This window comes from Acomys russatus, chromosome 20 (assembly GCF_903995435.1).
Source record: "Acomys russatus chromosome 20, mAcoRus1.1, whole genome shotgun sequence".
Classification (NCBI taxonomy): domain Eukaryota; kingdom Metazoa; phylum Chordata; class Mammalia; order Rodentia; family Muridae; genus Acomys; species Acomys russatus.
This window is the reverse complement of record NC_067156.1, coordinates 47,678,533-47,801,512: the sequence shown is the minus strand read 5'-3', so window position 1 is coordinate 47,801,512 and position 122,980 is coordinate 47,678,533. Positions and strand designations below refer to the sequence as shown.

General features: G+C 46.0%; 3 protein-coding genes, 1 non-coding gene and 1 pseudogene across 5 annotated transcripts; 4 read left to right on the top strand and 1 right to left on the bottom strand.

Moving 5' to 3' along the window:
* The first annotated feature begins 7,844 nt into the window (after positions 1 to 7,844).
* Slc26a2 (solute carrier family 26 member 2) lies at positions 7,845 to 14,404 on the top strand. The gene is made up of 3 exons (XM_051163384.1): positions 7,845 to 7,989; positions 9,576 to 10,301; positions 12,720 to 14,404. Exons 2-3 carry the CDS (start codon positions 9,603 to 9,605, stop codon positions 14,238 to 14,240), a joined length of 2,220 nt encoding a protein of 739 aa, XP_051019341.1. The 5' UTR covers positions 7,845 to 7,989; positions 9,576 to 9,602; the 3' UTR covers positions 14,241 to 14,404.
* A 14,703-nt stretch (positions 14,405 to 29,107) lies between these two features.
* LOC127204276 (uncharacterized) lies at positions 29,108 to 31,447 on the top strand (annotated as a pseudogene).
* A 3,973-nt stretch (positions 31,448 to 35,420) lies between these two features.
* On the top strand, positions 35,421 to 72,838 carry Hmgxb3 (HMG-box containing 3). 2 transcript variants are annotated; one of them, XM_051163380.1, is made up of 20 exons: positions 35,421 to 35,584; positions 36,259 to 36,433; positions 40,158 to 40,655; positions 42,084 to 42,182; positions 50,678 to 50,809; positions 52,001 to 52,147; positions 52,244 to 52,419; positions 54,611 to 54,786; positions 54,919 to 55,016; positions 55,256 to 55,354; positions 56,536 to 56,685; positions 61,377 to 61,678; positions 62,325 to 62,452; positions 63,047 to 63,178; positions 63,960 to 64,144; positions 67,645 to 67,864; positions 68,341 to 68,474; positions 69,242 to 69,358; positions 70,657 to 70,866; positions 72,070 to 72,838. In XM_051163380.1, the coding sequence occupies exons 1-20, from the start codon at positions 35,451 to 35,453 to the stop codon at positions 72,523 to 72,525; spliced, it is 3,768 nt and encodes a 1,255-aa protein (XP_051019337.1). In that variant the 5' UTR covers positions 35,421 to 35,450; the 3' UTR covers positions 72,526 to 72,838. The 2 variants fall into 2 exon arrangements, with proteins under 2 accessions (XP_051019337.1, XP_051019336.1); XM_051163379.1 differs by having other exon boundaries at positions 52,001 to 52,419.
* LOC127204871 (U6 spliceosomal RNA) lies at positions 66,562 to 66,669 on the top strand. Its single transcript, XR_007832556.1, has one exon. It is a non-coding gene; the product is annotated as a U6 spliceosomal RNA (small nuclear RNA).
* Positions 72,839 to 73,890: 1,052 nt separating the features above from the next.
* Csf1r (colony stimulating factor 1 receptor) lies at positions 73,891 to 98,175 on the bottom strand. The gene is made up of 21 exons (XM_051163398.1): positions 97,971 to 98,175; positions 94,153 to 94,410; positions 93,531 to 93,815; positions 91,097 to 91,233; positions 90,326 to 90,485; positions 88,427 to 88,613; positions 86,415 to 86,530; positions 86,166 to 86,286; positions 85,843 to 86,033; positions 84,476 to 84,585; positions 79,568 to 79,694; positions 79,320 to 79,424; positions 78,988 to 79,098; positions 78,114 to 78,276; positions 76,535 to 76,623; positions 76,321 to 76,418; positions 75,816 to 75,938; positions 75,626 to 75,737; positions 74,874 to 74,973; positions 74,502 to 74,610; positions 73,891 to 74,412 (listed from the first exon to the last, which is right to left on the bottom strand). The coding sequence occupies exons 1-21, from the start codon at positions 98,017 to 98,019 to the stop codon at positions 74,230 to 74,232; spliced, it is 2,934 nt and encodes a 977-aa protein (XP_051019355.1). The 5' UTR covers positions 98,020 to 98,175; the 3' UTR covers positions 73,891 to 74,229.
* Between the last annotated feature and the right edge of the window lie 24,805 nt (positions 98,176 to 122,980).

The window sequence follows — 122,980 nt, the reverse complement described above, 5'->3', positions numbered from 1 at the left end:
AGTTTTCACCTCAGCATCTGGCTCCTGAGTCTTCATTAGTAAAATTGAACATTTGGGATTTTCATACTTTATAACAAGATTGTTACTCCTAATTGAAAATGAAAGAATGTTTTAGTGGTGTGTGCATATAATATAAAACATAAATGGAGGGATGGGGAGATGGCTCAGTGGGTAAAAGAGCTAGCTACGCAAGCAGGTGGACCTGAGTTCAAATCCCCAACATCAATGTAATAGCTGGCCATAACCACTACTAGTGTCGTGGGATATGGAGACAGGAGGATCTCAGGAGCTCACTGATGAGCCAGCCTAACGCTGTATGTGAGCTTTGAGTTCAGTGAGAAACCCTGTTTCAGGAAAAAAAAAAAAAAAAAAAAGTGGAGGGCCATCAAAGTGGTTTATGGGTAAAGGCAATTGTTGCATAAATCAGGTTACTGATTTCAATCACAAGAACACACATAAAAGTAGAAGGAAATGGACAGAACTGATTCCACAAAGTTGTCCCCCAGCCCAAACACTCATGCACCTGCACACAGGACCAAACATGTATAACACAATAATAGGATATTTTAAAATTAAAAAGGCAGCGGCCATGGTGATATATGCCTTTAATTCCAGCACTCGGGAGGCAGAGCCAGGTGGATCACTGTGAGTTCGAGGCCAGCCTGGTCTACAAAGTAAGTGCAGGACAGCCAAGGCTACGCAGAGAAACCCTGTCTCAAAAAACCAAAAATAAATAAAATAAAAAATTAAAAAGTCATGTACACTATAGATGCATAAATATGTGACTACAAATTTATTTTAATTCTTAATTGAAATATAATTTATCATTTCCTCCCTTTGATTTCTTCCCTTCAAACATTCCCATAACCCCCCTCACATCCTCTCAGATTTTTGCCCTCTTTTTCTTTTATTGTTACATATTTGTATAGACACATACATATATAAGTACAGTGTGCTGATATAATGTGCTGAATCTATTTAGTGGTACTTGTATGTTTATGATTTCAGGGCTGAGCAGTTGGTACTGGGGAAGAGTAATTTGCCCACCCTCAGCATTCCATAGTTGCTGGAGGTTCTTGGTCTAGGAATAGGACTGAGAGAGAGTTCTTCCTCCCATGTTGACATGCCTATTGGTGTCACACGTGTTCAGGTCGCCATATTGCTGAGGTCTCGTGGGTAAAGCTTCCCTGTCATTTGTATGAGACAGTCTCACAGCAGACTTCTCAGTCCTCTGGCTTGTAGAATCTTTCAGCCCCCTCTTCCACAATGTTCCATGAGCATTAGGTGCAAGAGTTGTGTTGTAGATGTTTCCGCTGGGGCTGGACACCCACAATTAGTTGTTCTCTGTATTTTGACTTGTTGTGGTTTTCTCTGATTGCATCCATCTGCTGCAGAGAGAAGCTTTTTTGATAAGGAGTGAAGGTTACACTTTTCTGTGCGCATAAGGATAAGTTAGTGTTTAGTATACAGTTAGAATTACGCTGGGCTAGCAAACTGTCGATCGTAGGTCCTCCTCTGAGGTTCATGGCTTCACTAGCCCTAAGTAGTTGCCTCGGTTTACAGTATTAGGCATAAACTCCTCCCGTCAGCAGGCCTTTGGTCAAGTAGATGGCTGATGGTTACCACCAAGATAGGAGTGCCATTACTGCGCCCTCAGGACTGTCCTGCCATGTGATCATTGTGGGTCACGGTATCACAACTGGGTAGGACGATTGGTTGTTCCTCTCATTGGAAGCTTGAATGGCTCCATGGAAGCTAGTCTTCAGGGAGGATGCCTTCAGGGCCAGATCAAGCTCAGAACCTCTGGGTCCTGTGTCCTGAAGTGCACAGTGTTTGCAGCAATACAGACTTGCCTCTGATTTCTGGGAGGCAGCCAAAGGCAACAGCAGTAACCTATCTTGTTTTGGGTGAGTCTTAGATCCCCTGACTGTCTTACTTAGGGTTATATGGCTGTGAAGAGACACCATGACCACGGCAACTCTTACCAAGGAAAGCATCTTACAGTGTCAGAGGTTTGGTCCATTATCGTTACCGCTGGAAACATTATGGTATGCACTCAGACATGCTGAGAGCTCGATCCACAGGCAGCAGAAGGAAACTGGGTGCCACACTGGGCATAGCTTGAGCATAGAAGACCTCAAAGACTGTCCCCACAGTGATACACTTCCTCCAGCAAGGCCACAGCTATTCCAACAAGGCCATGCTTCCTAATAGTGCTACTCCCTATGGCCCAAGCATTCAAACACATGACTCTATGTTGAATAATATAACCTATTCAAACCACCACACTGACTTACAGCTTAAAACCTATATCCTGTTTTCCCCCTCTCTAGAGCGCCACTACCTCCTCCTAGAATCCCTTTTGGCTTTGCAGAAAGTACTACATTTTTATTGTCCGTTCATATGTTGAAGGAAATTGAGGCTGTTTCCATTCCTTACCTATTGTGAATAGAGCAGCAGTGAACCTAACTGGGAAATAAGTCCTCCCTGAGGTCTAGCTTTCATAGTACCGGAAGGCAGGGAAGCAGCCAACAGTCTTGCCCAGGCTAGGTCAGCTCAGGTCCTCTAAGGAAGCAGCTGTGCAGTAGGGTGTTGAGCCCTTCAAGCATATGCCAAGGAGTAGGATTAAAGTGTGTCTCTTCCAGCAGGATCACAGAGACCTAGAAGGCCATGGGATGTGATCTCCTGCCAGAGCAGCCATGTTCTGAATTTAAATTCCTCTCCACAACCCCACTAATAGTGAATGAGGGTTCCGTTCCCCACATCCTTTCCAGCATATGTTGTGAGTTGTTTTGTAGCCCTTCTGACTGGGATAAGATGAAATCTCAAAAGTTGTTTTGGTTTGCATTTCCCTAATTGCTGAGCGTGATGAACATGGTTTTAGATACTTCTTAAACATTTCTATTCCTTCTTTTGAGAACTCTCTGTTCACATTGCCAAACCCTTTTTTGTTTTTCTTTGTTTGCTTTGGTTTGTTTGTTTGTTTGTTTTTGTGTTTTGAGACAGAGTTTCTCTGTATAGGCTTGGCTGTCCTGGAGCTCTCTTTGTAGACCAGGCTGGCCTCGAACTCAGAGATCCTCCTGCCTCTGCCTCCCAAGTGCTGGGATTAAAGGCTACCACATGTGGCTTTTTTTTAATGGGTCTTTTTGGGGGTTTTGACTTCGTTTTATTTGTTTGTTTGTTTATTATATATACCTGCATGCCAGAAGAGGGCACCAGATCTCATTATAGATGGTTGTGAGCCAGCATGTGGTTGCTGGGAATTGAACTCAGGACCTTTGGAAGACCAGCCAGTGCTTGTAACCTCTTTTTTCCCTGCTTTCTCTTGGGTTAAGAATTTTATGATTCTTTTTTTTTTTTTAATCTCTGCTAATGATTTAGTATTTTTGCCTTAAAAATGTAGTGGTTACCTTGTGTTTGTAATGTATTTCTTTAGTCAAGGCTCCTCTCCTCAAACATTGCACTATTTCACATCCGGGTAAGACCTTAGGGTTCCAATCCCCTGTCCGTTCTTTGTTCTAATTTTATCAAACGTTTACTTTGTATATACCATAAGCAAAACTCATTTCCTTTTTTATTTAGATAGTTCCCTTTGGAGTAAAATTTTGTTTTGTTTAACTGACTTAATCTTTACTCGTTTCATTTCCTGTACTTTATTTCTTTGCTGTGTCAGCCAGGGTTTTGGTCTGGCATATGCCTTGTGCTTAAAGAATCTGCCTTTGGACTGAGGAGGAGGTAGCTGCTGCCCCAGCCTACTACTTTCTGGATACTGGTTTGGTCTCCCAGCTTCGCCCACTTGGGACAGAAGGAGGCCAGGCTGTGTGAATTGCCCCTGTTTTCTAAAGCCATTCCTGTCGCCAGCCAGCACAGAACAGATGGTGGCAGTGGCAGGAGATGACAGAGAGGATGGCAGCCCGCCTGTGTGGTGGGCTGTGGCACTAGGAGCATAAAACTAGGAAATAGAGAACCATAGCTCATCACCTTACCTGTAGTGCGGGTTAGGAGTTAGCAAAAGTGATTGAGCTTAAAGGGGGTGATGCTGAGACCTAGACTTCTTATACAATGTAGCTGTAGAAAAACCTACACAGGAAACTAAGTGGCCAGTCTACCACAGACTAGATCAGTGGTTCTCAACCTTCCTAATGCTGCAAACCTTTAACCCAGTCCCTCATGTTGTGGTGATCTCCAACCATAAAATTATTTTCACTGTTACTTCATAACTATAATTTTGCTTCTGTTATGAATCATAATATAAATAGCTCTGTTTTCCAATGTTCTTAGGTGACCTTGCAACTTACAAGTTGAGAACCACTGGATGAGATGAAAATTGGGACTTGATGAAGGAACTAGACTACTAAGAAAATGGCTGTAAATCACCATGTACTCTGTTCTTGCCCTGAGTTGTACCTGGACAACTAGGAAAATAGAGATTGATTATTGTGGCAGTAGATAGCAACTCTGGGGTCACATGGCATGTTTGGGATGAAGATATAGGAAACACCCCCAATTGCAAGACAAGACAATTATTTTTGGTTAGTTTTGAAATGGTCTCATGTAGCCCATGCTGGCCTCACACTTGCTGGAAAGGTTGAGGATAACCTTTAACTGTTGATCCCCTACTTCTACCTCCCAAGCATGGGAATTATAGGTGTGTATTGTTATTCTAGCTACATGCAATATATTTTATTCAGCAACTTCTGAAAGACCAGAATCTTTCCAGAACAATCCCTGAAAAGGAGCACTATAGTGAGGTCTGCCCAGATTTAATAATCTGGCAAGTGTGACACAGATGGGTGAAAGTGGCTTATATAGCATACTGGAGCCATGGTTATCTCAAGGAACTTTTCAGCGACACTGGTTATTAGAAGTTCTGGGTCCGGGGTTTGCTAATCTATACTTACAGCACATTATTTCAGAATGGGTGAAGAAATTCAGAGTAGCTCTATTGACATTCGGCATCGTTCGCCAAGAATATTCTCATCCAAAATTCTAAATGTGAAGTTTAGACGCACCAAGACAGGAAAGATGTTGTCTTCAAGGCTGTCAAACACAATAGCGAAAACACTAAGAATGTAACATTTATATAATTCCTGATTGTGTCATGGTTCTTCTTGCTATATGTAGTTCATTGTATATACGTGTAATAATATAAATGTATATGTAAAAAATAAGCCAGGCATGGTGGCGCACACCTTTAATCCCAGCACTTGGGAGGCAGAGGCAGGTGGATCTCTGTGAGTTCGAGGCCAGCCTGGTCTACAAAGTGAGTCCAGGACAGCCAAGACTACACAGAGAAACCCTGTCTCAAAAAGCAAAAAATAAATAAATAAATAAAATAAAAAAGAATATTCTCCTGCAAGTCTTGCTGGGTTCAGAAACTTTGGGCATCATTTACAAGGATTTGGGGAAAAAATGGTGGCGGGCTGCACTGCCTAAGGAACTGAGTGGTGGTCGATGCACAAGTGAGCATAGCTTATACTGCAGTGTGCAGAGTGGCTTTGGAGGGCAGAGGCTTCCTTCCGTGCCTGAGTTCTACAGTGTGCCTCTCCAAACAGTTGTAAAGTTTGTTGTCAAATTCAGTGTTTCAGGTCGTCATAAGATTGGCCTCATAGTTTTTGGGGTTAATGAGATAACTTTTCTGATTATCTTTTTTGTCTGGGTGGCTGATTAGAGGTTTTAAACCTGATCTTTTTTTTTAAAGTTTTTCCAGATAGTTTTTCTCTGTTATCTTGGCTATCCTGGACTCCCCTTGTAGACCAGACTGGCCTCGGACTCACAACAATCCACCTGCCTCTGTCTCTCAAGTGCTGGGATTAAAGGTGTATACTACCATGCCCAGCTAAACCTGACTTTTAATCATGACGGCAAACATGTTAATACAAGGATATTTTATAAGTATATCAACATGGAGATAAAGGCGCTAACATGAGTGTCTGAGTCTTAAGTCTAACAAAAAAACATTATTTCAGGTTTTCTGCCCTTGTTCTTTTTGTCCAGGATCTGGTTATCTGTGTGGACAGTGCTGTAATGGTTGTGGTGCGCATCTCTGTGTGCAGTGGGTGAGCTCAGACTTCATGGTTTTTTATGCTTTCAGGGGGAAAAGTAAAAAACTGTTGTATATGAGAGGAAAACAAGTGGCCAGGTAAAGGATAAGTTGTAGAAAGCTGCTTCATGAGACTAGGCTTGCATACTCATGGCATCTCAGTCACTCAGTCACTGTGAATTACTTTAGCTCCTCTTCCAGGTACCTGTAGACTGTTGAGTTGGCATTGTAGTTACATACTCAATGGATTGCAGCTCTGTAGTCTTTTAAAAAAGATTATTTATTTATTTATTTATTTATTTATTTATTATTACGTATACAGTGCTCTGCCTGCATGTATACACCACAGGCCAGAAGAAGGCATTAGATCACATTATAGATGGTTGCTGGAAATTGAACTCAGGACCTCTAGAGGAGCAACCAGTGCCCTTAACCTCTGAGGCATCTCTCCAGCCCCACACCCTCCCCCTTTTTAAAAAGAAGAAATGGCAGCGATAAGAACTTGATTATCAGCTCTAAAAGAGATGCCTAGCAGTCAAGAGCACTGGCTACTCTTGCAGAGAACCCCATCACCCACATGACAGCTTACAAGCTTCTGTAATTCCAATTCCAGAGGATCCAATATCTTCCTCTGGGCTCCGCAGGCATTGACTGCACAGACATACATGCAGGCAAAACACACATATACATGAAATAAAATAAAAACCAAGCTGGGCATGGTGGCACACGCCTTTAATCCCAGCCCTTGGGAGGCAAGGGCAGGTGGATCTTTGTGAGTTTGAGACCAGCCTGGTCTGCAGCAGAGCAGCCAAGGCTATATAGTGATTACTTTTTAAATTTTTTATTTCCAAAATTGGTATATTTAAAGTTGAATACCCTCCTAATAGATCTTTTTAAAAATCTCCCTGCGAGGGAGGGGAGGGCGGTGGCACAGGCATGCAAGCGCTCTCACTCCTGCATATGTGAACATACACTGATCTGCTGGTAATAAATTCAGTGTCTCCATCTTTTACAGGGTTTGTTTTTCTGAGTGTGCGTTTCTAGGTTAAAAGTTACTGCTTTAAAGAAATCATCTTCTGGCTTCCGTTGATTGCGGGATGTGTACTGTGATTCTGTCTTTGTTCCTGTGTGTCTGCACTTCTGGGGTTTCCCACGATTCTTGGACCTCTGCTTCAGTGTTTCATGAGCGTTAAACAGTTCTTGGTCATTAAACGTTGAGATATTTCCTCCACCCATTCTGTCTTCTTCTTTGAGGATGTTTTTCTTTTTCCTTTCTTTCTTCTTCTTCTTCTTCTTCTTCTTCTTCTTCTTCTTCTTCTTTTTTTTCTGTTTTTCTTTTTTTGGTTTTTCGAGACAGGGTTTCCCTGCGTCACCTGGCTGTTCTAGATTCACTTTGTAGACCAGGCTGGTCTTGAACTCACAGTGATCCACCTGCCTCTGCTGAGATTAAAGGCGTGTACAACCACACCCTGCTTTTCTTTGAGGATTTTAATTCTATGTTTAAATACTTTGATATGCCACATACCAAACTCTTGGATATTCTTTTATATTCAACACTTTTTTTTTTCGTGGTTTTAAGTTTGGGTAATTTCTGTTGAACTAACTTTTGAGTCCGTTGACTCTTTTTTTTACTGTCAAATTTACTGATGAGCCAATCAAAGGAATTCTTCATTTTTACTGTTTTTCTCATTTTCAGCACTTGTATTTGGTTCTTAGTTTGCATTCCTCAGCTTTCTAATTTGTTTTTATTTTCCTCCTTGTCTTTAGCAGCCATAGATCTGGTTATTATTAGTTGCAGTGCTTTAACGCTTCTTTTTCTTACCTTAGGATTAGAAAAGCCTTTTGACTGAAGGCAGGAAGTCGTTCAGGAGGCTCAGGAGAGTAGGCAGTGAGAAGACAGATGCTGTGTTGAAGACCAGCCCACTGCTCTGTTTGACTTGCTCAGGGTCAGTTGTCTTCTGGATCTGGCTTCTCCCCTTCTGTATTTCCTAAAGACCATACAAATCATTACTACTTTCCTCTTGTTCAACCCAAGTAAAAGAAACATGGGCGATTGCTTGTATGTTGTGTTCTCATAGGATATGGGCTCTTAGACTGTAACACTGCGGTAATGATAGAACCTGACAAAGGCCCATTTCAAACTTCCTGGGTTCTCCATCTATTTTGTCTCTATTTGGCAGAGTCACAACGTGTTTGTTCTTTGAACATTTCTGTAAGCCTGCTATCTCAGCATTACACTTGTGATGATCACGTTGTGGACAGAATGGCATGCTTTTTGCTGCAGGAGCTGCAGAGGCTCCCACTTGGTATAACAACCACAGGCTAGTGCTTTGTAGTAATAGAAGCATTTTGGATTGCTAGCCCAAGCTCATAGCTTACACAGAACTATTTGTGACATGTATTTTTTTTTTTAAATTTATTTATTCTTATGTATATGAGTGCTCTATATGCTTGTACACCTGCAGGCCAGAAAAGGGCATACGATCACATTATAGATGGTTGGGAGCCACCATGTGGTTGCTGGGAATTGACCTCGGGACCTCTGGAAGAGCAGACAATGCTCTCAACCACTGAGCCATCTCTCCAGCCCTGTTTGTGACAAATTTACTAGACAGTTTACTCTGCTCCTTTAGGAGCCTGGTTCTTTTACCCTTGTTGTAAGACACTTTGTTGTCTTTTCTGTTGTTTTTATCTTTTTGTTTGGTTTTGTTTTCCTCTAGTGCCTAGTGGTAGGTAGGTAGGTCCCTCTGCACTAGGTCTGTAGTTTAGGGGCCAGAGATGTAGGGTTACTTGTCTATCTTCAGGACAACGTTACTTCTCTGCTCAGTCTGTAAGACCATTGGTAGCATGTGGAAAAGGGAAAGGCTGCCCTCATACCTTTTTTTTTTTTTTTTTTTTTTTTTTAAGGCAAAGTTTCTCTGTATAGCCCTGTCCTGGAACTAGCTCTGTAGACCAGGCTGGCCTCAAACCCATTGAGATCCACCTACCTCTACCTCCCTGAGTGCTGGGATTAAAGGCATGTGCCACCACCACCCAGTCCTCATGTTTTTGTTTTGGGTTTTGTTTTGTTTTTTTTTTTTTTAGAAAAATCTTCAGAGGAGCAAGATGATACATACAACAGTCCTTCGTGTGTTACAGTGGTTACTTTTTTGATAAGTTCTGTAGCATCCAATGATTTGTCTTGACTTGCTGTTTATAGTCCACTTCTGGCCTTTCTCTCTGAGCTCTCTCAGGCCTGGACAAATGAGTCTCAATTAAGAAGTAGATATGCCCAATCTGGGCATAGTAGCCCATGCTTTTAATTACAGTAGGAAGGAGGCAGAGGCAGATGGAGCTCTCTGAGTCTGAAGGTAGCTTGGTCTGCGTAACAAGTTCCAGGTCAGCCAATACCATATAGTGAGTCCTGGCTCCAAAGAAAAGGTCTGCCTACCCCAAATGGAGCTCTTTAGCCTCACAAATGATAAACAGTGTTGCTAATATATGTGAGCACTGAGAACTATTTTATAAGTTAACGCACATATTTTCTCTGCAGTAGGAAGTAAACCATCAATCTCCAGAGATGTCTTCGGAAAATAAAGAGCAGCATGACCTCTCCCCGAGCGACTTGCCTGAAGAAACCTACAGTCTTCCCTCTGGGGTCCCTCTGGAGGCTCAAACGGGGACAAGTACGGACTTCAGGCAGCTTAAGACCAATGATCGATGCAGACCTTATTGTAGGATCTACATGGAACCTCATGAGAAACGAGATATTAACATCAAACAGTTTGTCATCAGAAAGCTGCAGAAGAGTTGCCAGTGTAGCCCGGCCAGAGTCAAAAATAGGATTTTTGATTTCCTTCCTGTTTTGCGGTGGCTCCCAAAATATGATCTAAAGAAAAATATTTTAGGTGATATGATGTCTGGCCTGATTGTGGGCATACTATTGGTGCCCCAGTCTATTGCTTACTCCCTGTTGGCTGGTCAGGAACCCATCTATGGTCTGTATACATCGTTTTTTGCCAGCATCATTTATTTCCTGTTTGGTACCTCCCGCCACATCTCTGTGGGCATTTTTGGAATACTGTGCCTTATGATTGGTGAGGTGGTTGACCGAGAACTACACAAAGCCTTCCCTAACCCTGTTGCTACATCGTCTCCATCAGCAGTGATTTCAAATGGATCCATGGTAGTAAACCATACAGTAGACGGATTTTGTGACAAGAGTTGTTATGCAATTAAAATTGGCAGCACTGTGACATTCATGGCTGGAGTTTATCAGGTAAGAATGGTGAACAGCTAGGCTGGATGTGGTGGCCCAGCACTCAAGGGGCAGGGGCAGGGGCAGGGGCAGGGGCAGGAGGACCTCTGAGTTTGAGGCCTACACAGTGAGATCCTGACACACTGGCGGAAGGAGAAAGAGGGAGGGTGATCTAACAATTGGTTATTTCTGGCAAAAGCAGCCACTATACACAAAATCTCTGGTGTGTCGGCTATTGGGTTGTTTTGTTTTGTTTTTTGAGACAGGGTTTCTCTGTGTAACCTTGGCTGTCCTGGACTTGCTTTGGAGACCAGGCTGGCCTTGAATTCACAGTGATCCACCTGCCTCTGCCTCCTGAGTGCTGGGATTAAAGGCGTGCACCACCACCGCCCAGCTGGTTGTTGGGGGCTATAATAGAGATACCACATACTGCAAGCTGAAGAGGTGAATGGTAGAACCCATATATTCCACAGGCAAAATAGGGCTGCCTTTTCTGCCTCTTCCTAGGTTGCTTTTCTGCCTCTTCCTAGGTTGCCTCTTAAGCAGCAACACTCTGATTTTTTTATTATTAAAAAAAAAAATTAGTGGTCTGGACTGCTCTTCTAGAGGTCCTGAGTTCAATTCCAGCAACCACTAGGAGGCTCACAACCATCTATAAAGTGATCTGATGCCCTCTTCTGGCCTGCAGGTGTACATGCAGACAGAGCTCTGTATATATAATTAAATAAATCTTAAAAACAAACAAAAAACAAAACTTAACTTTCTATGTTAGAAACGGTGGGTTTGCTTAAGATCATGTATGGCTGATCTTTGTCAAAGTCACTACGAATAGTCAAGAGGGCAATAGGACAGGGAACTGAGTAGTGGGAGAAGAGGAATGCCAGATTCGTTGAAATTATCGCTAGCTCCTGCCTCCCTTGAGAATTGCTACTTTAGTGAAAGATTTCTGCTAAATTTAATAGTTCTCTTGAATTGGTGAAGAGGGAGAGAAAATCTTGAGGACCATCATTTTACCAGCCAAAAGAAACAATTACAAATTAAAGCCTTCTTGAGTCTTCTCTAGAACCTGCTAATTTGCTGTTATGATTATGCCCCTGCCTTTTAGCATCCAGAAACCAGTACTAACATTAAGCATGTTCTCTATTACTGGCGTTTGGAGCCAGGAAAGGAAGGGGAAGAATAGCTGGCTTTATTTGGTACTCTGATGAGGTGGGAGAGACAGAGGGAAGGGGATGATGGGTTGGCTTCCTTCTTAGCGTATCTCACCAAGGAGAGGAAGAGGGAAGGGGATGATGGGTTGGGCTCCTTCTTAGCGTATCTCACCAAGGAGAGGAAGAGGGAAGGGGATGATGGGTTGGGCTCCTTCTTAGCGTATCTCACCAAGGAGAGACAGAGGGAAGGGGATGATGGGTTGGCTTCCTTCTTAGCGTATCTCACCAAGGAGAGGAAGAGGGAAGGGGATGACGGGTGGCTTCCTTCTTAGCGTATTTCACCAAGGAGAGGAAGAGGGAAAGGGATGATGGGTTGGGCTCCTTCTTAGTGTACCTCACCAAGGAGAGGAAGAGGCTGTGGACAGAGAGTAATACAGCGTTGTCGCTACCTCAGAGGCACCACAGAGCGAGATTCAGTTTCGTCGTGAACCTAGTTTTTCTACCAGTTAAATTTTGCTTTCAGTTGCATGCCCATAATCCTAGCATTTAGGAGGTGGAGGCAGGAGGATCAGGAGTTTTGGGTCATCTTTGGCAAAGTTCAAGGATACCCTGAGACCATGAGACTTTGCCTCCAAAAATAAAAACCTTCAGTTTTATGGTAATAATTTTTAATTTGGAGAAAATGTTTTAAGTAAAATAATTTCTCCAATTTGAGTTTGTTTGCTTTTTGTTTGGTTGGTTGGTTTGTTTTGGGTTTTTTTTTTTTTTTTTTTTTTTTTTTTTTTTTTTTTTTTGCTTCTTTGTTTTGTTTTGTTTTTTGTTTGTTTTTATTTTTCAAGACAAAGTTTCTTCGTGTAGTCCTGGCTGTCCTGGAACTCACGCTGTAGGCCAGGCTGGCTCAAACTCAGAGATCCACTTATCTCTGCCTCCTGAGTGCTGGGAATAAAGGTGTGTGCCACTACTGCCGGGCTCTGACTTGAGTTTATATATATTTGTTTGAAACCTTGAAAACAATTCTTTTTGAAAGCAATATGAATGGTGTTCCAGTTTTACATTATTGTATAAGGCAGAAATCCCAAGCACTCATTAGAGTTGGGCTAATGAGTGTGACTTTAGGCAGGCTTCCTTGTCGAGTAACATGAAAACTGTAATGTGTGATTGCATTTATCTTAGCTCAACACTCTGTGGTCCTCTTGACAGTTGGTGGCAGAGCAAGGAAGGCTGGGGTAGTAGGAAACTGAGGAGCCTGTTCCCATATTTCTTAATTCCTGCTTATGTTCCCTTCCAGGTAGCAATGGGCTTCTTTCAAGTGGGCTTTGTGTCTGTCTACCTCTCAGATGCCTTGCTGAGTGGGTTTGTCACTGGTGCCTCCTTCACCATCCTCACATCTCAGGCCAAGTACCTCCTTGGGCTGAGGCTTCCTCGGAGTAATGGTGTAGGCTCAGTCATCACTACCTGGATCCACATCTTCAGAAACATCCATAAGACCAATGTCTGTGATCTCATCACCAGCCTTTTGTGTCTCCTGGTCCTTTTGCCAACCAAAGAACTCAACGAACACTTCAAGTCCAAGCTCAAGGCACCAATTCCAACCGAACTCATTGTCGTTGTGGCAGCCACATTAGCTTCTCATTTTGGAAAACTGAATGAGAATTACAATTCCAGTGTTGCTGGGCAAATTCCCACTGGGTTTATGCCCCCCAAAGCACCAGACTGGAGCCTGATTCCTAATGTGGCTGTAGATGCAATAGCTATTTCTATCATTGGTTTTGCTATCACTGTATCACTTTCTGAGATGTTTGCCAAGAAACATGGCTACACAGTCAAAGCAAATCAAGAAATGTATGCCATTGGCTTTTGCAATATCATACCTTCCTTCTTCCACTGCATAACTACGAGTGCAGCTCTTGCAAAGACACTGGTTAAAGAATCGACAGGCTGCCAGACCCAGCTGTCAGCTATAGTGACAGCCCTGGTTCTTTTGTTGGTCCTTCTGGTAATAGCTCCTTTATTCTATTCCCTCCAGAAATGTGTCCTTGGTGTGATCACTATTGTAAACCTGCGAGGTGCCCTTCTTAAGTTTAGAGAGCTACCAAAGATGTGGAGGCTCAGCCGAATGGACACACTGATCTGGTTTGTCACGATGCTGTCCTCCGCTCTGTTAAGCACTGAGATAGGCCTGCTTGTTGGGGTTTGTTTCTCTATGTTTTGTGTGATCCTCCGTACTCAGAAGCCAAAGTTTTCACTGCTTGGTTTGGAAGAAGAGTCTGAAATCTTTGAGTCCATTTCCGAGTACAAGAACCTTCAGACTCAATCAGGCATCAAGGTTTTCCGCTTCATAGCCCCTCTCTACTACATAAACAAAGAATGCTTTAAATCAGCTTTGTACAAAAAAACACTAAATCCAGTCTTGACAAAGGCAGCTTGGAAGAAGGCAGCAAAGAGGAAGCTCAAAGAGGAAACCGTGACTTTCAGTGGGATCCCGGATGATGTTTCAATGCACCTTTCCCATGATCCCTTGGAGCTGCACACTATCGTGATTGACTGCAGTGCAATCCAGTTTTTAGATACAGCAGGGATCCACACACTGAAAGAAGTTCGCCGAGACTATGAAGCCATTGGCATCCAGGTTTTACTGGCTCAATGCAATTCTTCTGTGAGGGATTCCTTGACCAGAGGAGAATATTGCAAAAAGGAAGAGGAAAGTCTTCTTTTCTACAGTGTGTCTGAAGCAGTGGCTTTTGCAGTGGACTCTCAGAAGCAGAAAGGAGTGTGTGTTCTCAATGGGCTTAGTCTTTCTGGTGACTGAGAAAGGTAATAAAAGGAAGAAGAGTGCCTTGCCAGTTTCAACATGCAACATTTTCTGCTGTGAAAGGAGAAAGTGGTGCACACTTGAAACAGTTCCCCTTTGAAGCGAATAGCTTTTTGATATCCTCACATGCAGTAGAGTAGTTGGGTGGAATCAAAAGGAAGGGTGTGGCTTCAGTTCATGCAGATAAGCATTTTGGGAGTACAATTTAAATGGAAGTATAAAGCAGCCCCCAAACTTAGCCACCTTACTTTAGGGACTGTGCATCTGAACTCTTAACCTCCAGGAGGCAGAGGTGAAGTTGGGGTTTGCTTTACCTGCACTGGAGCCTTTGCCTGGCTTTGGAGAGGGGAAGAAAGGGGGGGGGGGGTAGCATAGCTGGTCAAGGGGTTGGTAAAGCATGGGGCCCTAACGCAACAGTTCTGTCCCTACTGGTGTCCTTCTGTTTGCTGCCCAGACAGCAGTAAGATCACTGGCTGCTAGTTGAAAATCACCGTCTTTCCTCTCCTTCATGCAGGAACTGTGGCATAGTCTCCTAAGAGAACCTGACCCTCACAGCTAGCCTGGCATTGTACAGAACCCCCCACTGTAAACATCTGATGTTTTAGTCATGCCTTTTTATTTAGAATAGGTGGTAAGGAATGACTTCAAAATCAGAATGGCAGTGGAAGCCTTTGTCTTTTCTTCATCTCTATCATTGTTTCTGAGAACTTGTCTACTGGTAAGCTCCTTTTCACCTTTGACTTATCCTGCTGCTTCCCCTAGAATCTGTCTTAAGTTGGCATTTCTGAACATCAGCGGCAGTCTTGTCAGAGAAAGCAGAGTATTGCCTCAGCAGCTTCTTACAGCACTGTAAATGGGCTTGTGGCGCACATTCAAGGAGAGATTGCCAAAGAAGAATAAATGATGGTTCCCCTTAAGAAATGCCACTGCCACCACCACCCCACCACCGTGACATTTTAGCAAGGATCTGCTGGGGCTTGGTGGGCTTTCTTAAATAGAAGTGGCTGTTTATAGAAGACTGTAGAGGTGATAGAGTGCTTCCAAAGGGCATCTGTAATTATTTTGCAAATGTCATGAAAACAATGTTGATGCTTACTTACTGCCAAACATCCTGTTGGTATACAATAAATATTGATGTCAGTGGCCAGTCTTAATGTGTATGCAGGAAGACTTGGAACTTCTGTAGAGCCCTAGTTTTACCGGTGTGCCATTCTCAGTAGCTGGCTGCAGGCTATGAATTGAATAGTTTCATCAGAAAAAGACTCTCCCAAGTGAGGAATACAGGACTAATTTACATGAGATTAAAGCATTTAGCCAAGTCATTAAAGTGACTGTTTCTAAAGTATAAACTCATTTTTTTTAGCCTGTTCTTCCATGCCAAACAATTAAAATACTTATGTGAAGCAAACTCTATATAATAAGGTAGAATGCTTTTAAACATTTTACACACACACTCCAAAAACTGCCCTTGTTGTTTTTCTACTGGTGAAGTATTCCTGTTTGCTTATGTGGGAATTACCTTTCTGTGATCCCAATAAAAGTTTCAGAGTATAGGCACATGCCTTTAATCCCAGAGGCAGGTGGATCTCTGTGAGTTTGAGGCTAGCCTAGTCTACAAATCAAGTCCTGGATAGTCAAGGCTACAGAGAGAAACCCTGTCTCAACCCCTCTCCCCAAAGAAAAAGTTTCAGAGTAGAAAACTTGGATTTCTGGTGGTTATGTTGATAAACTCCACAGCAGTGTGGATTTTGCCATCCCTTCTTAACTCTGTCTTAGAATTTCAGAAATGTTAACTGCTGCTTGCTTGTTCTTTCATCTTGTCCTAGTCATTGTTTAAATCCCTCTTGCCCTTTCCTCCAGCCATGTTGGAATTCAGCCTGTTACAGGCGTCTACTTCTAGAAGGTGCATGCTCCGTGGTGGCTGGAGAGAAGCTCAGTAGGGAGGAGCACTCGCTACTCCTGCAGGTTCAGTTCCAGCACCCACATTAGGCCGCTCACAGCCCCCTACAACTTTAGCTCCAGAGGGTCTGACCTTCTCCTGACCCTGTGGGACACACACACACTTTTTAAAGCACATTTTAAGATAGCTATAATGCATTCAACACCAGCACAGAAAAAGAATTTTAGTTCAATGTTGGAAAGTGTGTACCCTTTGCTGACATGTACGTTCACAGTGTGTGGCTGTAATGGGTTCTGGAGCTTTACACATGCATTAGTGAATTTTCCAGTCATGTTCTCATTTGTGTTTGTCCCACAAAAGCAAACAGGATCCTGCTTTTAACAGCCGTGTTAGATGATTGCACTAGAATCTGTCGCCTCTGCCTGCTTTGGGTTGATGTCTTCCTAACATCAAACATTAAAATTGATTTTGAATGCTGATATTTGAAGGAATCAAATCTAGAACCAAAGGCTAATTTACCAGCACCACTAGAAACAACAACAAAAGCCATTCTCATTTGCTTTTTGATCCTTTAAACATACCTGTAAAAGTTATCTTGCAGGGGCTGGAGAGATGGCTCAGCAATGAAGAGCACTGTCTGCTCTTCTAGGGGTCCTGAGTTCAATTCTCAGCAACCACATGGTGGCTCACAACCAGCTATAACAAGAGCTGATGCCCTCTCCTGGCCTGCAGGTGTACATGCAGGTAGAGCATTTATATACATACTCACATACTCTGAATATCAGGGTATAAAATATTTTGATTGTTTACAGAGATTCAGAGCCCTGAATGTTGTTAAGTGGCTGTCATTTAGTTGAAATGCAGAGTGCATATGCATCTGTATTTCATGACAAGGTCTTATGTAGCACAGACTGCCTTCAAACATGCGAAGTAGCCTAGGGTGACTGAGCTTTTGGTCCTCCTGCCTCCACCTCCAAGTGCTGGAGTAACAGGTGGGTAGGGATGGAATGTGCTAGTGTGTGTGTGGACCTACTACACAAAGAACAGCTCAGGAGAGCAGAAGGCTAGATCACTGAAAACCGCATCTGACCAGAAAGGAAGAGACCTGGCTGCACATGGTCCATATCCTGGCAAACCCTACACTAGTCAGGATTCAGAAGCACACCTCTAAGAGCAAACTTAGAAATATCTCTGTTTCAAGAAGGGAGGGTCCAAAGAGCTACTCAGGAGTGCTGCCTGTCCTACGAGCTGGCTGTAGGGCTTGTCTGCCTTTCAGGTAGGGCAAGACTGGCAGGTGCCTAGTTACCTTCAAGCGGCATCAGTGCAACAGGTATGGTGGGTACCGAGTTTCCAACACAGCGAAAGGTGAACGCTGAGACTGCACGGAGGTGGTTGATGAGTTCATTAGACTAATGCTCCTGGCTACATCCTAGCAAATACAGATCCTTGGCAGAGCTGTAGCTGGTGGTTTGTCATTTAAGATCACATTGCCAGGATTAACCCCGGGCTGCAAGTACAAAAAGGCGTGCAGTAGGCCCGGGGATTAACCTCCAGTCTCTTCATTCATGGTGATGGTTTGGAGCTCTGTAGCCCCCATTCCCGTCCTTACTGAAGCATTGTCTTGTAGGTACTGACGATGTGAGCTGAAGGCTCCCTGCATGGGAGTAAGTGCCTCTTCAGATATCCCCCAAGTCTGGGAGTCAGTGTCCCAGAGGAGACTGAGAAAGGCTTTGTGGAGAGTGCTGGAGCTGAGGTCTGAATGAGGCTTCAGCTGGAGGCAGTGCCACCCTGGTATTTCAGGCAAGACTGATTCTACAGAAAGTGGAATTCTCCAGTTGATAAGCATTACAGTTTTGCCTAATTTTTTGTTCCTTTGTATTCTTCCTCTTGGAAACTTTTCTTACTTCTAGTGATGCTTTAATTTGAACTTAGTCTTAAATTAAATTGCAGAAAGGACAAATGCTATTTAGAAAGTTGTTGGACTCACAGTGGGCACGGTGACCTTGAGGCACTTGGAGGCCAGAGCAGGAATTGGTCTTTGAGGCTAGCCTAAGACACTTGGTAATACCTTCCCAAAAGAAGAAAAAAGAAAACTAGCTAGTTATTGGAGACCCATTTGTCCTCCAATTTTTTTTTTTGTATAAAGATCTTAGATAATCATGGATCATAGTAAATTTGGGTGCTAAGTTTCAGCTTAAAAATTATAATGGAACAGGACAAAACAGTACACCAGCTGGCTTGTTATAGACTATATTATAAAGTAAAATGCAACTTATTTCGTGTTAAAAGTAAATTTTAAAAAGTTTTTTATTAGTAAATTAAAATGGAGGCTTTAGATGTAGAAGGGGCATTTTTAATAAGGTAATTTTATCATAGTAAAAACTATTTTTTTTTAAACAAAAATATTTTTTAACTGAGATTTTAAAATAAACCTGTTAAATACAATTAGAAAGTCAACTAAACATTATACCAGTAGATTTTTGAGAATGTATTTTGTAACTTAAGACTTAGGCCGGGCGTGGTGGTGCACGCCTTTAATCCCAGCACTCAGGAGGCAGAGGCAGGTGGACCCCTGTGAGTTCAAGGCCAGCCTGGACTACAGAGTGAGTGAGACTAGCCAGGGATACATACCAAGAAACCCTGTCTCAAAAAACAAAAACAAACAAAGAAAAAAAGACAGTGTAAAATAAGAATGTGTTGAAGGCTGCAGACTGACTGGTGAGGGCATCAGATGCGTTTATTGTAGACACTATTCTAAGTCTGTCACAGCTGCTAGGTCACAAAGGGTTTGGATCTGAAAATTGAATAGCTTATTCTGGGGATGATCCTGCACTCTGTTCCTCATCCCTAGCAAGAAACACAGAACCAAATAGCTCTTCCCTCTTCTGCGCAAATCATCCAGGAAACTGGGACGTGAGTCCTGATGCTGCCATGACTCCTGTTTCTTAGCAGTGTGAGGATAGCCAGAGCCTGGTTTGCATCCTTATTAGCATTGTGTACAAATGCAGACAATATGGAGACAGATGAATGGACTTGACTTCTCAGTCTTTACCAGAAGTGTTCAGCTGCCACACCTTTACCAGGGCTGATTACTTTAGGGACGTATTTATAGTAGGCCTTTTAATCCAAGTAAGTGCCTTGATACTGATTCTCATAATTCAATCAGTGCTCAGCCATCCTTCAGACAAGGATGAGATGTTTCTGTTGAGGAGGGGTTGTTAATCATTTCCTTCTGGAAGAATGTTTGTATTGCGTATTTTGTAAGGTCCTCTGTGTTAAAGATCTAAAAGTGTCATTTCTTTTGTTAATAAATTGTTACTATGATAAAATACTACTGTCTAAATTATTTTAGTGTTGGAGGCTCCGAATGAAACACTTAGATATTGGTAAATTGGATTAAAATTTTTTCAACTTTTATGTCTTGAGGTCTTTCAGTTGCATACATGGCCGTGCGCCATGTGCATGCAGTACCCACAGAGGCCAGAAGAGGGCATCAGATCCTTTGGGGCTGAATTTACAGACAGTTGTGCTCACCATGTGGGTGTTGGGCTCCAACTTCTGCACGTCTAGGTAGTCTGTGCATAGTGAGTAAAATGGTATTTATCATTTATTCCCCAAATTCTTATAGCTGAGCTTCTTGAGGGTGGCAGTACAGAAGGCAAATAGTACCTACATTGTAAGATAAAATAAATTATTATTGTGAGCATGGATAAATTTGGATAATTATTCCTTCAATTCATTTCTGAACATGCCTATCAAAAGGCAATTACATTGGCAATAATATCCATAGATTGAAAAAAAAGTCTTTAATGAAGAGATATGTAATGTGGTAAATTAGATAGTCTCAGGCATAGTTAATTTCATCTAGCTATTCAAATGAGGCCCGCATTCTGTGTCTCCTATTTGCTTACCTTTCCTTGACATCTCCTACATCAGAGCAACTACTACTGGATGCCCCTAATCAGTCTTCAAGCTTTCTCCCTCCTGTAGCCCACCTTGGCCCTCTGGTGGCAGAAATATGCAACTACACTATACGTAAAGAGGTAAGCCCGGTAGTGTGGATAGTTAACAGCTCTGTAACTTGAAATTGTACTTTGGCATTGACTTTATAGAAAGATTAAATGATAATCAATTAAACAATACTAGACACCACTAGGTGATCAATAAACCTTAGTGTTCTTCCCTTCGGATGAAAGAGTCCAACAAAAAGAAAGAGCCATGGTGCATGTGTGGAGATCAGAAGGCAACACTGGGAGTGCATTCTCCTTCCCCTGGATTCTGGGATTGGGTGAGCTCAGGCTCTCAGGATTGCACAGCTAGTACCATTACCTACCCAGCCACCTCGCTGACCCTCAAGTGCTCAAAATCTAACAATATGACAACCACCAGCATACACATCTATAATCTCAGCTGAGGCAGGGAGACTGCAAGTTTGAGGCTAGCCTGAGCTACATAACAAAAAACTGTCTCAAAAAATTAAAATATAGTACTTTTATTTTAAGATCTCATACTGAAAAAAAAAATAAAATGAAAAATATCTTATACCGGCTTGCTAAGGAGAAAAAAATCTAAACATCTACTGTATTTTTGTTAACTTGCTTTATTCAGTATGGAAGCAGGGTTATACTAGATCTGCTTTATGTGTCTGTTTCAATTAACAAACTGCAGAATGAAAAGGAATTGCTGTGAGTTTCTGAAAAATCCACAGAATTACCCAGAAGACGGACTGGTAAAACCAACAACAAAAACCACTACACCAAGCTGGCTCAGAGGTGAAGGGGCTGGCCATCAAGCCTGATATGACCCGAGTTGCATTGTTGGAACAGGAATGGTGGAAAGGGGGGACCAACTCTGGGTGCCACACATGTGCCATGGTATGTGTGTACTCAGATACGCACCATAAATAAATGTATAAAAGTAAAAAGTTAAAACTATCAGAGCTAGTAAGGTGGCTCAGAGGTGACAGCACTTGCTGCATATGCCTGATGGAACCTGAGTTTCAACCCCTGCAATCCACAGGCAGGAAAGGAGGACTGAGTCCCAGACATTGTCCCCTAATTCCTAGGGACATGCACCCATGAATAAAATAAAATAAATAGAATGTAAACTACACTGTATGGGCTGAGGATATGGCTCAGCAGTAGAGTTGTGCAAGAGACTTTTCCTGGGGAGAACACACACACACACACACACACACACTTACACACATAAATAAAAATTTAATAAGTCTTTTTTTAAAAAATAGCTGGATGGTGGTGGTACACTTGGGAGGCAGAGGCAGGTGGATCTCTTTGAGTTTGAAGCCAGCCTGGTTTGCAAAATGAGTTCCAGGGCAGCCAGGCTGCAGAGAAATCCTGTCTTGAAAAACCAAAAAACAAACCTATACTAATATTTTAATAGGTATCATATGTGCTCTTTGATATTTCTCTAATTTATTAGCAATAGATACTAAAGCTAAAGAGTTGTTGTTTTGTTTTGTTGTTGTTGTTGTTGTTGTTGTTTGTTTTGTTGGTTTTTGGTTGGGGGTTTTGGTTTTTGGTTTTTCAAGGCAGGGTTTCTCTGTGTCACCTTGGCTGTCCTGGACTCCCTTTATAGACCAGGCTGGCCTTGAACTCACAGAGATCTTCATGCCTCTGCCTCCCGAGTGCTAGGATTAAAGGTGTGTGCCACCAGAATAAAGAGATATTAAGAATACTTTCTCTGTATGGGAAAACTAATATAAATCTGAGTATAAATTTAAGTAGTCATAAATAACTTATGCCCCCTGTCTATGAAGGATGTATACAGAGGGCAGGTGGCTTATGAGCCAGTTTACTCAAGGGCAAATGTAACATGTCCTCATCTTGATTATATGTGACATACTGGACTGCTTACAGGCATTGAGAAAGCAATGGGCAGAATCCACGCATAACACGATCAACACTCTCAAAGGAGCCTACTGTGACCCTGCCTGAGAAGCGAGGGGCAGGCTGGGTTGATATTCTCCCATATGGTCCTCGTTATCAGGATCCTCTGATGCTATACTCTTCCTCCCCCCCGGTCCCTCCCCCCATCATACATAGTGCTTTGTCCTCCATCCAGCTCTCTAACATACCTCGAGTGCTACATCTTAGGGCCACAGATAAATGTACTTTCTACTCAGTACTTGGATAACCGTTGGGGGCATTCAAGAAGATTCTAGAGTGATCAAGTTAGCAGAGGGGAGAAAGGAAAGTCTGGAGTAAGAAAGAACAGCTTATGCTTTTTATTTTTATTTTTTAGCATGTAATTGACAGCAGAGAATACATTCAAGTGCCCAGCTCTAGGAGGTATGAGGATCCAGCTGCACCGGCAGGTCTCGATGTATGGACCCAGGACTACCAGGTAGGGACCTATTTGAGAGGCAGAGGCAGGCAGAGCTCTGGGAATTTGAGAGCAGTTTGGTCGACATAGAGAGGCCAGCCAGGGCTAATGTGGGCTTTGGGATTATTAAAAGATCTTCAGGTACTCCTACTGTGTATGCAAGTTTGAGAAGCATTGCATTAGTCAAAGGAGAATACACAGATTAGACAAGTTGTGTTTCCCAAATCCCATTCCAAGAAGCTTCTTTATTATCCCAGAGTACTGTACATACTGTCATAAAAATAATCTTTTATTTAAATTAATTCAGTATCTTATCTGTATTGAGAACACCATGGCAAAGGCATGAGATTATTTTGGCACATGGTTCCAGAGAAATAAGAGGCTGTAATGGTGGAGTGGAGGCATGGCAGACGGATCTGGAAGCTGAAAGCCTCCAGTAAGCAGGAAGCAGAAGGCGCACACTGGACAGCTCAAAGCCTGCCTTCCTAAGCCTTCCCAAACCGTGCCATCAACTGGGGACCAGGTTCTCAAACGCCCGAGGCTATGGGGTACATCTCATTCAAACCACATTAGCAAAAGAAAGTTTCTTGTAAAGTACATTTTTTAAAAGTAGAAGACAAAATTAATTTTTACTTTTCTAGAAACAAGGTCTCATGTAGCCCAGGCTGGCCTCCAGCACTCACTCACTATGAAGCCACATATGTATGACCTTGGTACTGGTACCATCTCCTATATTACCATGGGCACATTACAGGTGCCGAGGAGGGGACTAGGGCTTTGTGCATGTGAAGCAAGCACTATACCACCCTTTCCTATGTTATTTTGTTAGGAAGAAATCTGCAATGTTGATAGTAGTAAGACTCTGGGTCATTCTTTCTATTAAATATTCATCTACACCATTTAGCTGTCTGTGGTGGTTCGAATAGGTATGGCTCCATAGCCTCATGTGTTTGAATGCTTGGCCCATATTCGTGGCGCTATTAGGAGGTGTGGCCTCGTTGGAGGAAGTGTGTCACTGTGGGGTCAGGCTTTGAGACCTCCCATCCTCAAGCTAAGCCCAGTGTGGCATACAGTGTGGCATACAGTCTCTTCCTGCTGTCCGTGGACCAAGATATAGAACTCTCAGCTCCTTCTCCAGCACCATGTCTGCCTATGTATTATTCCATGTCCTACCATGATGGCAATACCTCTGACATAGTAAGCCAGCCCCAGTTAAATATTTTCCTTGTAAGAGTTGCCTTGGTCATGGTGTCTCTTCACCCTAAAACACTGTCCAAAACCAGGATCTGGGAACTCCACACAATGGAGAATTGTCTAAGTTTCTGTCCACTTGAGATGGCTTTTGTGGTGGGGTTTTTTGTTGTTATTGTTGGTTTTTTTGTTTTTGTTTTTGTTTTTTTTTTTTTGGTTTTTTTTTTTTTTTTTTTTGCTTCTCTGACAGGGAAACCTCTTCTTCTCTTCTAGCTTTATTAGTATGCACCATTCCCTAGTCATCTCTTTGTCCATCGGCTCCAGGGAGATGAAGAGATCAGAGTTCAAGGCTAGCATGATCAACAGAGAGTGTCCCAGGACAGCCAAGCTTAGGCAGTGAAGGAAACCATCAGAAACAGAAAGCTGGTGGAGATGTATTTGAACAATGGGTCCATGTTCCAGCCCCAGCAAGCAAACTTTGTATCCTTGTGTCAGGGATACAAGAAAGGGGTTATGGAATCTCCTCTGAGACTAAGGAAAGCCACAGAGGCCAGGTGTGTGGCAGGGGTGTCTCCCCCGCCCCATGGAGGCCTAGAGAGGCCAGTTCGTGAAACTTTGAAAGTAAAGCCTGGATTGTCTTGGAGACCCCAAGATGTTGGAGATGTCAGAGCCATGTGATACCTGCTGAGGAGAGCTGCTAACTGAGTGGAACCAGCTCTAGAGAAAGAAGTGTGCTGCAGTCAACAAAGATAAAAGGAGTTGGAGATCTGAAGAGTGATTTGAAATTAGACATGTTGATGTAGACTTTAGAGTTTTCCCAGCTGAATTTCAGTCTTGCTTTGGTCCAGTATTTCCTCACTGGGCTCCCTTTCCTCCCTTTTGGAACAGACACGCACACCCTGTGCCATTATACGTCGGAAGTATGTGATCTGCGCTCTGACTGTGAATTTGCAGGGGATTACACTTGAGAGATTGCATGAATCTCTGAGGTGATGGTGAACTTTGAACTTTTAAACAGTGCTAATACCGCGATAGACTATAGGGACTTTTGAAGCTGGACTAAATGCATTTTGCATTATGATATGGCCACATGACAACGGGGGCCAGGGAGTGGAATGTGGTGGTTTGAAAGAAAATGGCCCCAATAGGCCCACGGGGAGTGGTGCTCTTAGGAGGTGTGGCCTTGTTGGAGTAGGTGTGGCCTTGATAATCTGACCTCTTCACTCACCACAACGTGTAGCAATCATATCCATGGCCTGCTTGAGGTCCGCATCTTCATCTTCTTCTTCTTCACTGATGCTGAGCCGGAGGAGAATTGTTTTTAGAAGGTGGCTCCTGGACACCATTTCTAGGGTGTGAGTTATGCTAAGACTCTGTAGCTGTAAGACAGCGGTGCAGTTTGAAGATAGATGTTTGACTTAAATCCTTTCTGAGTACGTAAGTGTCTTGTGAGCACAGCACTTGTCACTTGTCAGTTGTCAAGTGTTGCCTGTTTCATCCTGGTCTCTATTTGCATCAACCACTCATTAATCCGGTGCCATGTCATCCATGCCAGTGTCATCCATGCTCAGTAATCACAGGTGGGGTAGACACGCTTCCACACTGCGGGCTGGCTGACTTACTATCAATGGTTTTATGTTTTCTGTTGTGTAAATATTGCAACAAAGGCTGTCAACTACGACAGGGGTTTCTTGCCCTCTTTACAGTGGTCCCTATCTAACTTAGGGTTCCTATTGCTGTGATAAACAACATAACCAAAATTAACTTGTGGAGGAAAGGGTTTATTTTATCTTATAGCTTGTAGTCAGTCCATCATCCAGAGAAGTCAAGGTAGGAATTCAAGGCAGAAACTCAAGGTAGGAACTGATAAAGAGGCAATTAAGGGGTGCTGCTTACCAGCTTGTTCCCAGGACTTTTACACCTCAGGGTCACCTGCCCAGCGTTGGCACCACCCACCATGGGCTGTGCCCTCCCACATCAACTATTAATCAGGAAGCTACCCTACAGACTTGCCTACAGGGCCAATCTTATGGAGGCATTGCTCAGTTAAGATTCCCTCTTCCCAGATATATCTCTATTTGAGTCAAGTTGACTAAAGCCAACCAGCACAGACCCCTTCAGGAGAAGTGTGTGCAGGGGAAGCAATTAGGAAAAAGCCCCATTCCGACCTTATCAGTAATAAAAACGTCTTCTGGACTATAGTCTGCAATTATGTCATTAATCTTCTCTATCCATTAACTGTCGCCTGCACTTCTGCAGAAAGCTTTCAGAGCAGTTCCATGGAGATCTATAAATCTGTTCAGTCAGCCCACACTTGCTTGAAAATTTTCATAGTCAAGCATGTTGGCCAAATTGAATGCTTTTTCTGATTAACAGAGCTGGGGATGAGAATGTTTTTGTGTGAATTCTTGAAACCATGCAAAAAGAGCCTATTGTGCCACCAGAGTACTCTTCGTCCCTTCCCTCTGGGGTCCCACACATGACTCTTGCACATTTTTTTTTAACTTGGCGCAATTGTTTTAAAAAGTACACAGAATAGCAGTGATGCCTACAGCTGCCACGATCTTCATTTTCTCCTCCAGGCAGAAGTGCTGACAATTCTTGTTCCCTTTCTTCACCATTTTTCGGGGATAAGGGGCTGGGCCACCACTAAGAGGGCTGTGGTGTTCCTCCTTCCATATTTGTGGCAAACACAAGAATATAAACCTATCAGAAACCTAAATGAGGCTTTAGAATGTTAAAGTTTTCTAGTAGGAAAAAAATCAGGAAAGACAGGACTCATGCCACTGGCCTTTTGTCATTATCAGACAACCAGCAGGCTCAGAACACTTAAAACAGAAAGGATCTTGAAGAAAATCTACTTATGTTCCAAGCCTGGGAATAGTGATGTTTGCTTACACTGCTTGCTATGGCAACAGACTGACATGGGTTGCACAAAGTAGCACACTATACATTCAAGGAGCTATATAACTTGTTTTATAGATACAGAAACAGGCCAGAGAAAGAAGCTAGTCCAGGCCACGAAGATTTATTATCTCAGATTATCTGGAATGCCACTGCCCTGCTCAAAAGTCCACCAAAATGAGAACATCAAATTCTCTCATGATCTATCGTAAAAAGATTTTGATTGCGGGAGACTGTTTGGGTGTCACGTTTAGTTAATGAGCATTTATAGGTTCCAAGCAGCAAGGACGCAGTGATGAACAACAGAGTCCCCAACATAAATGGAGGGGAACAGTATATAAACAGATAAATTAGGCAATGACAGAGTGTAGTGCTATGAGAAAAGTACAGATGATTGCAAAGAATAAAAGCAAAACAAGACAAAATCTGTCTGGGGTGGGGGTATAAGCCTGTAATCCAGCTGCTGGGGAGATTAAGGGGACAAAAACAGTTGGCAGTCAGCCTCTGTAAATTAATGAGACTCTATCTCAAAAAAAAAATTTTTTTTAAGCTGGGGGTGTAGCTCGGTGGTAGAGCAGTTGTCTAGCATGTTCAGGTCCCAGGGTTCAATCCTTCTTACTGCAGAGGTGGGGTGAGGGAGGGGGAATCTGTTTACAACATTATAGAGAAGATGGCTGAGATCTCCCTGGAGAGCATCAGAGAGGGGTACTGCAGGCAACTACAGAGCATCAGCAGCAAAATCTCAAAAGCAGGAAAGAGTCTGAAATGCCCTGAAGGATTTGCACGACTCCAAGTATATGACACAGAGTGGAGAGCCAGAGCATTCAGAAGCTGTGGTAAGCAACAGATGCTTTACTCTAGTACGTTGGAAAGCTACTCAAGCTTTCCCAGGAGTCTGCAGAGGGAAGGTCCATTCATTCTCATTCATAATCTCTGGGTGTCTGTCTCTAGCTCCTCTCTTGCCATGTTGCAGGCTGACCTGGAACTGGAAATCCTCTTTTCTCAGTCTCTCCTGGGGTTAAGATCACTATGATGTATCACTATTTTCTGCCTACTTTACATCTTTAAGAAGACCTATCTCAGTGTTCAGTTGGTGGCCCATGTAGTTAACCCCAGCACCCAGGAGGCGGAGGCAGGTGGACTTCTGAGTTTGAAGCCAGCCTGATCTAAAGAGTGAGTTCCAGGTCAGCCAGGGCTACACAGAGCAACCCTGGAAAAACAAACAAACAAAAATCAGTCTCATTATTTTGTGGGAAATGGATTGGGATATTTGGATGCTATTGCTTATGGTTTGGGTAGGAGATAATGGCAGAAGTAATGGGTGAGTTATAGCATAATACCTCTCTGGGCGCCTGTTTTCTGTTTTAAAATTAAGTTAATCATAATTGTAGATGCTTGTAATCCCAGCACTAGGGCTACCGAGGCAGGAGGATTGTGAAAGTTTAAGGCCAGCCAAAGCTATACAGCAAGACCCTGTCTTAAAACAATAAATAGTTGGGTGTGGTGGTGCATGTCATTAATCCCAGTACTCGGGAGGCAGAGGCAGGCAGAGTGATGTGAGCTTAAGGCCAGCCTGGTCTACAAAGCGAGTCCAGGACAGCCAGGACTACAAGAAAAACCCTGTCCCGAAAAACTAAAACCAAAAATAAATAAGTAAACAAAAAGACTTTAGACTCGACCAGGGAGGATATATCATATCTGATATGGAGGCCCGACCTGGTACTTACTAGATGGAAGCTTCATGAGGACATATTTAGTTTTAAAAGCGCAAAGTGACTCTGATCTATTACATATTTGAAAACTGTTGTGGAGTAGCCACCAGAGCGACTTCAGGAGCCCATTGTAGCTTTCTCATGGTGAGCTTTTAAGCACAAAACCCATATTCTGGGTTGACACACTTCAGTTAGCAGGAACAGTTAGACAGAAGCACAACTACAAAAGCCAAAAAGCAGGATAAGTACATTTAGACTTTCCCAGAAAGTCGAAGACTTTGAAGACTTTGATGATGAATTAGGTCTCTGTTTTCCTGTCGGCAGATAGTACTGACTACATGCTGAGTTTTAAGGCCTAAATGGCACTCCTGTTGCAAAACCCAACGGACCAGATCACTCCAAAGAGCCCTTTCAAATTAAATGCTCCAAACTCAATGCCTGTAGGAGCCAGAGTGGTGGCACAAGGGCCTGAGAGAGGGAGAAGTATTTGGAGAAGTTGTGGTGTCAGTGCTCAATCTGGAGCTTTGAGGATTTAAAACAAATGCCGTTTCTACCAAGTGTGGTCAGACAAAAACAGCATCCAGGAGAACAGTTTAAAATCTGTTTATTTGCTTATTCAGTACTGAGTTTTGACATCCTGGGAATTGACCCTATAAGATTTGGAGGTTAACAGGGAATTCCTGAAAGGCCTTAAACACGAGGAAAAACAAAAACAAAAACAAAACCCCAAATGACTGCAGTTTAAAAGAACTGGTGCCAGAGAAGGACATAGGAATCCTCGAGTTGGGAGTGTAGCTCTGTAACACAGCGAGACCATGGACAAGGCCCAGGTCTCAGTCCTCAGCACCGAATGGGGGCAGAGTAACGGTCCAGATCAGATATGGAAGGTTGGATTAGAGAGAACGGTGGGAAATATTCTGGCGGAGCTGTTTTTGTGGGCTGGGTGTGAAGTGAAGGAGTGAAGGGTAACTCTCAGATTGCTGGATTGGAGTACTGAACAATCCAGGGGGTGCTGATGTCACTTACAGAGATGGGAACCAGCTGCAGGGTACCACATGACGAACTTTCTGATTAATACCACCTCCTTGTAGGAGGACAAATGTAATGCTCCAAATTGTTGGGTCCAAATGAAACTCCAGTTCCCAAAACTCCAAAATGCAGCCCAAATATCCAGAAACGGGCTTAAATCTGGACTCAAGTTTATTTCTTTCTGTGTTCTGGACTCTTCCAGATGCCCCTGGCTGTTCTCTCTCATTTCTACAATAAAAACCTTCCCCTTACAACCATATCATGGAATGGCCATGTTGTCAGTTTATACATGAATGTCATAACTTGCTTTGACAACTTCTGAGAGGAGACATGGGAAGATGAAGAGACAAGCGAGGATCTTTTGTCTTGGCCAAACCATTACGTTGGAGGGGGGGGGGGGGGGGCGGGGGTTTCTCTTGGGGATTGAAGCCAAGGCTAAGGACATCCTAAGGAAGCCCTCTACCACCGATGTACATTCCCCAGGCCAAAGACAAGAAGACACCTGATCAGACTCTGCCGTGCAAACGGATCAGTCTCCTGTGTCGACTGTGGCAAAATTGATGATGTTAAAATCCAATCCAGTCCTACATTCCCAGAGCTCTACATTCCAGAAAGTCACCACTTTTACTGCTCACGGGAGTGAGGAGGGAAGCTTGCTGCAGCATTAAGTATCAGCCTCAACCAGTAAGAAAGATCTGAAAGGTGAGGCCGAGAGCTCAGCATAGCTCCGCCTCTGTTACCTGATTGTCCCACAGCCCGGCACCGGGGAGGGTGGCCTCTTTTTCCCGCAACCTCAGTCCCAGCTTCCGGCTCCGGGAAGTTTGGACGGAAGCACTCCCTCTGTCTTAGCGGACGCACCCCCACCCCCCACCTCGCCTCCCGCCCCCTCGCCGTCCCATTCAGCCCCTAAGCTTCCAATCGGCTCCAGCAGAGGACACGTCGGTTGCGCTTGCGCGAGGGCCACACGCAATCACGCGCACCGGCCGCTTCCGGTGCGCCGCGAGGGCCGCCGGGACGGGTCTCCCTGGCGATCCTTGGTGTGCTGTCGCCGCTGCCACCAGGGCACCGGTGCCGCGAAGACTCTCGTGTCTCTGCTCTCTTCCTCGGGCTTCCGGGGGACTGATCCCCGGGGCCCTCGGCAGGCATCTGCCGAGCCTGTGCGCGAACCCGCGGTCCTCCACTCGCCCTTCACGACTCCGCATCGCGATTCGGAGGGGGAGCAAAAGGGGCTGTGGCGACTCCGCACCGTGTGTCGCCGGGCGGGGCCGCGGGGCCGGGGCTCCTCCAGCCCCCGGGATGCGTGCGCGAGCTCTCGCCTCCACTTTCTTTTTACCGCTGTCACGACCGGAGCCGCCTCTCGCCTGCAGCGGGGAGCGCGAGTGCACCGACCAGCACCCTTGTCGCGCCCTGGGGCCAGGTACCCCCGGGAATGTGAGTCGCGAGGCTCGCAAGCTCCTCCAGGTAAGTCCCGCCTTCTAAACTCACCCCGCCCCGCTGAGCTGCTCAGCCACCTGAGTGTGGGGCGCCTCTCCAGTTCAGTTGCCCCCTTACTTGCACGGTAAACCATTCCCTTTAGTCTGTATCTTAGTAGCTCAGAGAGGGAAAGAAAGTAGCCTGTGGTTGATCTGCTAGAAGCCATCATCTGAGGTTCCAAAGAAGGTTTGATAGGGTAATGAAAGTGTCTCATTTCAAGTGCTGCCCTTCTGTTCTCCAGATGAGAAAATAAAGGTTGAAAGAGGCAAAGTCGCATGTTTAAGGCCTTAGGAATCTGCAATAGTGCTATTCATCAGTAGAACCCAAATTAGGACTCAAACTTATGTCCTCAAAAGGACGCCCTTCTTAATTTCCTGTCTTGGTGTTTGAGACAGGATCTCATGCATCCCAGGCTGGCCTCGAGGTTAGCTTTCACCTAATTCCCTGTCCTCCCATCTCCCAAGTCCTAGAACTGTAGGCATTTGCCTCCACCACGCCCCACCCTCAGAGCTGTTTTTAACCTTCCTATTTTTCTGAATCTCTTTGCTATGCTGTGCTGTACCGAGGCCTGGGATCTGAAAACAAACTCGGACCCAGGTGCAGGGCCCTGTAGTCAAACAAACAGAAACCCAAGATAGCTCTTTTATGCCCCGAGGTATAGTGACTGACTCTTAACTTGGTTAGTTCTGGCTGCTAAAACACGATGTACCATTCTTTACAGGCAGTCTCCTGGAGTAATACTCCTTTCCCCCCCCCCCCCTTTTGGTTTTTCAAGACAGGGTTTCTCTGTGTAGCCTTGACTGTACTGGACTCTGAACTCACAGCGATCCACCTGCCTCTGCCTCCCAAGTGCTGGGATTAAAGGCTTGCGCCACCACCACCTGGCTCACAAGGCTTTTAAGGGGAAGGGAGTCACTTATACTTACACATACACAGCAAAAAGGTTGATCACCATATGTCCTTAATGTTGAACTGCAGCTGCCCTTCCTAATTTGCCTTTTGCATACAGAGCTACATTGTGAACTCTCTTGTTAGGTTTTACTGTGACTGTTAGGAAGCAAGTTTTTGTTTGTTTTCCTTTTTCCTTTTTATAAGGTTTTAAGGAAAATGGCAGGGGAGAAATCATTTAGAGCTGACACAACTATAAACTACCTAAGGAATATGCTTTTAACCTGGTGTATAGCTTTAAGATTGGGGCTAGAGAAATGGCTCAGCAGTTAAGAGATTATTCTACAGACCCCAGGTTCATTTCCTACGACCCACATGACAGCTCACACCTATCTGTAATTTCCAGTTCCAGGGGATCTGATGGCTTCTTCTGGCCTTTGGGGGCACCTGGCACACACATGGTACAGAGACAAAACCACCCGTGCACATAAAGTGAATAATAAATAAAAATTTTAAATGGGGGTGAAATGTTGGGTGTTGGGGTGTTGTAGAGGAGGGGCTTAGTTTTTACATCTGTGAAAAGTATTCTTTAGGAACTGCTCAGCAGTTAAAGCACTTGTAAGAGGCTAAGTTAGGCTCCTCAAGACCCACATGTATGTTGGGTGGGTGCCATGGCCTATCTACAGTAATAGTCTTGGGAAGTGGAGACAGGATGCTAGGAGGCTAGGCAGGGCGTCTGCTTTTGCTTGAGAGACCCTGCCTCAAAGGAGAGAGTGATCTAGTAATATTCTGGACAGTAACTTGGGGTTCCACATATTTAATACTTCAACCCACACACATGAACATGCACCCACACAGCACCCTTTCATACATATAAAAATTAGGGAAAACAAAACAAAACAAAAGATGGGTGGGGACAGGGGTCATACATCCCAAAGCTTAGGCACAGTTTATTGATCTTCATTTCCTAGGATAAATAGCTGAGATTTAGGACAGGAAGTACACTTGTCTCTGTTCAAGTCTCCTGGGTCACTTTGTAGACCAGGCTGGCCTTGAACTCACCTCTGTCCAGTGCCTCTGCCTCTTGAGTGCTGAGATTACAGACCGTATGCCACCACCACGCCCGCCCGGCTTTCTCTCTTTTCTTATCAGTTATTACTTGTGAGATGTAACCGAGTTGTGTGGGCTCTGTGCATACCTCTCATCCTGTTTGTGTTTTCTAGCACAGCTCCATTTCCTACTCTTTGTTCTGTAGCTTTCCAGGAGCAACCATGCTTCTCTCAAATTCAGGGGATCCTGGGATCTTTCTCCCTCTTAGGATTGAGTGGGTGAAATTCCAACTTAGTGCTTGGCCACAATTAGCTCTTCTTCTTTTTTTTTTTCAAGACAGGGTTTCTCTGTACAGCCTTGGCAGTCCTGAGACGCTCTTTGTAGACCAGGCTGGCCTAGAACTCACAGAGATCTACCTGAATTAGCTCTTCTCAAACTATTCATTCAGATTTTTATGCCTGTCTTTTCTAGACCCCCCCCCCCCAAAAAAAGTATTGTTTTTGTTTTATTTTAGGGTGGCACCAGAGAGCTAGGTTGGTTTTGTTGGGTTATTGTTTATTTTTATTTTTTGGCTTTGGTTTTTTGTTTGTTAGTTTATATAATTTGTTTTTTGTGGTTTGCTTTTTTGGTTTTTTTGAGACAGGGTTTTTCTGTGTACCTTGGCTGTCCTGGTAGCCAACTTGGCTTTGTAGACCAAGTTGGCCTTGAACTCACAGTGATCCATCTGCCTCTGCCTCCCAAGTACTGGGATTAAAGGTGTGCACCACCACACCCGGGGGCTTTGGGTTTTGGTGTTTTTTGTTTGTTTGTTTGTTTGTTGTTTTTAGGCAGAGTCTGATGTACTGTAGTCTGGCCTTGAACTCCTCCTGACCCTCTTGTCTCTGCTTGCTAAGTGCTGGGATTACAAATATACACAAACTCACCAGCAAGGTTTCTGTTTAGGTCTGTGCTGTCTGACACTATAGCCACTAGCCATACAGTTACAGTTAAACATACTGAAAGCTAGTCCACTTTCGGCTACTATACCTATTCCAGGCGCTTAGTAACCTGTGTGACTAGTGACTGCTATGTTGGACAACATTAACAGAACACTTCCATCAGAGTTTATTAAATAGTCCTAGTATAGAAGATTGGGTTCAGTCAAGTCGGGTGGCAGTGTAACATTGTGAAGAAAAGGATTAGGAGCTGAATTTTTTTGGATTAAAAACCTATTTTTGATATGTGGGGCCTACTGGCCTTGGGTGGGTCGTTAAATATCCTCACTACAGATGATAGTCTTTTAATAATAAACTCTTTTATTAGTATAGTACTTGGCTGTTCTCCAATAGTTGTGTGATTTAAATCCTTTGAGTCCTACATGTGAATCTGTGGGAATGGGCCTGCTTGGTGAAATACTTACTGTGGGGAAGCATAAGGGTCTGAGTTCAAGCTTCAGATGTTAAAAAAAAAAAAAGAAGAAGAAGAGAAAAGGGGGTGGGGGTGGTTCACTTTAATCTCAGTGCTAGGCAATAGCTGGCCTCGCTGGCTAACCAGCCTAGACAATTTAGTGAGCTTCAGGCCAGTGAGAGACTCTTCAAAAAACAGGATGGACAACAACTAAGAAACTACCAAGATTGACCTCTGGTCGCTACGTGCACACATTCCAACCCACTCCCCTGCATATTGTGCTGGCTAGTTTTTACATCAACTGGACAAAAGCTAGAGGCATTTAGGAAGAGGGAACCTCGGTTGAGAAAATACTCCCTACCAGATTAACCTGTGGGCAAGTGTGTGGTGCATTTTCTTGACTAATGGTTGATGGGGGCAGGGGCAGCCCATTGGCAGTCCTGGGTGCTATAAGAAATACTAAACAAGCTACAAAGAACAAACCAGTAAGCAGCCCTCATCCATGGCCTGTGCTGCGTTCAGTTCCTGCCCTGACTTCCCTCAGTGGTGAACTATGATGCGGAACCAAACTTAAGCTAAAATAAACCCTTTCCTCCCCGAGTTGCTTTTAGTATTGGTGTTTTATTACAACAATAGAAACCCTAAGACACATATGCAGCCATAGTAACAGCCCCCCAACATATAAACACAGATCTGTGGGAAGGTGAGACATCTTTAAAACAATTTTTATTATACTTATTTACTGTAAATATATTAGCGTTTTGCCTGCATGTATATCTGTTCACCATGTGCATGCCTAGTACCTGCGGTGGATGTCAGAAGAGGCGTGTCATCTCCTGGAAAGGAAGTCAGGGATGGTTGTGAGCTGCCATGTGGATGCCGGGAACCACTGAGCCATCTTTCCAACACCGTACCAACTTAATCTAAAGTAGTTAGAAGCCCTGGCCCAAATCACACAAGCTGTCAGAGTAACTAAATCTCTTATATATAAAGTTCCTTGTTACATGTTTAAATGAATCCTTGAAAGTGTCGTTTAAAGTGATGAAACTGTAAGAATAGGGCCAGAACTTTTAACTCTTGGCCAGGTATTCTTAAAAAAAAAAAAAAAAAAAAGTCTGGTTCTTTATGGAGTTCTCATTATATGGGTCTGCTGTATCTCATTCAGGAGGGCTAAAATGGAGCCCCAAGAATCTAAGAATCAAGTACCCCATGTGCTTCCTGGGATCTGTTGAATTGAGGAAATGTCTGACAGAATTGATGATTTGCCCTGGAGGCTGCTTTCCTGTTACATCGGATTCTTAGAACTTGTGTTGACTTGTGTCTTCTCCAGCCATGGATGCGTCGTATGATGGTACTGAGGTAACTGTCCTGATGGAGGAGATTGAGGATGCTTATTACACTTCCCCTGGGCCACCTAAGAAGAAGAAAAAGTATAAAATACATGGAGAAAAGGCCAAGAAACCCAGGTTAGCATTAATATTTTGATATTTTTGGTTGCTGATGCTGTTTATCAACACGTTTGCTTGGGAAGCTATGTTGAAAAAGACACAAGATTCACTTAGGGTGCAGTTTCAGAGTCTGAATGGGCATTGATGTAGGGGAGAGAGACTGGGGTGCAGAGGGACCCAGCCTGTTAAAAGAACTTGAGCCTTGTAATGCTAGAATCTGTAGCCACTTCTATTTTTCTGTTAGACAGTTATTATTTAAATATTTTAAACAGACATTAGTAACATTACAGTTACAAGTGATACCAGTGATTTCTACTGATATTATCTACTTTAATTTCTCTTTCAACTTTGAATACTAAAGACTTCTAGCTGCACTTACCAGGACTGGACTACTTTGATAATTACCAGCTTTCTTCTCTCAGTCTTGATCTTTGACCAGTTAGGTGACCAAAGGCAGAGTAGTAATGTATGTGTATACTGAGCCTCCACCGTAACCTTTGCCTGAGAGTGGAATGACAGGGCCTCTGCACATTGGCTGTATTTGGTTACAGATGGTCTGCATTTGATTTCCCTTCCTTGTTGCAGACAGTGCGTTGAGCGGAACGCTTTGGCTTGGCTTTATTGGAGTCTGACTAACACCCCTAACATGACAGTGAGTGCTGGTTGAATAAGGGCAGTTGTTGGTTCTGCAGGTCTGCTTACCTCCTATACTACTACGACATCTACTTGAAAGTGCAGCAGGAGCTCCCCCATCTCCCACAGTCGGAGATCAATAAGAAGATTAGTGAGAGCTGGCGGCTCCTCAGCGTGGCTGAGAGAAGTTACTACTTGGAGAAGGCCAAACTAGAGAAAGAAGGTTTGGATCCTGTAAGTATTTTTTTTTTTCCTAGTCCCCTTCCCCCGACATTGGTTTAATGGGGAGACCAACCCCCCTGTTCTTGTGACTTCTTGAGTCTGGTATTATGCCTGCTTCCATTTTCATGATGCTCTGTACTTTAATTGCAGCAGTACAGAGAACTGGCATTTTCTGAGTTGTTTATAGTGAGCCTTTGGTTCCCGTTATGAATTTTTTCTTTTTGGTTTGTTGAGGCAGGGTTTCTCTGTAGACCTGGCTGTCCTGGACTCACTTGGTAGACCAGGCTGGCCTTGAACTCACAGGGATCCCCCTGCCTCTGCCTCCCTGAGTGCTGGGATCAAAGGTGTGTCCTACCATGACTGGCTGTCCTTTTACAAATTCTACTGTAATTTGTAGCTCCTTCTTTTACACCATGTTTTCATGTTGCTAACTGGATGCAGCATAATTTGTGTGTTGTTTTAGCTGATGTCATAACAATCAGTAAGTAGGTTTGTATGGAAAGAGGTAAAGCTGACTGTGTAATGCAGTGTCCTTTGTTACTGTAGGTGGCTATGAACTATACTAAAAGAAAAGAGCAAGGTTAAAGCCAGCACTCATAGTGGTGACTGAGCTTTGAGTACGTGAACTAAAGAACCAGCAAGGATGCATTCAGGCTGCCATCTTGTTGGTCTGCCATTTGTTAGTTAGTTCACAGTGACAGAATACACTGATGACCATTTAAATTCTAAGTAGTTTTTTGTGTGTGTGCTGGTGATAGAACCTAGGCCTTCATTCTTAGGCAAGCACACTGCCAGTGAGCTGTATGCCTCCCCAACTTGGCTTTTTAACATTTTTAACATATTGTGATTATAGGCCTAAACCTTTTAAACCAAACTTACTTACTTACTTACTTACTTACTTACTTACTCTCTCTCTCCCTCCCTCCCCCTCTCTTCTTTCTTCTCTCTCTCTCTCTCTCTCTCTCTCTCTCTCTCTCTCTCTCTCTCTCTCTCTCTCTTAACTTGGACAATTGTCCTAACTTCTTTTTGGAACTGTAAAGGGCAAAGATTCCAGCAGCAATGCTATAGCAGAACTGGATTTTCCTTAGTGGAGTCCATCTGCCACTGCCATCAGATTATTTGTCCTCACTGTCTAGACTGTCCTCTTCCTCCAGGAGCTTTGTGTCACTGCAGTCTAGGAGATGCCAGCCTGTATTTCTACCACTAAATGGGGTGTTTATAACAGGCCTGGGAAGGGAAGTAACCTCAGCAAAGGTGAGGAGGCTGAAGAGATAAAGTGTAAGCAAAGTGTACCTATTCCATACGACTTCTGGAGTCTAAAGTCTGTAGTCATAGGACAGAGCATTTGCCACGGGTTCCATTCTTAGTGCCAACCTCTTTTAAAACAGTAAAGGGAGCAGCCTTTTTGTCTGATAATCTCAACTAACTCTGGAATGATTGGGTTCTTTTTCAAGACTGAATTTTATAATCATATGCAGCGACTTTCTTCCTGATTTGTGTTCACTCGTTTCTACCACTACCATCAAGATACGAGAGAAGTGATGCTGGAAGAATCATTTAAATGTTTGAATGGATAAGTTTCTCGCCTACAAAATGTAACTTGTAGCAATCATAACATTTAAATATATAATGTAGCGCTGCAGTTGATGGCTCAGTGATTAAGGGCACTTGTTGCTCTTAGATGACCTGGGTTTGCTTCCCAGCATCACTGTGGCTCATGACACCTATAACTTTAGTTTCAGGACAACTGCCTCACCGCTCCCCCCCCCCCCCTTCTTTTAAACCTCTGAGGGTAATAGGCACATGTGTAATATGTAGAGATGTAGGCAAAACACTCATAAAACTAAATAGCTGAAATTAAAATTTATAATATAAATCAATTATCTGAGTTCTTGTGACATGACATTCTGACCTGGTCCATAAATGTTACTCTTCAGTAGATAAGAAGTCCAGGTCTGGGGTGGAGAGATGGCTCAGAAGGTAAGAACACTTGGCTGTTCCTACAGAGAATCCATGTGGGTTCCCAGCACCCACATGGCAAATTCAGCCATCTGTAGCTTCATTTCCAGGTATCTGGTGCCTTTTTCTGACCTTCTTAGGCACCAGGCATACGTACAGTATACATACATACATACTTACGTGCAAAACATCCATACATGTAAAATCTAAAAATCTTTTTTTTTTTTTTTTTTTTTTTTTTTAAATCTAGTAAGAAGAAAAAGAGACAGTTAGTGAGCCTCTGGAGCATTGAGGCTTGGAAAAGTTTTCTGTGCTCAGTTTGTCTTCTAGATTGCCTGACATGCAGATGAGTGTGCATCTTGAGAGACTGTCTAGAGCCCTTTGGCAGACTGTCTGTCTTCCTAGTGGCCCTTCAGGACTCCTGCTAAATAAATGCAGGACCTGTGATGTTTGTGTTACTCCTCCAAGTCTGTATAGTTTTTGCCATCTAGTCCTGTTTTCTTTGTTTCGGTCAAGACCATTCTGTTTACTTGCCACCATTTAATCTTGTTGCCCTAATGTGTCTTCTTCTGAGGGTGTTTTTGAAAACACCATTTCCCTTTCTCTCTCCAGTAAAAGTTCCATAAAGGTCTCAGTCCCGCCCACCTTCACGTTTCCCAAGTGCTGCCTTTAAGCCCTGAGCAGTCCCATCAATCTCCCCTTTGATTTTAGTGTGCCTTTAAAAGGTGCTTTGAATTTTTGTTCTCGATTAAACTTGGGTTTTTATTTAACCATTCACTTTGTTCTGTTTCCTCTTATTGGATGACTTTTAGTTTTAAGTTGAAAAAAAGCAAACAAAAAAAAAAAAATCAAATTTTCCCTTTTGGGCACTAATTTGCTATGTGAACTTTTTCTGGTACCTGATCGTGATCTTTGAAAAACTGGTCTGTAGTTCAGGCTTTTATTTCTTCCAAATTATGTGTCTTGGACTTTTAGCCTCATGAATTTTGGCTGTGATTTCTTTCTGTATTAACTGGTAATACTAACAGTGTTACTTTAGAGATAAAGTTAAGTTACAAGTTGCAATGCATTTCTGAATGTTAAGATGCTAGGTCTCTCCCCCGGGGCCCCCTTAATGTATTCAGCACCTTTGACATAGTTCCTCACCACCCATAATTTCTCTCGCAACACTTTCTTAACTCAGTAACCTAATCATTCTTGTAAATGTGGAGAAATTACTGAGGTCAGAATTCTGATGTACCATATTGAGTAAAGGTATTTAAATTGTTACTTTATAACTCAGAAGTATCAAAGCTTTAAAAGGAGCTCACAAATTGCCTGACTCCTTTATAAAATAAACAACAAAAGCCATGGTGGTTGCCCAAGCTTCAGTAGAGAATAAGATTTGTTCAAGACTATGCAGACCTGATGTTCTCGTTCACACTTTAGGTGCCAAGATCTGCATTCTCACCAGAGCTTAGTGCTACAGGTGTAGAGAGCATTTACCCTGGATGCACGAGGCCCCCAGCTCAATGCCAACAATGCAGAAAGACCTAACAACAGAGTCTAATCCATTTTACAGCTTCTGGAGCAAGTGAAGTATATTGATTAGAATAAAGATGATGTTGCTTTTGACAGAGGCTAGTCTTTTCTGAATTAGGTCAGGCAGTTGAGTCTGGTTCCTTTTGAAGAAAAAAAAAACCCAAACAAACAAACAAAACTAATAAAAATTACTTCGTGAGCTCTTTCTTCATCCATTTATCTCTGCTTATTTCCCTCTTGGCTTCCACATTCTTAGAACTCTAAGCTGTCTGCACTGACTGCTGTGGTTCCGGACATCCCAGGTTTCCGAAAGATTCTTCCCCGATCGGATTACATCATTATTCCCAAGAGCACCCTGCAGGAAGAAAGGAGCTGCCCTCAGCTAGAGCTATGTGTGGCTCAGAACCAGATGTCCTCTAAAGGATCTGCCGTAGTGTCTAACTCTTCCCCGGATGTAGTAGCCAGCCATGCAGGCGTGGCAGAGCAGTGCCTGGCTGTGGAGGCCCTGGCTGAGGAGGTGGGAGCCCTTTCCCAGCCAGGAGCTGTACAGGAGATTGCCACCTCAGAGATCCTCAGTCACGATGTGCTCCTGGAGGAGGCGTCCTTGGAGGTAGGAGAGAGCCACCAACCTTACCAGACAAGCCTCGTGATTGAAGAGACTTTAGTCAATGGCTCGTCAGACCTCCCTGCTGGAAGCCTGGCTGTGCCACACTCCCAGGTTGGGGAGAGCTTGTCAGTGGTAACAGTCATGAGGGTAAGTGGCTGTACACTAATGTCTTCCTCTTTGTCTGGTATTCTTAAAAAGGCACATTGTGGTTTTGAACAGTATAATGAAGGGTATAGATATGGTACTTCAGTGTTTCTGGGCTTTGGACTTGGTCCAGAGTTCTCAGTTTATCAGGCATCCTCTCAGCCTAGCTCAGGGGGAGTTTTCCTCACTTGAGATGGTATGTGAGGGACATTAGCAGGAGCCCCGGAAAGGGCGTTTAAGCCAAGAACATCATGCTACTAGTGACAGTTAGGATTTTGTGTCCTAAAGCCTCTTTCAAAAAACCCACAGTGTCACCTTGACCTATATGTGGGAATTGCTGAAAAGAACTCTTGGATGTAGATGGGAACAGGAAGAAAGGCTCTCCTCAGGGACAGGCTATGGGCCCAGGACGTGGGGCCATTGGCATGGCTCAGTGGGTAAAGGTGCTTGCTGTCAAACCTCGAGAACCAAAAGCTCCCACAAGTTGTCATCCTGCCTCCCAGGCTGTCTCAGGAATCTCACATGATAGGTGAATTAAATGTAATATATTTTTTTTAATGAAAAAGAAAAAAAAAGTCTTCCAATGTACCAAGGGATTCTCAGTTGAGGTGAAAGCAAAAATCTCATTGATTCTGGGGGAAATGCCACAGTTGGCCTAGTTAGTGTGCCCCTCTGTTTCCCTGGATAGGATAGCATCCTAGAGAAATGGGAGTCCTCTTGAGGATAAGAGGGCCAGTGTGTTTTAGTATACCCAATGACTTGGGTATAAGAAAGCAGGTACCCCAAACTATCCAGACCCAGTATATCTGTTTATTACTTGTTGCCTCAGTGCTGTTTTATGATCCTTGAGCATTGCCACTGGTCTGGTGGAGGCAGCTTAGCATGGTGCTTTTTTTTTTTAAAAAAAATTTTTTTGTTTTATGGGTTGTGTGAGTGTTGCATGCATGCATGCCTGTGCACCACCTCTGTGTCTGGGACCCAGAGAGCCAGAAAGGGAGTCGAATCCTCTGGAATTAGTGTTAAGAATGATTTTGAGCTGCTGTGTGGGTGCCAGGAATAATTCCAGGTCCTGGAAGAACAGTTAGTTCTTGTTACTACTGAGCCATCTCTGCTACCACGTAAGGGTATATTAATAACATTTAATAGGGTCAGAAGAATCTAGTTTTCTTACTAAGTGCTTATGGGATCTTGGGGCACCCTAAGCCATCATTTACAGCTCTATTTCTCACCTGTGAAATGATCATAGCATGCCTTCTGTGGTAGTCGTTTCCCTTGATTCTAAGTTAGCTTCTCAATTTGAAATAACTTTATTTTGCTGAGCATACTGGAGGAGCACATTGTGTGAGTTTTGTGTTTGATGTGGTCTTCCAGTATTGTGGGTGACCTTGGGTGTTGTGCACACTGTTTAACTGTCCTCTCCATTGCCCACAGGACTCAAGTGAGAATAGCCCCTCTGCTCCAACCACTCAGTTCATCATGCTGCCTCTGCCTACTTACTCGGTTGTGGAGAACCCTTCCTCCATCAAACTGGTCAGTGGTGGGGAATTAGGGCTCCATGGCATTCTTTTCTATTAAGTAGTTTTCCGAGGTCTTAACAGCCTTAGGACTTAGGTTTTGGGCATTCCGTGGCCCACATGTTGATGGTCAGGAGCCCTATTGGTGAAACTCCAAGGTACTGTGAACTTCCTCAAGTGTACAGACTTACTGAAACATCCTGGGGTCAGTTCCGTGGCTACAGCAAATCCTTAGAAGGGTAATGCTTTCAGAACACTGGAGCCATTGATCTAGTTAAGTGTTATCATTGCACAGGTGATAAAACAGCTCAGAGATCCTTGAGGATTTAAGCAAGCCAGTATTTGGCTTCTCAACCCAGGTGATGTTTTCCCATCACACACTCCAACTTCTGGCCTGAGACATACTTCTAAATACTTCATATATTTTAAAAGATTTCTTTTATTTATTATTTATACAGTGTTCTGCCTGCTTGTATGCCTTCAGGCCAGAAGAGGACACCAGATCGCATTATAGATGGTTGTGAGCCACCATGTAGTTGTTGGGAATTGAACTCAGGACCTTTGGAAGAACAGCCAGTGCTCTTAACCTCTGAGCCATCTCTCCAGCCCCCTACTTCATGCCTTTTAATACTATTATAAATGGTATTCTGAAAGTAACTGTTTACTCCCTGTTAGTATGTAGTAAAAAGGAGGACTTTTTAGAAATTTATTTTATGCATATGGATGTTTGGTGGAGTGTATGTTTGTGTACTGAATGTGTGTGGTGCCTGTGGAGGCCAGGAGAAAGTGCTGCATCCCTTGGGACTGGAGTTACAGATAAGCCACCACGTGGGTGCTGCAGATCAATCCCAGGTCCTCTGGAAAAATGAATGCTCTTAACTGCTGAGCCGTCTTTCTAGTCCATAAAGTAGACTCCTCACACAGCACTGTGCTCAGGTTTACTAAGCTCACCAGTTCTAATAGCTTGTGTGTAGATTCAGTGAGATTTTCTGCATACATAGTCCTCTTGCCTGTGAATCAAATTTCCGTTTTAGTTTAGTCTTTTGTTCATTTTTGGTTTCCTTGCAGTGCTGGACATCAAACATGTGTTAGGCGCGTCCTCTGTGGGTGAAGCTGCGTTCCTAGCCCCCATCTCTTGTTCTTACTGCATTATCTAGGTCTTCCAATGTAGTACTGAGTAGAAGTGCTGAGGACAGTTACCTGTGTTTTGTTCACCTTAGGGAGAAAGGATTCAGTCCTTACCATTAAATATGATGATAGCAACAGGGTTTTGTTTGATACTTGTCCTTATCACGTTTCAGAAATTTCCTTCTGTTTTTGATTTGCTAGGAGTTTTTATTAGAGCTGTATGTTGGATTTATCAAATGCTTCTGTGTGTTTATGAAGATGGTATGGGTTTTCTGTTCAGTTGAAGTGCTAGATTTTTGGGGGGTTGTTTTGTTTCGAGACAAGGTCTCACTATGTACCCCTAGCTGGCCTAGACTCTGTAGACCAGGCTGGCCTGAACTCGTGGAGAGCCACCTGCTTCTGCCTCCCACATGCGGTATTAAAGGCGAGGGCCAGCATACAGGGCTGAGGTGATAGATTTCATTGTTTAATCAATGCTAATGCTAGCCTGGCATTTCTGAGGTAAACTCACTTGTTGTCATCTGTTCACCCTCTTACGTGTTTGATTTTGATGTATTAAAATTTTGTCCAGAGTTTTGTGTCTTAACTTCCTCAGGGTTACAGTCTCTAATTCTTGTCTGCTCTCTCGTGCTCTCATTAAGGTGATGCTTGCCTCATGAAGTGAGTTGGTCTGTCTTATGTTCTCATTAAGGTGATGCTTGCCTCATGAAGTGAGTTGGTCTGTCTTATGTTCTCATTAAGGTGATGCTTGCCTCATGAAGTGAGTTGGTCTGTCTTGTGCTCTCATTAAGGTGATGCTTGCCTCATGAAGTGAGTTGGTCTGTCTTGTGCTCTCATTAAGGTGATGCTTGCCTCATGAAGTGAGTTGGGAAGTAGAAGAGTGGCTCTTATGGCCACAGTATTTCTTCCAGAATTGTTTGATAGGATAACCAGTCCAGTCATTGAGGAACTTTCTTTGTGGACTACTACTTAATTATGTCTTCATTTTAAAACATATACAGAAGTAGAGTACTTATTTGAGGTATTTTGAAACAGGGTCTCATTGGTAGCTCAGGCTAGCTAGCCTGGAATTAACAGCAATTCTGCCTCAGGCTTGAAAGTGCTAGGATTTTAGGTATGGATCACTGTGTCCCAAAATTGCATTACCTTTTGGTTTTTGCTTTTGCTTTTTTTACATGAGTTTTTGGTATTTTGTCTTTCTGAAATTTTCTGATTCATTTAGGTTGTTAATTTTATTTATTCGGTCATTCACGCATGGTTTCTGTCTATAACCTGGACTGTTCTAGAACTCTCTGTGTAGCCCAGGGTGTTCTTGAACACTGTCCTAATCACAGTCCCACAGTTGGTAGGACTCCAAGTCTGAGCTACGTGTCCTGCTATGTCTGCCTTAGCTTGTCAATTTTATTGACATGGAAGTGTTTATAAAATGCCTTTATTGCCTTCTTATTAAAAATAATGGTTAAAAATTACATATATGTGTATGTATGTATGTATATGTATACACACACACACACACAAAGCAAGAGGCTGGAGAGGTGGCTCAGTGGTTAAGAGTGCTTGCAGAGGACCTGAATGTCATTCCCAACACCCATGCTGGGTATATAACCCCAACTCTGGGGGACCCTGAATCCTTGTTTAATTGCCCTATTTTATTACTCAAAATATGGTCTGTCTTGATAAATGTGTATTTGAAAATAATGTGTATTCTGCTGTTTAGTAGAATGTTGTTGTCGTATCAGATTAGGTCAGGTTGATTGAGAGTGTTGTTCAACTCTGCTGTATCTGTGCTGATCTTTGTCCTGTCCTGTCGTCTACTGAGAAGGCATTTAGATAGCACTCTGGATATTTCTGTTTCTTCTTAAAGCCCCACTTATGCTGTACTAGTCTTTATTCTGCTTAAAGCCCCACTAGTCTTTATGCCTTTGAACTCTTATTTCTATAAACATTAGGATTGTTACATCTTCTGCATAAAATGAGCCCATTACCATCACTTTTAAATCATAATATTCTGCCCTAGCCCTCAAAGGTTTAATACCATCCAATAATGCAAAATGCATTGGGTTTATCTCCAAGAGTCCCAAAGTCTCAACCTTTCTAACATGGAGGCCAGAGAACTCTAAGAACTCAAGGCAAACTCTTCATCATGGGCTCTTGTAAAAATTCGAAGCACAAGTTAGGGATTTCCACCATATAGTGGCACAAAGTACATAAACATTCTCATTCCAAAAGGGGAGAGTGGCCGGATAACAAGTGTAAAATAAAGAATAGGGGTTTTTTCTATTCCCATTCTGGCTCCCAATAATGACACAGAGACCTATTAGATTTATTAATAAGCTTTAAACTGCTACAGCTGGGCAGATAATGATCTAGTCTAACCCGTCTATACTGGCTGCGTCCCAGCCATGTGCCCCCTTTTACTTGCCATCTTAGTCTTGCCTTGGCCACTTTGTCTTTGTCCTCACGGCAACTTTCTCCTCTCTTTCCTACCTCTTCCTTCTCCTCCTCTTCCTCAGATTTCTACCTGAGACCCCCTGACTGGGAATGGAAGTCCTCTCTGCCCAACTATTGGCTGAACAGCTTCTTTATTAACCAATCAGAGATGGTAGAGAACAAGTTTTACACAACATTGAGACAGGAGATTCTCAGAAAAATGACAGTGCCTACATCTGCACTGCAGCCAGCTCTGGGGCACATTCGAATACATAGTCCACAAGTGCACCATCCCCAAACAAGCAAGCAAAGATTGAGTCAAAACAACCTAAAAGATGCTCCAGCACACAACAAGGACATATGCTCAACCGTGTTCATAGCAGCCTTATTCATAATAGCCAGAACATGGAAACAGCCTAAGTGTCCCTCAGTAGAAGAATGGATAAAAAAAAAACTGGTACATTTACACTATGGAATACTACTCAGCTACTAAAAACAAGGAATTTCCTAAATTTGTGGACAAATGGATTGAACTAGAAATGGTCATTAGTGAGTTAACCCAGAAGCAGAAAAACTCAAATGGTATATACTCACTTATATCTTGACACTAGCCCAAGGGGCAGGTCCCATGAAAGTCTTCACTTAGCAGGAAAGCGGGATAGAGGTGAGGACATCTTACAGGGACCCTAGGTGAGAGAACTATGGGAGATTGGGGAAATAGAAGGATCTAGAGGGTCCTAGAAACCTACAAGAAGAACATTATGATGGGCAGAGCTGGGCCCAGGGGTTCTGCTCAAGCTATGGCACCAGCCAAGGACAATACATGCAATACCCAGATCTACCCAATGGACAGGACATTCTTCCGAGTTAAGTGGAAAGTGGAGACTGACTTTCACACGAACTCTGGTGCCCCATATTTGACCTTGATGGGGAGGCCTGATGACACTCAGAGGAAGGATAGCAGGCTACCAAGAAGAGACTTGATACCCTATGAGAATATACAGGGGGAGGAGGTTCCTCCCCCCACCCCCAGTCACAGTCATAGGGAAGGGGAATAGGGTGAAAGCGGGAGGGAGGAAGGAATGGGAGGATACAAGGGATGGGATAACAATTGAGATGTAATATGAATATTATTAATTAAAATAAATAAAAAGAAAACAAGCAGGACAAACACTGTACCCTGTAGCTGCATGTACAGTAGCTGCGTTTGCTCCGTCATCACTATTGTGGCTCCAGCATGTCTACAAAACCGCGTAGACAGTGCTGCTAAGTTCTCTAGCTCACTCAGGATGTAGTCTTGCCTACATTACATTAAGGCATTAGTGACATCTGTGTGCCCTAGCAGCTGAACCTGGGAAAACTTCTCCAGGTGACTCTTTTTGAGTAAGGAACTCCTTCAGCACCTGCCTCATTCCAAACTATCTTCTGAATTTGTGCTTTCAAGAGTTGGAGCCTTTGAGGTGGGGTCTTGCCTTCAAGGCATCTTCACTGTGTACCAGTATACAGCTACAGGCTTCTCTTTAACAATTATAGCTATAACAATTATAGCTCAGTTATATGCACATTTCCTTTCCAATTGTGTATTCTTTGTATCTTTGCTCCCCCTCACTGTACTGTGGGCAGTGACTGTTCACACCCTGAATGCTATGCCTCTCTGCTAAAGAAAGAGCCCATCACTTTAAATTCGGCTTTACTCAAGTTACCAAGACACAGCAAAATGCAGATGTATTTTCTGAATATAATATAATGGGACTCTGGTTCAGGTCCTAATAGAGCCCTCAGTCTTCTCTGCAGCCTGATGAGGCAGGCTGTCTCTGTCTGCATTTCTGTTGGTATACTGTTCTTCTGAGCTTGCACCAGAACTGCTCAGTGAACTCTGCTTATAGGGCTCTTTTTTTTCCCTCCCCATAGGTTCAAACTTCTTGATTTCCCACACAAACCAGGCCTAAAGGCCTATAAACCACATGTGGCCATGTAGTCTAGGAATGGCTCTATTCCTGGTACCAAAATCTGTAGTAGGCAGGGTTCTATAGAGCAACAGATCCCATGTGTATATATATATATTATAAGAGGGGATTTACAAGGTTAGCTTATATGATAAGGCCTAGATAGTCCTACAGTGGCTATCTTCATGCTGAAAAGGCAGTGAGCCTGGTAGCTTTTCAGTCCAAAAAGTGGTCCCAGTTAGGCACTGAAGGCCTAGAGTACCCTAGGAGAGTCTAGCTGTTAGGCCAGCATTGACAGGTAAAGAAGCCTTCAGTGGAGGGTGCCAGCAGCCGTGATAAAAACACTCACTCAAAGGCAAGCAGACTTGAAATGCTTATTCCCTAGACCCCTGCACATCTGAGCTGCCATTTGGAAGCTGTTAATCCTTTCTGGAAACCTCCCTCCCTCCCAGACATACCTAGAGGTGTATCTCCTAGCAGTTCTGTGTTCTATGAAGTCCTTGGTCAGAGCCAGCCATTACAGTCTGTTACTGTTGTATTTGTCTAATCAGTTCTATTCTGCTTTCTTTGATTTTCATTGAATTTTTATGACAGTTTTTTCCTCCCCCACCCCAACTCCTTACATTCTCCCCCCTTCCCACTTTTTGAGATTTCTGACTTTGTAACCCAGGTTAGCCTTGAACTCAATCGTTTGGCTTCATTTTTCTATTTAATGATTTGTTGGCAATGAAGTTTGTTTTCTTATTTTAATAGTTTGTTTAGAGTTAATAGTATACATTTTTCAACTTAACCCCAGTCTGACTTCCAACAGCCTCTGCTGTAGATAAACTATATATTCTTTGATATTTGCTGTTTTGAGATGGGGTCTTAACTGTGTTGCCCAAACTGAACTGGAACTCATAGACTCAAATGGTCCTCCTGTCCCGCTTCACAAGTAGCTGGGAAAACAGATACGTGCCACTGTGCTAACTGGTGTATCCTTGAATGAGAAGGTTGCTGCAGTGTGTTTATGTGTGTATGTCTCACACACACACACACACACACACACACACACACACACACACACACAAGTGCTTACATGGCGATCAAAAGTTGATGTCGCCTGTCTTCCTGTCTCTTTCCACCTTACTTGCTGAAACTGAGCTTATCTCACTGATCCTGGAGCCCAAGCTGATTTGCTTGGCTCAGTAGCAGGCAGGTCTTCGTTTTCTGCCAGCACACTCCTTTTTGCACTGGTGCTAGGATCTAAGCTCCGGTCTTTGTGTTTGTGTGGCAAGTACCTTCCCCACTGAGCCGTCCCCCTAGCCCAGAAAATTGCAGCAGCCTGAAATAGAGCCTTTCCCTGCAGCCTGATTGACGGAGACATTGGTTCTTTTTCTGGAGACCTTATCTTCCCAGAAGTGGCTGTTCTCTCAATGGCCAAGCTCTTCTAGAAAAGTGTTCTATGATACTTCTTGATGTTTCTATGATATTTATGTTTTAGGACTGGTACGGCCTTAAGCCTCAGCATTTCTGTCTAGTGTTAGTTACACTTCCTTCTGGCTGCCATTAAGGAGTGTTCCAGTTCATGGTAACTGACTGACTTCCTCACATTTTTATTCTTCTGTCTTGGGGTGTTCAGCATGAAGAGTCTGCATTGGTATTGGGTCATGGTCTGGGAAAGGATGAGAGAGGTTTTCTGTCCTGATTATAGTCGTCTCAGAACTGTAAAGCCCTTTACAGTTTACTGTGCATGTTTTCCCATTCTTCACATTGGCTCCTTGGCATACCTCTGTGACAGGAAGAGGATGTGATGTTCCAGAGGAGATGGCTCCTGGGGCTGTCTTTCCTTGGTGCCAACTCCACTTGGCATTTATTCTTGACTTGGTGCCACAGTGATGGGCAGCTTTTCCTTATGCCTCCTGGAAGAGGTAGCTACTGGCAGATCAGTGTTTGCTCAAGGGGAATTATTGGTTTTGTCCAGGCTAGAGAAGTTAGGGATTACCAATTGAGTAAACATTTGTAAATATTTTATTTCTAGCATGTATTTAGAAATAGAACATGGCTATTAAGTGAGTAGTTTTTGTTTCTAGCTGGCATGCAGTGAGACGGTGTAGCGGGTTTCCCAAAGGCTGACCTGTGGAATAGCAGGTTTCAGAGTCCATAGTTATTATTTTGTATATCTGAATTATAGGTGCTAGGATCTTTTAAATTTTCATTAACAAGAATGAAGACAAAGCAGTTTTTGAAGTCTGTAGAGCCAGAAGGTCCAGCTAGATTGACAGAAGTAGTCTTGGACCAGGAATGAGGATGCTCTTGATTTAGGTCTAGCTCTGCTCTTGACTCACTGTAAGATTTTTGGTTTTTGTTTGTTTTCTTTTGTTTTGTTTGAGATGATCTATTTAGTCCTGGCTATCGTAGACCATACCATGAAGACCAGGCTGGCCTTGAACTTAGAGATCTGCCTACCTTTACCTCCCAAGTGCTGGGATTAAAGCTGTGTGCCACTATGCCCAGCTAAAATCACCTTGCGTGGTTTTGTTTTTTGAGTGTGTTTATGCGCCTGTTGTCCAAGGAGTCCAGAGAGGGTGTCAGAACCTCTAGAATTGGAGTTAAAAAGTCATGATCCACCATATGGATGCTGGGAATCAAACCTGGGACCTCTGGAAGAGCAGTCAGTGCTTTTCACCACTGAGCCATCTCTCCAGCCCCATATCTCTCCCTATGTGATATGAGACAAAACATTTAAACCCAGTTAGCCACAGTAACAACAATACTGTGATTGTTGCTGAGAGGATTAAAAGAGATTCTGATACAATGTTGAGCACAGTGTGCTACCATACTAACAACCATCACTGCTGGCAACTCTGTAGCCCTGGTAAGTTTGTACCAAAGGACCTTTGTAACTGATCCTTTGTGCTGTCATCAACATTTAAGCTGGTGTCCACTTGGCATTCTAGTAGGCAGCAGAGTTTTGGGCTGGATTCTTGCTCTTAACTTTTGTTTGTTTGTTTTTGTTTTTTTACAGACTACAACATACACCCGCCGCGGCCATGGGACATGCACTAGTCCAGGTTGTTCCTTTACCTATGTCACCAGGCACAAACCACCTAAGTGCCCTACTTGTGGTAACTTCCTAGGAGGGAAGTGGATCCCAAAGGTAAGGCTCATTCCTATTACCCTTGGGAACAGATGATTCTTTGTTTTGTGTTACTTTTTAAGTGAATACTGTTTTAAATCTTTTTAACATGTATATGATGTGCATGGGTGTATGTGTGCTTGTTTGAGTGAGTGCAAGTTCATGCATGCTGTGTGCAACTGTTCCCAGTGAGTTAGTTGGAATAAGTTAGTGAGTAAGGCTGTATAACTTGAGGCTTCATTTTTTGTTTTGTTTGCTTTGTTTTGTTTTATTTGTTTGTTTTTTGAGACAGGATTTCTCTGTGTAGCCTTGGCTGTCCTAGACTTGCTTTGTAGACCAGGATGGCCTCGAACTCACAGTGATCTGCCTGCCTCTGCCTCCCGAGTGCTGGGATTAAAGGCATGTGCCACCTCGCCCAGCTGAGGCTTCGTTTTTATGTGCTCTGACAGTGGTTAGTAATCTGCTTGAGTTCACTTCCATCTTAAAGCAGGCTGAGTCAGTGATAAATCGAAGAGTTTTTGTTCAATTGCTTTCATTATCTTTCTCCACAAAGAATTTAAAATAGCCTACTTGGTAGGCAGTGTACTGCTCAAAGATTGCATCGTAAGAGGAGTTTAGGCTGTCATTCTGGAGGCAGAGACAGGCCAGTCTGGAATATGGGTCTGTATAGCAAGTTTTAGGCTAGCTAGGTTACATAGTAAGACTCTATCTACCTTCCAACATAATTAATGTGTATGAATTAGTTTACTTTTTGAAATGTGACTTATGTGTAAGTCATTCCTATTGACTTAACTGCAAGAATTTGTGTGGGACTAAAGATTTTCTTCAAGGGAATAAAAACAGTGTGAATCTGAGCACATTGGGATGAACTGAATTTCATAGAAGAGCCAACAAGGTAAACCACTTGGTCCTACAAGATGTCAGCTTCTTTCTAGATGGGGAGAAGTGGGGATGGAACAGTCAGAGCCAGTATATGATGGGGAAGAGGCTTGTCAGGAAGGAAGGGATTTTTAGATTAACTCCTAGCTGAGGCGTCCAGTGAGAAGACCTTGGAGCAGATCTTTCTTCTTCTCTGTGGACTCAGTTTCCATCTTTATTACTCATGTTTTTTTTTTTTTTAAAGGGGTGTCAAATGAGAGAATACTTGGGAATGTCATTGTCAGCTATAAAATGCCTTTATGCGTACAAGCTTTTCTTTTTAATCTTTTATAGGAAAAGCCAGGCAAAGTCAAAGTGGAATTGGCCTCAGGTGTCTCCTCCAAAGGTTCTGTGATTAAAAGAAATCAGCAGATTGTCACCACTGAGCAAAACTCCTCTAAGGAAAATGCCTCAAAACTGACTCTGGAGAACTCAGAAGCTGTAAGCCAGCTCTTACATGTAGCTCCTCCAAGAGAAGTGGGTGAGGACGATGAGTGGGAGGAAGTGATTGTCTCCGATGCTCATGTTTTGGTCAAGGAGGTTCCTGGGAATCGTGGTACAGCGGTAACTAAGACGCCGGTTGTCAAGAGTGGTATAAAAGCTGAGGTCTCCCTGGGGACAACTGAGAGTGACAGTCCTGGACCAGACATACCACCATCAGCAGAGGGGACCAGCACCTCCAGTTTACTCTCAGCTCATAAAAAGTCTCCAGGGTATGCCAGTGTTGTTACATATTATTGGGACTGTGTTTAGAACAGCAGCTAGGTAAGACCCCCATGTTTGCTTTGTCGAATAGTCCCGAGAGAGGCAGCAGAACCTGCAGAGATTCTAGCGCTATGACCTAGAGACATGGCATGATTTACCTTTCACTTTACGCTCTGACGTCCATACATTGCTGTTACATTCCTTGCACATCTTTTCTTGTCAGTCTTCCTAAAACAGTAGTTAGGATCTTGCTGGTATAGGTTGTGGGCAGAGTTTTTAAAAAAACAAAAAACAAAAAACATGTGTTACTACTCCTGAACATGGGATTAGAAAGAAAGGACTTATGTTGGCATCCTATGCAAAGATTCTTCAGCTAGCTGTCAGGGACTCAGTTTGGTCTTGGCCATATCTGGCTTCTGTTTGACCTTTGGCATAGTCACCTGATGTCTCCTGACTAGTTCTGAGAAACTGAGGTGGGAAGAATATCCCTCACAGACTGATGATGGAGACTAGGAGAGATTGCTTGTAAAGCAGCCAGGCTGTGCCTTACAAGTAGGAAGACAGTATGTGTGGCCTTGATGTCCCCCTTGTCTTATTAGAGGCTTACCTGGCTTCTGCATGCAGGTCACAGAATCTGTCATGTTCCTGAAACTGAAGACTCCTTGCTCATCTCAGTAGCTCTCAGCTGGGAGCAGCTTTGCCCAAGGGCATGTTTTGGCAGTGTTGGGAGGTATTTTGGTTGTCACAACCAGGAAGAGGTTTACTGCTAGGATCTAAACAGGGAAGGACGACTAAATATCCCATAGCCCACAAGATAGCCCCCTCCCATGGGGACTGGCCTCTATGAAATAGCAGTAGTTTCACATTTCATTCTATTGTGATTTGTGTTTGTTTATTTGTTTTGAGTGAATGACTAGAAAATACATTCATATAGTTCAGATTTTTAAAGTACAAGAAATAAACTTTTAAAAAAATTCTCAGCCATGTGTGGTGGCGCACGCCTGTAATCCCAGCACTCAGGAAGCAGAAGCAGGAGGATCACTGTAAGTTCAAGGCCAGCCTGGTCTACAAAGTGAGTCCAGGACAGCCACGGCTACACAGAGAAACCCTGTCTTGGAAAAAAAAAAAATCTCCTTTCTATCCCATTATGCAGTTATTATGTCCTAGGGTTAGGCAATGTTTCCAGTTCTCTACTGTGTTAGAAGTTAATTTTAAGCACAAACCTGTATCTGAGTGCAAATATTTACTCCTTTTTTTGTGTGCTTAGTAGGATTTATTTTTATGTATATGAGTATTTTGCCTGCATATATGTCTGTGGGCCATGTGTGTGCCTAGTACCTATAGGTACCAGAGAAGAGTATTATATCTTTGGAACTGGAGTTAACTAAGAGTTATGAGCCACCATGTGGGTGCTGGGGATAGAACCCGGGTCATCTGCAAAAACAGCAAATGCTCATAATCACTGAATCTCTTCAGGTCCTTTCCTACTTTTTACACAAATGCTAGCATAGAGGATGTACTTACGAATCTGCCCCATCTTTTCCCCTAATACACTATCTTTGGAGACAGTTTAGTATGCTAAAGCATGAAGCTTTGGGCTGCTGACTGGTATTTGGGACATAAATCACTTTACGGGCTGATTATTGAGGCCATTCATGATTCAGCCCTTGAGCTTAGCATTGGCGCTGAGAAGATTAAGAACAGTGAGGTGCATTAGCCTCAGTGTCTGTGCTACCCTCATGAGAGAGCTTGTTAGACTTCACATAGCACTTGTCTAATTAGAGGCCAGTTAGCTATTACAACTGTAATGCCTATTGCTATTACATACTGTAGGCACTGCTCTGTACTTCTATATTATTTATTACTATTTATTTGGCCTGGTAGCCTTCACCCAACCTTGTACTCACTATGTAGCTGAGAATGACTTGAATCCCTGATCTTCCTTCTAGGATTATGGAAGTATACCACAGCACTCACTTAATTTGTATCTTTGTGATGACTCATATAGATACTTATTACCCCATTTTATGTTAGAGCCCTACAGATTTATAAAGTCTAAATTTGAATTCAATTTCTTTAAAGCCTGCTGGCTTAATCATTGTAATAACCTCTAAAAGTATTATTTGGATATTACACTTTGGTTTCCATCGTTTGTCCAAATTTCTCAGCTTTCCTTCATGGTTATTTTTTCCCCTCCAGAGTTGACCTGTTCACCACTGGACCCAAAGCCCCAGAGCTTAGAGGCAGAGCACGAGGCAAGCCCTCCTTACTGGCTGCAGCAAGACCTATGAGAGCAATACTACCAGCCCCAACGAGTATTACAGGACGGGGCAGCAGCTTGGGACTGCCCAGGCCCAGACAGGCTTTCCCCCTGGGTAAGAGCTAGTTCAGAGCTGGGAGGAGGGGCTGTCTGATGGTAAGGAGCCAGGAGTGGTGGAAAACGGGAAGGGGAGGGCTGGGGCTGTAGAATGGCTTCAAGTCACCAGGTTGGCTTCTGGTTCTCTCAGATAAGACTCCCTCAGTGAGGACTTGTGGGCTGAAGCCAAGCACGCTGAAGCAGCTGGGTCAACCCATCCAACAGCCATCTAGCACTGCTGAAGTAAAGGTAAGATCCAATCCCAAGAGGAGCATTGTGTGGAAATCTGCTCAGTGCGTTCAATGTTTCCAAGTCTTAGTGCATAGGCAAAAGGCAGACAGCAGTTCTACAATAATAGGCCTCGGAGGATATAAATAAGAATTTAAATTTCATTTTATAAAGTGAATGTGTTCTTTTATTTAGATAACCCGTAAGTTGTTTTTTGGTTTTTGTTTCTCTTTTTTTTAATTATTTGTTCTGATCCACAGATATCAAATTGCCCAAGCAGCAGGACCCCTCAAATGAAGGTTGTAGAGGTCAAGCCTGATATGTTTCCCCCATATAAATACAGCTGCACTGTCACGTTGGTAAGTGTGCGCCCTGCTAGTAGAAGTTGTTTTGGGTTTTGTGATTGAAGCTTCGCAGGAAGCTGGGGAGCCAGGACCAGTAGCAGAGAGAGTGCATCTGGGCCAGACATGAGTGACTGATGTTAAATACCACATCGTTGATGCAAGTGAGAGTTGCTGGGTGAATCCACCAGTGCCCTTAACTGCTGCTGAGCCATCTCTCCAGCCCCAGAACCTACTTTCTAGGCTAACATTCCAACTCTAGACGGGACTCTGATCTCTGACTACTCTTTTAAAAATGTCCTGGCGTGCGTGCGTGCGTGCGTGCGTGCGTGCGTGCGTGTGTGTGTGTGTGTGTGTGTGTGTGTGTGTGTGTGTGTGTGTAAGTGTAAATAATGATATAAAGTGTATACAGGGCCTCACTAATTTTTAGGCTGGCCTTGAACTCACTCTGTAGACCTAGCCTAGCCAGCCTTCAAAGTAGTGTGAGTGTGGGGGCGGGGGGTGGAGGACCTCACAGACAGGAAGAGTACCCAAAGTTGATGTCAGGACTTTTCCTTGATTGCTCTCCACCCTATTATTCTTGAGGTAGGTTTTTAGTCAAAACACAGAGTTCAATGATACAGCTAGTCTTGCTAGCCAGCTTGCTCTTGGAAACCCCATGTCTGCCTTCTATTACTGGAATCACAAGTGAGCTGCCATGCTCCTGGCATTTATTTGGATTCTGGGCTTCTGGACTCTGGTCATTTTGCAACCACAGCAAGTCTTTCCCTGCTGAGCGATTTGTCCCTTCCTTTTTTTGAGGTGGGGTCTTAAGTAACTCAGGCTGGCCTTGAACTCACTGTGGAGTTGTCGAGGCTAGCCTTGAACTCACTGTAGAGTTGTCAAGGCTAGCCTTAGACTTATGCTTTTCTCCCCTTCCTTCCCAAGTGCAGGACTACAGTTTGCACCACACACCCAGGCTCTTGAATTTCTGAGCCTAGGCGTGAACTCACTTGTTTCACAAATACTGAAGGACTAGACTCACGTCCTTTCCTAGATATGGAAGAGGATACCCATAGAAAATGATCTTGCTTCAAGAATCAGTTAAATCTGATTTGAATTATCACTTCCTTTAAACTAATATCTGGCCATCCTGGTTTCTGGTTCTGCTCAAGTTTAACCTAATTTTTGTAGTTTAAAAATAGGTCTTACTCTTTTAGGATTTGGGCCTTGCTACATCGAGAGGACGGGGAAAGTGCAAAAACCCCTCTTGTAGCTATGTCTACACCAACCGGCACAAACCTCGGATTTGTCCCAGCTGTGGTTTTAACCTTGCCAAAGACAGGACTGAGAAAACCACAAAGGCCATCGTGAGTTCCTTCCCCAAACACTTACCTTAGACTTGAGTTGTGCTTTGGATTGTAATACATGCTTAGGGGTTAGCATCAGGATTGGGACCGGGTTGTAGGTTCTGAACTTGACAGAGTACCTTCTCTCTGGGCTTTGTCCTCAGTGCCATTGTGGGGGTTGGTCAATGTCCTAGTCCATTTTCTGCTTCTGTAACAAAATATCCTAGACTGGATACTTTTTACAGAGGTGGGTTATATAGTTACAGTTCTGGATGCTGAGAAGTCAAGGACCGATGCTAGTTGGGATCTGCTTAGTGTCTGATGGGGCCTTCTCTGTCTTGTAACATTGTAAAGGGCATCATAAGACAGAGCAAGAAGTCAGAGAGAGCTCACTTCATAACAAAGCACCATAGTGTAACCTGGATATGTTAATCCATTTGTAAAGATAGAGTCCTTGTAACTTAACCAAAGCCTTCCAAGTTCCATCAATATATGACCCTGGGGATTATCTAATACATGAGCTTTGGGGATACACGCTGATCACTGAGAACCAAGAGTTCAGTCACTGAGAAGAATGGCACAGCAAACCTTACACAGACAAGCATGAGAGGCTGTCTTAGTTACTGTTCTGTTGCTGTGAGAAAGCACCTTATGACCAAGGCAAGTTAATTTTGAAGCTACTTATGGTTTCAGACAGTCCATAACCATCATGGTGGCTGTGGTGCTGGACAAGTAGCTGGAAGCTTTCAAGGCAGAGAGAGAGTTAACTGGGAATGGTATGTTTTTGAAACCTCAAAGCCCACCCGCAGTGACACACCTTCTCCAGCAAGGCCACACCTTCCAGCCCTTCCCAGACACTTCCACCAGCTGCCAAACAAGCATTCAACTATGAGAGCCCATGGGGCCTGTTCTCATCCAAACTATTACAGGAGCCTAGCTGAGACCTGAAAGTTGATTTATTCCTTTTGTAAATAGTCACTACTAGCCCCCAGACAAGTGAGGGGCAGTGAGGGTGTCATACACAAGTTAAGAATTAAAGATGAAGTATGGCCACCCCGGGTCTAAATTGGATCTGTAAGAAGAGCAAGAATTTGATGACCAGGGAAAGCATGGTCAAAAACAAGCATCTTAGATTTGGGGTCTTGTTGTTGTTTAGCATGGTGGGAATCAAACCCGGAGCTTTTCAGAGGCCAAACAAGAGGTGTTGACTAAAATATAGCCTCAGCCCAATAACCAGCATTGAAAGTAAAGAATATTCCATTGGCTAGAGCAGGTGGTGTAGGGTGGCCGGGGTCAGAGATGGAAAATTACTGGGACTGTTCCACCTAGAGTCTGTCAGCCAGGGAGAGGCCTAGAGGGAGGTTACTTCAGAAAGCAGACTTGGGGCTTAGAGGTTAGGAGTGCTGAGTGCTTTTGCAGAGAGCCTGAGCCCCAGTAATGACAGCTGTCACTCCAGGTCCAATTCCAGATGGCCTCTGCAGGCACTGCCTGGTGTGCAGAGGCATACATCAGGCAAACACCCATACACATAAAGTAAAAACGAACGTGTGTGTGTGTGTGTGTGTGTTTTAAATTTTAAAAAAAATTTTTAATGGAAAGAAAAAGGAGACAAGATTTGGGAGTAGACAGGACTAAAGACAGGGAACCTGCATGTAGAGGGAGCCTTGTTGGTGATGAATTTTATTTTTTGATCTCCAAGTCTGTCTGTGGCCTGACGTGTATTCAGGGTCACTGGCCTTGTGAGAAAGGGAATTGGAACTAATTTGAGATAAGATTTCATTAGGACTGGGAACTTAGAGGCTTGGCTGGTGGTGATCCTGAGCTGGGAGCTTAAAGCCTTTGAGCTTTACTTTCCCATTAGTGAAACAAAGAAGGGAGGTGAGCAAAACTGAACAGCTGGTTAGTCAAAGAACCAGAAGCCCAAGGGAAGGGCTCCTGGAGCTTCCAGGGGTCTATAAAGCCCTGCTGTGGGAAAGTAGCTCCTAGCCGGCCTCTGGCTCTCTTGCTCTACCACATGCCCTCCATTGGAAGTGACTTCCTCATTCTGGATCTGGCGAGCATGCATCTACTCCTCCTCTTAGAGAGCTGACTGCGCCCTGTGTTGCCTGCTTCACTCAACTCCCTGCAGAACATAATCCCTTCCAGACAGGCTTCCTCCACATCTTATCCTACAGTCTCAATATACATGCATATTCATAAAAATAAAACTGGTCAGAAAGTAGGGCGTTGGTATAGGTGGCAGTACATTCTCTTTGCACTTTGTTGCAACTCTTGTAATTAAAACTGTACCATCTCTTGGCTGGAGTGGCCTCCAGTCCTTTCTGTTCTCATCCCTAGTTCCAGAGAGATAGTGTGGCTCAGTGTCATCACAGCAGGAAATCAGGGAGTGCGTGACCTTCCAGGACAGCCCGCTGTGATGGTGCTCGTTCTCTTACAGCCCTTTATTCACTAATCGAGCATATGTTACAGCCGTATGAGCCACGCGTTCTGAGATGAGCGTCACCTGACCCTCCGCTGAGGCGCTTGCAGTCTAGTGTGGGAGAAAGACAAGGAACCGGACAATTACAGCTAGGGAGACAGAAGCTGTTCTTAGTAAGAAGATACCCTGTTGCTGTCTGCAGTTAGCTTCTGCATAGGACTGTGACCTGGCTCTCTTGCTGGTTTGGAGAATAAGTAGGCAAGCAGGTGCCTGTGCTCACCAGTGAGGGACCAGTGACTGTATTAGTTACTTCTCATTGCTGTGACCAAATGCCTGGCAAGAAGCAGCTTAAAGAAAGAAAGGGCTGGCCTAGTAGGCCACTCTTTACTAGGGAACCAGGCAGGTGGATCTCTGGAATTTGAAGCTAGTCTAGTCTACAGAATGAGTTCCAGGACAGCCAGGGCTACTAGTGAGACCCTGTCTCAAAAAGAAAAACAAAAACAAGAAAGAGAGCTTTGTTTCACTAGAGGTTTGGTTTAAGGGACATGGCTCCTTGTGGTATTGGCTGTGCCATTGGGACCTGGGCAGATGAGGAGCAACAAGAGGCGTGTTATGTCACTGGCTGGCACCTTACAGCACATGGGATCCATTCTCTCTCTTTACCATGTGGATTCCTGGGATCAAACTAGGTCTTTACCTACTGCGCCATCTCTGGTCTCTAGCTTGTGGGTTGGAAGAAAGAGATCCATCTACTTTCAGGTGGGTCCTCCCCCCCTCAGTTAACTTCTGTGGGAACACCCTCTCCTAGGTAACTCCAAATTCAGTCATGTTGACTGAAGACTGACAGTGAAGGGATGTACCCAGGGAGCAGAGATGAGGCAGAAGAGACCCATTCAGAACCTTGTCCTATAGTGTATAAAACTCCCCTTTACCCTGAAGCCACACAGAATTACAGACAAAGACTTTTAGTGGTCCAGGAATGTGTTGATACGTCAACAGGACCACTCATGGTCCTCATTGACTCACAGGCACTTTGCTAATTGATTGACTTGCAGTCTGCTCACTTTGTAGCTCATATGTGGCACCCTCTTGCTTTGTCTTCATACAGGGAAAGGTAGAATGGCTGGGTGGGCGTGGTGGCGCACACCTTTAATCCCAGCACTCGGGAGGCAGGGGCAGGCAGATTGCTGTGAGTTTGAGGCCAGCCTGGTCTACAAAGGGAGTCCAGGACAACCAAGATAACACAGAGAAACCCTGTCTTGAAAAACCAGGGGGAAAAAAAGAAAGAAAGTGAGAGAGAGAAAAGTAGAATGAACCTCCCTGATGCCTTTGCTTGGTTGACTTAGAATCAAGATCTTGCTGTGTAGCTCAGATTGGCCTTAAATTTGTGGTCCTCCTACCTTGCCTTCCAGGGCTTCTTAGGAGAACGGACCCCATTAATGAGGCTCTGGCATGACTGGCCACCTCCAAAGATCCCACCTCCTGACATCACACCAGGTGGTAGAATTTTGACATAAATGTTGGAGGGATATAAAACATTGAGGTTATAGCACAAAGAAGAAAGACCCAACCAAGAAAGTGGCTGGTGAGCAAAGCCTACTTCCAGCATCGCTGTAGGAGGTGTGGAAACTGTTCTTCACTGCAGTAGGGAAGTGGCCCCAGTAGCTCCAGATAGTGGTGAGGTGAGGTAACAGAGCTTCCCCCATTCAGTCCACTCAGTCTTTCTGGGCCTCACTGCCTCTCTGGAAGGTAGATGTCCATCTCTGACAGCCTGCAATCCTGATAGCCTTTAGTCCAGCACCATAACACTTTTCCATTCCTGGGAGGAGAAGTGAGAACAGGGAGGGAATTCAGACACTTGGATAGGGGCGGGAGCTTCTAGAGAATTGTCATCATCTGTGCCGTTTCTTCTCAAGCTGCCTGAGATTTCTTGCATTTTTTTCCTTTGTTTCACAGATGAAAATACTAAGTTTAAGAAAAGTGAAATAAACTGCCTTGGAGCCCCACATGTATAGCCACTAGTGTCATGTTCAGAACTGAAGCCCTGGTCTGTTACCCTCCCAATGAGTGGGAGCTAACAGTTAAATCCGTTGTCAAGAGTTGTGATTTATTGATAGAAAAACTGAATCGCACAGAACATTTAGCAGCATGAGGCGTTATTACCAGAACTTAACTGATAGGAACTTCGTTCCCCTCCCCCAGTCATTTGGCCTAGCCCTCTGCTCTTGGTACACTGATGACTTTTGCCTGAGGCTCTCTACCCTCTGCTTAATGGTTTGACCCACTCTCTCAGGAGGCGAGCTCACCACACCCAGATGTGCCAAATACCACAGAACCCTTGAACACAACCCAGAGGGAGATCCAGCGTCAGTCCACGCTGCAGCTGCTGCGTAAAGTTCTGCAGATTCCTGAGAACGAGTCAGAGCTGGCTGAGGTCTTCACCTTGATTCACGAACTAAACAGCTCTCGACTTATCCTGTCCAACGTGAGTGAGGAGACAGTCACCATCGAGCAGACCTCTTGGTCGAATTATTATGAGTCTCCATCCACGCAGTGCCTTCTCTGTAGCAGCCCATTATTCAAGGGGGGACAAAAGTAAGCACCACTTTACTCCACCCCTAGCTGCCCCGTCCCACTTGGCTCACGCTGCCTCCTTGTTCAGACAGCTGTATAGTTATAACCTGGGAAGATGCTATTGTGCAAACAATTTTTGCTCTTGTAAAGGACCCGGGTTCAATTTTCAGCACCCACATGGCAGCTCACTAACTGTGATTCCAGTTCCAAGGAATCTGATTTCCTTTTCTGACCTCTATGGGCACCAGACAGCACACACGTGGTGCACATGCAGGTAAAACATACCACATAAGATAAATAAGTAAATATTTTTAAAAAAATTTTTTTTCTTGAATTGGCAGTCCATTTTAGAGATGCCTGAAGCTTGTTCTCACCAGCGCAGGGTTTAGATTACATCTGGCCTGCCCAGTGTAGCATTTTGTTTGAGTTTTCAGTGGGATCACTTAAGTCTGTCATGTAGTAACTAGAGAGTTAGATTATTACCTTGTGAGTACAGTCGAAGAGCCTGGATCTCAATGAAGTGGAGACAGTCCAGAAAGTCTTGGGAACTAGCTCCAGCACCATGTTTTGCTGGTTGCAGTAAAGTCCGGAGAGTTTGGCTTCTGACCACAGCCTGTGGCTGCATAAAGAGGCTGATTTCTCTCCTGGTTTTTGTTTTGGGTACTAGCTCTCTGGCCGGGCCCCAGGAATGCTGGCTCCTGACAGCTAACCGGCTGCAAGTGGTGACTGCCCAGGTGAAGATGTGTCTGAACCCTCACTGTTTGGCCCTGCACAGCTTCATGGACATCTACACAGGTAAGCGCCAGTTTTCTTGGTCCTCTGGCACCCCAAAACAGGTTTGGGAGACACCTTACTGGTCTGAGCTTTGATCCTCTGCATGAAACCTACCTTAGAAGCTTCTGAAAAAGCAGTCTTTGTTCTGACCGCGTCTGCCTCATGGACGGTTACCTCAGGTGCTGTGACCCTTCTCTAGAGTTCTTCAACCAAGTTAGCTTAAAAATAACAGCTCAGTGTATATGTTAAAAAAGAAACATAAAGCCAGACATGGTGGCACACACTGATAATCTCAGCACTCGGGAGGCAGAGGCAGGCAGATTGCTGTGAGTTCAAGGCCAACCTGGTCTACAAAGCGAGTCCACGACAGCCAAGGCTACATAGAGAAACCCTGTCTCATAAACTCCCCCCCCCCCCAAAAAAGGAAAGAAAGAAACATAATAAAATAATTTGTAGACCAGACTGGCCTCGAACTCACAGTGATCCGCCTGCCTCTGCCTCCCGAGGCATTGCTGTGTTTTATGACTGTACTGTAACCTGCTTCTCTATGGTAAACATTAAGTTTGTTTACACTGCTGATGCTACAGTGATCCCTTTGCCTGTGTTAACCTGTAGGTCTCTTTAATGTGGGGAATAAATTGCTAGTCAGCCTGGACTTACTTTTTGCAATCCGGAACCAGATTAAACTGGGAGAGGACCCCAGAACGTCTGTTGGGGTTGTGCTGAAGTCTGTGCAGGAACAAACAGGTAAAAGTCTTACCCTCTTTTCCAGTTCAGCCCTGAGTACTCTGGGAAACTTTAGAGGTAGGCTTCAGTCGAGTAATTTGGAGTGAGAGTCTGGTATTTTGAGAAGGAGCTATCCCTGACTTCCTAGTAATATGTTCTTCATTCAGAATTTTATAAATGCCACACTGACTTTGGAAAATGTTCTCATGCATTCAGGGGCCTTTAGCAGGAGATTAACAAGTGACTTTTAGGGTCATATCCTTCGGTCATAGACTTGGCTTTGTAGCATGTTAGTCAGTCTCACTCTAAGTGCAGAGCTCCCAAATGTCTGCCAGTTCCAGACTCTTGCTGAGACCCGGTGTCGGGCCCACATTCTTCCCTACCTAGAAGCTCTTTGTTCTTTGCTTTCCTGCTGCCTGTTCTCCACCTACCCCATTTCTTCAAGCTCCAGTTCTGTGCTTTGTCTGAGGTGGGACAGATGAGGTGGCCATGGAGGCTTGGCTCTGCTTCCTGGCGGCAGTGTGGTTCTGAGCAACTTGTTCTGTTTATCTAGTCATAAAAGAAGACAGTAATAGCTTCTGTTCAGAAAGAATTAAAATCATGTAAGAATTCATCTAGGTAGTATATTCAAAGCCCTCAGTGCCAGCATCTAGTTCCTAGGAGACATAAGTTCAAGGCAGCTGTCCTCTGATTGGAGTAGCCCACAGCGTTGCTGCTAGAATACTTGGAGATTGCTGTCCTTGCTGGCTGTTGGCTGATGCTGGTGTTTTTGTGGTCTCGTGACCTCTTGCTGTCCTTCCAGAGAAGACACTGAGCTCAGAGGAGCTAAGCCAGCTGCAGGAGCTGCTGTGCAATGGCTATTGGGCTTTCGAGTGTCTAACTGTTCGTGACTACAATGACATGATCTGTGGGATCTGTGGTGTGGCCCCCAAAGTGGAAATGGCTCAGAGGAATGAAGAGAATGTGCTGGCACTGAAGAGTGTAGAGGTAAGTCCCTCTCAGCCACTTTCAAAACTGTCCTGTCACTTGGGCAGATTCTCTCCTGCATGCGATTCCCATGAACAAATGGCTCCAGTCCTGTCTAGGTGAGGCCAGTGGCTTTTCCTCCTACAGCCCACAATTTCATTTAAGAACCATCAAAAAGAAAGAGGATTTGTTTTACCACCCTCCCCCAAGTCCTGGTTGCGATGCTGGAGACGGAGTCCAGAGCTTGTGTATGCGCAGCAACACGTTAGCAGAGTTACACTTCCAGTCCTTGTTTGCTTCCTTCACTAAGAATTGAACCAGGAACTGGTTCATGTTAAGCATGTGTTATGTAGCCGAACTGCACTGCTAGCCCTTATGTTTACTTTTTCAGCCTCTTAGAAAAGAGTTTAAAAATGAACCCCAAAACTTCCATCCTCCTGGAGTGCTTATTTGCTTGCTGCTTTGGGAAAGACAGGTAGGAAAGAGATTAATGTTCAGTAGTAATGGAGCAGAGTGGTGAGAAAGGGTCCCTCTTTTTCAAAGAGAGCAGTCAGGGAAGGTCCTGATAAGTAGCCTTTGAGTAGAGATCTGAAGACCGCGGAGCTTTGGGGAGGAGCTTTCTGGGCAGAACGAGCTTCCAGAACAGACGCTGAGACAGTTTTATGGGCATGATGGCAGTACAGCAAGGAAGGGCGTGGCAGGTCTAAATGGTATAGTGAGAAGCAAAATGTGCAAAGTTTGGGATGGGGGGACTAGACCCTATATAGGGCCACGTAGTCATATAAGGACGTATACCGAATGAACTGGAAGCCATTTTAAGGTCTCTTTCCGTGAGCTCAGAGGAGCTGAGCCAGCTGCAGGGGCTGCTGTGCAGTGGCTATTGGGCTTTTCAAGTGTCTAACTGTTCGTGGCTGCAGTGACGTGATCTGTGGGATCTGCTGTGCTAGGATCTGTGTGTATTTGGATCTGAAGGTGCTAGGTACATAATGAGAGCTAGCTTTGGTTTTGAACTACAATTTCCACCCAAGTTCCACTAAATTTAGATGGTTTCGTAGGTTGTAATAAAAGTCCAAGGTATATGTGATCCTTGTCATGAGAAAAGAATAGCAGAAGCAGATGGCTGTTTCCTGCTTTCAAAACAAAATCAGGAGGACTTGAACTTGCTGCTCTTACAGAGGACCTGGGTTCATTTCCCAGCACCCACATCAAGCAGCCCACAATCACTATAATTCCAGTTCTAAGGCCTCTAGTGCCTTCCTGTACTGGCCTCTGAGGCACCTGCAAACAAAAAACACACAGAGAAATAAATACATTTTTCTTTAAAGTCGGACATTTTTAATAGAAGAAATTGGAGCTGATTATATATGCAAATATATAGATGCCTAAGTCTTGAATGAAATAGTAGTATATCAGATCTTAGAACCCAATGAAGTAATAATATTCCATGGCCAAATTTACTATCAGGAAGCACAGTTATTAAAACATTAAATATATATTGGTGTTTGCCAAGCTTGATGGCCTGAGTTCCATCCCTGCGGTAGTACCAACATGGTGGAAGGAGAAAACCAACTACCACACATAGTCCTCTGACCTCCACATTCTGTGTTTGCATATGTTTGTGTGCTAAATTAATATTGTAATAACTTAATTCACTAAAAACTCATTTGCTTATACTGTATTTGCTATGAAAATAAAAGGCATTCATTATGATTTAACAGATACTTATAGGGTCTTCCCAGCGGTTAGAATGTGGATAATGCCATTATTTGGGAGGTACAGCTTGGAGGATCCAGAATTAAGGCCAGCTTTGGCTCCATGAGTCCCTGTTTCAGAAAACCAAAATAATAATGACTCTGATTACAGCAGGGGATGTGCTAATTGTGCTGGTCACTTGATAGGCTTTAGAGTCACCATGGAAGCAAACTTCAGGGCACATCTAGAAAGGGTTTTCTAGGTAGATTTATTGTGGTAGAAGCACCCACCCCGGCTGTGCACTGCTGGGGTCCTGGACTGAAGGGAAGCTCAGCACCAGCAGTCACCTGCGTCCTCCCTGCAGGTGCAGTTCCACCAGCTGCCTGAGGTTTTTGCCATTAAGGCTTCCACCACACGGACTCTGAAACTGGAGCAACATAGCCCTTCATTCCTTAAGCTACACAAATCATACGCTGATTCTGTTGAAAGGGTGTGTGTGTATATTACCTGTTTCATTGCGTTAATACAGTCCGTGACAGCAGCAGTCTGAGGAAGGGAGGGTTGCTTTTGGCTCACAGTTTGAGAGTACACCTCATACAGGTTGCAAATGGCCTAGCATTTACATTTCAGTCCTGAACTAGTTCTTCACTACCCAGCAGTACTGGCCCCTGCATCTAGTGAGAAAGCCACTGGCTCTGAACAGAGCAATAGTGTCAGAGCCACACTTTGAGGACTGTGTAAGGGGCATGCTTCACCCAGCAGCATCTATTTTTAAATTGGAAATGATACAGAGATTTAATGTGGCCCCTTTACACAAGAATGACATGCTAATTTGTGAAGCATTTCCCATTTTGGGGGGTGGAGGTTGTTGTTGTTTTGGTTTTTTTGAGACAAGAGTTTCTCTGTGTAGCCCTGGCTGTCCTGGAACTTGCTCTGTATGTCAACCAGACTGGCCTCAAATTCACAGAGATCCTCCTGCCTCTGCCTCCCGAGTACTGGGATTAAGGTGTGTGTGACAGCACTGCCCAGCTGCATTTCATATTTTTTAAGCAAGAAATAAACTATAGCCAGGCGGTGGTGGCACACGCCTTTAATCCCAGCACTCGGGAGGCAGAGGCAGGTGGATCGCTGTGAGTTCGAGGCCATCCTGGCCTACAAAGTGAGTCCAGGACAGCCAAGACAACCCTGCCTCAAAAAACCAAAATAAATAACTAAATAAGTAAGTAAATAAAATGCTTTTTAAAAAAGAAATAAACTATAATAAGAAAAGTGGTGCAAGAATGAAACTCAGTGGTAGAATGCTTGTCTGTTGTGTGAGGCCTTGTAGTTGATCCTAACTGCAAACAGAGAAAAGGAGGTTGGTTAGTATAAATGCTAGATGCCTGTAAGAAGTGTGTCTGCTGTAGGTGAGTGTAGGTGCCTACGAAGGCCTGAGGCTTTGGAGGCCCTGGAGCTGGAATTTCAGGTGGTTGTGAGCTTCCTGATGTTAGTGCTGGGAATCAGTCTTGGGTCCTGGAAGAGCAGCATCCACGGGACATATGAACAGAGTTGTAGAAGCAGGGAGCTTGTTATTATTTGGTCTAGACGAGCACTGTAGTGAGAGGGGAAGAAAGGGTGGCCTGGTACTGACCTGTCAAGTCAGGGCTGCCTGGCAGCATGTGGCTGTCAAATTCTTGGTCTCTCAGAGCCTTGGTTTCCTGGTGTGTGATAAAGTGTGCACTGTTATTGCTAGTCTGTGGCTCATATACTTTGGCCTATTTTTTTATCTTTGTTTTGTTTTGCTTTTCTTTCCTTCCTTCCTTCCTTCCTTAATCTTGACTACATTGTAGTTTACCTGGCCTGAATTCTTGGGCTCCAGTGAGGTAAATGTAGAAGACTTTTGGAGCACAATGGAGACGGAAGTGATTGAGCAGGCTGCATTCCCTGCTAGCATGCCCATCACCAAGTTCGATGCCTCTGTTATTGCTCCCTTCTTCCCACCTCTCATGAGAGGAGCTGTGGTCGTCAACACTGAGAAAGACAAAGCCCTGGATGTGCAGCCAGTACCTGGTAAGACCATTTGGTAGCTGTTTGGTATTAAGAGAATGGCTCAGTCTGAAACATTGGCCATGGCAAGGCAGAGCATGCCAGGCCAATCTCAGGGACTGTGTCTAAAAGTACAAAGCTGTGGCTGGACATGTCTCCAGCACTCAGAGAGGCAGAGGCAGGTGGACCTCTGTGTTCAAGGCCAGCCAGCCAGGACTACATAATAAACCCTGTCTCCAAAACAGAAAGAAATGCTTTGCCTTTTACTTTATGACCCAAAATGATACCCACACTCTGACATGTGCTACATCAATAGTCTGTACAGAATGGAGCCTCAGACATCAGCGAAGCCCGCGCATACCTGTGTGCAGCGTTGCCTTCCGCTCCTTGCTTGCCACCCTGCATGTTTCATCTCCTGGTTCTCACTTTCGAGCCTGAGGAGCTAGCCGTGGCGTCAGGGGCTGTCAGCAGCACCTCCCATCAGCTGTTCTGTGTTTCAGGCAATGGCAGTGCCTTGGTGAGGCTGCTGCAGGAAGGCACCTGCAAGCTTGAGGAACTTGGCTCCTATGGTGGGGAGGAACTACAGTACTTTCTGGAGCAGTGTGGCATCCCTTTTGGCCCAGAAGACTCCAGGGTAAGTATTGGGAGCAGCTGTGGAGACTGGGGCTTTGGGAACAGGCAGGCTAATCTCTTCTGTATAGGATATAAAACCCATGTGATTGGGCACTTGTGTTGGACAGAGGGTTCTGGAAGTTAGAAAACCAAAAATATAGCACACAGATAGTGGCATGTATGTGAGGCCTTGACCTAGATTTGGGTTTCAATCCTGGCTCTTGCTCTGTATAGTGATAAATCACATTTTAAACTTTAACCTCATTTACAGAATCAGAACAGCTGAAAATTCACAATACTTCTTAAAAGGACACTTCATACAGGGACTGGTTTTAGGCTCATTAAAAAAAATACTGCATAGACTGTATGCCCTATGGATTTTATCTATACCTTATTGCTTTCTTTGCTGTTGAAAATATGCTTTCTTCTACCAGGTGTGATGGTGCTTACCTTTAAGTCCAGCACTTGGGAGGCAGAGGCAGGTAGATCACTGTGAGTTTGAGGCCATCCTGGTCTACAAAGGGAGTCCAAGATAGCCAAGATAACACCTGTCTCGAAAAACTAAAAAAAGAAAGAAAATATACTTCCTTCAGATTCGAATGTTAACTCCTCTTTGATGGTTTCTCTGAATTAAACACACACACACGCGCGGACAAGGCATGGGTCTGGCAGCTTCCTGTGGAGCCTGTGGATGTTTACCAGTACCTACAGGACAGAGCTGGCTGGGTTCAGTGTGGAGGAGCGTTTAATATTGGGGACTTTAGCATTTGCTCTTTCTCTTCTCTCCAGGACCAGCTGTGCTTCTCCTTATTGGCCCTCTATGAGTCTGTACAGAATGGAGCCAGAGCTAGACCGCCCCCAACTCATTTCACAGGGGGTAAAATCTACAAAGTGTGCCCCCATCAGGTAAGGAGATGGTGATAGGGGATCATTGGGTGTGTCTGTTAGTGTCTAGCTGCTCACAAAGAATCTGATCCCTCTGGGACTGGGACCTGCGTCCCTGTGCTGCCTGGGGAATTACTGCCACCTGGAGCCCTGGAGAGGGAGCCTGGGTTAGTATGTATTAAACCCCCTACTGTGTGCTGGCCCTAAGGTGCCTAAGGGCACAGTACTCCCTAGTTGACCTCCTGTTGTCATAGAGAAAGTAAGTTTCCACAGCTTGTGATAATAGCACTGGAAGAACCACTGAAGTAGAAAGTGGGGGTTGACCTGCCGTCTAGTCAGCCAGAGAAGGCCAAGACCTGGGGACGGAGGAGCGGCTCCTGGGACTCTTTATTCTGAAGATGGTCAGAGACCTTCAGGATGATGTTGAATGGAGATGGCAGGTCCACTCCAGATCAAGCTGCGGGATAGGTTGTGCAGCAGATCGCAGGACTGGCCTAGGAAGGTATCAGAATGGAACCCCAGTTTACAGTGATGTGAGAGTCGGGCTAAGCAGGCTGTAAGAGGAGCTGGTACTTTCTGGTAGATCAGCACCTGCTCAGGGTGTGGTGCTGTGTGCCCATTGTCACCTGAGAAGCAGTGGGCAGCACAGGGGTTTTAGGTGCTGCCTGAGGGAGCATTTTATGTAGACGTGACAGGTAGGTGGTGTGAAGAAAGTTCAGTTCTCCAGTGTTCTCAGCTCTGTCCAGCAGTGGGGTGACAGGGGGGTCTTGAGGTACTGGCTAGGTCACAGCAGAGACTGTTGTTTTGGCAGCCAACTGAGGTCTGGTGGGCACCTTGCTCAGAAGATGGTTCAGTCCAGAGGCCTTAGGCCTGTGCTCATGTTGCCAGGATGGTTGTGGGGTGATATGGATGGAGTGTGGTTTAGAGATGTTCTGAGGTGCTTTTCTTCTAAGTCCTATCTGCTCTTAGGATAAGGATGAGCTGGTAACTTCCATTAGTGATATAAGGAGGAGGAGAGGGCCAACCAGTGACTCAGTGGCTAAAGGCCTTGCCAGGCAAGCCTAGCAATCTGGGTTCAATCCCAGAATCCACTGTGGAAGGAGAGAACAGACTCCTGAACAGTCATCTGCTGACTTCATGTGTGTGCTGTGGCATACACAGTAATAATTCTATTTAAGAGGAGGAGGAAAGCAACCAAATGTCCTGGGCCCTGGCTTCAGCCATGATGCCCATCTTCTGAGAAAGGAGTGAGGGAAGGCCTCCTCCAGCTGCCTGCATGCTGCTCCTTAACCCTAAACAGTACCTTTCCTCTCCCACAGGTGGTCTGTGGTTCCAAGTATCTTGTTCGAGGTGAAAGTGCCCGTGACCACGTGGATCTGCTTGCCTCTTCCCGCCACTGGCCACCTGTCTATGTAGTAGATATGGCCACACCAGTGGCCCTGTGCGCTGACCTCTGCTACCCAGAGCTGACTAGCCAGATGTGGGGGAAAAACCAGGCCTGTTTCTCTAATCCTACAGAGCCAGCTGTGGTGAGTTACTTCCTAAGAACTGGGAAGAAAAGAGAGCTCCACTCTTACTAGGAGGGCTTGCCTGGAAACTACCTCTAGTATCCTTATTCTCCATCAGTATTATACCTTGATGCACCAATATTTACTGCAGACACTTTACTGACCATGGCATAAGGCCATAGGGTATCATTTAATATGCTTGGGATGTTCCAAACACAGGCATCTTAGGTGAAAACACGTTGCTTTCCAGAAAAGCCAGAAAATCGCCACTTGTGGGAGTCACTGTACACACTGACCATCCTGAAGGGCAGTGTGAGTCTCAGATTTGACATGAGTGTGCTATAGAACATGTGTGTTGAGACATAGAAAGTGTCACTTTGCATCCAGCACTATAAGCTAAATAGACGTCTATCTTTTATTGTTTAATCTGTTTAAGGAAAGTGGAGCCTGGGGTTCAGCACTCAGCACTGATGTTCTCGGACCCTCTGCTTCCAGTAAAAAACAAAAATTAGACCCAGAACAGGAACTGAACTTGCTCAGGGTCACACAGAGCAGTGGCAGAGTCCTTGTCTTTGTGTCTTGGTGCATTGTTCCAGGTGGCAGTTCCTACTAGAGGCATGTGCACTGCAAGGCCTGCCTTTGGCCTTATCTAAAAGAGGCATTAGAAACCGGGCGTGGTGGTACACACCTTTAATCCCTGCACTTCCAGATCTCTGTAAGTTCAAGGACAGCCTGGTCTACAAAGAGAGTCCAGGACAGCCAAGGCTACAAGAGAAACCCTGTGGGGAGGGGGTGGGGGGGAGAGGATAGGGAAGAAAAAAGGAGTCATAGGGGAAATGACTGTCTCGGTGCACTGTGCGGGGTAAAGGCTTCCGGCTGCTTTGGAGCAGACATTCTCGTCGTTCCCTGGGGCTCTCTGGCTCTGAGAACTTGTGGTAGAGACCCAAAAAGGTGTGTGACGTGTCTCTCAGAGCCACTTCCTCCCAATCCTCTGGAGTCTGCGTTGTCCAGGAACAAGGATGGCAGCTCGTGAAGCAACCCAGCATCTGTGCAGGGAGGGGCAGTTTCCTGTTCTCTCTCTTACATGAGGAAACGGGGGCATAGGAGACAAGTGTGCAGTGGCTCTAGAATTTAAATTAGGGCTGCCTGACTCCACGGCTCATGCTCTCTCCCACAAGTTCTCCTTCATTCCTCCTTATGAAGTGCTTCTCTCCTCTCTTGTAGAGTGTGTCCTGTCCTGAGCTCTTGGACCAGCATTATTCTGTGGATGTGACAGAAGCTGAAAACTCTGTGCAACATCCAGTCACTAAGACTGCCACACGGCGTATTGTCCATGCAAACACAAAGCCCGATCCCAGTGACCCTAGTGCTGGCCACCATTCCTTATCACTGTGCCCTGAGCTGGCACCCTATGCCTCCGTCATGGACAGCAAACTCAGCAGTGTCCGGCAGCGGCCCATTGCCTTTGACAACGCCACCCACTATTACCTCTACAACCGCCTCATGGACTTCCTCACCAGCCGAGAAATTGTCAACCGGCAGATCCATGACATTGTGCAGAGCTGCCAGCCTGGCGAGGTGGTGATTCGTGATACTCTCTATCGCCTTGGGGTTGCTCAGATCAAGACAGAGACTCAGGAGGATGAAGAGGAAGAGGAGGTAGCCTCGGTGGCAGAATAAGACAGGTTATTATGTACACGGCCTGCACCATCTCTCTCAAGCCATAATATGGCCCTTGCCCAAGGCAGACCTATTGAGGGGACTTGTAGTCCCCCTGTAGGAAGGGCCTCTAACTGCTGGAACTGACCAAAGAGCTCCCATTTCATGAGCACAGTGGGGCCCTCAACCTCTGGGGCTCAGGAGAGGTGCTGGGAAACCTCTACTGAACCTGAGAGAGCATGTGGGATGGCATGGTATTTTTAAGGAGTGGAGAGTGGGAGACAGGCTGAAAGCTGGTTGCCCAGGCCCACCACCACCTGGGGTGCTGCATCAGGTGGGGTGCTGCATCAGGTGGGGAACCCATTGAGCTGAGCTGTCCCCTGGGGAGGAGCTCTGGCTTCAGTCCTGTGGGCTTCCTAGCCTGTTGCCTTTGACTAGGGGCCTTGTTGGCTTATTCACTCTTGGGGGTCCCCTTGGACCTTCATTCTGCCTAAAGAAGGGGTGCATTCTTTTTTTCCTCCAGCTCTCCTTGTTCCCACAACTTGGGGCAGCTGCAGAGGGAGGAACAGTCAGTTCTAGCTCCCTCTAAGACTCTCTGCCCTGGCTCGGGGGAAGGGATCCTTCCTTCTTTCTCTGGCCGCTGCTACTGTATACATCCTCTGGGCCCTCGGACCCTCACCACAGAGGGGATGTGGCCCACAGTTGTGACATAGCTGGCAAACAGTAGGAAAACTCCCTTCTGTGAAGGGGAAGCAGATAGGGCCATAAGCAAACAGCAACACTGGCTCAGGTGCCCATGGTTTGCTTAGGGCCCAGGATTAGCCGAGTGCTATTTAATTTATTGAGAGGGTGGGATAGGTGGCTTTCCCTCTCGTTCTTCCCCCAACAAGAATAAAGTTTATTAAATTATCTGGTTTTGATGAAGCAAGAGCCAGTTGAATGCTCATTGTGTCCTCTTGCTCTGGAAATGGGTGCTTGTTGGTCACTTCTCATGAGGGACGGGTAGAAGGAGGTCTGTGGAACGTGTATGCACCTGTGTGCAGCAAAAATCCAGACACTTTCTGTGTTAATGCTGTTAGTTTAATGTTGACTGTTAATGAGGACAAGTCAGCTTGGAGAGGAGCACTCAGTATTTGCTTGGTATGGCCAGCCCTGCACCAAGGTCCCATGCCTTCCATCCTAGAGTGGCAGGCCAATAGATAGAACCCCCCTCACTTTTAGCTGCCACTTGGCTCATTCTAGCAGTACAAGATCAGGGTGAGACAGGACTATAGTGAAAGTCAGGAGTGGAGACCAGCCCTGTGAGCTTAGAAGGGAGCCACCCTGCCCAAGAAGCTGGTCTGAGCATGCATCAGGGAGGCAAGCCCTCCTCTTACCTCTTGCCTTGGGAACCTTGTCTTTCTGAGACGCAAATCAGTTTTTCCATAGAAACACAAGAGAGTTAGGAACAGGGGTTCTTTCAAGTGGGAACAGAATAAAGAAAGTGAACTAGGGGTGCACCAATTGGCATAGTAAATACAGGCTAGCACTGTGAAAACCCCACTGGCAGTGATGGCCCAGGCTCTGGGATTGGGGGCTTCTGACCTCCCCAGGCCCCTCAATGTTCTGAAGTTGCAGAGCTGGGCCAAGCTGAGGACAAAGTTCATATGTTCTCCCCATGTTGCCCGTCCATGGAGGAGGTAGAGCTGGGACATGGGGGAGCAGCAGTGCTCCCGCTGTCCCACTTCAGCAGAACTGGTAATTGTTGGGCTGCAACAGGGGCTGGGCAATATCCACTGGCTCACAACAAGCCAGGTGCTCACTGGAGCTTTCCTCCTCTGGCTCGCTGCTACTGCCGCCGCCGCCACTCCCGCCGCCACCACCACTGTCACTGCTACTGCTACTGCTGCTTGGCAGGTTTGCATAGTCCTGAGAGTGGAGAAGCCAGAGACAGTCAGCTGAAACTTCGCAGGCCCAGCCCGCCCTAGCCAGCCAGGCAGGTACTCCATTCCTCTTACCCGCTCTCTCCTGTCCAGCTGAGCCTGTTCCCGCAGAAGGAAACAGATCTGCTGGAAGGTGGGTCTGTGAGTAGGCTCCAGGTCCCAGCAGGACTGCATGATGCTGTATCTGAAGGCAGAACAAAGGCTATCTATGTCAAGCCCCTCAGGGCACATACATCACTAGGGAGATCTACCTAGTGAGGGAAGCCCAACACTAGTCAAAAGTAAGTTTGGGGGCTAGAGGTATGACCCAGTGCATGGAACCTCAAAAATGCACTAAAGATGAAGCCTGGCTCTGGAGGCTTCTAGACAAAGACAAGGGCCACATGCTCTTCCAGCAGCTGCCCAAACCCTAGGGCTCCTTTTGCCTCCCAGGGTGCTTTTGCGTACATGTTCTTTGGTGCAAATGCAGGCTGGGCCATTTGGTATCCATCCTTCACCAGTTTGTAGAACTTGTTGTTCACTAGGATGCCTGGGTAGGGGTTCAGACCTGCAAAAGGCCAGGATCATATAAGAGACCACACACACTTTCTCCCCCACCCACATGCATCTCAGGAAGTGTAAGGGTCCCATCCCAGGTGTAGTCGTAGAGCAGGAAGAAAGCGTGGGTACCCAGGGCTTCCTAGGTGCCGCATTATGCAGTAAGACAACAGCCTTCAGCCCCTCATTACCAACCACACAGAGTCCAGCACAGGCTTTGAAAGTACACAGAACAAAACCCAGATTGTGAATCAGTAAAGGCGTGATGCCTGAAGACCACTTGGTAGTGCAGTTAAGCACTCAGCACAAGGGCCCTGTGCCTAGTCCCCAGTAAATGGGAGCTAAAAGGTGACAAGGTACGTCTTCAATAGCATATGGGCAGGTGTCTGAGGGGCAAGAACATTCTAGGTAACAGGTACTGCAGAGCAGAGGCAAGTGAGGGAAGGACTCAGGAAGTGTGCATTGGCTGGAGGGTCTGAATAGCACATAGGTGCTGCCTTGCTGGTTCAAGAGTCCTCATCAGCCCTTGCTCTTGCCAGCCCTTGCTGTGTCTTGGACACCAGGCATCTGACTAGATTTCGTCGGTGAGGTTTAAGACACCAGTGGAGTAGCCAAAGACAGATTAGCCCTAGGCTGGACCTGGAGCAGGTTTAGCAGCTCACCAAGTGAGAAGATCTCCCAGAGGAGGATACCGTAGGACCACACGTCACTCTGGACTGTGTAGATGCAGTCAAAGATGCTCTCTGGGGCCATCCACTTCACAGGCAGGCGGGCCTGGCAGGACAGTACCATGTCACTTGAGGACTCTCCACAGCCTGCCCAACCAGCCACACTCCCTCTCTCGGCACTCACGTTGCCCTTGACAACATAATTGGAGTCATTCATGATGTCCCTAGCCAGCCCAAAGTCCCCAATCTTGGCCACATGTCCGCTGGTCAACAGCACATTTCGAGCGGCTACATCCCGGTGGATGCACTGAGGAAAACATGGAAAGATTAGTCTGTTTAATCTACCCCCTAAGGCCTGAGGTGGGGAGGAAGGAGCAAGAGGTCCTTGGTCCCTGACTAGGGGTGGATACAGACAGGTTTTGGTAGTCTACTCTCTACTCCTGTCTAAACCTGTGCCCCACAGCCCTGTCTCCAGTACCCCCTCTGGCCCTCTGAGCAGGCATATCAAGGTGCTGGGACCAAGCCTCCAAAAGGAGCCCGCTGAGCACGGCTTCCTCCCTGTGCCTCCTGAGGCCCTCTGTACCTTGTGTTCTTTCACACTCATTCTTCCATTGCTTCTTGGGCCATCTTCCCTCCCTTTCCTCATTCCCACAGCCGGCAGGATCCAGCCTCCCCGGACCCAGACTCACGTTTTTAGAAGCAAGGAAAGCCATGCCCTGGGCCACTTGGCTGGAGAAGCGCAGCAGGTCCCAGAGCTCCAGTGGCTGGCTGGCCTCTGTGGCCAGATCTGGGGTAGGAAAAGGCATCAGACAACCCTGTCACCCCCCTGCTCCTCCTCAACCCCAGTCCTTGGCGCCTAGGCCCATCCACCCTTCTCGTCCCCTTATCCTGGTACCTCCGCACCTTGCTCAAAGAAGGAGTCATTTGAAGAAGTAGAGACAGGCCTCATCTCCACGTAGGTGTCTACACCCTGACTAGAGAAGCCACTGTCCCTGGGTTGGAAAGAGAATAGGGAAATGATCTCATCACTGCACTGCATAGCCCCAGACATTGTCCTTCAGCTGCCCAGTGGACTCCCTTAGTCACTTAGCAGAGGGGAATGCAAGTGGTATGCATCAGCTTGACTGTCCACTACAAACTAAGTCTAGGACAACCAAGGCTACACAGAGAAACCCTGTCTCAAAAAAAAAAAAAAAAAATCACTTAGGTTTAAATGTCCCCCGTTGCCAGAGCAGCCACTCACAGCATTAAATTTGCCTAGGTCTAAAGGAGCTTAAACTGGCTCAAGGCATATGAAACTCCAAGGGGTTTCTTTTAGTGAAGATAATGTCTCTGTAGGTTTGGGTGGACAGGCAACACCCAGGGATACCCAGGCAGTAGGTGGCAGGCCACCTAAAGATACACAGCCCTACCCTGAACAGCCATGACTGATGCTGATCAGCCAGCCAAATCTAGTTTGCTGGCAGCTGCTCACCACCTCAATTTTGCCCATACCCTCAGGTTCCCAGAAAGAGAAACTAGGGTCTCCATTATGGCCACCATCTCCTTGTTCTGGGAAACCATACATCTGTAATAGCATAACTTGGGACCCATAGGTAGGACCAATTTAGATGGCAGGCCGCTTACTCCTGAAATGTCCCACACTAGGGAAGCTCTGCCCGTCTGCACACTTGGAGAAGGAAGCTAGGGCACCTCCTCTCCCTTTGTATCCCTCAGTCTTAGCAGCTGCCAGTGCCTACCTACACCATAAGCACATCCTCCTGGTTCTGAGCATAGCCTGATCCCAGTAGTCTAACGCTATGGCCCGACCGAGACTCCAACTTAAAATATAGCGGGCACAGCCCAGGTTCCGCCTCTGCCCCATTGGCGAGCAACATGAAACTTGTTTCTTCCTGTCTCTGCTTCCTCATGTGGCTTTGTCCGTAGCCTCTGGTGGCTTCCAGGAATCACAGAACAGAAGACTGAGAGGTTCAACATTCCATTGGCTCATCCAAGGAAACCAAGGGCTAAGTGGACCAGGAACCTCACCATGGGCCAGGCTGTTTTCCTACCTCCATTCAACAATTAATAAACTGTGTTCTTTCTTCCCCACAGGGGTGTGGAGACAGGTCAGCCACTCCTGAGTGGAGTGTGTGTGTCCTACAGCCCCCCCAGACATGCCGTAGGGCAAACGGGCAAGCATTTCCTTGGGTCCTCCCATCTCTGGCCAGGGCTCCAAGTTTGGGCCTGGGAGGATCTTCCCACATATGAAGGGGAAGCGTTCACAAACCCATCTCTAAGCTTTGAGCCACCCATCTTTGCCTTCCACGTTCCTGGACCATGGGAGGGGTTCAGATATTTGTTAAACGATGGGAATGCGTTGTAAGAAAGCAGAGTTGCTTTAAAGCCTGGGTAGGTATTCCTCATGAGACAGATGAGGCTATGTGCCAACCCCCTTCCCATCCTGGCCTACTTTCTGTCCCGTTCTTTGACAGGGAGCTACCTTCTCACGTATTTCTTCTCCAGGTGGACGTTCTTGTAGCTGGAGTCCCCTTCGGGGTCCTGACCAGGACTCAGGCTAGGGCCCAGCATGGCCTCGGCCTTCCTTCGCAGGAAGTTGAGAAGGTCACCATAGCAGCAGTATTCAGTAATGACCAGGACAGGCCCTAAGGCAGTCAGAAGTGGGGTGAGGGAGGTGTACCCCAAGGCTCCACCTCTCCATGTGAACAGGGAACCCCTGGCCTGGGAAGCAGTACACCCAAGTTCTAATCCTGTCTCTGGAACAGGCTTCTCTATGCCTTCATAACTCCATCTGTATAAAGCCGATGAAAACTTAGAAAACTTTCAAAGAGTTTAGCTTAGCCTAGTGTGGTGATGCTTGTTTGTAATCTCAGCCCTCAGGGGTGGGGTGAGACAAGAAGATCCCAAGTTTAAGGCCAGCCTGGGCTACATAGGAAATTCCAAAGCATCCTGCATTAAAATGAGACTGTCTCAAAAAAAAGAAAGAAAGAAAGAAAGAAAAGAAAAAAAGGAGATTTTAGCTCAAAAAATAGTTTCTTTAGAGGAGATCCATGGCAGATCAGTAAAACTGCTATAATGAAGAGGAGAGTAACAATTTGGAGTTTTGGGGCATGCAGGTCTGGGGTAAGGGCTTCTTAAAAATTTAGGGGTTTCATGTTAAATCCCCTGTGAATGGGTTCAGGGAGCTAGCTGCATCACCTATGAGCAGCTCTTGCTCTGAGTCCAGGCTTAGGAATATCAGAGCTTTGGAGACAAGGATCCCACAGGCACTTAGCACAGATGTGGAGGGGAAGCCAGATGTCCAGAGACCCTTAGATCCCCAAGACCACAAGTCGCCATTCCTGCACAGCTCTTACCTCCATGTGTGCATGCTCCCAGGAGGTTGACTATATTCTCATGCTGTCCCAGGTGACTCATGATCTTCAGTTCTGACATTAGGGCCTCCTTCTCATCAGTATGGGCTGTGGCTGGGAGATGGGACCCGCAAGTCAGACCAAGCAGGGGGTACCCAGAGACCCAGAGGGATCAGAGTCCAAAAATGGAAGAGGAAATGCAGCTACATACAGATGCAAGGGAGGGAGGGAGGGAAGGAGGGCTAAAAGTGTGGAAAGCACATCTTGTGACAGCAGAGCCAGACTTGTCGCAGACACCAGTCCCCATCCCCCATGCCACACCTCCTCCCACTCACACTTCAGCATCTTCACAGCCACCTTCAGCACTGCATCTTCTTTGCCCAGACCAAACGCTGTGGCCTCCACCACCTTCCCAAAGGCACCAGCTCCAAGTGTCTTACCTGTCATACACAGAGGAACTCCTTAGGTTCCTGAGGCCCACAGGGTCCCTGCAGCCCCCATCTGCCCCATGATGGGGCACATCAGAGGTCACAGAGTGCTGGTGTTCTCATGCTCTCACTCTCTTATGCTCACGCTCTCTCACCAAACTGCAGGTTGTTCCTGGGGAACTCCCACTTCTCATTATAAGGTAACTGGGTGGGGTCAATGAAGGTGTAGCTGTTGCCCTCGTAGCTCTCGATGATCTTCCAGCGCACGTGATATTTTGGCTTCTGCAGAAGGAAAAGCAGAGGCATGGGTTGATGGTCTAGCAGATGGGACCTTGCATCTCCCCTCCCAAGAGCATGGGAGGACAATCCTGAATGTGCTGAGAGGACCATGGCATCTTGTGGGCACAGCATCAAAAGCTAGTCCTGCCTTATGATGTGACCTTCCTTTCTCTAAGCCTGTTTCCTTAGCTGTTCATTCAAAGATAATTCCTGAAAGCCTTGAGAACTCTGAGTTTGACAATTCCTGGATTGAGATAGAAGGTAGAAGTTGAGAACTATCCATTCTCTCATCCAGACAGTTTATATCCTTGGTTTTGTTTTGGGTGCTATGGATTGGGCTAGAGCCTTATATGTGCATAAATACATACTGCACAACTAAGCTACCCTCCAATCTTTTATCCTCAAATTATAGTCAAATATAAAGAACAGAAAATGTACCATCCCAAACACTTCACGTGCACACCTCAGTAGTATTGAGTGCATTCACACTGATAGGAAACCAATTTCCAGAACGCTTTTGCTCTTGTACCCAGTGAGTATCCTACTCTCCCCTCTTTCTAGCCACGAGAGACATGACTCTACTTTGTGTCTAATAGTTTTACTGTTGTGAGTGCTTGCTGTAAGTGGGGTCATGCAGTATCTTTTGTGACGGACTTCTTTTACCAAGCATCATTCCATCATCCCATCTATTCTGAGGTCAGAATTGGCTCTTTTCCAGGCTGAATTAATATAGCCATGTAGACATTTTACTGAACGTTTGCTTCTATCATGCATGAGAAATTCATTATTGAATGAGGCAAACTCTTGGCCCCATGGGTTTGGCATTTGAATGGCTTGGAGAGGCATTCAACTTAACTATATATAGTTATAGATAGAAAACCATCAAATGATGCAGCGAAAGACGTGCAAATAGTATCAAGTCTAGCTGGACATGGTGGGGCATACCTTTAATCCCAGAACTTGGAGAGGCAGAGGCAGGTGGATCTTTGTGAGTTCAAGGCCAACCTGGTCTGCAGAATGAGTTCCAGGATAGCAGGAAAGCCCTGTCTCAAAAGCCACCAACAACAACTATAGTGTCAAGTCTGTTATGGGGATAACCACCTACTTTCTGAATAGAATTGAGGCTACAGGAGAGATGCCACATCTAGTTCTGTAATCTTGGTTAAAGCTCCGGCTAAGGGGCATTCTTAGCCCTAGTGGGGACTGTGTAGCTGCTGCTTTGCTGAATGGATATGACATGCCTGTCAATTAACCTTCTAAATAATTCCATTAATCCCCATAGGTCAGCGCTGTTCTCAGCCTTGGGTAGAGAAGCTGCTGTGGACTACAGTCAGAAGTAACTGCAGAGACTCATGACTAGGCAGTGTTGAAAGTGAGTGACTGTTGAACGTTGCTCAGCTGTAGATGAGACATGTTTCCCTCCAAGGCTCAAAGGACACCATAGGAAAGAATGCAAGAGGGGGAAGTGTTATGGAATCTTGTCTTCCACATGACATGCTGTAGGATTAGTCCTATCAACATCCTGGCATGGAGGAGGGTCACAAGTGCCTCCTCCCTAAGCATCTTTATGCAGTTAATGATTACTAGGCATGGGAGAGACATTTTCTTCCATTGTCTAGCCGTTCTCTACGAATAATTTCTCACTTACGCTTCTGTAAGCAACCCTAATGAAACATATGCATACGGATGAGCACACAAACGCACACAGATATATATATACACACATATGTGCACACATATGCACACAAAGTAAAAGTGGAGTTTGGGGAGAGAAAGGGACCGGCAGGTATGGGAAAGGGACAAGAGAAGGTAATGGAAAGTAAATATGGTTAATATAATCAATAAACATTACATGTTTAAAATATCATATGTAGTACATAATTCATATGTAGTAACAAATGTCTTTAAAATGTTTTTAAAAATTAGTGTCATGAAGTCAACAAAGAGGGCGACAGGACAGAGAGGGATGTAAGATGAGCAAGGAGAGTCCATGAGGAGCCAGAATGAAGAAGTGTCCAGGCATAGAGTACACAAGTGCTGGACAGCCATGACATAGGTGCAATCTTGACAAACTCAGGGCACAGGCAGGTGACAGATGTGGACCAGGGCATGCGAGGAGAACATCCAGGTGGGAAGGTCAGGAGTGCTGTAAGACTCACTCTAAGGAGAAGGAAGAGGTGCTGAGGCAGGGCCCTCTGATAGAGGGTGCCCGGCACATTACCCCTGAGGTTCTCAGTGGCCCTTCAACCCAGCTAAGGCTAGGTTGGCAGGAGGGAGCAAGTATCTCCTCGCCTTTTTCTTGTCTCCGGGGCAGCTGAACGAGGGCGGCACGCCAAGAGCTGCCCTGAAAAATGCTGAGGGAAGGCCACATGTAGGCGAAAGTGGACGCTAGGATGGTTGAGGACACGGAGACCTTGGGTCAACGGACCAACTTACTGTTCAAGTCAGGCCTCGGGGACAGGGACTGGGCTTCAGTGAGGGGAGCTAACGGATGCATGAGTGAGTGTTGGCGAGGAAGTAGCCAGTCACTGAAGTTATGTAGAAAAGATTTTACATAACTACAAAAAAGAACGTCTAGCTGGATGTTTGAGAGAAAAGACTATAGTTAGACATAAGGAAGAACATCCAGTTGGGTATATAGCACACACTGCAATCCTTGGGAGATGGAAGGAGATCTGGTGTTCAAGGCCAGCCTTAGCTACAGGAGTTTAAGGCCATCCTCAGAGCTATAGAAGGCCTAGTCCTCAAAACAAAGCAAACCCAAACAAACAAACACAAAATACCACTTCCAGCAGCAACAACAACAACAAAGCAGGCACATGTTATGGCTTGGAGAAAGTGGCTGAAGTGAGCTGAAGTGAGATCTGAGGAGGAACTCCCTCCGGCTGGGTGACCCCCCTCCTGTCACTTCCATCTTCCATCTCCAGGAGTCTCTGTGGCTACGACTGTTTTTCTTCTTGCCACTTCTGCTTCCCCTGTTCCTCTGCAGCTGGGCTGAGTCAGCCTTCCCACCTCTGCCCAGGCAATGTTGGAAGGGACGGTCTGAGGGGGAGGGGAGGTTCGGCTGGAAGCTCACATGTCCGAATCCATGATTCTAGCGCTGAACTCCTGCCATCTCCGGGGGACTTTAGAGGCTATTCTTGTGAAGGTGGGGTGACCTGCAAAGTCCTCTCCTAGAAGGAGTGGTGACTGGAATGCCAGCTACAGGGGCCTCCTGAGCCTTTCCTGGGAGCTGGGTCTGGCTAAATCCTCACTGTGTTATCAGTTCACACTCACTATGCCTAAAGCCCAAGCTCCGCCTCTAATTTCCTGACAGGGATTGAAGAGGGCAAGGAAACATCAGGTCTTGGTTACCCTCCCCATCAAGTCTATGGTCTGTGGGGTAGGTATGGAGGCTAGAGGAGGTGGAGACCAGAGCACTTCCCACCGGAAGCTCTACAGACCCTCCTGGGCCCAGAATCTCTCCAGTGGCCTCTTCTTGATCCTACCCTTCCCTCCTCGGCACCCATCATCCTTTCTTCCTTTGTCCCTATCCCCAGGGCCAGCTGACTCCTGTCCTTTCCTCCTTCCCTGTCCAATCCCCACTGTGTGGTTTCTGCTTGTCAACAGAAGGTGATGAGGATGGCTCAGCCCTGAGCAGAAACCACCCTTCCACCACAGGCCTCTTCTCACCCAGCCTGGGAGATAAAGACAGAGGCGGGCCAAGTCCTCTCTGAAGAGGCTGGCTAGAAGACAACTGCTCACAGCCCTGACTCTTTCAGGGTTTTCCTCAGGAGTATCGCAGCCAGTGGACATCAAATGGAGGTGGGGGTCGGGGGAAGGGAGCAGAAAGAAGCCTGAGGCTGCAGGTCCCCTGGGCCTTGGGCTGCTTCAGAAGCAGTTAAATCTCCTGGGTGGGAAACAGGAAGGTGTCTTGGAGTAATATATTAAAAAATGGTGCTGTAGAGAGCTGAGGTGCCCTAGACCACTATCAGGTGAGGCCAGTCAGTCAAGGCAGAAAGGGCTGTGGGATCCTGCTGTTTGAGTACCAGAGACAGCTTTTTTTGTTTGTTTGTTTTGTTTTGTTTTTCGAGATGGGGTTTCTCTGTGTAGACTGGGTTGGCCTTGAACTCACAGCAATCTCCCTGCCTTGGCCTCCCAAGTGCTGGAATTAAAGACGTGCGCCGCCATGCCCGGCTCAGAGATAGCTTTAGTTCTACATCAGGAAGGACTGTGTTTCTCCAAGCACTAGGTAGCCTTGACAGTGACTAAGCCACATCTAGGTGGCAAGTAGCACCCAGAAACCACTCTGGTGTGTGGTCAAGGAGATACCAGCTTCAGCCACGCTCCCATCCCAATGTGCATGAGCTAACCGGGTCTGCGGCCAACTTCCTCCTTGCATGGAAGCACAGGTTCCACCGCTGAGTTCTGTCTTAGACACCCCACCTCTTCTCTATACATATGGGTTGGAGAATCTCCATGACAACCTGCCACCATGAACCCCATTTTACAGATGGAGAAATGAGCATCAACATACTCCTGCCCTATGGCCCCATAGACAGAGCCAGGCACGACTAGGCGCCTTTTAGGCACACCCTCACTTTTACCCCTTCTCCTGGCCCCAGGAGTGAAGTTTAGGGTTACAAAGGCAGGATCTCCCTGGTGCCAGCACGTGCTGTCGTGCTGTCACACAGCAGACTCCCATTGAAGAGCTCTGGCTTCACGACAGCCTGTCAGAATGAGGGGGCATGAGCAGGCGCCGTTCACGGCTGGCTCCTTCAGGGCGGCCTGGCCCAACAACTCACCTGCTTGTACAACAGCAGCAACAGCAATAGCAGCAGCAACGACATGACAGATATACAGGCCACCACCACTGGAGTGAACAGGGACTCATCAGGGAGCTTCGTGCTTCCTTCTGGAAGAGAAGGACAGAGGAATAGGAGGGGACACCTGGACATAGCCTCCCCCGCTCTGCTGGGGCATGAGAACTCTGTCACAGGCCAGCTCAGTGCCCAGCCACTGCTTGCATGCCAGCCCCAGGGGTGGAGCTTCACCATTCCCATCTGTGGGCAGAAAGGCCTTCTGAGGGTTATACCCAAACCCTTCGCAGCTTTCCTGCAGCTTCCCTGTGTGTCCTTAAGAGCCCAGCGGCCTTCCAAGTTTGAAAGGCAGGCTCAGGAGTCCCAGGTCTCCTCTTCCTGACCTCTAATCCTAAGTCATCTTGATGTGGTAGGAAGGACACAGTTCATTTTCATGCCCGCCTAGGAGCATGAGTGACACCAAACTTTGATGTCTCTCAACATCTCAGGTGTGCCATCCTTCCAAAATGAGGGAAGATGGGACTTTGCTACTAGAGGAGTGAGGGGGCTCAGGGAGACAATGCTGGTACAATGCCAGCACTCTTCACTACCTACAGCTGCCACAATCAGCAGTGACATAGATCATTCACAGACAGGAGGGGCAATGGGCCTGGCAGCAACTGCTCCAGGTTAGTTACTGGAGGACATAGTGACATAATCCCTTAGTCAAGCAGAAACCAAGGGCCTGCCCTTCAATCTGGATTGAAAGCCTCACCCAGGCCCTGACACAGTAGGTTCTAAATCCTAGCCCTGAGGAGGATGAGGGCTTCTGAGACCAAGAACAGATGCAAGCTCTGTATCAGTACTGGGCAAGCCCTTGCACAATGGCCCTGAGTGGGTAGGACCATGTTTCATGATAGTGCAGGGTCAGGGAGCAACAGGGAGCTCCAGAGAGATGGAGAAAGCTTCTATCCCTGGACTTAGGATGATCTGTATTTCTTCATCCAACTCCTCTCTCCCTCACATGAACTAAAATGCAGGGAGCAGGAGCCAAAGGATCAGACTGGTGGACCAGCTTGCTTCAGGGGTTTCTATCTCTGTCTCTCTCGGTCTTTCTCAGTCTCTGTCTGGGTCTCTCTGTCTTATTTTCCTCCCATTCCCTGACCTTGCCCTTTCCTCTTCAGTCCCCAATGATGGACTCTGGGCCTCTCCGTGTAGCTGTCTCTGGAGTTCCGTGGCTCAGGGTTAGCCAAGGTGACCCAGAGGTATAACTCAACACAGCTAGGGTCTTCACAGCTGGGTGCGGAGGCAAGCAGTCTTGTCTCCACAGGCCGGATGCCCATTCTGGCTGAGGAGGAGGGCTGATAGGTTACCTGGAAAGATGGCCCTGAGAGACTGAGAGCTGTTCCCCACGTTGTTGTGGGCTCTGCAAGCATAAGTCGTGTTGTGCTTGGAGGTCGCAACAAGCAGTTGGCTCTCAATGATCATTTTGTGGAAGGGCTTCTGACTCAGGACTTTGGTGTGGGTATCATTCCAGATCTGCAAGGCCTGGGCCTCCTCACATCTGAAAAGAATAGACTTTGACTAAGACTTCAGGGTTTCCCACATCAGCATCCCCCACCCCCCACCCCTGTGCCCCAGTCATGGCTGCCCCACCCAGAGGCTCAGCCTAAGGAGGGAAGCCAAACCCACTGACCTATTGGTGTGGCCCCTGCACTCGATCCATGTGACATTGGGCTTAGGGTACCCAGAGACAACACATGACAGGACACCAGAGCCATTCACAGGTATCCATGTAACATGGACTTCTGGGGGATCTGAGGAGGAAAGGAAGTTTGGAGGAGGGCAGGATCAGCCTTCAGGACATGGTCTCTGTCTCTTGACCATCTTCCCTGAACTCGCTACCCTCACACCCAAACCTGGGCACCCTGTCCCTCTCACTCACATCGCAAGGTGAGCTCAAAGGTCAGATTGCTCCAGCCTCCTTTGTTTTGTGCCATTAAGGAGTACTGACCAGCCTCTGTACTCTTTACACGGTTCAGGAAGAGCATGAATGAGTACCTGCAAGACAGCCAAGAGATGCTACTGTTATTAGCGGGCATCACATGCAGGGAAGAGGCACACCTCTTGTTATAGTTGCAGGGCACAGAGGCCTTGTCTGAGCCAGGTCCTCAGGAGTGGACCATCAATACAGAAGAAACCACCTATCCCGGGTCATTCACTGTCCTCTCATCTAAGAGCATTCTTTGTCCCCAACCCCCAAAGGCTTACTAGAAATGTCTGCAAGGTCCTGGGAGGAGGTACATCGCAAGTCCCGCCTCCTTCTTACCACTGAACTAAACATTCACAAGCACCACCAACCCTATAAAAATCTCTGTTGTGCCAGTCCTGTCCCAGGGGATGGTGACAGGGACAAGAGACAGGAATGGTTCTGAGCTGTGTAGCTACAAAAACCAGAGGCCAAATTCCAATGCTATCATTGGCTGTATGACTTCAGACATGCATTCCATTGCTGTGGCCTTCTTCGGCTCCAAGAGTGAGTGTGATGTTTTTGCTTTTAGTGAGCAGGCTTGGCCTGAAGGTTAAAGTGATGTGCATTTAGAATGCGGGACAAGAATCTGACTCATTATAGGCTCTTAATTTAATGGTTCCCTTTATTACAGAAAAGTCTGGAACCAAATGCTGATGCAAAAAGTCACCTTTGGCTGATCCCATTCAGTTTTCTTAGTCTCTAATTGATGGTTTGTCCATTATGAGTGTATTTGTTGTTGTTTGAAACAAGGTCTGATGTAGCCCAGGCTAGCCTCAAACTTGCTCTGTAGCCTCTAGGGCTGGGCTTGAGGCCCTGATCTCTCTGCTTCTGTTGCCCATAATAGCCATGAGCCCCATGTCCCAGTTAATAAATACATTTTACATGGGGCTGGAGAGATGGCTCAGTGGTTTAGAGTGTATATTCACACATGCCCCAGCACCAACATGGTGACTCACAAACTCCTATAATTTGAGTTCCAGAGGATTTGGCACCCTCTTCTGACCTCTACAAGCACCATTCACACAGGTGGTGCAATATGCACATGCAAGTAAAATGTACACTTAAAATAAAACATATTTAAAATACATGTTTAACCTTTAATCCCAGCACTCAGGGGGCAGAGGCAGGCAGATTGCTGTGAGTTTGAGGCCAGCCTGGTCTACAAAACGAGTCCAGGACAGCCAAGGCTACACAGAGAGACCCTGTCTCGGAAAAAAAAAAAAAAAAAAAAAAAAAAAGGCAGTTTCTGTCTGGGTTTGGCTCTGTGGTAGAGTGCTTACCTAACAGGCTTCAGGCCCTAAGTCAGGAGAACAAACCCCTCAAGATGCTCCATTCAGAGATAGGCAGCATATCTCCACACTGGTGGACACTGACCAACCCAAGTTCTAAGAGTAGAATGTGGCAGAAACATGCGTCCTGAAAACATCCCAGAGCATAAGGACAGGGCTGCTAGAATGAGGTTTTCAGGATGACTACTAATCTTTTAGGAAATGTATGATTGTGTCTACCCGCCCCCCTCCCCGTGTTAATTTGGCGGGTGCCTTGTGTGGTTGTTACCTCAAATACATCTTGGGGTGGAAGTCAGGTTCATTTCCTACATTGGCATTGGCCATAAAAAGGGCAGAAGATGAAGCTGAGAGGTCCTCAAAGGACCTTGACAACATTCACTCCCAGAAATGACAGAACAGCTAAGGAAAGCACTGGGCTCCCCAGAGGCACAAGGCACGGGAGGCAGGACAACTTGACACAAAGAACTAGTGTTCCCATAGTCAGGGAAAGAGAGATGATGACAAAAAGGGAGGGGATCCACCCATGGTAAGGCAGAATGGATGAAACAGGACCAAGGCTTCTGGCTAAAGCCCTCAGTGCCACACACACACACACACACACACACACACACACGTTCATGGGCTGACAGGCAGTACCTATATGTGTTCCCTTGGGTGTTAAAGTTAAGCTTCTGCTGGTCTTCAAAGAATGGCCCTAGGTAGGTCCAGTTATAATGTTGTAGTCCAGGATAGACGTCTGCATTGACCGCGAGGGTGAGGCTGTCACCCACAGTCACCTCCTGTGAGAGGCTCTGCTCAGAGGTCAAGTTTATGTAGGCTCTCTCTGAAAATCAACACAGGAGATCTGGTGTTAGTGGGATGGGGGTGATGTCCTCCTTTACCTGGTCATGGGACCATCCAGCCCTTGAGCCAGGGTCTGAGCACATCTATGCACCAGACTCACAGTCTCCAGCACCAGCCAGGACTCACTCTTGTCGCCTAGCGTTCCACCACCATCCATTTATCCACTCAAGTATCCCAGACTCTTCCCACAACTTCATTTACCATTCTAGTCTGGACTCATTACCATGGACAACATGAGCTTGGACCACTGGAGAAGCCTAATTGACTCCCTCCTCCTCTCCCTAGAACTGGCCTCCATGGAGCACCAGTAAGCCTGTTGATCGTCACACCCGAGTCTGACCATGGTGTTTCTTTGCTCAAACCCTCCAACTGCTTCTCACCTCCAAGAGAAAAAAGGCCTGGGGCCTTACATGGGATCTCAGGGCCACCAGATGAACTATCTGCCCAGTTTACCTCTCTGACATCATGTGGTACCTTTCCTTCATGCCACCCCAGCCCCACAAGGCTCATTCCTTGAATGCAGCATACAGACCTATCTTAATAGCACAACAGATGCCCCCATGGACTGGAGCTGTCTTGCCCAGAGTGTGTGAGCTTCCCCTTCACCAACTTCAAGCCTGAACACACATCTGGCCAAAATCTGAGAGAGCACACACGTTTATCAAGTGACCCCTGAGTGCCTGGACTTGGAAGCAGGTTGGCTAGAGCTGTGACAGGAAGGTGACATTGAGGTTCTCAACCTGTGGGATGCCACTGCTCCCTCCTCAGCAGCCAGGCAAGAGGAGGGCATCTTAAGCCCCTCGTTACTCATCACTGCGGTTGGCACCCTCACTGCTTTCTCCTATATCTGCTATTGTGGCTGCTCCCAGGATATGAACGAGTCCCTTCTAATGTGAGCTCCAGGGTGAGTCTTCTAATGTGATATTTGCTTGCCCTCTAGCAGTGTGGGTCTTATCAGGGCTTCTAGGCTTTCTAAATATGCCTATTTATTATTAAATCCTCTTTTTTTTTTTTTTTTTTTCAGGTAGAGGGATTGAGACACAAAGAGGCTGTTCAGCGTACTATTTTGCAAAGCCAGGTTTGACGACACGCAGAAGGGCTCGCTCCTGACTCCCAGTCCAACCTGTGCGAGCTGAGCCCTGTGGAGACCTCAGTCCCCGCTTTATAACCCTCCCGGCCTCTCAACAGGATGAAGTGCAAATTCTCCACCGCCTCTGTTGAGGCTCCTGCCTCATCTTCACTCCCTCACCGCCATTGCTTACACCTCTCTATAGCTGATGCTCTCCGCTGCTTTTGGTGTTTCTCTTCCCTTGGGGGCTTGCACATAGTGTCCCCCTCTTCTAGATGTGCAATCCGCTTTCTTTCTCACTGAGACTCAGTGACTCCGCTATCACCCTTCCTACCCCAGCAAGAGGGACCATTGCTGTTCAAAGAATACAATCAACAGCAGAGAAGCACTGTCTGTTGGGTGTCTATGTGATAACCCCATGCTCTCAGAAACAAGTGAACCTGCATGAACTGCAGTAGGGAGCTGCTCGGATCCGATCCCAACGCAGAACAGAACATGTTAAAGGATACCATGACCCATACTCTGCTGGAGGAAGTTGAGGGTCCAGGATCAAACCGCCCTCTTCCCATCATCACCTTCATCTCCCAACATCCACAGGCCTCCCCCTTTTGTCTGATGCTCACCCACCACCCGGAAGTTCATGGAAGTCGTGTGTTGGCCGGCACCATTGCTGGCCATACAGGAATATTTGCCAGCATCTTGGAAGTCCACGGCATTGAGGATGAGGGTCAGGACTTTTTTATAACGGTCATGTTGGAAGTCAGTGCCTACGGGGATTTTAAGCTGTAGACAGAAATAATAGATATATGATTTATTAAAATTGCTTAGGCTCTAAATTCAAATCCTCCAACTTTAAAATGATGATCTGCCTGTGTGCCTGGCAAGGCACTGACCTCTGCGTCTCAGTTCTTTGTCTATAAAATGGGATGAACACCGGTCTCCTGCCCCTGGGTTAAAATGAGAGTGGGTAGGGCCGCACAGCAAGGGCTCAGGGCTGGACCTGACCCGCGGTTCACAGTAGGTGAGGAATCTAAGAAACAGCCTCTCCATCCTTCCAAGGGACCCTCATCTTCCCTCCCACTCAAAGTCTTTCTGAAATAGCCAACATGCCCCCATGCCTCTAAGGGCACCTGGGAATTCCTCATTCTGTCAGAAGTGAGTACTCTACAAGCTGTAACAACACTAGGGTAATCCCTGAAAGGGGTTAGATTGTCTCCCTCATCCCCTAGCAGGCCGAGTCAGCTGCCACTGGCAGGGTCTCAGGCCCCTCTCTCTCGGTCCTCTAGGCCACAGCTATGTCCTCAGTCCAGAAAGATGGTTTGAGGTGAGGATGCATTTGTTCTGAGAGAATGGGCAGACTTCCGCCATGTCATCTCCTTCCCCGGGGGACTGACCTCGGTGTCTCCACGTTTGAGGATAACATTGAAGTTGACGTCCACATTTGTGGCTGAGCACACAATTTGGGCAGGCTCTCCTCGAATCCGCACCAGCTCAGTAGGCTCCAATATTATGGGTGGGGGCCCTGGGTGGACTGAGATCAGAAACAACCCATGAACACCTAGGCTCACTGGCACTGTGCCAAGTACCATGGGCCGTCATACTTGTTAGGACCCCATCATTCAACCATCCCAAACCCTGGGGAGGGGGGGGGCAGCCTTGATACCTACCTCAGTTTTCCCAACAAGCAAGTTCCTAGGACAGTCCACTTTCTAAATCACCCCTAATCCTGCTTCCAGTCCCACCACCAGTCAGCATCCTGCCTCCCATCTCATCCTCCTCCTGGCAGCCAAAGTCAGATCCCTCTCTCTTTCTTGTGCCCCTCACCTACATAAATATTTGCCCTCAGAATAAAAGGCAGTCCCTGGCTGGCATGATAGCACACACCTTTAAATTAGGTACTTAGTAGGCAGAAGTAGGAGTTCTAGGCCAGCCAGGGCTAAATAGTGAGATCCTGTCTCAAAAAGAAAGGAAAGGAAGGAAGGAAGGAAGGAAGGAAGGGAGGGAGGAACAGAGGAAGGAAGAAGGAACAGAGGGATAGAGGGAGGGACGGAGGAAGGAAGGGATGGAGGAAGGGACAGAGGAAGGAAGGGAGGGAGGAAGGAAGGAAGGGAAGGAAGGAAGGAAGGGAGGGAGGGGGGAAGGAAGGAAGGAAAGAGCAAGGTGGTCGTGGCACACGCCTTTACACCTTTAATCCCAGCACTCAGGAGGCAGAGGCAGGCAGATCTCTGAGTTCAAGGCCAGCTTTGTGTAAAAAGCAAATCCAGGACATCCAAGGCTACACAGAGAAACCTTGTCTTGAAAAAGAAAGAAGAAAAAGAGGAGGAGGAGGAGGAAGAGAAAAGAAAAAAAGAAAGCAGTCCATGGATGCCTGCTATACCTGCCAGGCTTTGGATCCTGCCTTGTCCACCACAGGGCCTTTGCATCTGCCTTCTTTCCTATGATACTTTTCTTTCTACGCCTTTGAATAATGGCTGCTCTTGCCTGTCAATGTGTTGCTGCTGCTGGTGGTGGTGGCTGTTGTTTTGCAGTTCTGTGTATCAAATCTAAGTCAGAGGTATGCAGGACAGCAGTTCTCCCACTGGGTTACATCCCCAGCCTTTGCATTTTGAAGTTAATGAAGTGTGTGTGTGTGTCTGTGTGTGTGTGTGTGTATGTGTCTGTCTGTGTGTGTGTGTATGTGTCTGTCTGTCTGTGTGTGTGTGTCTGTCTGTGTGTGTGTGTGTGTGTCTGTGTGTGTGTGTGTGTCTGTCTGTCTGTGTGTGTGTCTGTCTGTCTCTGTGTGTGTGTGTGTGTGTGTGTGTGTGTGTGTGTGTGTGTGTGTGTGGTATACAAGGCATACCATAATTCTTGTATAGAGGACAACCTTGGAGAGTCACCATGTGGATCTCAGGGATCAAACTCAGGTCTTCAGGCTTGGCAGCAAGAACCTTTACCCACTGAGCCACCTCACTGGTTCTTTAAAAATGATTTTCATTCCATATATTTGCACATATATGCACATATGCTTTTCATAGTGCCCAAGTAAAGGTCAGAGGAAAACTTGCTATAGTAGGCGTTCTCCCCTCTAGTAGGAGAGCTCCAGGGATCTAACTGGGTCACTAGGCCTGGTGGCAAGTGACTTAACACACTGAGCCAGTCCTAGTGCTGGGAATACAGATGTCCTCCACCATGCCTACTTTCCACCGTTGATTGTTAGCCCCAAAGTTGTTCAGAAAGCTCATGTGTAAAGTAGCCGCCTCCCCAATACACCCAACTCCAGCCTTTTCCAGTTGCTTCTCCTACACAGTCTGCATCTACCTCCTCCTACACCTCTTCCTTTTTGTTGTTGTTGTTGTTGTGGTGGTGGTGGTGGGTTTTTTTTTGGGGGGGGTGGTTTTTTTGTTTGGTTTGGTTTGGTTTTTTGAGACAGGGATTCTCTGTGGAGCCTTGGATGTCCAGGCTGGCCTCAAACTTCATAGCGATCTACCTGCTTCAAGTGCTGGGATTCAAAGCATACGCCACCACATCCAGCTTGCATCTACCTTCTAACCTGCCTTTCTAGTATAATGTCTGGTCTAGGTAGGAGACATCTGTAGGAAGCAGCACAGTGCCTGACACACACAAGTCATGGAACAAGCCTACAAGTCGAGTCTAGTGTCCTGGGGCCTGGAGACAGTGTAGACCAGGGTCTCAGGGTCAGAGTCCCACCCAGCACCTCTCACCCCACTCGCCCTGGTGAGAAGTGAATAATTGAGAGAGAGAAGAACTGTTTCTGTCTTTCCTGCACCCATGTCTGCCAGCTCTCCTTCCTGCCTCCATGCCTGGCCAGGTTTTTCCCGTCCTACATACCTCGATTCACATTTAGCTGGATGCCGATGGAGGTGGACACTCTACCGTTCACCACAGCTTTACACTGGTATCGATGACTGTCAAGGATTTTAGCCTGGCGGATGATGAAGCCTTGCCACGGCGAGAAGGAGTACTTCGTTCTGCGGGAGACCGGCCTGCCTGACTCACGCACCAGTGAGACACTGGCCTTCAGTGCGGGGTCTGTGATCAGGCAGGGCAGCACAGCATCTTGGCCCTCAAACACTGTCACCTCCTGTGCTAGCAAATTCCAGGGCCGGGCAGGATCTGAGGAAGAGGAGGGTTCAAGGTGACAACTGAACGTTAGTGACAGGAGGATCAAAAGGCTGCGGATTTGCCCATAGTGTATTGGACCACTCAGAGACCATTTCAGATTGGCTTCTGGAACCAGGTGCTCCTATGGCACTTGTGGCTGTGTGACCTCAGGCAAAAGATTCCAGCCCACCGAGGCTCTGGACAATGGGGGTAATCACAGCACCCACCTCAGAAGCTATAGATGCTTGGTCATGGCCAACGCTCATACTTACAAGCTGGCAGCTGGCTTATGCCTGCTAATGCCAGCAGCTCTCCCTCCTGCTCAATATGGGGACTTTGGAGTCCTCACCTTTGACATACAAGTGGATGGTGCTGCTGCTCGCCGTGGAGTCTTCAAGCTCAGTACAACGGTAGGTCCCAGTGTTTTTGAAGGTGGCATTTCTCGTGGTCAGGATGCTTCCCGGAGATTCAGGGCCCAGGGTCCAGTAGGGAGAGATGGGGCCATCCCATTCCACACTGCCATTGCCCACACATCGCAGGGTCACTGTTGCACCCTGTTCTACAACCAGCTCTGGGCCACTGGGCTCGATGATGGGGGCCCCCTGACCTGAAGGAGGTGGCAGACAGAAGTGAGTCCCAGGGTGCATCCCAGATGTCCCCCAACTGAGCTGAACCATGTTTTGCAAAGGATAGTTCTGGTACTTGAATGGGTCTGACCCGCCCAACCCTTCACTCAGCTCCTAAATCTGTTGATATCTGCCACACCCACGGGGCTCTCCTCTGAGACTGACCTGGGAGCCTCCTGAGCTGTGCATGTAGGCTTCCCCACAAAGCCAGGGATGGCCTAGCCTTCTGTATCATTTCCCACCCAAGGAGAGGGCCCCATCAATCTCATGTACAAAAACAGGCTGTGATTGCAGAGCCAAGCCCGGGACCCCATTTAAGCAAGACCAGTTTCAAACAAGCGAATGGAGAGAGATGGTTGTCTCCTGCTGTGCACACTCCTACCGCCTGGCACCAAGTCTTTGCACGGTGGGATGCCTGAGGCCATCCATCCATCCTCTTCCCTGAGTCTCCTCACTAACAAGTGCAAACAGTAATCACACCTTCCCAGCATGCTAGGCTGTTCAGATGCCGGAAAACCTTTGCAGCATCAATTGCTCTGGTAAAGACTCAGTGAGGGGCTCAGGCGCCATGCTTATGAATGAGACTGCTTGGGCACTTACTGTGCCCTTGCTTCTCTTGGACCTGTTGGATTTCTTGGCAGCCAATCTCTTTTAAGGAAAATTTGCTTGAAGGAGAAAAGAGAACTTAAAACCCTTGCCGGGCCTTAGGGAAGGAGGCTAGTTGCCTCTGTAGAGTCAGCATTTTCCCCAGGCCTGAAATAGGGGTGAAGGAGGGAAGTGAGAACTGATTCACAGCCTCAGGCGGGCTGGCAGGCGCCCTCGGCCCTTGTGGGCGGAAACACACTGCTGGCACCCAGCTAGCCTTGGTTTCCGCCCAGCCTGTGGCCTTTCTACACTGGCTTTCTCACTTCTGCTTCTCTGCCGTCCTGGCCATTGTCCCTCTCCACACAGCGAGGGACCCCTGGAGAGGGGGACAGTGTGCTGGGTCCCAGAACACTCTGTGCAGAGACCTGCCTGTGCCACCGGTCCTATTTGCTGACCCCGCAAGTCAGCCCCTCCTACTCTAGCTGGTGAAACAGATACAGTGACATAGCAGCTCCAAAGGGCATCAGGCTCTCAGAACACTCCAGTGTTTCCTACAACCACTCTTAGTGGGTAACACACACACACACAAACACATACAAACACACACAAACACACACAAACACACACAAACACACAGCTCAAGCCAGGAGTGGAAAGTCTCTTCTCGCAAATGATCTTAGCCTGGTTTAATGTCTGCTCTGATTTCAAGTTCACTGGAAACATGGAGCCCACCTGCCCAAGCTTCCAACCAGCCAGATGTAGAAGAGAGAATAGTGCCACTGCTGATGTAGGACTGTGACTTTCCTGTGCCATGTGGCCAGCAGGAAGAGGAACAAGCTATTTCACCCTGGCCTGGACTCGCACTGACCAGGACTAGGGAGCCTGACAGTCCTTTCCAGATGGGGAGGTTGTTGATTCTCTGGGCATCAGACGCTCCTCTTCTGTCCCATGAGGACAATCCCAATTGTCCACCTGGAGGGCAGCAGAACATCAAGGTCCCCTGTCCTGGCCTTCTGCTCCCGTGTCATATGGCTAATGTCCCTCTTGGGCTTGCCTGCTAAGGACCTTAACCTCTAAGGTCACAGGATCGGACTTTGGGTCCTATGACTCTGCTCCTGCTTTGTCTCCCAGACACTTTGCCCTTCCCCTTCCCCCGAGCTACTCTGCTTATCTTTGTCTCTTGTCTTGACCTCCAGAAAATGGGCTCCAGGACAGGTTCTGTCTTATTTCTTCCTAGCCTGTTGCCCTGGATAATTTACCCAGAACAGGGCTGACACAGTCCATGCTCCCCACACGGTGGTCTCACTTCCTGCTTGGGCATGGTTGGCAGGAAGGAAAGCCACTCATCTTTCCCTTCCCTAGGATGGGGCCTTGATGGCCACTGGCCCCCTGTGACTGTGCACTCTTCATCTCAGATCTCCCCTCTCAAACTCTCCCCATGACCCCAAACCACCTCCCTCTTTGTACTTGCAAAAGGGACTCTCCCACCATCAGCTCCAGGAGGTGCCCCCAACCTCCTGCACTCACAACCACCACGCAAAGAGAAGAGGCCAGGCCTCCATACCCTCCCTCCCCCACATACCCCAACCCTGCTCTGCCTCTAAGTGCTTCAACATAATTTCAACACCCATAGATGCCCCCGTGGTCCCACCCACTCACCAATAACCTGCCAGACTGAAACCTTAGGCTTCCTGCTGATCTCTCTCACCTCTTCCTTTTGGAAATGGACATTGGACAGACAGACAGACAGACACACACACACACACACACACACACACACACACACACACACACACACACACACAATCTCCCCAAAAACAATCCTCAAGATAAAGACTGAAAAATCAATGAATCAAAACCACAGGACTTCCCTTCACTGCATAAACGTGTGCATCTGTCAAATGTCATTTAACAGCATTCTTAGGAACGTGTGCTTTCGAATGTTCACGGGTCACGTCCTAAGAGGAATGTGCCAGTACATAAACCAATGAGATTAGCTGAGCCAGCAAAAGAGCCTTCAGTGGACTGGCATCTCACCAGGGGCCAGTATCGATTCCCCAGGGACCAGAGTGAGGCTGTCCTTCCCTCAAGGCCTTCCTTCCCAAGTAAGCAGGTGGTGTGGTTATAAAACAGGTGTGCTAGGCCAGTGGAGCCTGGATGTGCTTGATGGGCCACTCTGGGCCACGGATGCCAGGTCTCACCCTTAGCCAGGACCCCCCTCCGAGCTGGTAGTTTTGAAGCATCACCTGCCGCCCAAGAAGCTGCAGGGAGGTGCCTAGGAAAACCCTCCCTGGCCTTTCCTGGGCCCCTCTCTACAGCATTTTTACTTGCTTATGCACATTATTTCTTACTCATGTGTCTTCTTCTCCGACCCCGACCCCCAAACTTTTCACCCTTGAGCCCTGGGCCAGAAAGCCTTCTTATCTTCCTTCTACTCTGACCCGTTTACCCAACACTTCCAAAAAAAGGGCCCTTCTGAGCCAGGTCCTATGTAATCACGGCCCCCTGGGCTGTCCCAGCTGGTAGGACCACACAAGGAAGAGCTGCGAAAGCCACTGAGCAGCCTAAGAGTATCTTAGAAATGTGCATCTTAGTCCTGACCGAGACCCATCAGAATCTGCCTTGAAGGAGAACCCCAGGTAATTTCCTATACACACAGGAAACCTCCGGAAGCATTGCTCTCAAGTGTAGTCCACCACTGCCCTCCCACCTGCCAATGAGTACATATGGCATCAGAGCCACATGCAGGCTAAAGCTTAGACACATCCACAGCCCTCCCAGGCTAGTTCCACCACACCCTCACCTCCTTTTCTCTCCAGATAAACACAGATCTGCACTCTTGTGCTAGAGAGATGGAAGCAAAAAGTGGGGCCATCTCGACGGGGCCAGTGATGCTCAGAGTCCTTCATGGGCCCTCTAACACCTCCATGAGCACTCCTCCCCTTTCTGCCCTTACCATGCCAAGCCGTGACCAGCAGCAGGACCAGCGGAGCCCCCAACTCCATAGCCTCCACGGGGCAGCGCAGGCTGATGCAGGTCGGAGGGTCGGCTGGGCTCAGCACAGGGCTCCAGGCTTCTAGTTCTGTGAGGATGAGAACAGCTGAACACGTTCTTGTCTGCTGTGCTGCGCTGGCTGCTGCTCTTGTTTTCCTCTTCCTCCTCCTCCTAGTTGGCCTGGTCCTCTTCCTCTTTTTTTTAAGCTGGGCTGAAAGGGAACTACAGAGTTTGGAAATATTGGGTCTCTAGAAGAAAACAAGGCGCACGCGCGCGCATACACACATACACACACACACACAGAGGAAGAAGCAGAATCTGGGGCCAGGCTGAACTGATCTTTCGGGGATGTGATTATATTTAAGGGACTTGAGAAGCCACCTCTTTGGAGGAAAACCATGCCCACGAGCAACAGCCAGTGAGTCAGAAGCACAAACAGGAGTCTCCAAGGATGACCAGTGAGTCTAGCTGAGAGAGAGGCTAGGTTAATTGACCCTAAATTCTTCTGAACTTTCTCATCTGCCCTCAAGGCTGAAGGCATTAAGATAAGGGTAACTAGGGATTTGGGCTTTGACAACATTGAGTCTCCTACAGCAGCCACTGGAAGTCTCCACTAATTGTCCTAAACCAAAGTCATCCTGGGTTCTAGAAAGAGCCAGCCTGGCTGACAAATCACCCCCATGATGAAATTGTCCCTCTAAGTGGGAGTGGTCACCCCATGAGAAGAAATGAGGTTACCCTCAAGTACCAAATTGTCTCAAGCCGTGAAAGATGGGAATGACTTCTCTGGAACCAACTGGCGAAATAAAAACAGAGATGTCATCACTCTGACAGCACCCACCACAAGCAGAACCTTTTGCCCCCTGCACCAGGTCATCTTGTATTTAAACCCAGACTCTTCCCAGAGACAGGCCCTGGGGTACTTCAATTCCTTTTCCTACCTTTGGCCACCACTTCTCCTACTTGATTTCTGGGGCAAGTGGTCAGCCCTGGGTTGTTGAGATTTGCCCTGCTTACCTAGAACTCCGGTAAGGATATCACAAAATGTGTATTTGCTGACAGTCAATCCTTAAAATCTTTGTACTCTTCCAGGCTGTCCTTTTTATGAACCATCGAGGTAAATGCCAGCTGACAGCCTTGAGGTGGCTTCAGGACAGCATCTAGTTACCTGGAAGCTAAGGGAGACTAGAATTTTCCTGTTAAAGTAGAGGTTTCCACAAGAGACCATGGCCCCTTGCCCCAGATCGTCTGTAGCCCGCCCTTTGTCATATCCTGTATAACAAATCAGAAAATGGGTCTCTTGGGGTTCTGCGAGCTGCTCCCGTGGTTAATGAAATCTACGGTGGAGGTTGTGGTCCACTAAGTAAGACGTGAGGTGGAATGGAGACTGAGTTCCTAACTCTGCCAGATCTGTGCTCTCTCCAAGAAGATGGTGCCAGCATTGAGTGGAACAGAAGACACCCAGCTGGCGTGGCCGCAGAATGTGTAGTTGCTTTAATGTGAGGCGTAATCGGCTCCTACCACACACATTTGCTCACAGAGTCTTCTGTGCTGATAGAGGGAACAGGAGACCCCAGGGTTTGTGGGTTCCATATCCTCAGGATACAGATCCTCATTCTGTAGATGGGGAGCCCAAGCTCAGAGAGGTCAAATACCTTTGAGCTTGTTCATGGTCCCACGGCTGTGAAGAAGATAAGGGTGTAGACATCTCAGGGGGTGTTTGTTTTGTTTTTTACAAGAAGTCTAACTGTTCTGCTAAACTGCTATTTTGTTTTTGTTTTATTTTTGACACAGGGTTTCTCTTGTAGCCCTGGCTATCCTGGACTCACTTTGTAGACCAGGCTGGCCTCGAACTCAGAGAGATCCACCTGCCTCTGCCTCTGGAGTTCTGGGATTAAAGGCGTGTGCCACCACTGCCCAGCTAAACTTCTATTTTAAAAGAGTATTCCCTTGCCCTCTTCTTTTTGTGTGCATGTGTGTGTATGCACACATAGGTGTTTGTAAATGTGTGCATGCATGTGTGTACGTGTGTGTACACGTGTCTGTGTGTGTATGTGTGCTCGCCAGCACATGGGTGAGCACATATGCGAGTGGAGGCCAGAGGTCAATGCTGGGTGTCCGCCTCAGTGTCTCTTCACATTTGTTATTGGCTAGACTAGCTGACCAGAAAGCCCCAGGGATCCTTCTGTCTTTGCCTTTCCAGTGTTGAGATTCCAGGTGTATGTCACAAGACCTGGCTTTTACCTGGGTGCTGGGGATTTGAACTCAGATCCTCATGCTTGTGTGTAAGCACTTTACTCTGACTGAGCCACTTCCCCAGAACATCCCTCACTTTTTAAAGACAATCAATTTTGAGGGTTTTAGTTGATTCCTTTACGGCTTTCTATCTTATCTCTAAGTAATATGGTTATAAACCTATATCTTGAAGCTGAAAATTATCTCAGTGGGACAATGACCCAAAAAAATAATCACTGTCCCTTTATATTTAGATGCCCATTTATGTAGGTACCATACTTTTTCCAGGAAAATGTTAGTCAGAAAACTGCAAGAAAATACTACAAGTTGAGTGTGGTGGCTCATGACTATGATCACAGAATTCAGGAGGCAGAAGCAGGAGGATCTCCATAATTGCAAGGCCAGTCCCGGCTACATAATGAAACCCTGTTTCAAAACAAACAAAATCAAGCCCAGGGTGGTGGCTCATGCCTTTAATCCCAGCACTCGGAAGGCAGAGGCAGGTGGATCACCCAAAAGAACAAAATCAAGAGAGAGGGAAGGAGGGGGATGTGGCAGAGCAGTGTATACAGGACTATAAATGCAAACATTCTCAAGAAAATACTAGTAAATCACTGGCCGTGGTGGTGCATGCCTTTAATCAGCACTCAGGAGGCAGAGGCAGGTGGATCACTGAGTTGGAGGCCAGCCTGGTCTACAAAGCGAGTCCAGGACAGCCAAGGCTACACAGAGAAAATCTGTCTTGAAAAAAAAATCAAACCCCAAAAAAAAAAAAAAACAAAAAAACAAAAAACTAGTAAATCAAATCCAATAACAAATGCTTTGAGTGCTATGCCCACATAAAACATTTCATGACTAAATAGAATTTGTACGGGAAAATAACAGTTACCCACGGTATGAAAACTCAGTGTAGCACAGCATATTGATAAAGGGAACACACAATCCCACGTGAGCATCTCTAGGGGTGCAGAAGGGAAATCCTTGACAAAATCCAACATGCATTCAAGGTTTTAAAAGTTCAACCAAAATGGAGTAAAAAGGGAACATCCCAGGTATGATTCAGGGCTTGCATGTAAAGACACTGCTAGTGGCCAGACAGAAAACCCTTCCTCTTAGATCAAGGCTGCCTCTTCCTCCTCCCTTTATTCAACACTGTGTGGGAAATCTTACCCAAAGTAACCAGCAGGAAGGAAAAGAGACAGAGGAACTCTAAATGAAAAGGGAGACAGTAAAATCATCTCTATTTGTAGATAACACGAAGTATATATATTTATGTTAAATAAACCAAATAATTAACTGTTAGATATAATAAATGAATTAAACAAGGCCACAGAATACAAGATCAACACTCGAAACTAAGTTGTATGTCTATATACTAGCAATGATCAAAAAAGGAAAATAAAACAATTTTAATTTTTAATATTTATTTTTAGTTAAGTATGTGTGTGTGTGGACCTGTATACAGGAATGCAGGTGCCCACAGGGGCCAGAGGTGTCAGGTCACCTGGAGCTACAGGTGACTGTGAGCCACCTGGCATGTGTGCGGGAAACTGAGCTCAGGCCTTTTGCAAAGCCAGTCTGCTCTCTTAACCACAGATCCATCTATCTCTCTCACACACAGTTTTATTTAATTTATAATAGCAACAAAAATTAGTTTCAAATGAGGCTCATTGGATAAAGGCACTTGACCTGTTTTTGATTCCCAAGTCCTACACATGGACAGAGAGAACTGACTCTTGCAAGTTGTCCTTTAATACACACACACACACACACACACACACACACACACACACACACACACACACTTTTTTCCCATTGGGAATAAATGTAACCAAGAAAGTAACATGCTGAATCAAATCATCAGATCTCTGAGTTCAAGGCCAGCCTGGTCTACAAAGTGAGTCCGGGACAGCCAAGACTACACAGAGAAATGCTGTCTCGAAGCAAAACAAACAAAGAAGACAATCATGATGTCAAGAGGGCAAACTATTTGTGTATCAATGCAATTCCTATCCAAAGCCGAATAGCCATTTCTCTGCTGAAATAGAAAGACTGACTGAAATTCACATAGAATCTGAAGGGACATTGAATAACTAACCATTTTGGAAAGAAGAACTAAGTTGAAGGAATCACATTTCAAAACGTATTACAAACTTATTGGGGGTCAAAGCAGCATGGCACCAGCATAGGAGCAGATACAAGGCCAATGGAACAAAAGCAGGGATCAGCATGGAAACCCTCACAGGAGTTGCAGGACCATCTGGCTGGGAAAGGCATTTCTTTGAACAAATCTATGAAGCAAACTGGAAATCTGCAGCCCAAAGTACAAATGTGGACCCTTACTTCATACCATATGCAAAAGTTAACCAAAGGTGACCCAAATCAAAGGCAGATGATAAAAACAAAACAAAACAAAACAAAACCTCTTAGAATAAGCCAGGTGGTGATGGCACACTTTAATCCTAGCACTCGGGAGGCAGAGGCAGGGGGATCTTTGTGAGTTTAAGGCCAGCCTGGTCTACAAAGCAAATTCCAAAGCAGCCAGAGCTACACAGAGAAACTCTGTCTCAAACAAACAACAACAACAACAACAAACCTTCTTAGTATAATATTCATCACCAAACTAAGAAGTGGTTTCTCAGCCTTATCACTCAAAACACAGGCAATCAAAGAAAAATTAGATAAACTGGATTTTGTCATAACTGAACATTTTGGGCCATCAAAAGACAAGGTCAAGAGAATAAAAAGGTGGTGTGGGGATTAGAAGAAACTACTTGCCAGTCACATGCTGAACAAGCCTGTATGCAGAATACACACACACACACACACACACACACAGAGAGAGAGAGAGAGAGAGAGAGAGAGAGAGAGAAAGAGAGAGAGAGAGAGAGAGAGAGAGAGAGAGAATCTGTAATCTACATCTCAGTAGCAAAAGGACAAACAATTCAAATTTAAAATGGGCAAAAAATTAAGTAGACATTTCTCCAGAGAATATATACAAATGGACAACACTCACATGGAAAGATACTCAGTTGTGTAAGTCACTAAGGAAGTATAGGCCAAACCACAATGAGATGATGTGTCACATTTACTACATTGGTCATCATTTAGGAAAAAAAAAAAAACATCAGAAAGCAGCAGTGTACAGTGGTGCATGCCTTTAATGCCAGCACTAGGCAGGCAGGCCTATTTGAATTCCAGGCCAGCCAGGCTACATAGTAAGATCTTGTCTCAAAAAAAAAAAAAAAAAAAAAAAATCAGAAAAGTGACAAATATTGATGCAGATACAGATAAACTGGAAACTCCCACACATTGCTAGTGGAGGCGTAAATATGGCTTGGCTTCTACGGAAATTAATTTGTTAGTTCCTCAAAAAGTCAGCAACAGAAGCCAGGCATGGTGGCACATGCCTTTAATCCCAGCACTCAGGAGACAGAGGCAGGCAGATCTCTCAGTTCAAGGCCAGACTGGTCTACAGAGTGCATTCTGGAATAGCCAGCTCTACACGGAGAAGCCTTGCCTCAATAAAATAAAATAAACCAAAAAACAAATAAAACAACAACAAAAAGTTAGCAACAGAATTACCATATGATCAAATATTATGGTTTATTTTAATGTCAGTTGGCCACAAATAAGAATTACTGGGCTGGAGAGATGGCTGAGTGGTTAAGAGCACCATCTGCTCCTCCACAGGTCCTGAGTTCAATTCCCAGAAATCACATGGTGGCTCATAGCCATCTATAATGTGACAATAAATAAAATAAATAAATCTTTTTTAAAAATATATTTTTAAAAACATTTTAAGAATTACCAAACCATGCCTTTAATGTCAGCACTGGGGAGGCAGAAGCAAACGGATCACTGTAAGTTCGAGGCCAGCCTGGTCTAGAAAGTGAGTCCAGGACAGTCAAGGCTACACAGAGAAACCCTGTCTTGAAAAAAAAAAAAATCAAACTAGGTAGCCTTACCTGAAGAATTGTCTCGATTGCCACAATTGATGTGCTCTGACTGTGGGCAGTGCTTTCTGAGCAGCTCAGAGAAAAGGGTGTGGCAGAAAGATTACTTGCCTTTGGCTCCTTTGCCCTTCTCTCTTGCTGCCAAATAGATTATGCTGCTGCTGCTGCTGCTGCTGCTGCTGCTGCTGCTGGTGGTGGTAGTGGTGGTGGTGATTTCTTCGATGTTATCAGAACCAGCTTGTTCAGGCTTTCATTGTGGACTAAGGACCAATAGCTCGCTATGAACCTTCTAGGCACCAGACAGACTGCTGAAGCACCAGCTTTGTCGATTAAACAACTACCAGGTTTGTCCACGTCCACAGTGAGAGACAGTTACTGTGGGACTATTTGACTGCTGAGACTCCCAGTCTCAAGGACTGAGCAACTAGGGCCCTCAGCTCTCAGGTGCGACTCAGTGGCTGTTCCTATTTTAGCATAAGCTTACCTAATAAATCATATGTATACATGCATATTCGTCCCATTGGCTCTGTTCCTCTAGAGAACCCTTGCTAATGCACCCAGCAATTGTACCCTTAGGTATAATCAGCAGAACTGAAAATAGGGACACAAACCAATACTGACACGTGGATGCTAGACTCAACATGATATCCAATAGCCAAAAGGTGAAAGCAGCCAATGATAAACAGAAATCTGGTACAGCCAGGCATGGGGAAGTACTGGTCATTCAAGGTGAATGAATCCCAGGCTGGCAAGATGGTTCACCTTGTAAAGGCACTTGCCACAAAGCCTGACCACATGAGTTGGATCTCAGGACCTACATGATGGAAGGGGACATCATGCCCCTGGGAGTTATCCTTTGATCTCTACACATTCAAATATCTGTTTGTCTGTCTGCCTGTCTCTCCCCTCTCTTTCTCCCTCCCTCTCCCTCCCTCCTCTCCCTCCTCTCTCTCTCTTCCTACCCCTATCCCCTCCCTCTTCCTCTCTCAATAGATACCCTAAAAGGGGATGAGTAAACCTTGAAAAATACAGAGCCGAGTAAAAGAAGCCAGACACAGAAGTCAGCACACCACATAACCCCATTTACCTGAAACTCTCAGAATAGGCAAATCCACAGAGGTGGACAGCCAACTAATGGTTGTCAGGGGCTGAGGGGGATATGGGAAGGGACTGCTTTAAGGGCAGTGGCCGCTGAGTTGGTAGAAGAGACAAAGAAGCCTTGGAACCATAAGGAAGTGCCGGAGCTAAAGTGGCCAGTTAGAAACAAACAGACTAAAAAATTCTCAGACAAAAACTGACTGGCTGTTGCCAAGCAAACAAAAACAAAGTATGTGTGAGTGTGTGTTTGTGGGGGGGGGGGATTCTTCATGTAAAAGAATGGATTACAAACAGGAAACTTGGTCATATACATAAACAAATAAATGAAAATAAAGATTGCTAAGAATGGAATAAAAGTAGCTTTAAAAATTATAACTACCAGCAGGTGTGGCGGCACACACCTTTAATCCCAGAACTCGGGGAGGCAGAGGCAGGTGGATTGCTATGAGTTCGAGGCCAGCCTGGTCTACAAATAGAGTCCAGGACAACCATGGCTACACAGAGAAACCCTGTCTCAAAAAACAAAAAGCAAAACAAAACAAAAATTTACAGCTACCATTTAATTGCTGAAAAGATAATTACCTAGGGACTGGAGAGATGGCTCAGCAGTTAAGAGCACTGTCCCGCTCTTCCAGAGGTCCTGAGTTCAATTCCCAGAAACCACATGGTGGCTCACAGCCATCTATAATGCGATCTGGTGTCCTCTTCTGTCAAACAGGCATACGTGCAAATAGAGTACTCATATATAAACAAGCAAATCTTAAAAAAAAAAAAAAAAAGATAATTGCTTAAAGCAGACTCTGGAACATTTTAGGTCTTCTGGTCATATGAACTTTTTTAACAATTACTTCACTCTGGTGGCCACTGTGCAGGACATATGTACTGGTGGCCACTGTGCAGGACATATGTAAACCATCGAGAGTAACTGCCAACTGTTTTCAAAAGCAAAAACTGGAAACAGTCTCCATTTAGCTCAAGAGCCACTGTGTGCGGATGTCCAACTGGTTAGAGCAAAAACAGCAGTCATGACGTTGTGCACTTATGCGCAGGCAAAGTCAAACAAATAGCAACAGTGTCACAAAGGGTGGAGTGTGCTGAGCGGAGCTAAGGCTGTGTTAACTCAACATAATATTGTTCACGTAGACATTTCTGAACTAAAGTCAAACACTTGTTAAACCTAGGATTAACCACTGAAAATTTCCACTGTTCTAAGACAATAGTGAGGCTAAACTAAAACAATCAATACAAAAGGAAGCAGGCACAGCGAGGAGGAGGAGGAAGAGAACCAAAGGGACGAAACAGAAAGATCTGACAAGGTGCTACATTTACATCCACTGTACTAAGTGTTGCTGCAAATGTAAGTAGTCTAAATATATCAATCAAAAGACAAAGACTCTCTCTGGGTAAAATTTTAAATCTTTTTTATTTATTTATTTATTTTGGTTTTTCAAGACAGGTTTCTCTTATAGTCCTGGCTGTCCTCGAACTCACAGAGATCTGCCTGCCTTTGCCTCCTGAGTGCTGGGATTAAAGGTACGTGCCACCACACATCCAGCTAGGAAATCTGTTTTAAAGATATTTTCTTCAGGGGGTGTTGTCCACACTCCTGAAGCAACTGTAATTGCACTCATTAGTTCAAACAGAAAAAGACAACAGTCAATGTCCATTCCTGATCTTTAAAAACTCTTGTAAGCTGGACAAGGACAAGGTGGCTCCTACCTGTAATGCCAGCACTTGAGGGGCTGAAGCAGGAGTGTTGTAAAGAGTTCAAGGCCAGCTAGACTTCTTGGCGTAGAAGGAAACACACATACACACACACACACACACACACACACACACACACACACAGAGAGAGAGAGAGAGAGAGAGAGAGAGAGAGAACCAAATGGTGACAGTGAACACTTTTCTCCTGTACTAGAGACCTCAGACACTGCAGTGAGTCAAGAAAAACAAATAAAAGGCACTCAATTTTGAAAAGAAGAAATGAAGTATCTCTATGAGGAGATAAAATGAATGTCTTTATAAAAAAAAATAAAATAAAACCCTTTCCCAAAAAATAACTAATAAGTAAGAAAGGTTAATAAAGTTATGGGCACACAGACAAGATCAATTGTATTAAAGCACCCCGGTCTGGGCTGGGTGTGGTGGCGCACACCTTTAATCCCAGCACTCACGAGACAGGGGCAGATGGATCACTGTGAGCTTGAGGCCAGCCTGGTCTACAAAGTGAGTCCAGGACAGTCAAGGCTACACAGAGAAACCCTGTCTTGAAAAACAAAACAAAACAAAACAAACAAACAACAAAAAAAAGCACCTTGGTTTGTATAGCAGAAACTAGGCCAACAGAAGTTGTATAGACAGAAAAAAAATTATTTTTTAAATGTTTTTACTTATATATTAATATATTTATTTGTTTTTAGAAACAAAACATACATTTACTGAGTATACTACAAGGGACAGAAATCTGGGCAGTGACAAGAGCGCCCACCTCCAGCCAAAAGGTACCATTTCTAACAGCACTGAGCACACATGAAACATATACAACTTAACTACGTGTAAAACCCATCTATAGAATACAGAACACCAAGATAAATACCAGGCCCTTGGACTGGCGAGTTCAGTTTTGTTAAGCATGTCAATTCGATCCTACTTGAAGCTAGAGAGTCAACCACATTCCAATAAAAACTGTGGCAGGGGGGAAAAAAACCTCTAAATGTCTCCACAGATAAATTTGTAGAAACTGACAAGTCGATCCTAAAATTTATATAGCAACATGAAGGACTGAAAAGATGGTTCCGCTGGTAAAGGACTTGTTGTGTAAGTGTGAAGATCAGAGTTCACACTTTTAGCACTCACAGAGGCACTGCGTGGGGATGGTGGCCCATCTGTAAACTCAGCGCATACAAGAGGGGAGTCCTGCTAGATTTGCTGAATCAGCAGTCTCTGGGTTCGGGTGAAGAGACCCTTCCTCAGGATATAAGATGGACAATAATCTCTCTCTCTCTCTCTCTCACACACACACACACACACACACACACACACACACACACTTGCACACACACACATATGTGAACTGACAAACATACATACTCACACCACACACATATACACATGTAAAAGAAAAAAGGCAAGAAGAAAAGAGAACAAAGAAACAAGAATAGGCAAGCAAGGAAGAAGCCAGCAAAGCTGGAAGCCTCACACTGTCACGAGCTGTGAGAATCAACTTGCTGTGCCGTCTGAGGACTCTCCGTCAGCCCGTGGGGATCTCCATGTAGACAGGATTCTTGGTTTACACTGAGGCAGAAAAGAATTCAGGGACAAGGCAAAATGAAGCAAAGTCACCAGGTTTATTGATTATGGGACAGGGCAGACAGGCTCAGAAAGACTCGAGTGTGAGCGTCAGAGCATACCTAAGCGCTTCAACTGCAGCTATGTGAGTTATTTGGGAGTTCCACTGTTTAAAGAGGTAATATGTAACTGAGGTGGAGAGAGAAGAGAAAATGTGTTTGTCCACCCTGGTCGCCTTGACAACCTTGCTTGTGGTATTCTTAAGAAGTGTATGCTTGGCCAGGTGTGGTGGCGCACACCTTTAATCCCAGCACGTGGGAGGCAAAGGCAGGTGGATCTCTGTGAGTTCGAGGCCAGCCTGGTCTACAAAGCAAGTCCAGGACAGCCAAGACTACACAGAGAAACCCTGTCTTGAAAAACAAAAACAAACAAACAAACAAAGTGTGGGCTTATGGGTTCTGTCTAGGGCAGTTTCTAGTCAGCATGTGGAAAAGCTTCTGACTCGGGCAGCAAGGAATAAGTGAGGTCCACATGGGGAGGGGGAGGGGCTCTTTCTAACCCCATGCCCTCCTCACCTCTCTATGTCTTCCTATCCTGATTCAATATCACCCCCTGTTTACAGACTCCCAGAAAGCAGCCATGTGGCACTGGTGAAGGAACAGACACACGTGGGAACTCAGCATACTGGAGTTCAAAAATCAGACACGTACATGCACGCTCACCTGATTGTGCATGGAGGTGCAAAGATTAAAAACAAACAAAACCCAGTGGGAATGACTGCATACCCATGTGCAAAAAGTGAAAACATAAAAAGTAGAACAAGAATAAAAATCCCCAATGAATTCTTTAAACAGTATACAAAAATTATTTCTAAGTGAATCCAAGACCTAAATGTAAACCTACATAATCATTACAAGAAAGAAAGAAAATCTTAATGGCCTTGTGACTTTGAGAATTATGCATAGGACATATCACAATTAATAAATCACATCAACTGTTAAAACATCTGCTCTTTGAAAGACATACTTAAAAGACAATGGTGTTGGGAGCTCGAGAGATGGCTCAGAGGTTAAGAGCACTGACTGCTCCTCCAGAGGTCCTGAGTTCAATTCACAGCAACCACATGGTGCTCACAACTATCTATAATAGGATCTGGTGCCCTCTTTTGGCCTGCAGGTGTACATGCAGGCAGAGCACTGTTTACATAATAAATAAATAAATCTTTAAAAAAAATGGTGTTGGCATACTTTTAAACAACTATTTTTATTTTGGGTTCCTTAAATCTCTTCCTGCTCCACCCCAACCCCTTCCAACACCAGGTAGGGGAGTGAGAAGGTTAGTGAGGAGACAGGGCATAGTTTTCCTTAGCTGCTTCCTGCTGTTTAGGGTCATCAAGTTCCTTGGGGCAAGTCCAGTCCTCAGGATATCTCTGAATTCTCATCAAACTGCATCAACAGCAACCAGGACCAGCACGGAGGGGGAAACGCATCAGCAGCCTTCTTCTTTCTTGGAGCTCCCAGACCCTCTTTGGGTCTGGCTTTTATCCCCACTGACAAAAACCACGCCCCCACACAAGATAGTTCCCAGCTGACAAACATCATGTGCCCTCTCAGGAGGCAGTTATCAGCTGTGGATAAACTGGAGTAGCCCTCATATCCCACACCTGGGATTAAAACAAAAGCATGTTTATGTGTAAACCAAAATTTCCACAACACAATGTGGTTGGAGCAACGGCTCAGCTGTTTAGAGCGTTGCTGCTTTTTCAGAGGACCCAGGTTCAGTTCCCAGAAACCACATGGTGGCTCAAAACCCCAGTTTTAGCATATTGGATGCGCTCTTCTGGGCTCCTCAGGCACCAGGCCTATTGCACATATATAAATGTAGACAAAACACATTTATATGCATAAAATAAAAGCAACTTGTAGAGGAATTTTAATCCAGCAACATGGCTGCTTTGGCAAGAGATCACATCTAGGCCTATGTGATCTGGCTGGAATGCAGACACGCCCTGGATTACACACAGTATGATCTAGCTGGAACACAGACATGCCCTTAGTACACACCTGTAATCCCAAGCTTCCAACTGAGGGGCAAAGTGACAAATAAGAGAAAGATTTGGCAGAATGAGTCAGAGATAGGATATCCCCAACTCTCAGGAGAAATTATTTCTCAGTGCAGTGAGTGCAGTGTGCATGGTGAGTGTGGGGAGTGCGTTGAGCACAGTGTGCAGTGTGTGCAGTGTGTGTGCAGTGTGCACAGTGAGTGCAGTGTGTGTGCAGTGTGCATGGTGAGTGTGGGGAGTGCATTGAGCACAGTGTGCACAGTGTGTGCAGTGTGTGTGCAGTGTGCACAGTGAGTGCAGTGTGCGTGCAGTGTGCACAGTGAGTGCAGTGTGCGTGCAGTGTGCACAGTGAGTGCAGTGTGTGTGCAGTGTGCATAGTGCGTGCAGTGTGCGTGCAGTGTGCACAGTGCGTGCAGTGTGCGTGCAGTGTGCACAGTGTGCACAGTGAGTGCAGTGTGTGCAGTGTGCACAGTGAGTGCAGTGTGTGCAGTGTGCACAGTGTGTGCAGTGTGTGTGCAGTGTGCACAGTGTGTGCAGTGTGTGTGCAGTGTGCACAGTCAGTGCAGTGAGAGCTTGGTGAGTGCAGTGCAGTGCAGTGCAGGGCCTCCTCAAGGGGAATTGATCAAATTGGGGGCACCAGAATTCATGTCAGAGGCAGCCCCCACCACCCCTGCAACCATGGAGAATGAGCGGTCCACTGGCTATATAACACACACTTTTAATCCAAGAGCTTTCTGTACACAGGATTTAATAAAGTTAACCCTAGGTCAAGAAGCAGAGCAAGAAACAGCTGACAGAGACTAAGTAGAAAGTAGGGACTTTGAGAGAAGGGTATTTAAGACACTGTGGAGAGGCCTGGTGGTGGTGGTGGTGGTGCACACCTTTAATCCCAGCAGAGGCAGGCAGATCTTTGAGTTGCAGAGCAAGTTCCAGGACAGCCAGGGCTACCCAGAGAAACCCTATCTCAAAACAAAAACAAAAACAACAAAAAACAAAGACAGCATGGAGAAATAGAAGGTGCTTTTGGCCTTTTGGCCTTTTTGGCTTTTAATTTTGGCTTTTTTCCTCCTGGGCTGTCAGATGAGCTAGCAGGTGCTTTTGGCTTTGGGATTTTGATCTTCAGGTTTTGGCTGAGTAGAAAGCTCAGCTGGGTGCTTTCTCTGCCTCTCTGAGCTATCAGGCTCCCGAGTCCTTATTAGTAAAATCAAATGTTTGGGATTTTCATTCTTTATAAGAACACATTTATTTACCTAAACCAGACCTATATATGAATATTATTCTGTGTAGAGTAAACTTTTTGTTGTTGTTGTTGTTGTTGTTTTGGTTTTTTGAGACAGGGAGACAGGGTTTCTCTGTGTAGCCTTGGCTGTCCTGGACTCCCTTTGTAGATCAGGCTGCGATCTACCTGCCTCTGCCTCCCATGTACTGGAATTAATTTAATGAGGCAAATGGAGAAGATTTAAAGGGCCCAAAATAACCAAAATGATCTTTTTATTTAAGATTTATTTATGGGCTGGAGAGATGGCTCAGTGGTTAAGAGTGCCATCTGCTCTTCAAGAGGTCCTGAGTTCAATTCCTGCAACCACATGGTGGCTCACAACCATCTATAATGAGATCTACTGCCCTCTTCTGTAAAGTACTCATATGCAATAAATAAAATAAATAAATCTTTTTTAAAAAGATTTATTTATTATGTATACAGTGTTCTGTCTGCATGTATACCTGCACACCAGAAGAGGACACCAGATCTCATTATAGATGGTTATGAGCCACCATATGGTTGCTTGGAATTGAACTTATGGCCTTTGGAAAAGCACCCTCTTAACCTCTGAGACATCTCTCCAGCCCAACCAGATGATCTTTAAAAAAATTAAAATGTAAAGGAGCAAAGTTTTCCTTTAGCAGACATCATGTAGATGATATAAAAATAAGATATAGCTGGGTGTGGTGGCATACGCCTTTAATCCCAATATATATATCCTTAAACTCACTCTGTAGCCCACACTAGCTAGAACTTTTGATCTCCTGCCTTAGACTCTTGAGTGCTAGGAATTCAGACATAAGTTGCCACACCTGGTTAACCAGGTGATTTTTGTGTTGTTTTGCTTTGCTTTGCAGCCTAGGCTGTCCTGGACTTACTTTGTAGACCAGGCTGGCCTCGAACTCACAGAGATCCACCTGCCTCTGCCTCTCTGAGGGCTGGCTGGGATTAATGGTATGTGTCACCACGCCTGGTTTACCATGTGATATTTTAAAGTACCATTGATTCCTGTCCAATAATGTGAACAGAAATGAGCTCTTCTTATCAAATCGGTGGACAGGATATGGAACAAGGAAATTTTCCACTCATTGCTGGGGCAGGTAAATATTGACGTGGCCACTTATAAAAACAGGTTGAAGATGTGCACATCTCATGATTCAACAAGTTCCACACTCCCTGGAAGGCAAACGTGCAATTCAAAATGTATGCTCCTGTGTGCCAAGATACGCAGCATCAGTTTTTCACTGTAGCCCCAAATCAGAAACAACCATTCATGCATTATCAATATTCGTTGATAACAGAATGGATAGAACAGATAAAACATGATAATTCAATACAATTGTATGACAGGAAGATTTGCCTTAAGGGGTCAGCTTATGAAATTGTGGAGTAGCCAAGCAAAGACTGGCCCAGCTTGAGACCTATGCCACTGGGAGGGAGCCCAGCAGCTGATGGAAACAGATGCAGAGACCCACAGCCAAATGTTTCGGGGTGCTCAGGGAATCCTGCGGAAGAGGAGGAAGGAGTGTGGGAGCCAGAGGGGTTAAGGACACCACAAGAAAACCCACAGAATCAACTAACCAGAGCTCATAGGGGCTCACAGAGACTGAAGCAACAGCTAGGGAGCCTGTGTGGGACTGACCTATGCCCTGTGCATATACATTACAGTTGTGTAGCTTGGTCTTCTTGTGAAACTCCTAACAGTGGGAGCAGGGGTGGTGTCTGATTCTTTTGCTGGCTTTTGGGATCCTTTTCTCCTCCAGCCTTAATACAAGGGGAGGTGCCAAAGTCTTACTGCAACTTGATCGGCAACCATGTTTGGTTGATACCCATGAGAGGCCTGCCTTTTTCTCGGTGATAAAACACCATGATCAAAGGCAACTTGGGGAGGAAAGGGTTTGTTTTGCTTACACTTCCAGTCAGGGAGGAAACTTGAAGGCAGGAACCTAGAGATGCAAAGGCCATGGAGGAGTGCTGCTTACTGACTGGTTCCTTATGACTTGCTCAGCTTACTTTTTTTTTTTTTTTTTTTTTTTTTTCCTGGACTGGCTTTGTAGGCCAGGCTGGCCTTGAACTCACAGCAATCCGCCTGCCTCTGTCTGCCTCCTGAGTGCTCAGCCTACCTTTTTATATCACCCAGGACCACCAGCCCAAGGTGGCACCACCCACAGTGAGCTGGGCCCTCCCACCCTGGTTATCAATCAAGAAAATGTATCACAGGCTAATTGGGCAGAAACATTTTCTCAATTGAGGTTTCCTCTTCCAAAAATGACTCTAGCTTGTGTCAAGCCTAGCAAATGTCAACCAGCCACCACTTCTGGAAATCAAAGTGTGTGTTCGAGGTTACACTCAGAACTCAGAATTGTATTCTGCTTATCAATTGCCACACTTCAAATCAGACAATCATGTCGTAGGGTGAGGCCACGCCCTAATCACACACAGTGCACAACCCCCACCCCCTCTTTGTATTAAGCATACAAACTCAGTGGAACTCTCCTGCTTAAGTCATTTGTCACAGCCAGACAACCTTCTGCAGATGTAAAAACTCTTTTGCATTTCCAAAATCCTCTGGATTTTGTAGTGATTTTCTTGAGATCTCAGACCCATTTCTTTTTGTTTGTTTGGTTTGGTTTGGTTTGGTTTGGTTTTGGTTGTTTCTTTTTTTTTTTCTTTTTTTCTTTTTTTAAGACTGGGTTTCTCTGCACAGCCTTGGCTGTCCCGGACACAATTTGTAGACCTGGCTGGCCTTGAACTCACAGAGATCCACCTGTCTCTGCTTCCAGAGTGCTGGGATCACAGGCGTGCATCACCATGCCCAGCTGATCCATTTCTTAAAAGTACAAAGGTTTGCCTCTGACATGTTGGAACTTTGGGAACACACCACCACACCCCCCAGGCTACTCTGGTTTCTTGCCTTTGCTGCATTGGAGGTTTTTCCCTGTCTGCTAACCAACAGGCTCTCCCATTCCTTCCGGGTTTTCTCTATTATAAACAATGCTGCAAGTGACCGCGTGAACCTTTAGGCAATAAATCCAATCACGTGAGCTGGATGCATTTCTAGAAAAATGATGTGTGGTCAATGTAGATATTTGAAATGTGGAAATACTGTGCTCTGAAAGAGGCAGTGTCCCTATATACACTTCCACGGCAGTGTGGGAAACCCAGCATGGCTGTGTTCTTGCTGACACTGAATATTATATTTTTTTCCCAGGGCTGGGGGTAGTGGTCAGTGTTAGAACATTTACCCAATATGTGTGAGATCCTAGGTTCCATCCCCAGCATTACACACGCAGACACACACACACACATACCTCCTAGAAGCAAGTGTTTTAATATTCTCTTCCTTGTTTATTGACAAACATTTGTTTCCATGTGTTTATCATTCAACCTTTATTAATCCTTTTTGTTTGTTTGTTTGTTTTTTGAGACAGGGTTTCTCTGTGTAACAGCTCTGGCTGTCCTGGAACTCGCTTTGTAGACCAAGCTGCCTCGAACTCTCAGAGGTCTACCTGCCTCTGCTTCCCAAGTACTGGGATTAAAAGCGTGTGCTGCCGCCACCCAGCTTCATCCTTTATAGCTCTCCTTTGTCCGCTTTTTTTTGTTTGTTTGGTTTTCTTTTTGTCTTTTATTGATTTGTTGGGACAGTTGGCAAGCTGGACTCTGTTAACCCTCTACCACAAACGTCAAGAATGTTCTCTAGCAGGCTGCCCTGTGTCTCTCTGTGTTCTTTTGGAGGTGTTACACACGCAGAACCTTCTGCTGTCTGTCCGTGCACAAATCTTCCATCTTGGCGTCTGTGCTGAGCTTGCATGGCTTACAAGACACTTCCATTTCCATTCTCTGATACAGGCTGTGGTCCTAGGGAAGCAGTGTCCTGCATATTATCCCCACTGTACAGATAAGGGAAGGCAAGCCTGGAGGGCACATAGCTTATCTAAGTTCCCACAGTGCTTTGTGGAAGACGAGGAGCCAGAACTGGGTCTCAGGCCCAGGTAAAGGGTTGTTGCCCAGGCTACATAGGTGAGCTGGTGGATACCAGTTCCCTCACCTTGCAGAATACCCCAACATTTTTCCTATATGATTTCTGCTGGTGCTGGAAAGCTTTGGCCCACACTTCCTTGCTGAGGACACACTACCTCCCTGGGGCACCCAACTGTCCTGCTACTGAGACGGTTCTGCAGTGTTGGAGAAACAGACCCCTGTGGCTATCCTGGCTGTGTCCTCAGACCCCCTTGGCCACCTTCCTGGAACCGGATCTCCAAGCACATCCGGTCTCCTCACTCTCATCACATCTCCAGTAATATGCAGGCTCACCAACTCCATGCTCACTTCTTATGGCCTGGCACTTTGGGAGGCCCAGCAAGTGTGCTGGGACAGGCAGAGGCTGGAGAACCTGTGTGTTTCCAGAGTAGTGGTCTCAGAGCTGGCCCTCAAGAGGAATGGGGCCCTCTGTTTCAGAGGGATATTTCAGGGTAGAGGCTTGTCAGAGCAGGAGGACTAGGAGGAGGTGAGATCAGGAGGGAGCAGGCGAGGCCCACATGCAAAGACTTCTGACCTGGCTAGGCTCTCTCAGGCTCAGTCATGTAGGTGATGGGTTTGCAATGGCCTGGAGGTGCCTAGAGGCGTGTGCTCCAAGAGCAAAGTGGGAAGAGGAGACCAAAAGTCACCCAGGCATAAACAGCAGATGCTAGGGCCAGCCAGCTCTGCTATCTTAGAAGTGGGTCTCTAGGGGCTCCTTATTGCTGAGGCCACTGCCCACTGCCCACTGCCATCTATGGGCACACTCACCAGTAGAAAGGCCTCAGGCCACTTGTGCTACCTGGTGATTATTAGTACAGTCCCTGCAGCCAGGCTGCTTGTTTCCAGTCAGCTCTGTCATCCCTAGGAACTTGGGGAAAGTACCATACCCCTCCAAGTCTTGATTTCATTATTCACAAAATGCTAATAATGAAAAGAACAAGCCTTGAGCAGGGCATGGTGGCGCACGCCTTTAATCCCAGCACTCAGGAGGCAGAGGCAGGTAGATCGCTCTGAGTTTGAGGCCAGCCTGGTCTACAAAGTGAGTCCGGGAACAGCCAAGGCTAACCCAGAGAGACGCTGTCTCGAAAAAAGAAAAAAAGAAAAGAACAAGCCTTGTGGGCTGAGATAATCGTATGAGATAATCACACAGAGGGTCTGGCATAAAGTCTCAGTGGGTGACCACAGGGTGAGGAGGTCCTAACATTGTTGTCAGGAAGATGGCAGACAGGGGCAACCTCATTCTTCCTCAGGCAGAGTAGCTTGGAACAGAGTTTGCACATGAGTCCAAGGGTTAGAAAATCCTACCGTGACTATACGGGCCACATTGTACTTACACTTACACACACACACACACACGGATAGTGTATGGGCCACGTTGCACTTCCCCACATGTGAAGCGACCAGCCTTCATCTCTCTGTTTGCCTCCCGGAACCTCTAGATGTCATACCCCACCCCTACCCACCCCTGCTCTGGAACCCTCTGGGCCATAAGCCAGACAGTCAACCTCATGTGTGTCGGCTTAGCCGCTGGCTCTGTATCAGCTGCAAATCACGGAGGGCTGACCACACCTGCCTCTGGGGCTGAGCCTGAAGTGTGTTCCATTGGAGGGTGTTGGAATAACTTCTCCTGTCTTCCAAGCCAGTCGGAGAGGGCCTTGTAATCATCTTTATACTCTGTCTTCGCTGAATGGCTTCCTCTCCACACTGCACTGCACTTTTGTCACTTCCCTGTGCCTCCGGTACCTTCCTCCTGCTTCTGTCTTGACTGCTCACACCCCGCTCTGTGCTTCACAGTGCTCTCACCCAGCATGAGCAGTCTCAAGGTTGGTTACCGATGCACTGTGGGGGGAACGCACACCTGCCCAGCAGGAGCTCCCTGGTAGGAACTGCGGCGCTCCTGGTGCACAATACAGCTTTTGTTTTTGTTTGGTTTTTGGTTTTTTGAGACAGGGTTTCTCTGTTTAGCCTTGGCTATCCTGGACTTACCTTGTAGACCAGGCTGGCCTCGAACTCACAGCGATCCACCTGCCTCTGCCTCCCACATGCTGGGATTAAAGGTGTGCGCCACCACGCCCAGCCCATGGTACCATTTTGTTTTGTTTTAATTTGGCTTAGCAGAGGAGAACGAGGCCAGCACCAGATACATGACTAAACGCATCCAGGGTAAACAGTCCATTTGGAACAAGGTTTCCTCATTCTCAGCAACAATTCACTTGATGAATATTTATATGCCAGGCCTTGTTTGGGGGCTTGGGGAGACTGTGGTTCAGCACTGGTCCCTGCAGACACAGCCTTTACCAGCCTGGTGGATGGAAGGGCAAGTACTTGGGTGGGGCAGTTACTGCAATAAACTGGTGCCACTAAGCCTCTAGAAATAGAAAATAGATCAGTGGGAACTAAGAGGCCCTACCATGGAGTCGGGAGGTTCCCAGAGACAAACAGGGAGACAAAGGCTGGGCTCTCTACACGTGTAGGCTTTTCTAGAGACAGAGGCTTCTTACCTAAATGAAGATCTTGGAGACTGAAAGTGCGATGCCAGCGCTGCAGGAGGAGGGACAGGTCTGAGACCCCTGTGCAATGGCGCATGCTCGGTGTCAGTCTCTTGACTGGTCTTATTTGGTCCCTGCCTTCCTGAACTCACAGCCTATTGCAGAGCTGGGATGGAGGTGTGGACGTGTTGCTGGAGCTCCTGAGAGCACCAGGAAGAGTGGAAGAAGATTTAATCAAAAGTAAACAGGGGCCAGGTGTGGTGTTCCACACCTTTAATCTCAGCACTCAGGGAGGCAGAGGCTGGAGGAGCTCTGTGACTTCTAGGCCAGCCTGGTCTACAAAGTGAGTCCAGGTTAGCCAAGGTCCACAGGGAAACCCTGTCTTGAAAAACCAAAATTAAATTAAATTAAATTAAAAATTAAAAATAAATAAATAAAGTGAGCAGGAGTTGAGCAGAGAATATTCTAGCAAAGGGAAAAAGTGTGGCAGAAGCTTGGGAATGAGAGTACAGAGGACATCAGAGGTCGAGGGCACTGAAACACACACACACACACACACACACACACACACACACACACACACACACACTTCAAGAGGTCCACAGAGCCAAGTGACAGGAAGGCTTCCAGAGGAGGTAGCCTCTGCTGCCTGAGGACTTTTAAGCAAGACGACCCTTAGCACAGAAGGCTAGGAATGCCAGGTGGTAGGTGACATGCAGAGGTCAGCAAGTGTGTGTCCCACACAGGGAGGGCTTTGGAGGTCAGAGGTAGGAGAGGCGGCAACAGTCATTGTTTTCATGGCCAGGGCGGGCTTTGAATACCTCACGCCAACTGCGTTGGGCTGTGAGGAGACACTGAGGATGACTGAGGAAGGAGGGCAGGTACTATCTCCATGTCCCAGGTAGATAACAAGGAAGCAGAGAAATGCAGCCCTGGGAACTCCCTCTGGCCTCTGTGGAAGGGACGAGACTCCGGACAAGCCTAGGATTTTCCACAAGCTTTGGTACTTCCCTGTGTGTGTGACTTTTTTGATGTCTTGTAGTGACTTCCCACAAAACCCAACCCCAGACTGTGGAGCTGCAAAAACAGAGCCCAGGAAGCTAGCAAGGGGCGGCCTGCTCCATGCCTGAGAGAACAGTGACAGGCCCTCAGGTGGACACAGAGGAGCTGGAGGGCGCAGACCTGCATGCAGTCACACACAAGATAGTGAAATGGTTCTAGAAGATTGTACGGCTTCCACCTGCCACGAGCAGAGACTCCTTACCAGGCTCCGAAGCAGCCCAGAAAACAATATTCTGAATTCTGAGACACACCCCCAACAGCCCAGATGGGGCTGGGAACCCCATCTCACAGAGAAGCGCCGCCCCCGCCCCAGCTTCATCCCAGCACCATAACCTTAGGCTCCACCCACTGTCTTTGAGGAGTCCAAGGGCTTGGCCTGAGCCAGGAAGGCGATGACAAAGACATTGGACAACCCAATCAGAGCTCTAAGGTTCCACTACTTCATCTGAGCCAGTCTTTCTTTCCTTGGCTTCCGTCCAGGATGGAGTAGTCCCAAGAACGTGTGAAGTAGACGCCCACCTGTGGCCTCGCAGAAAACCCCAGCCTATTGAGCGTCAGATGCATCATGGGACCATCTGTCTGCTTGGTCAAAGGCCAGGGCTTTGTTTGGTCCGTGAGGTCTTGTTACCATTCCCTCTTTACCTCTTTCTCTGCTTGTTTATGGCTGTTTACAGTACACGAGACAGGTTCCACACTTTCCCTGAAAGGCTGGGGCGCCTTGCTGAAATACAGTTTTTCTTGTTGGACTTTTTTTTTTTTTTTTTAAAGCTTCCCAGAGACACTTTGTGCATTTTAAGTATTTTTTAAAGGGTTGTTTATTTTTATTTTACATGGACAGGTGGTTTTTTGTTTGTTTGTTTAGTTAGTTAGTTAGTTGGTTGGTTTTTTGAGACAGGGTTTCTCTGTGTAGCCTTGGCTGTCCTGGACTCACTCTGTAGACCAGGCTGGCCTCACATTCACAGAGATCCGCCTGCCTCTGCCTCCTGAGTGCTGGGATTAAAGCGTGCGCCACCACGCCCCACACATGTACAGGTGTTTTGCCTGCATGTATGTCTATGCACTATATGCCTTACAGTGTCTTGTGGGTGTCAAAAGACAGTGCTGGATCCCCTGGAATTGGAGTCATACGTGGTTGTGAGGTACCATGTGGGTGCTGGGAACCAATGGATCCTCCAGAAAAGCAACAGGAACTCTTACCTACAGAGGCCTTCCACTAGCTCTAACTTTGTGTATCATAAAGGGAACTTTCAGTGGGATGTGGTGGTTCATGGGGCAGGAGGGGCAGGAGTTCAAGGTCATTGTCAACATTGCAAGTTTGAAACCAGCCTGGGTATGATGCATGAGACCCTGCCTCAAAAGGCTGTGTGCTGGGAGGACGGATTTCAGATTCCAGTAACTTTTTTTGTTCTTACTGTTTACTACGAATCTCTATGAAGCCCAGACTAGTCTAGAATTTACTATCCTCCTGTTTCCACCTCCTGAGTGCTGGGATTACAGATGTGAGCTACCATACCTAACACCAATAACCAGAGAGAAAGAGATAGGAGAGAGAGAGAGAGAGAGAGAGAGAGAGAGAGAGAGAGAGAGAGAGAGAGAGAGAGAGACATGGTCTTTCTATGACGATCCTCCTGCCTCCACTTCCTTAATTCTAGGTGTGTGACTCCCATTCCTCTCCTAGATTTTAAATAATTATCCCCTTTACTCAGTAACTCTGGCTGGAAATGTATCCAAGGAGAAAAAAAACAAAAACCACACAAATGTGTAAGCATAAGCATGTTTCCAGTCAGGGTTGTTGCAACATAGTTTGTAACTGGAAAATTGAAAACAATGTGACTGTCTCACAGTAGCTACCTGATGGCCCAGGGGTACTTTAAATCACATGCAACTCTCAGGATGGAGGAGTTTGTGACTATAGTTTTCCTATGAGTATTAAAGTACTGTAAAGAAAAACAAACAAAAAAGGAGCAAAATGCTAGTGGTAGTTTTGAAAAATGATTATAAATTATATGCAAAGCCAAAATGTTAGCATAAATACAAAGAATGAAAAACCCTAGATAATTGTAACTAGATATTTCAATCAGAAAAAAATAATTTTTATTAAGATAATTTCCTACCTACCTAGTAGCTAAGCAGAGAGATTGTTTAAAATGTTAACAGAATTTAAACTATGAAAGAATATATGAGGGCTTCATTGTGGTGGTGTAAATTCTGTAAATTCTGTGCTTCTGTAAAGCACACGCCTTTAATTCCAGCACTGGGGAGGCAGAGGCAGTCGGATCGCTGCGAATTCGAGACCTGCCTGGTCTACAAAGGGAGTCCAGGACAGCCAAGACTACACAGAGAGACCCTGTCTCAAAAAACCAAAACAAACAAACAAACAAACAAAACCTCCCAAATTTACAAAGTGAATTAATTGATGAAAACCTAAGCAATACACTCAGATAAAAGAGCTTTATGGGGACAGCGCCCTAGTGCAGAGAATGGGCACTGATTGGGCCTGGGAACCCTTCATGGGGCACACCGGGACCCACAGCAACAGCTTTTATCAGTATTTCCTTCTTTCTTCCAGGAAAAAGAACCCCTGGCTAAGAGTGCAGTGGTGGAAGAACTGACTGGTCCAAGTGGTTCATTTGTCTGGGAGGAAAATTCCAGCTCACCTTTTCCCCCCTGTGTGGAGAGGCTGAGAGGCAGGAGGCCAAAGCAGCCTGGGAGATTCAAACCAGGCTCCATTTTTCATTATTTTTGCCCAACCATAATGAGACATGGGAAAAGGTGAAGAAGAGACAAGGAAGAATCTCCCCAGTCCCCTCCCACTTGACCTCCTGCTGCCTGAGTCAGGAGTTTCTACATACTAACCAGAAACTGCCCTACACAGAAACCATATGCAGAACTACACCCCCTTCCTAAGAATACCGCAAACAAAGTTATAAAGTCAGCTGAAAAAAAAAAAAAACATGCTTGGGATAAAAGCAAGTCTTAATCTCTTGATGTATAGCAAAATTACAGTAGTAAAGTAAAAGTACCTTAATTTTTATAATTTCACCCTATGGCACAGGAGCAAATGGCAGAAACACCTGAGTTCAATTCTAAGCACCCACGTGGTGACTCACAACATCTGTAACTTCAGTCCCAGGGGATCTAGCACCATCTACTGGCTACTGCAAGTACTGCACTCACACACAAACAAAACACCCACCCACATAAAGTGAAAAAGTGATTTGTGGGGAGCAGAAGAAGCCCTGAGTATACGAAGGCCTGCGTGAATGTGTGTTGCTAACTTGAACACAGCCATGTCAAAGATCCAGGAGACTCAGACCCATAAGAGTGGCAAAGCTGCCAGGCGTGGTGGCGCACCCCTTTAATCCCAGCACTCGGGAGGCAGAGGACTGTGAGTTTGAGGCCAGCCTGGTCTACAAAGCAAATCCAGGACAGCCAACAGCCAAGGCAACACAGAGAAACTCTGTCTCGGGGGCAGGGGCGGCGGCGGGGGTTGGGGGGAGA

Coding starts and splice junctions, on each gene's coding strand:
- Hmgxb3 (XM_051163379.1), top strand. CDS start 35,451: ATGGATGCGTCGTATGATGGTACTGAGGTAACTGTCCTGATGGAGGAG. Junction 42,183..50,677: donor ACCCTTCCTCCATCAAACTG/GTCAGTGGTGGG, acceptor GTTTTTTTACAG/ACTACAACATACACCCGCCG. Junction 68,475..69,241: donor TTGGCCCAGAAGACTCCAGG/GTAAGTATTGGG, acceptor TCTTCTCTCCAG/GACCAGCTGTGCTTCTCCTT.
- Slc26a2 (XM_051163384.1), top strand. CDS start 9,603: ATGTCTTCGGAAAATAAAGAGCAGCATGACCTCTCCCCGAGCGACTTG. Junction 10,302..12,719: donor TCATGGCTGGAGTTTATCAG/GTAAGAATGGTG, acceptor GTTCCCTTCCAG/GTAGCAATGGGCTTCTTTCA.
- Csf1r (XM_051163398.1), bottom strand. CDS start 98,019: ATGGAGTTGGGGGCTCCGCTGGTCCTGCTGCTGGTCACGGCTTGGCAT. Junction 76,624..78,113: donor GAGAAGAAATACGTGAGAAG/GTAGCTCCCTGT, acceptor TTTCCAACCCAG/GGACAGTGGCTTCTCTAGTC. Junction 74,974..75,625: donor CTGGGAGATCTTCTCACTTG/GTGAGCTGCTAA, acceptor GGCCTTTTGCAG/GTCTGAACCCCTACCCAGGC.